The 123,288-nt window shown below is 40.3% G+C and overlaps 1 protein-coding gene across 1 annotated transcript; it reads right to left on the bottom strand.

Annotated features, from left to right (window-relative positions):
• Nucleotides 1–4,376: 4,376 nt before the first annotated feature.
• On the bottom strand, nt 4,377–107,293 carry LAMA4 (laminin subunit alpha 4). Its single transcript, XM_059835641.1, has 39 exons — nt 106,913–107,293; nt 83,851–83,952; nt 71,872–71,996; nt 67,748–67,828; nt 62,388–62,602; nt 59,739–59,834; nt 58,224–58,375; nt 57,972–58,082; nt 54,570–54,681; nt 51,093–51,260; nt 50,151–50,344; nt 48,139–48,255; nt 45,450–45,598; nt 43,238–43,379; nt 42,053–42,149; nt 41,147–41,263; nt 39,949–40,134; nt 34,894–35,033; nt 33,490–33,663; nt 32,246–32,388; nt 31,749–31,911; nt 29,509–29,642; nt 28,169–28,340; nt 25,931–26,062; nt 24,716–24,858; nt 24,548–24,556; nt 21,178–21,307; nt 19,882–20,019; nt 18,200–18,333; nt 16,715–16,879; nt 15,870–16,023; nt 14,953–15,146; nt 13,193–13,382; nt 12,198–12,353; nt 11,217–11,376; nt 10,071–10,201; nt 7,533–7,626; nt 6,398–6,517; nt 4,377–4,948 (listed from the first exon to the last, which is right to left on the bottom strand). Exons 1-39 carry the CDS (start codon nt 107,111–107,113, stop codon nt 4,803–4,805), a joined length of 5,487 nt encoding a protein of 1,828 aa, XP_059691624.1. The 5' UTR covers nt 107,114–107,293; the 3' UTR covers nt 4,377–4,802.
• Nucleotides 107,294–123,288: the final 15,995 nt, after the last annotated feature.

The raw sequence follows: 123,288 nt of genomic DNA, 5'->3' as shown, positions 1-123,288 counted from the left end.
GTAACCTATAGCTTAATTTTGTTCCCTGTGGTTATCTGAACTGGTTTGAACCTGTAGGCGGAGGTCTGTTCTACCTACTAGATGTGAAACTGTTTTTACACTTCCTGCCTGTCATCGTATCCCTAAAGTCTTCTCTCCATGTGTCTTTTTGGCCTTACTTAGGCTAAAAGCAGTACAACATTGCTTGTACGCATTCTAAAGCTTAATTTAAAGTCTACAGAAATCTCTTAATATGACTTTATCTGGCTTGCTTTCTTCTTGTGTAGTTAGCTACACTTTCTACTTGTTCTTTCAGATACCTATAGTTTTTGTTTTCTATGTCCCATCAAGATTCAGCTTAATGGGATTTGCTCCATTGAACATGAGACTGCAGCAAGAAACCCTGTACTTTGGCTTCCAATATGCTATTAAGAGGTCTGTGATGGCAAATGTAAAGTGATTATTCTCACTCAGTTTGGAAACACTGTGAATCAGAGATGCAATTGAGATTCATATTCATGTGGGAATATTTTTTAGCTTCCAAAGGAGGTCCAAGGGCAGGTAGTGGATGCGTAATAACCAGTTTGGCTTGATGCATGTGCTCAAAGGTTTAATGAAACCAACGGGCAGCTCAACTATGTGAAAGAAATAATCACACACTGACTTTCTCTTTTGTTGTAGATGAAGTTCTACTTCATCTATCATAGTATAAATGCATGAATCTCAGAGGCTTTTTGTCTATGTTAATCATTTAATCAACAGGCTTATGCTAATGTGTGTTTCTTACCCTTATCTTTCAGTAACTTTTTGTTGTTGATGCTGTACAGTAATAGCGTTCCACAGCTTTGGAACATGAATTGAATAATTGAATTGTAGGAATCACTTACTATGTTATTGAGAGGAAATGAGTTGACATGGACCACTGTGAACCTGTGAATAACTCTTAAATCCCAACCATAACAAGAGCCAAATGTACATCACAAGTTAAATATATGTACTATGCTTTCAGCATCTTTTTAATGACAGTCATTTGACTAAGCCACATGCTGCTGTAGGGTGAATACAGTGGAAATTGAACTAATGTTATTCCTTGATTTATATCAGGACTTAGTTCACATATGAAGGTTTGTTGGATTTTGGTTTTTGTTTTGTTTTGTTTTGTTTTTTACTTCGAAGGTTTGGCTTTTGGGGAATTACTGTCAGACCTGTAACCCTTCATCCTTCCTTTTCCTTTTCAGGCTGTTGTCCATACTCTTGATCCTTGAGGAGAAGAAAACATTGATAAGAACCTTTAACTATGGGAGATCTGTACAGATCTTCAGAAATGAGAGATGGGGGGGGGCAGAGATCTTAATTAAATACTCTATTTTGAAGCAGTTTGTTGAGTATTTCAACTTGAAATTGGATTATTTCTTATATAGCCATGCAAACGTCAAATTTCAGAATATTCCTTAATAGAATAAAAGTGTAGTTGTAGCCCTGATTTAGATATTGGCTATAACAACACTTACTAGAACCTTGAAGGTAGCAGAGAAAGTTATAATCTCCTTAGGGTCAGAGCTCGTTTGTTTTTTATAGGCTTTCTGCAGAATTGGGATAGTTATAGTCATACTGAAAATGCAAATGGACAGGCTGACAATGTACCTCAGAACTTGGAGGTTTTTCCCAAATCTTTGTAGATGAAGGGTTTTGTACTTTGGAGCTATAATTTTTAAGATAGATACAGAAGACAAATTGAATTCTGGGAAGATTTCTGCTTAGGCTGTTGCCTTCTCTTAAACACAAGGAGCTTTGAAATGAATGTGGAGGTGTGTGTAATGTAATGCATCACATACAGACTTTCTTTGGTGCATATGGAATGGTAATTTCAAGGTCTATGTGGATGTTGGGGGCAGGTAGATTTGCATTGTTATCTGCTCTCTCCTGAGTCTGCAAGTGTCCTCTGGTTTATAGTATTTTGCTTTGGAAACCCTGTTCTGCAGAGGGAAAACCTGCATCTCTGAGAAAATTGGGGAAGATATCCTTCACAAATACTGCTGTGTTTGATTAGCTGGTGATAGAATAACAAGAAGTAAATTGAATGGTAGCAGTTTATGAATTTTAATGTGGTTTTTTATTCACATACTATTTTACTGTATTTTTAGTTTTCCATATATAAAGTATGCAAAGGACTGATTAATCAGAAAAGTCATTCTTAAATGTAAATCCACTGAACAAAACCAAATCTCCTTGCAGCAAATATGGCTAAGAAAAATACTGTTTATTCACAGAGCTTCGATGTGGATATGAGAAAGTATGCTTTAGTTTGAAGTAGGTGTAAGACAGAAAAACGTTCTGAGTATGTCTGTACCAGTTAACATACAATGCTCCACTTAATACCAGCATTCACTAAACTGTGATGCTGTGAACTGTGATGGGGGCACAAGCATATGCTATTCCTGGCTATCTCTGCTTAGCAGCTGCAGACAGCCTTGAAAGGAATTTCAGTAATCCTTGTAACGAACCTATCTAAGCAGGGAATCTGCTGTTCTTTTCTCTCCAGCAGTAGGGTTCTGGAGACCAGGGCCTGAGGAAGCTTAGCTTGGGTTGTGGTGTCATGAGATGGACTGAGTCAATCTAACAACTCGTTGCCGCTGGAAGGAGAGAGACTTCCTTTTTTACCCCTGCTCCCAGCTGCACAGCCTTGACACCATGCATGGCCTCTGGTACCCCCTGGGAAGCCAGCACACCGATCTGAGGACATTCCCCTGCACCCCCAACACTAAAAAAATTCCCAAACCAAAAGCCTTAGATGTTTTCTGTTCAGAGTCTTGGTAGTAGCTGGGAGCAGGAAAGAGTTGAGCAGGCATACTGGTTTTGGTGCCCAGGACGAAGATGACATTTGAAGGCAACTGGATTTGGGGACCCATGATGTGCTTGATTCAAAGAAACTGCAGAGGAGTACTCTTACTGCTTGCTTCTGAAGTACGAACAGTGGGCTATGGAGTGATGAAAAGAGGGGACTATATGCCACTCCCAGAAGTAGGGGGCCTCCCTACAAGGTTGGGAAGGGAATCAGTCCTGGGATCATATTGCCTGAGAGTTGCAGGGGACAGAATGGGAGACATGTCCAGCAGAAGGCAGTTAGAACAGGCACGGGGCTGAAAGCATGCACAGAGCGGACAAGGCTGGTGGAAGGAGAGGCAGTGGGTGCTGGATCCATACTATCTTCTCTCGTCCACTTACCACCCAATGCGGAACTCTAGAGACAAGTGGAGAGGCAACGATGGGGTCCCAGCTGCTGGAGAGTTCCTGTGCCAGTCTGTCCAGAGCTTGCAGTTCTTTATCCAGGGTAAGCCAAAACCACTTCAATCTGTCAAAACCCTTTTCCTATTGAGAGAATAGTAGGGAAGCTACTATTAGTGCTGACACATGTATCTTATTCTGGTGGTTCCTCCAGCTGTCCATAGATTGAAGATCTTTGGATTCCAGTTGTCACTTGTGTGTTTTCCAGATGAGCTCCTATAAGTTTTTAGTCTGGAGCGTGTTGTCCTTTCCTGCTTTGCCTCTGGTCATATTTTGAGTTGGTTCCAACAATAATGTGCCCACAATCATAAAACTTTCTGTCAACAGTAGTTTAAAGAAAAGAAACCTAAATGCCTTTGATGCCTTGTAGGTTATCACTGAAGAGACTGTTTTGCAAGGGACTTGTGTCCATTTGATGTTCAAGTCCTTTGTGAACTAAAGCCTAGTACTAACTTGCATCTACCTTCTATGGTTTTAACATAGCTCAGATTTGCAGCCCTTTGTCTTCTGTTTACATCTTCCTATTTCACCCCCAGTTCCTCTGCAGCAGCGTATATTCCGGAGTACATTCCACAGGAACATGTTCCTAGTGTGAGGATTACTGCTGTAAACTGAAGTCCTGCAGCAATCTCACAAGGAAGTGATGATTTTATGTGATAAGAGATTTGTCTGAAACTGTGATTATGATTCTGCTTGCTATGCTTCGTGTTTACTTGTGTTATATCAGTGCAAATGAGATCATGATCAGATTGTGGATTTAGTGCTGTGTTTGTATGTAAGTGCATTTAAAAATTTAGAGAAAAAAATTGAAATTTTGAATTTTCTCTCTTCTCTCCCTTCCTGTGTAAGGCAAGTATTGCTCTAAAATTACCTAGTTTAGATAAATGATCAGTTATATAAAGTGTCTGTCTTAAAAGATATACATCCTGTCTTCATGTTGTGCTAGAACATATCCATGAAGTCCAGAAGCGGAATAAAAATTATAGTTTTTCATTTTTTGCAAGCTTACATAATTGGTATGCTCTCTGCCCCCCATTTTAATTGAGGAATATATAAATGAGTTGAATAGAAAATAAAATAAAAAAAAAATCTTTGAACACAGTTATTTGTGATGTAAGTCTATTATCTAGCTTTATTCCTTAATGTGCATTAGCAGATCTTTTCCTGCGAAACAAAGGGTGACCTAAGGTATGGAATGAAATAATGTAGAGGATCTATCTTGAAAGTAACATATTTAATGTGATTTTCATTTCTTTTATAATCTCACATTTTCATGTAACAGACTGGCCACTCATACACTATAAGAAACAGTAAAGCTCACTCTTGTGGTGTAGTAAGAGAAGTGCAGAAGCAACAGCCCTTTATTCGTCAGTGATTTTTGTTTGCCCATAAACATTAAAAGCGACCCTTAAACATACTGCTTTCCGTAGACAGATCTTTGATATTTTCATTATTCTTCTCTCGATGAACATGGTTTCTTTTGTTCTGTTTTTCTTTCTGTGGTCTAAGGAACTTTGCAGATTTGATGCAGTGCACTATCAGGCTGCTGGACATGTGTTGATGCTTACAGCACCACTAACCAAAGCTGCTTTGCTAAAACTCACTGGTTTTTCATCAATCATGAAGTTACGAATGCAGCCGATGAAGGAGTTGCGTGTAGTCAGGCTGGATGTTAGCAGAGACTCTGCAAGAAGCAGATTTAAAAAAAAAAAAAAAATTAGAGCTCATGATGACTAAAGTAATCAGTTTGGTGGCAGAATCTTTTCAATTTGCTACTAACTGCAGCTCTGCTGAATCTTCTGTGGGTCTTTTAAAATATCTGTCCTACTGCCAGTGTCCTAGAGGTCATTAGAGTAGGTATGGGGAGTTATCTACATTTATGTAAAACTCTTGATACTACATAGTCAATAAAGGCCCAATCTTGCATTTTTTGATAACTGCATTTTCTTTTAAGCAACAGAGTAGATGAATCCCAGTGTGCATCTTTGTAATTTCTTTTCACATTACATGTATTGTCATCTGTGTCTGATTTGTTAGTTTGCATTTAGTTTACTATATTTACATGGTATTAGTTAGTATTATATCTTGTTTGTTGTCGTGAAGTTCCCTGTAAGATTTTTCTGTGCCAAGGTGATAATAGCATTATAGAGCCAATGTATGGCATTGCTTTAGTATTCTATAATTAATGTAGAAATAGAAGGCTCTGTTATGAAGCAGAACGGCATTTGCAATTACCACTTTATATTACCTCTCTGGGAGGAGTTCTGTCCTAATAAAATTCCAGTTTGGATTTAAAGAGTGAACAGGCATCTGCACATAGATTTTATTATTCCCTTTAGGCTCATTTTTCCTCCTAGTAGTGTGGGCTGGATGAGAACATCACGCATTCAAGCCACTAATCCAAGATAAGCAATATAATAAATTTTGTAGTTAGAGCTGTTCATGATTGACTTGCAAGGCGCAGAGAAATAATGCTGCATGTTTTCAATGAGAAATGTGCAGGAGGTGACTTAAAAATTGAATCACGTAGTGTTGATTACAGTTTTTGTATGAACCCCAACAGAGTAGCTCTGTCTGTTGAATAAGGGAAGTAAATGTGGTAATCTTGGCCCACGCTACACAGATGGTCTGTGAGTCACAAATTCACATTAGCAGACATCTGTGCAATAGAAATCACTAGTCAGAAAAAGAATCTTCATGTTTTGTCTTGTGTTCAAAGACGCCATTGCTTGAAGAAGAGGAAAGAAGCCTACCAGCAACAAAACCTTGAGAGTCCAGTTACAGTGAGTTTCCAATCCCATGAATAAATCACTTCTTAAAAAACCAGTAGCCCCTTACTGGAAAATAAAGTGGAAAAAAAGCAATTTTTTTTCTAGGTAGCTGACTTCTCTACTGAGTCCATACCTTACTTTCCAGTGAATCCACTTGTGAATGTTTTAATTTCAATGAAGCAGCACTTTTTTCTTTGAGAACTTGAGGCAGAACATTTCTGATCAGCTCTTGAGCCTTTGAATTTTACCAGGTTGTTTTGAGATTATGTTTTGTTCTTTTGTGAAATGAAAGCTAAGCCTCTATGCTTTCTCTAGGACCGTGTTGAAATTTGAGAACAATGAGAGAGCTGCCAAAAACTTACCTGGTACACCTCCAATAAACACTGGCTCCCTGTGGTCAATTGCCTTTGGATTTAGTGGCCCTACCACATGGTTGACTTCAGAGTCTACATCCAGCTGCACCACGTTAGCATCTCTAATAACTGAAAGGAGAAGGAACGGGGATCAAGAAGATTGTAAGAAGTAGCATGTGAGTTTTCTATGACAGACAGGAGTTACCTGTTTCATCTGAGTAGTTTGATTTAGTATTGGCTAGATTGGGTGTGAGCCATCAGTGACACTACGTGGGCAGATTCTGGCATAGAGCAGGGCCGATGGAAGATACCGTGTGGGAGCAAGGGTGCTTTTGAGTGGGGATCTTGATTGCTGGCAGCTGTGTCTAGGCTGGAGGGTATGAGCATACAATGGCCTGTGGCTTAGAAAAATTGTTTGCCAAATCATTCCTGACAGGGGACATACTAGAATGCATTGAGGTTTCCTCCTTGCTTGTGTGCCTAGGTTTCCTTCAGAAGGAAACCAGAATACATGGGGAAAGGGTGCACACTCAGATCTCTTCTGGATGTGACACTGGGAGGCATCCCAAGCGAGCATCTAGACAGGAATGTAAGGGAGTTCAAAGTATCTGAGGTTTAGAAGTACTTTTTGACTTTCAAACCCAGGTAAGAAGGATGGTCGTCTGGCACAGAGGCAAAATCCTGGCTGTGGACATCTCTCTGTGTGAGGCAGGGGCTGCCAGATCTGTCCTCTTATTTGACCTTTAAGGGCAGCATGTATTTGTGCCTACTACATTCTACCAACTTATTTCACCTCTAATTGGGAAAAGCAGAATATCATCTGGTACACAACTTAGGAAAGGTTGCCAGCATTTCAGCTAGGCTGTCTTGTGTTCTTTGAACAAGGAGCTTCCATCTTCACTTGTTCTTTGTAGGAACTTGTGCTTGTCCTCCCGGGAAGCTCTACAGTTCTTATATCTGAGGGACGAATATGACTGTGTCTTTCATACAAACTTGTGTCTTGACAGGTGAAAAGGAAGAACTGAAAATACGACCCCATTCCCAGTGCACTAGCCCATGGAGATGGATATCTGGGGAGGGAGAACTGGGCTCTATCTTACTTAGGGGGATCCCCTTGCTTAGGGGATGATCATGTTTTACTGACCTGCAATTCGGTGCCACCTGCCATCGCAGAGACTCTGTTTCAGTGTCACTGAAGTTGAAAAATCCCTGATTCCGTTATTCAGTTTCACAGTAACCTGAAGGAAAATAATGTAGTCATCACTGTTAAATGCCCTCCTGTTCTCTTTTTTCCTTCTGTTGTAATAATGCTGTATTGTCTGCTCAAAATATGTCTAGTATGTAAGTGAAAGAAAAACACGATTTCATGAAATTCTTTAAAATAAAGCACCTTTCTAATTCACACATTTAGGGTTTTGTTTTTTTTACATTCAATAGTTCTGCAACATTTCTGATTTGAACTCAAGGAAAAGTTCAAAAAAAGATTAAAAAATAACAGCTAATTTAACTCAAATTTTCTAGTACTCTACAATTTTCTGTGTGGTAAATTAGTGTTTAGAGGCATCAGATGATGTTTTGGCATCTTGCTAGCCACTTTATAAGGAAGACAGTCATGAAAAACCCAAGTATAAACAAACAGACAGGATGTGAGGAAGGAATAGATAAGGAACTTAAGAATGACTTTTAAGTTGCTTGTTCAAGCTGACCAACAAATCTCTGGCAGAGCTAGAAAGCGAACCTAATTCTGAATTTTGCACCTCTGCTTTAGTTAGGTGGAAATGTTACAGCAGTGGCAGAACGGTGTCGTGTCACTGTTGCGGGGCGCAAGATTCCCACTGGTGATTGCCGGAGAACTCCAAACACTGAGTCCAGCCACTCAGGCTTTTCAAATGTCTAGGTTGTCCCTGATAATGCTAACACCTTGTTGACTGAAAATGTTGCAAGGAAACAACTTACATTTAATTTTAGAGGATCTCTGTTTCGATATAGTTGTAACTAAGAAATTTTAAAACTTTTTTTCCACCAGGGCACCAGCCAGCAAAAATGAAATGATCCTTTTTTATCCACCCTTGGGCAAAATATTTAGGAGTGATGAAAGCAAATACAGAATCATGAGAGAAAGTGGTTCCTTAATAAATCACCCAGACAAGTTGTACTGATAGAAAGAGGTGCATACATTTAAAAAATGATTTAAAGGTGCTGATTCTTCTTATTTGTCCAGCAAGAACGTTTTCACAAAACAGGTCTTCGGTAGTACATTCAAAGAGAGCAGACAGTTAATGGTAAAAACCACAGATGCTTGCTAAGAAAGTAACTGGTGTACCTGTTGCAGTGACAAGCAGGGAAGACCTGCTTTTCCAGGGTGAATTTTGTTTATGAATTGCTTATGCGTTGTACAGGAAGTGAGGTTTGAAGCAGTAAGTGAGGCAGTATCTTTTGTTAGACCAACCGATACAGTTGGAAAACCAGACAAGTTTCTGGACATGCAAAATTTCCATCAGGTCTTTACATAAGAAGTACTAGGCTGGACCAGTTGTATACAGATGTAACCTTTAAGTGTGGCATGATACACAGCAAGGCAATGTGCTTTAAGAAGTTCTTTGTTAATTCAGCAAGGACTAGCTACAGCTGTAAGAATGGACTTTATCTTGGCTAATGAGCTGTCAAAAGTTAGGTGCCTAACTGAAGTACCTGTTGTTCTCTCTATAGTCAATACAGAAAAATAGATTCTCTGAATGACAGCTCATTTAGTCACCTGTATTAGACACCTGCTTTAGGACAGGATGAATCACCATGTTAAACTGCCCACTCAGTCACTCTACTGTAAGTTCCTGCTCTTCTAAGAGAGGTGACAGCATGTTTCCTCAGGTGTTGCATTTCTAACTGAGGTATAGCCAGCCTCACTTAAATACTCTTCCACTTTGGCTGACAGTTAGATACTGGGTAGTGCATTGCAGTGGTTAAAGAATATCCACACTGCTTAGTCTCTTGACTATGCCCTGAATTCCTTTTCTGCAAAAGGAAAAAAAAAAATTCCCCTGCTCTAAACCTTTGCTTGTTTTGTCCACTTAGACTGCAACTTATGAATGCAATGCGTAGCATGAAGGGATTTAGGGATGAAGAAGCGATGAACATAATAAAAAAATAGCAACAACAACATCTGGTAAATTAATTTCAAACCTCTGTCGTTCAACTGACAGCCTTACAAAAATCCAGAGGCTCTAGAAACCAGGTCAACAGACAATCAGAACTTTCCCTTTCCCTCACTCTCCCCATCACACATATACATGTTAAAGCAAGAAGAGTCTGAGCGCAACTCAGACTTCTCTTTTGACACACAAGAAATAAAAATTAATCAACAGTTACCTTATTTGTAACTGTTACACATTTTTAATGAGTGGATGAAAGAGCAGCACCAAAGAGTCGATGCTCTTTCTTTTCAACTGCTCATTAAATACCTATAGTTGGTACCAGTAAAGTGATCTGATTTTTTCTTAGATATTATTTTTTGTATTTTAAAAGAAATGTCTGGGTTGCCTAATCTAAGCAGTTAATATATTTAGGAGAGAAATAAGAATCAATTAATGACAAATTTGTAAGGCAAAAGCTGCATATAGTAGAACCCCAGTAGGTAGGAGAGGAACCAGTCAAAGCAGTGGCAGAAATATGACCTTCATTATACCTGTCCATTTCTCATGTGCATATTCAAGTACTCTCCATTCACACTGTGACCATGCAGTAGAATTCCTGAGCTGCTTCGGGGACGTATTTCAAAAACAACTTCAAATTTCAGGCCTAAACTGAAGGATTCATCTGTGAGGGAAAAAGAATAACATTCTTTTTGTACTGAGTTAGTGATGAAATTGGACAGCTGTTCAAAGTCAAAATAGAAATTGAAAGTGCCAGGGTGGAACTTATTTGTCCTGTCTTTAAAACTATTGAAACACATGCCAGTACACATACTTGAAGAGATGGCGTGGTGTACCGTCAATGACTCATTTCAACTTTTGTTTTGATTATGTTTGCTTGGAGTACTAATAAAGGTTTCTTTATTTTTCTCATTATTTCAAAAAATGTATTTTGTTTAAAAATATTTCTTAGCAGTGAAATGGAAAGCAGAAAATAAATTATCTGTATTTTTTGGCAGTTTCTTATTGTGCCATTTGCTAGACATTCCGCAGTCTTTATACAGTGAGTGGGAGTTCACTTGATGATTCAGAAGAAACCCCCTTTTTCAATAAGGTGGCAGGCCAGGGAGCAAATTAGAAACACTGTCTAATTCTTCTTGATGTTGCCAATGAATAGGGTTGCACAGTTTCCTTTCCTGTTCAGATCACAGCCTATGTGACCAAAAAACCCTCGTAAAACACTTCCTGGAACACAGCAGGCCTGAATGACAGAAGAGATGTGTTCTGTTATGCTGTTCGTTATCAAGACATGCAGAAAGCCTTTCCTTAGGATTTTTTAATTACATGTTGTTTAATGAATTAAAAACTAAGGGATGACCATTTGCTGGTGTTAGCCACACTGACTTCTACATGTCTATGATAATTTTTACCATATTATAATCTGTTCCCTTGTGAAGTTATTCTAATTATTTGAAATGCATGTATACATACAGATATATTTATGTAACAACTTGTTAAGTTTCATGGTGACATTGTGACCTGTCAACATCAGCTGCTTACGACAATAATGATCTGTGTCTAGTAATCCTTACTGCTTACAGCCTCAGAAATTACCACACCCTTTAGTGAAATATGCCATTCTGAAGCACAGTGAATACTACAGTCTTATTATGGGATACATTTGTTTAGTAGTGTATTACCAAGGACGACATATCCTCCTTCTGATGAAAAGTATGTTCCTGTTTCTGATGGGCCTTCAAAGCAAGGCGTTACACTAAATGTCTGCGAAGCTGAAGTAATTGATCTTCCATTGAGCTGTAAATTGCTGAGACAACCACTAAAACTGTAGACAGAGTTAATCTGAGGGGGGAAAAAAAGCATGATTAGTGGATAAGCTGCTTGTGGAAGGAAATAAACTCTTCTGTCCTTATTTATACATGTTTATGAGCTGTAAAGCTGTGATTGTCTGGTGCATCAGTTTTGAGTTAAAAAACAGTTTCCAGAGAAGACAAGCAGGACAGATGCTTTTCGTAGCCTCATGTCTCTCTGATGACTTCAAGGGAACTCCATCTTGTGTTTCTCAAACAATCCTTACTGAGCCAGGAGAAACAAAGCGCAACTAGAGCAAGGCAGTGTTATACATAGCTCATACCTTCAAGTCAAGACAGGGGTCTACTTTTTCTGAGTAGTGTATATATCTTGTTAGGCCCTTAACACTAAACATTACCTTGAAGGAGACTTGGTTATGTTCATTTTTGCTTTAACACTCCTTTCTATGTACTTCAGTACCAAGATGTAAAGCAGAATCCTGACTTCTAGGTACTGTCTTAAAACAGAGATACTAAGACAACACTAAAATATCTCTGAAACTCATCTATATCTCAGACCTTAGGGTGAAACTGATCTCACCTAACTTTACCTGTCTCATGTCGGTAGGATTTCTCTGTTCCTCAGAGACCACTGGTTTTCCAGTTGCTGCTGTGAGTCTATGGAAGTCTAGCCGAGGTACTGCCAGCCAGGCACTGTGGGAGCTTTGCTGTCCACTTGAACTGAGCTGTGTGCTCCTCAGCGTGCTGAGGATTCAGATCATAATATGCTTTTGCCTGAACTCATCCCTAGAGTCAGCTTTTGTGTTAGCTGTACATAGAGGTATGGGATGATGTAATGGGTGTCTGCTTTACCTGGATATTTTTTACAGCTTTTCCTGGGGCTACACCCCCAATATAGAGTGGTTCAGTGACTTCCCAGGTATTAGCATTACCGCCGAAAGGTTCTTCCAGTACTCGGAGACCATCAATTATCAAGCGACCAGTATTTTTGCCTCTAATAAATATCACCTAGAAAGGGAGGAGAAAAATTTGGAAGATTACTTTAATATGTTGAGGGAATACTCCTGTGCAGTGGAAGAATAGAAGTTTGAGAAGAAAAGCTTGTGAGTGATACTCTACAAGCCTGTTTTATTTACTGCCAATATTCTTTGCTGGGCAATCCTCTCTTTTCACATTCATGTAAAGGCTAGATAGTAAAACTGCTGTCTTACATTTTGGTGTACAAGGCAGAGGTAATCAAGGTGTCACAAGGTCTACTGAGATCTGCCCATCTTATATTTGCATATGTCATTCATTGCTACAGTGCTGTCACTGTTAGCATTTTCATGGTCTTCGCCAGTTTGGATTCATCCACCCTACTTTAAACACTAAAGTGCCCAACTTAGAAGCTTAGTAACTGTAGACTTCCTCTGTAGTCAGTGAGGAGAAAGAGGTACCTACAGGGGGAAATTCACCTTGACCCCTAAAATTGTCTTTATTTTCATAGACTCCAGATGCAGCCTAAGACAGTTGTGCTCCTTGCTTAGGCACTTCAAAGAGATTTGCTGAACAAAATTATCCTAGTCCTTCCTTTCCTAGCTAACTTAACTCTTAATTGTCTCACTGTTCTGCTTGTTTCTGTCATTTCTGTTCAGCTGTTAGTGTTGGGATTTGCTGGATTTTTAGAACTGATTCACTTTCCTGTCCCTAGTTAATGACTTCATTTAAACGTACTGGCAGCAGTTTCTCAACATACAGGTGTGGTTATGAACACATGAATGAAAACTCCCTGAGCTGTCACATCAGCAGTGTCTTTACTGCAGCCTTGATAGCATGTGCCATCATAATAATTGCTTTCTTTTACTTACATTGTGCCAAAGGCCATCATTGTATTTCTCTTGGCTCTTAATCCTTATCTTCTGATGACCAGCATTAAACATAAAAATGAGTCGGCCATGAGCGACAAAAAGGGCCATGAAGTTGGTCTCTTTTTGATCCGAGACGTAGAAGATCATTCCATGAGATGAGAGAGTTTTCAGACTGATAGAGAATTGAGCTCTGGCACATAAAAACACAATATTAAAATTAGAGCAGATATAATTCACTTAAATCAAACTGCAGGCAGAGGACGACTGAGATTTTCCTCTCATCCAAAGGAATATACATCTTTATGGAAGTGGTGTTTCTGAGAAACATTCCATACTGGTTTTTTGGAGTAGAAGTCAAAGTTGAAGAAGTAGCTGCCTTGCAAGGAACTTGTTTTCAAAAATTAAAATCTCTGGAGTGAATAAAATCAATACAGACCACCAATAACTGACACTATATACCCTACGTTTCCATTCTTGTTAAACAGCGATGTTGGGAGACGTTTTAACTGTGATGGCATGGAGGCCTGACAGTTCATAAATCTTTAATGTTATTCCAGACTCACTGCTAAGCTTCTCCTTCCTTGTAGTTCCTTGTGAAGTCCAAGACAACACGGCAAGTTATACCGACTTGGTTTGATATCGTGAACAGTGAAGATTTCTTGAGTGTTTGGTATTACTACTTTGGGTCTAAAATATGGCAAAACTGTACTGGTGTAGAACAGTGCCAGAACTGATTAGTCCTGCTTCTCGTGTCAGATGACTAGCCTAGCTTCCATTCTTCGTATTGCCTGAAGGATTTATACATTCCCCATTGCATGTGTGTGTACATTCCACACACACATAGGCCCTTGCCAATATCAGTTGTTTTAAAACATCACAAGTCATTGTTTTTTTAAAATGCACATTACAATGATGAAGCTGAAATAATAGTTGTAGAACAAATATGTCTTGTGGGGATGAAGAGACATATTAGAGTTTGGGATTTCCTTCTTCATACGGGCACCATCAGGACTGCCCTAAGTAAAACACTCCTGAATTAAAACAAACATAATGCTTTTTTTATTTAAGAGAGGAAATAGCACTCTGCTTTTCTGAGTTAGTGGTCTGGTATGCTTCCAGGAAGTGCTGTGTTGTTGAATTTAGAGTCTTTCATGGAAGGTATTAAACCAAAATCCTTTGTTGGTCATAACATACCATATGGCATATTCTGTGGGAGCCTGAAAAATAAATGTCCACAGTATCTGGACTCATTATTAATTACTTGAATTTCCATTATGGCTTGAATTGGACATGGTTTTCATAGCTTTATGTCCTACTGCACTGTGTAGATTCCTAACCATTAAACAGCTGCCAAGGTCCACTCAACACGTAACTGCTTCATTTCTTGGTGAACTGTCGTGTTCTTTTCCAGCTCTGATCTAATGCCTTTGCTTCTTGTGTAAAGAGACCGAAGGTGCATTGCTTGTATAGAACTAACATCCTCGAAGTCTTCATACAAATAGGCAAGAAAACACATTTTGTTAATATACAATGCAGATGAAGACTCCACAAGAGGGATGTAACTGGAAACACATTCTATTTATTGCTCTTACTCAACTGAAAAACCTCTTAATATATCCTAACAACATGCTCTATACAAAAATTGGCCAAAGATATAAAGGAAAAAGCCAGGGTAACAGCAGAAATGTATTCTTTTTTTATTTGAAATACATCTTTTTCCTCCCCAGTATATTTAATTTTTATTTCTAAGGTCCTTTTACCTTTCACTGAAATCCTTTGGTATGTGATCAAATTCTTGCCGGCTGTTTGCTGTTCCTCCAAACTGATATGCGTGTTCGGTTGCCTTGGGATTCATGGGCAAGTGGCACTGAGGGTCTCTTTGCATATTTGCTTCTTGATACAGTTTTTTGAGGCCAGTTGAAGGCTGTGAAATCTTGTCTTTATCTCTTCCCACCTTCATAGAAAGAGAACCATTAACCAGAAACTTTAACTAATATTGTACATAATAAAATAACACTATCATTTATATCTAAGCTAGTAATATATTTTTTCCTTACAAAAATATCAGGAATGGTTCCAAGTAAAATTTTCCTTGGACAGATCTACTGTTGATGGTGATTTAGGGCAGAATAAGGGATAAACAGAATACTTGTGTAGCTAACGTAATTACAATTCAATTCTTTTTCAGTTTTCCTAATTGAATCTTTTCCTTTCTGCTTTTGATGGTATCAGCTACACTATAGGCATAAGAGGACATGCTTGGACTAAAAGTTTTGCATGCTGGAAGAAGGTTTTTTTCACATTTATATTAATGCGTGCTAATTGTACCCTGTAGAGCGAGACACGCAGAAGTAACTGAGAACAGAAGCAAGCTTATTGCCTTTAGGATATAGAAGTCAAGAAGGCTTGTTTCTGCAGTACGCTTTTGAAGATGTCATAAATTCTGTTTTCCAGTTCTAACGAGAGAATGATGCAAGTGTAGGCCAAATAGATCGGGTCTGGGCAGTCATTTGCAGTGATGGAATATGTAAAGGAACAGGATCCTTTCCTTCATATGTCTGAAATATTCTTCATGTGGTACATTTTGGATCCATGATTTGGAAAATTCCCAATCATGGCACAGTATGTATCAACTTTGGAAAATTCTAGGGAGGTGCTGGGGCGATTTGTAGCAAACCTTTTTATTACGGTTTCCTTTGGCTTTTGATGAGTTTTTTCCTTTCTTATGGAGAAGAGCAACTGGAGGAGATTCAACAGGGCATCCATACAAAGAAGTCTGAACTTTCTCAGAGTACTGCTGGAAATCTTCCACTTCAACCTCTCGATCCAACCTGTGTTTCAAAGAGGAGATGACAAGAACAGCTTTTTTCCACGTGTTGGAATTGTCTTCATACAAATCAATGAATTTTAGATTTATAATTCAAATGATGTTTGGATGGGCTTTTTTTCATTCTTGGATCATGGATAAAAGTACAGATTTATCAGTCAATGTTTGGGTAATGTGGGCAGCCTATACTACCTCTGCTTGTTGTATCCATGGTTGCATAAACAGAGAATATTTGCAGCATCAAATTCACTTTAAAATCTTCTGTATAAGAACATTTCATAAAGCAATTAAGATGAACGAATTCTGACCATTTTCACATGACCAAACTCCTAACTTTCCCAGCTTCTGTGGGATGCCTTAATATCAGTTTGTTTCAAAGGCAGAGCTGAAAGCTACATAATATAAATGTAAATTACAGCTATGCAAATTATACATTGCACCAGCAGCATTAGCAGGTGCAGTACTGAAAGCTGATTTACATCAAGTTATTCCCACTTTAACAGTATTTTAACCTAGCAAGTCTGTGCCAATGGATTCCATGGCAAATAAGGTAAGAAACTTATTCACGCATACCGTCTAGCCTCACAAAATGAGAGAGGGATTTTTATTGTGACAATAAATCAGTTCTCTTGAGCTACTATTTGAGCTGTCAGGCAGCAACTGCCTGGTAATATGTTTGGGAGGATGCTACGCACCTTGTGAAGTAAGCATTGCTTATGCAGCCAGTGAAGTTGGCTTGCTGTGTTCTGAGGGGAGAGCCACCAAAATAAAACTTCTTGACGCTGTCCAGGCTTTTCCCTGCTCTGTCCTTTGCTGGGTTCTTCTTGCTTTGTTTTTTGTCATCTACAGTCAGCTCATATCTGCAAAGGCAAACATCCATTTTGTAGGCTAGTTTTGGAAATGTCAATGCCAGTAGTTAGACAGCGTATTACATGCACCCAAAATGCTCCGCTCAATGTCTACATCACTGAATGGTAGTGCTCAAAGTCGTGAGAAGACCTTCTCGCTTCCAGCTGTGCAACAAGTAGCAGTGCAATACTGGCAAAGTTGAGTCCAGAGGCCCATGGATTTCATAATATCCTGGGGTTAATCATGAAATAAAAAAAAAATATAGTTCACTCAGTGAAGATAGATAAACTAAGGGATTGCTAATAAATGGATGGAGCCACCATTTGGGTAAAATAAGATCTAAGCACATGCTAATCCTTCTTCTTTATGCCCCTATCCCTTTTTCCTTCTCTTTCATCACAGTACACTGATGTTTGAGCTTATACAATGTTTTTTTTACCTAATCTCATTTTGCAACACAATAATTGTTGCAGAAGTCAGGAAGGATTCTATTGCTTTAGTAAGAAACTGAGTGTAACTAAAGCATCAGACATTGATTTTGTTTGGCAAGTTCAGAATTAAGCACGCTCGGAAACGTGACAGTCGCCAAGGCTATTCCAAAGCACTTTTTGCACCTTCAGCTTTTCAAACTATGTTTCTTGGGTGTGAGAAGTCATAGGTACAAACCTCCATTTCCAACAGAAAACTGAGAATGACCTGGTTGTATCTGCATAGGCAAGATTCTTGAAGAAAGATGCTTTGATTATTTGACCTTCTAAGAAAATTTTAAACACAGAAAACAACAGTAAAACATACCAATAAAACAATGCTTTCAAGTTTTTTAAGAAGCACATAGAGGAACTTATTCCCTACTGCTGTATTTAGTCTTACATTTGTATCTGTCAGTGCTAAAAATATTTTGAACATGTTCCACTATATATATCCCAAATGAATTCTTTTTGTGAAGATGCGTCAATTAGTTCAGGGTCAATTTGGGATTGCTTTAACAAATCAGAACAATCAATCCTGCTGAAAAATGAATCTCATGCTAATCTTAAATTATATCAACCTGCTTTCATACCTGAGGACAAAAAAGGACTAAGTTTTTCTAAAAACTATTATGTTAGTTTTATTAAAAATTCCCAGCATCTCATGCTCAGGCCAAGCTGGCCAGTTTTCAATCACATAGATTTTTGGCTTTGTATTTTTTTAACAGAATTGATGAGTTAAAAATATCACTTCAAAAAACCCACTTAAACATCACTTTGAAAGTGAATATTAAATGATAACATGCTTTACAAGAAATATTTGTATTCTAACGATAGGGAATAAAAGATGCTGGACAGCTTTACCTTTCTGGGGTGACAGAAGTAATGATGAAGTGGGTTTTTCCATCGTTGTAATTTCGGTCTGGTGATTGAATTTTGGTTCCACTTGCATTTAAAACCACAGCACCTCTGTCCATAGAGATGGATAATACATCTGACTGCAATAGAGACAAAACCACCTTCATAAGCAAGTGTAACACAGAAAAATTAACAGTTCTGTGCATTTTCCTGTTGTATTTATTTTCCTTCCTGCTGTTTTCTCCATTTGTGCTTTATTTGCAGAAGGATATACTGAGAAGCAAAACAGGAGATGATCTCATTAGAATTGATATTCTTGCTGTTTTTTAAGCCTGACTTCTGGGAATTCTGCTGCTGATTATGTCTCATGTATCTGTCACATGAGCTCCTCCCATCTAGCATGGATGTATGATGTTTATATTGAGTTTGTGTTTCTTGTACCCCTGGTACTGTATACAGCAGCTGTTACTGCAAGATTCCTGCTGTCATAAGACCAATACATTTTTTTTTTTTTCTTGTCCTAATTCCCTCTGATCAGACCCGTTGAATCACTCAAAATTATCTCAGAGATAAGATCTGCTATCTGGGTCAGGCATCCAGGATCACCGTGCCACATAGCAGGAATATTGTCTGTTCCATTAGAGCAAGCACTGCCACTGTGCACTCCTAGGAATCATCCTGTCTCATTCTGTCAAGTGCTAAATAGCTGAACCTCCATTTGTTAAGTAGGGCACTTGGCACCTCATAGGATTAGAGCTTTTGAGTTAAAACCAGAAGTGGTGTGTGTAAGGCCTCATTTATGCAAATGATGTGGATAACTGGCATGGATACTGATTCCCATTTAAGGTAATACTCCAGGCTGTAAAATGTAAAAGTTCAGGAGTCGTTATCGGTGTCATACAGCCTTCCCTACTGCACTGCTGATGATCTTCTGCAAGTATGGCAGAACAGACATTTGGGGGTGGTTGCAAATGTTCTGTCATCTGAGCTCATGCTTGCTGCAGATGCCAGTCTGAGCCTGCAGGATCTTGGAATCACTCTGGCTCACACAACATTTTGGGAGTGCAAGTCCATATTTCTGCCCATGTCACACCTCTGAGGGGGCATTTAGAGCAGCCAGGCTTCTCAGAGCTGCAAGGAGCCATTCTTAAGTGTGGCTTTTCCCAGTCACACATGGAAGTCTAAGTACCATCTGGGAATATAGGCAGCTTTCTGACTGATTTCTGTGAACTCAGCAATGCTTAAAATACCATCCCACTAATTGAAACAAACTTTGTCTTTGCTTCTAGGAGATTGTCTCTGGATGGAAAATGCCAGGCCCTTAATATTATTTGTACTTTGGTAGCACCCACAGGTCCAAATAGGGATTGCAGTGCTGCTGAGTGCAGCAAGATCCACTGTGCATTTCTGCCCTAAGAACTTTATTGAGCACAAATGGATGCATGTTAATTCTAGGCATGTGATCAAATCCTCTTCTCAACATCAAAATAATGTCTAAGTATTGCTGGTTTTAATCTGTAGATCAAATGTGAACTGTGAAATGAGGTCATTAATGAATGCTTCTGTATTGCAGACTGCTTTCTCTATTATGAAAACATGAAGTGAGAAATTGTATTATTGCCCTAGTATTCTCCTAGGAAACAATGCGAGGATAAAATAAAACAAACTGTAAAGAAATATATACTCACTCCTTCAGAATAGTAAAAGAGCAGCCCATTGGGCTGCAATGTCCGGAAATTAAAGCCTCCTTCAAATTCACTAAAGAGGGACACTTTTTGGCTTGATGCAATGAAGCTCTCTCCATTGAAATATGCTTTGCGGGACATCTGTGTATTAAATAAAACAAAATTACAAGTAAACCTCAGAAAACATTCAAGTCATAAAAAGAATGAGGCTATTTCTTTTTTTTTTGAAGATGCAGCCAGTTCAGTTTTAGAAAACTTTGAATTTTTCCTGTGTGCCTTAACCTAATTTATATAGGCTTTCCTTTGCGTGCTGTGAAAATCTTAAAGTGTAGCCATTGTAGACAGTGTAAGCCAAATTGTTCTCAGTTTCCTGGGATTCTTGGCCTCATCCTAAGTCTGCTGGTGTTAGTGAGCCTGAAGACTAGAAGCAGAGGGGGCTCAAGCCCCCGTCAGGGCTGAGTGGCACTGAGTCACCACCCTAACATGTGCTATATTAATTTGTGTGCTGCACTGAGTGCTAGGCTAGGGCGGGGGGGTGTTGGACATGGTGGTCTATAACTTTCTGAGTCTCGGGAGTAAAACTGGGTCTGAAGTAGGAAAAATTGCAGCTATCTTCCTTGTTGATAGGGGGTGAGATTGTGTGATGAGTTCTACAAGTGGTGGGCTCCTTCATCTTCCCAGATTTGCAGTGTGGCTTTGGATAGACATGGCTGTAGAATAAAGACCACAAACACCGCTTAGATTTACCGGCCTTGCATTGTAACGGACAAATGATAAATGACAGAAGGGATCAGAAGCAAAATGGCAGTTTTCTTAGTGTTAATGCTGGTGCAGTTGGTTTGTGTATCACAGAGGAAGAGCTGGCCTGACTAAGGGGAGAACTGATTTGAAGGGTGAGTATCTTGCTGTCTTTTTCATTTCATACATCTGTATTAGGATGTATGTGAGGACAATTCTCCTTGTTTCTTTAAGAAAAAGCAAATGACGTTGGAATATTTCCTTTCAGAATACAGCACACAATTTATTTCAGATCCAGCTTTCACATTGCAATCTCACATATGATAAGAATATCAAGTGAAACACCTTTTGCTGTAATTCAGGGTGAAAATTGGGTATGTCAGCAGACTTAATACACATGCGCACACACGCACACACACACACTACCCCTGCCAGCCAATGAGTGCATTGTCATTTCCTTGGTTGAAGACTTTCTTTCCATTGTTTGGAGTAAAACTCAAGCTTACAGCTGTATCCATTGCCAAAATTTTGGTATTACCTCACGAGTGATGTTATGCTTACCAGTGAATCCTCTGGGCACCCATAGCTGATTCCCAGGGTTCCTGGTTCTTCTAACAAGTTGAAATCCTTCTTTTGGAACTGGAAACCCTTCATGCAGCCTTTAAAGCCAATACTTCCTGACAGATGTGAGCTAATGCTGTTGGAAAACAATGCCAAATAAGCTGCAGTTAGATAGCTCTTACCTTTCTGCACAGACTTTTATCGCCAAGGTGTTCTAAAAAACTTGGAAGAGCCTCAATCATTTGCCTCACTAGTGCCCTATTCCTGCATCTTTATGTAAAACAATTAAACCACATTATGTGTTTTGAAAAGTCAAGAGGCATCAGATATAATAAACATTATGGGGGGAAATATATGAGAGTTCAGAGAGGAGATCCATATAGAGTAACTTTAAAAAGATAAAAATAGCTGCTGAAATGAAAGTCTTATTTTTAAATGGATTTCTACCCACTTACAGTGAAAATCAATTGATTTCTATCTCCATTTTTTATCGTTTTAGAGAAGTTCTGTTTTAGTTTTCCTGTCTTGCTTTTACTAGCAAGCTCCGTTCTTGTCTTGGGAAGCAAATGGATCTCTATTTCTTAACAAATAATAGTAACAGAGGTCAGGGAAGTAAGAGTAAATTCTGATTGCCGATGAGTGGGTGTACATAGTTGTAATTGAGAGCAGCAGGTGGACTTCCAGGATCCTTTTTATGTCAGATTTGAGGTGGATAGCACAGCGGTGTATCCCAACTGCTCTAAGTTTTTCAACTACACCTCTCACCAAGATATCACAGTGTTATGGTACAGGGCAAATCTAATTGAATATATCCTCGCAATGCTCGTGCTGCATGAAGAAGAAGAAATTTGCCTAAAATCACAGAGGGTCTGTGACAGGGCAAGGAAATGACATGGGATCTATTGGGTACCAGTCCAGGAGATAACTAGAGAACAAATACACTGAAGGAGCGAATGTGAAATCTGGAGTTTTGACCTGGCTACCTGTAAACGGTCTTTGTGCTTTCCACAGGATGGACCTTAGCAGTCAGATTCTTCTCACCTCACATGAGATGATACTGACAGTGTTGACATCTGCTTCTGCACTAGTTGTCTATGAGTTATCTCATTGTAAGGTAGACATTGGAAACACGACCAATGAATCAGGCTCTGAAAATGCTTATTTTTCTACATTGGCAAAAATGGACCATCAGGTGAAGTAGCGCAGATGTACATGTCTGAAACAAGGTGAGAAGAGGAGCACTGTAGGGGCTTAATTGGCTTCTCAGCAAAATCAGCAGGAAGGCAGAATCAACAGGAAGGCTCCTGCCATCCTCACTGGGATTTGGATCAGTGTGGGTTATCAGTCAACCAGTTTAATCTCTACTCTGGCTGATCATGTGACTGGCTGGATGCCATAAATATGCCTTTCTGTTAAATGCCATTACCTTAACAACATTTTCTAGGAGCAACAGGAACAATAGAAGATAGGTTTTAACCTAAAGAAAGGCTTTTGAGTTTGTTTCTTAACAGTTCCCGGTGCCCGGTGCTCCTGCCTCCCCTTAGCTTTCTGCTTTATCTAGTGATTGAGTTGGGAGAAAAATAACATATAATGGTACTTCCAGATTCATTTATTTGGGAAAAAAGGCAGTTGACAGAGGAAAGTGCTGTTGAAGTGAATGAAACTACACTGCTTTCAAAGAAAATTGAACTCCCTCTCTAAGACTACAGCTTGTTTTCCCCCCTGCTGCCGTCCCCCAATGTCAGTCAAATGTAAATCATTCTAGAAAAAGGAACCATAAATATCAGTAGTAGATACTACTAGTAGTAGATAGATAGTAGTAGATCATCAGTAGATGTAATGGTAATAACAACTTATGCTCCTGATAAAAATGGAAAGATGTTGCCACATTTGTACCATACTTTTTGCTGTCTACCCTTGTCATGAGAAACAAAGCTGGGTACAATATCCAAGGCAAAGGTGTTGCTCTGCTTAAATAATTTCAATATGCATTTTTCAATATGATAATTGGTCATATTTTTACAATGCCTTTGGATTTTTTTCTGATATGACTTGTTCACTGAGATGCTGTTTTTCCTGCTTGGACAGTACCTTCCAGGTGTTTTGCAGCATAGACACAATTCACTCAGAAAACTGTGGGCATAATTCATGCGATTTATCTTGTACCCTACATTTGTGAATAAGATTCAGCTGCCATTGAGTTGCTCAATTGCCTAGATTTCTAGGTCCTTCTGAGCTTTTTCAGTGTTCTCTAGGCTTGATTAACCAAAGTAATTTTCATGATCCTTTTGTGCTTTGTTTCTAGATCATTAATGTATTTAATACCAGCCCTAAGAGAGATCCTTTGGGCATGTGCTGTAGACTTTTTATACTGTGAAAATTGAAGAGTTACTCTGTGTCCTATTTTCTCTTTCCCAGTTGCTTTCTAATCCACTGCAGCCTTTCCCCATTCCACCCCACTAGTTTTCTTAATAGCCCCTTATGACAGACCTTTGTAAAGAACTATTTGAAAGGACAGATAAATTGTATACTCTGTTTCTCCCTTGCCCAGCATTTTGTTTGCATGTTCAAATAATTACATGGGATTGAAAGGAATCATTTTCCTTTACATGAAGTTTGTGCCTATCTTAAAAGCTTAATCTGTGTTTTATATCTCAGGCATTATTATTGATTCAACAGGCTCTCCTGACAACAAAATAAGGTTTCAGGAGATTTACCACTAATTCCTAGAAAATATTGCACAGCATTTGCTATCTTCCCCCTTTTTTTTTACATAGAGGGTATTTTAAAGAGAGATGGTATTTCTGTTAGCAGTTGTGACACTTAAAACAGCAGCTGGAGCCCTTCTGAAAATGCTGGCCTTGCTGTCTGACCCTGGGAATCAATATTGCCTGTCAGAAGAGCATACCCTTCTTCAAGCAGCCAGCCTGCTTTCCCAGAGCATGACCCTGGTCTGGCAGATTTGCACTGCAGGAAATGAGAGTTATACAGTCTACTGAGATTAAACTTGGCTTCTGTCAAATGGTGCGATGGGAAAATGAGACTTTTTCTTTTCTTCCCATGCCCACACAGAGCCAGCTGACTTGGGTCTAGAGAGAAACTGAGATGGATCAGAACTGAAATGCCTAGTAGGAAAAATATTATCTTTGGATTTGAAAATGCAGTTGGTAGAGGGTTTTGATCCTTCAGCTAGTGCATTGCTATTTTACAAAGATCCCTTTTTGCAGAGCAAGGAGGAATAGTGATTCTATATATTCATGTGTTCTTTGAAAATGCCTTTTTGTTTTAAGATGACAACAGTTTCTGTTACCCTTACTAAAACTAGACCAGTTTCAGCAGAATTTACCTGTGCTGTATCAAACCTTGGTACTTCAGAGCTCTGAGAGACACTTAGAAGAGTGTCTGAGGGGTTGTTTTACACAAGGTGTTGAGGCTGGGAAAAATGTTTTATTGTAAGCCTTTCAGCACAGGTCATACAACATAACTTAAATATGGTGATTGCTTGAAGATAACGATTGAATCCCAGTTGTAAACCAACCTGGAGTGCAAGATCTCAGCAGGCGCTCCTCCAATGTAGATGTCTGTGAATGGCATTGCTGTTCTTTCATTGTCCACACTTTTTATATGACGCCTGTCTACTACCAAGATCATCTTCTTAGAATTGTGATATATAATAGAAATCTGAAAAGAAAAACATGTGCTTAGAAGAGTCCAAAATGTCATCTTTTGTATGTTGTCATGGTGATTTTGCAAAATTGATCGCATCTTTATATCTTTTTATTTGAAATGTTCCTCCCATTTATCAAAAAAGTTGTTTGTAAATCAGGAGGGGCTGACAACAATTACTAGTAGGGAGCTTATTTTGATGTCACAATTTATCTGATGACTGAAAACCCAGGATATTTCGCTTATGAATAAATCCACATGAAAGTACCCCATGCCAAATTCTACACTGCGGCAAACAGATAAGCTCCATTAACTTCAGAGTGCTTTATTGATTTATCCAAGAAGTTAGGGCATACTTCTTAAAAAACTTGTTTCATTGTCAAAGCATAAAAGGCTTAATTGTGCTCTGCTTAAACAGGTTGAACAGAACTGTAGCTGTGGATCAGGAATCAGACTTCGAATTTACATCAAGTAAATGCCAGGAGAAGCAAGCTGCTAAGGGGGATTTGCCACTGTCACTGTCACAGTTACACTGGCTTAAAGCAAATTCTCTTAAATAAGTAGGTATTTTAGATCTGCCAAAGTCCCTAAAATACTATGCATATATAAAAGACTGCTACCAAATTAATTCTCTCTTCAAATGAAATGGGAAGTGCAATATTTCTTGTAATACAATGCATAACAACTAAGGTGGTCAAGTTAACATAATGACATGTTTTCAGTTGAGGAGAGTGTATATTTGAAGGACGTGGTTGTCCTGGTTATAATTTCATTTTGAATTAATAACACTTTTTCTCTCACGTGAACTGTCCTGTCCTTGGCTAGTAATGCACAGAATCTGTCCACAAGCACTGATTTACCAGGAGGCAGGGAGAGCCTTCCCTCTCCACTGCTCAGTAGTGGTGGGACTTGCATGTGCTCTTCCACATGCAAGGCAGGCGTGTGCTCTGCTCTTCCGCCTGCTCTACTGCACAACCACCTGATCCCTCATCCTTTTGCTCCTTTCATTGTGTTGGAGCAAATTATTGCTGCTTTTGAGCTGCTGGGATAGTTGGTCAAATGACTGTGATTGTAACCGCATCTCTACCTCATGAAATTTAGCGTCGTTAATCTGAGCCTTCTTCATGGAGTCCTCTAGCAGCACAGGGCCAGTGCTGAAGCCGAAGTCATAGCGGAGGTACAAGAAACCATTGTGCATCTCTAGACTGAAGAACATACTCTGTATAAAACAAAACAGCAGTCAGAAAAGTACTATAATTGTGGCAGCAATTTAAAAAAAATTACTTAACAGTGTTACAAGAGTGTCTGATTGTGAAAAGCATGTTGGAAAAAGGTCTTTTTATTTGCAAAACTATAACACAGTTTCTGGATTATTTTTATATATATAAGTACATATATATACACACGCACACGTAATTGTTTGATAAACAGCACTTATTTGAAGATGTGGTGAACTGTTTCCCTGTAGGAATAGTATTTGGTAGCGCAGTAATGTCAATATTCTTTACCAGCAAAATATTCCTAATGCAAACACATCTATTTGCTGTCAAAGCAATACCACATGCCCCAAATGAAAGATGTTACACTGGTAAAAGCAGTGTTGTGCTATAATGGTTGTATCTGCATTAGCAGCTTCTGCCACGATGCCTGTAATAGCTCAGGATTATATCTTTTCCCAGCCCTGATCAGCATGGATGCATTTGCTGAAGGCTGAGCAATAGCTAGAGTGTATTTACTGTGTGTTTGGTTTCTGGATTTCCTGACTATTCCTGCTTCATGGTTTGGCTTCTGTTCTGTGGCTGGGTGACCTAAACTTTATAAACAGGAGCTCTACTTCAGAAAATCTTTAGGGAGTACTTGAAATGAAGATCTGTACCATAGAATTAGTCTTGTTCCAAATCTGAACATAAAGAAGCAGAAAGGACAGTTTACAGCAACTGTGCATCTGGGTTGATGCTTTTAATGCGAATGTTTGTCTTCTCTCCTGGTGTTCATGCTGTTGTTCCCATGCCTAATGGAAACATGGGAACAATAATTTTCAAAAGACTACTGCAGGCCAAGAACTGCTGTCTCTGACACAAATGAGTCCACCCTCAGAAGTCATTACTTAAAGTAGTGAAAGTAGGTTTTAATCTAGCGCTTTTAAATTAAACTGCAGCTTGGGTTTGTCTTGAACAGCTTAAATTTGAAAATGAAACAGGGATTACATTCAGAATATTTATGAGCTGTCTTTGCTGAACTGAATAATGAGCTGGCTTACACAGTCTTTCTAAAAGTGCCTTTGAGCAGGCATGGTCTTCCACAGCTAACATCCAGCTTGATTGCAGTTTCCACTGTAACATACAAAGTTCATACATCTTCAACAAACCTCCCGGCGCTTTTGCTTGGAAGAAAAATGTCTGCTCTGCAATAGAGGCTGTTAAACTTTTAACAGCAGTTGCTTAGTCCGAAACCTCCTAAGAGCGAAGGTTAGTGGTGGCATGCGATACTGCAGAGTAAATTGCTCCCCACAGCTCTCCTCGGGATGTTACCTCAAAGGCAAACACTAGAGAGTAGCTCTTCAAATGAGAATGGATTTTTTTCTCTTCTAAATGCTCAATGTGGTGGTACATGTGGGTGTCTAGACAAGTGTATGTCTGTGGACTGCATCTACATAGTAAAATATTTTCTGTGGTTTTACCAAGTTGTAATGCACACAGGACTTGGTAGCTTGATGTGGAGATGCCCAAAGACAAAGAAATCCTAGTTTGTCTTCACAGGGTATTTGCATGTGGAGTCTACTTCCCTGAAACCCTTACAGAGTTTGCATCACCTTCAGACTTTTGAAAAGCTGGTGATATTTGTATCAAGCCTTTTTATTTGGGCTACTTTCTATTTTCAGTAACTGAAATAAAAATTTAACTCTGGTATACCCTGAGACACAGTTACAAAGTGGCAGCTACCACAAAGTGGCTGCTTTATGGGAGTTACTTCACAGAAATTTCCTATGGCTTTGATTGTGCATTCACATTTAAATAAAGGTGCAACTACTGGGCTTAACTGGAGTCTCTCTCAAAGTGTCATCACAGGGGTATGACCGGTCTGAAGTCCTGACTGTCTCTGGGTGAGAGCCGAGTCTAGCTCAGGTCCTTGGCTTCCTGGGGCCTTTGCAGAACACGTTCCAGTTCTCTCCTAATGTATACACGCACCAGACAAACAGAAAATATTTCTCTTTCCGGAAGTTAAATGTAAGGACATAAGCATTTTGGATTTTCCATGATATTGTAAGTACTGGAGAACTTGTGTTGCTCATGGATAAAGGGTACCAGCAGGATTTGGTACTCACCCCATTAATCATCAGCAGGATCAATCCATTGTCTGTAGGTGTTCGAACTTCTATGTCAAACCGAGTCACCTGGCTGAATCTTCCCCTTCTCTCAATGTTTCTTGCCAAGGCATAGCCAGAGCCATCAAAGAAATAGCTCACAGCCCGGCTCTGGGTGAAAGCCAACTTATTTCTATGAAAAAACAAGCAGGAAAGCAATATTGGGCATATCCCCATTTTAATTTGGGGAAATGTAAATTAAATTAAAATGTAAATTACAATTAAAATATTTTCTTGAAATAATTGTTCTGAACTGCTGCTTCTTCCTGGCAGTGGTGAGACTGCTGACTTTTTCTTTCAAGTCTTTCTGGAAATTTTTTCTGAAAAATAATGTGTAGCTTTGATGGTGTAGCTAATATCTTCATCATTAGAGCATGCTTTTATCCTGTGTTCTATGTAGAGGACAGGAAAATTCTTTGCTTGTCCTTGTAAAGTGGCAGGCCCACAGCACCTCCTCATTTTAAGGATACACATACACTTCTATTAAGAGCTTGCTCAGTTTGTGCAGAAACCATTTGAATTCTCTCAGGCCTTTAGCTGAGCGTGGGCTCTGCTGGGGAGCCCAGGAGTGGCCCGCATGCACTGTCCTGGAGAGCAGCAGCTTGCGCTCCCTGTGGATATGGCGTGGGAAGCAATCATTTGCTCTGTCCCAACACTTCCTGCATTTCTCCCCAGTGAGAGCTGCAAGTTTCTCTCCTGTTCTTTGTGTAGAGAGATTCTGCTGCTGCTGCCTGCTGTATGAACAAAATGCCTACTATGTCTGTGCTAAACGAAGGCTGCAGTTGATGTTCACTTCTACTTTAGGGGCTGCATTTCCCAGTTTGTGAACGGCTTATTTGAGGAATTTCTGTTGTGGGTTTAAGAGTGTATGGCAGGAAGATAACTTCCGTACGGGCTTTGTCAGCTGGGGGTGGGAGTGTGCTCAGGTTTACCAGGCCCACTGATGCTAACTGGCTGTGGCTGTATTGCTTGCAGCGACAGGATTCCAGTCAGGAGCAGTCCTGTCCTAGGCAAGCAGCCTGGGTAAGGAGGGAGCCCGGACCATGCCCCAGCGAGCACGGCAGGGCGGACACACTCCATGTCCCTTTTGAAGGCATGAGCAAGGCTGTGAGAGAGTTAAGGGAGACACAGCAAATATGTAAGTTTAACTTGCTGATGCAATTAGGAGTTAAAAGTGGCCAAGTCCCTTCTGGATAACTCAGTATCACCTTCACGTTTGTATTCTGAAACAGGACTGAAGCACCAGGATTGGCGCGTTCTATAAACCAGAGCAGCAGAGTGACGGTGGGACTGTCCCCTACCTGGCACAAGGTGGCGATGTGGTGGTGTCGATGTTATAGACGTGCTTGAAGTTGTATAGGCTGATGACATCATCGTTCAGGGTAGCCAGTTCCAGGCAGCCGATGAAGCCAGGTAGGTTTAAGCTAGGAGGGAGCTGTGCAGAGGGCAAGGAAAAGTAAAAGGAGAAAGGGCACACTCTTTATCTGGGTCTCATGAAAGCGTTTGTGCCTGGGGTCAGTTTTGTCTCTGTGCTCTTCATATTTTGAAACAAATGGGTTGATGCTACCTTGGAATAGTCTTTACTGTCCGTATCGTGATACGGCCATTGTGCTGTAAGTTAAAATGGAGCACATGAATGTTCTCACAGTGAGAACCACAGACCAGGTAAGGCAAATGCAAACAAAAACTTCTTTTGTAGTTTTGAAGTGAGCACACTTGGAAAAGGGGAAAAGGGTTAGGATTTGACTAATCACAGACCTTGCTCGATGCATTTGAATCTCTCAATAGATATTTCATGTCTAATGTGTAGACATCCTTCGCTGCCAGAAAACCAACTTCATACCGTGATGAAAGAGAGAAATGAGAGAACACTTTAAACCCAGGAGATCTGAATTCAAAGTTTGTACCAGGGGCTAATCTTTAGTAGGTATTATTTTAAACAGTTAGCAGGATATAGAAACTCCTTCTTTTAACAAAGGTCACTGCAAATGGAATTTGAATAACCACACTGGTGAGGGGAAAAATACAAAAGAATAAGGCTGACAGAGCTAGTGAATCATTCTTTTAGTATTAAAGTACTCTGCTTTGTGGAACAGGTGAGATATTAATAACACCTCTTGTACTTCAGAGTCTGAACACTGCTGATAATTTTTCTTTGGCTTCTGATTATTTCCATTTTACTTACGATATAATAATAATAATGATATAGCAATGCGGAATATGTGTAGCTGTAAGGGAAAATGCGATTCTTATCTGCAGCACAGATACATTTTGTAAACTCTGTTTCATTTTTTTCCTTTGTTTCTTCTACTATTCTGTTAAATTATGTAAGTATGAGACTTCTAATGGTTAAGTCGTACATTTCATATTTGCAAAGTATATAATAGGGCAGCAAAGGCTTTAAGCAAATAAGACTATGTTAGTAAATGAAAATGTGTCCATTCCTACAGGAGAAGAGACTCATATGCTTATCAAATAATTCCATGAATCCTTTTCTTCCTATTCCCTTTCCTGTTTTCGTTCACTTTTCTCTTTTCCTTTTCCTCTGTCCAGCTCTGGAACAGACCTGAAGGGTTCATTTGCTGCATTACTGTTTTTTTGTGTGCAACTATTATTCAGTCCTATTCCCAGGCAATTTGCACCCAGGGCACAGTAATCTAAAATTCAAACCATGGCATATATCTGGTAATCACAGAAATGCAAAAGCTGAGAAATACATGAGTGTATTGAGTTAATCTTTGTTTTTATATTGTTAGGAGGGCTGCTTGTGGAACAGTAGTTGGAAGTTTTTAGCTCCTACTACAGTTAGCTTGAAGAATTTAGCATTGTTTAAAGACTTCCTAAGTATGTTTTCGTTCAGCCATGTAATTTTCATAGCCAAGATAATTCGTAACAATTTCTACATCCAAAAAAAGGACCTGGTAAATTCAAAGAAGGAGGTAAGTGAGGTGCTAATTCATGCTGACTGTGAAGAGGTGATTGCTGTTCACTAGGAACTAGACTGCAGCAACTGCCTCATGCAGGTCCTCAGATATGTTTTCACAGGCAGGTCTTCATACTGTTGTAAGGCTGGATTTGAACCAATGACCATTTAAATTCCAACAAATCACTGTATTAGTAGTTTGCCACACTGTCTTCATATTAACAATACATTACTTTTCATTTTTGTGACAGTTGTAAATAAGAAATTGTAAGCATCAAAATCATTAGCATTGAAAAAAACTGGTAGCTTGCAAACTTTGTTAAGCTGGTATAACAGGCCTTAATTTAAATGTACTACTTAACAGCTGGCAAGCTTTTTTCTTATTATTACATTTCAGAAAACTTTAATGACAGCTAACAGGAATCTGATTGTCTTACTGTATGAGATGATATGCTAGAGAAAGCAGTAGTTTTCACCATGACTAGAATATGGAGTCCTAGGCTGATGAATGATTAAATAAGGACATTTTATTTCTAACCATTCATGTGTTTAAAGGGAAGCCCAGCAAGGTAGGTTGGCATTATTTAAGTCTGAATATAGAGTATTTATCTGACAAACCTTGAAGTCTGGAGGCACTCCGCCAACGTAGAAAACAGTATTTTCAGGTTCCAAATTCAGGAGAGAGCCAGGACCAAGAACCTCTCCCTTTTTGATGAACTTCTCTTCAGCTGTGGTGCTAAGACTAGGCACAGTTAAAAACATTTTACCATGTCTTCCGATCCTGTAGAAGGGAATTGTGAGAGAAGAGAGTTTTGTGTTGGCTAGATTTAAAAAAGAACAAGCAAGCCTCCAACTCCAGGAAGGGCTTTTATTGCCTCGCTAGAAGACTGGTACCCTGGGGGGAAAGAAAGGGGAAACTACAGACACTTTCTCTTCCCCCCTGTGGCCCCTTGGGTCCTGGGTCTCTAAAAGTGAAGAGCATTTCCATTGATTTCAGCAGGAGTAGAACCAGGCACTGAAGACTCCTGATGAGCAGTTCTGACCCAGCCTTTTCTCTTTAATTTTTTTTTTCTATTAATTGTTTGGTTTGGGTGAAATGTGCCTTGTCACTTTACCTCTCAATTTTGATGATGCTGAAGTAAGAAGGCCAGGTGCTGACTGGTTTGGCATCCAGAGGTATCTCCACGTCTTGGACCCCCAAATTATAAATGTACACAAGGTGGTCATTTTTAATTGCAAGACCAATGTAATTTTTTGCCTAAAACACCAATGGAGAAGGATGTCAGAGCTACAACATTGAAACAGATTTAATGCAGAACATGAGTAAAGGATGGGCTATAATAAGCTAAATGACACTTTTAAATATAACTAATAAACAAATGCTTCATTCTCTATTACTTTCCTTCACCAGACAGAACTGCACAGAAAAAATCTCTGATATTTTACCTCATATCCATTTTGACTGAGGTAAATACATGGTCATGAGATGTCTTCTGGCTGTAAATTGGTAATATTTAATGGGAAGCTGTTCATCAGTATGTAGCGTGCAGTATCATATGTAGGAAATAGGAAGAAACATTTGTCTAAAGCCTAGGTATTATGCTGCAATTAACTGTTCTGCCAAGAGGCGTTTCTCTTGATTTATATTCAGTAGATATTCTTTTTAGAAAAGCTTAAAAAGAAAAGCCTGCCTCTTTACTCTTCCCAACTAACACCTTGCCAGGATTATACCTGGCTTGTGAGGTGTGATTTTTCTTCTTTTGGGAACCACAATTTAAAGAACACTTATTTCACAACACTTACAGGTGGTGTGAGTATACGCCCTTGCTAGGTGTGTCAAAGTAGTGATGTACAGAGTGTGCAACAGCAGCACAAGCCATAGGCAAAGAAACCTGCTTATCTTGTGGGCCTCTGACCTCGGAGATTTTGAATTGACACTGTCAGCAGCATAAACCTGATTGAAACGTGGCCCACAAAAGCCAGGTGGGTGACATCAACTGCTTCAGAGCACCTCAGTACCAGCAGTGGAGATGGCAAGTATGGCTTGCAGCAGTGGCAATCACAGCAGCACGCTGCGTAGGCAGTCTAATTTGCTTCTTAGAGAGAATGCTTCATTGCCTGCGGTGAGAAGTTTCAAGGACAGGGCTCTCAGGAGCCCTTGTTCTTTGCTTGTCACAAAATCGATGACAGTCACACAGTAGACACCTCTTATTTTGAAACATGAAGAAATAGTGAGAGGAAAAACCAAGGGCAAATAAACTTCAAACCTGTTTCAATTTTCTTTTTTTTAATATATATAAAAATATATATATAATTTTTATATATATATATATATAAATTAACTGGGTTATTCTCTTACATTTTTGTTTCCGAGGTACAAAATAAATCTGTCTGGAGATGCTGCCAGTTGTGGGTTGTCTTTCTGAAGCTTTATATACAAGCTCATGGAAGTGAAAGATTTCAGTTCCTCCACGTTGATCTTTGGATTAACTTCGACAGCTGACTGGCCTCCAAACATCATAGAAACTTGGACCTGCAGTTGCAAGTGTGCTAAGTGAGACACATTATTGCTGCCTGGGGACATTACTTAAGGTAAATGTGCAAGAATTCTTAGCCAGCAGTCTGGCTTACTACAAAGTGGACTTGGCACCTATGTATCTGCCATGCAAAATTGTCTGTTTATAACAATCACTTCTGGAAGACACTGTAAAGAAGATGAAGAGAGTTAATTTTAAAATTAATTAAAGCTCCTAATTAACTGTGCTTAAGCATATTCCTAAAGTAAATTACATTTCAGTGGGACATAGATGTGTGCTTAGTTGAATCAGGGCTACATCATTATGTATGACACATAATGAAATTCTTACATAGCTATAAAACTTGTACCTATAATTTATTTCTTTGCTTTGGGAGTAGTATGACCAAGTCTCTGTTCACGAGTAGTCCTGTTGTATTACTGAAGTTACAGTAATATATATGCGACACTAATAAAATTTTAAAAAGTATTTGTTTTAGTTCAAAATACCTTCAACATAACTGAAATAATGTTTTCAAGTTTAAGCACAATATGCCTGAATGACGAAGTACATTTAAAGAACAGTCAAGCACTGCACACATACTAACTGAATTTTGCTTTTCTTTTTTGAAGTAATGTATGTGGACAGCATATTCCAGCATTGTGAACATATAATAATGCACTGAATTTTTTATTTCTCTGAAGAAATTCAAATATACTGTTTTAATTTTTGACCTCAATGTTCTTGTTACAGAAAAATCCCTCATAATTTATGTATGATAATGAAAGTATTTTTTTCTATTAAATATGTATGATCCAAAGGTTCTCCTACCCTGCAGAAAATTAATTCAAAAGAAAAAAAGAAATACTGTCATCTCAGAAAAGTCTGCATTAAATTTCCGTAATTACTACTGCTTGTAACTAATGTTTCTAGCTGTGTAATGACCTATTAGTTTTAGCTTTAAATGGTTTTGTTATTGTGGCCATCTTTAACACTGTGCCAATTACTTAATTAAAGTTGCTACTGCAGTAGCAGTAGTCTACCATGAATACCATGGTAATGTTAAATGCTTGCAAATAGTGACTGTAAAGATTTTAATGACTTCCACGGTACTTTGTTTATCCAGTTGTTGGGAGGAGATAATATCAAGGTTTGGGCTTCTGACATAGCCCAAGAAAATGGAGCTTCTTGTAAGATGCATTTGATTATTAGCACTAGTAACCAAAAGTCCCATCCAAAAGTTTTACCTTGCTTGCTACACTCCTGGTTTGAGCAATTAACTCTCTGATCCGCTGAATGCTGGAAGAAATATTGTTTGCTGGTGCCTTCTGTTCTACTCTGTGCAGTTTGTCCTGGAGTTGAGGGAAGACTTCTTTAAGTTTCTTCACTGCAGTTAGAAAAGAAGTGACAGCTTGTTTTTTTCCTCTTTGTAACAGTGGTTTTGCCCCAGGAAAATTCCTGCCTACTCTCTTAGGTTAACTCACCTATCTCCTGCTTTAAGAACAAGTTCTAAGTGTGATGTGTGAGAGGCAGTGATTTCCAAAAGGGTAGTGATTTATGAGGATCTAGTATTGCAAAAGTTTTTGGAAAGAAGTTTGCACAAAGGAGGCTACTTTTTCATGGGACTCCTAGATACTACCGTGGTGTTGTACCTCTGTAATACTTTCCTCAAGGAGCTTTGCAAATGTTAATCTTTTTAACCTTTTCATCTTCCTTCAAGGCAGATAAATGTTACACCCAATTTTACAGATATGGCAACTGGAGCAGAATGATTATTTTTCAGCATCTCACTGGATGTCTGTGACTGACCTGGGAACTGCATCTAGGAGCTATGGTTCATGAGCTCTTCAAATTCATTTTAGGGGAGATGAGTAGGTTGTTTCCCGCAGCTCTCAGCTGTGCATCCCTCCGAAAGGTTATCACCCCCATAGCAGCGACGGCTGTACAGGTGGTGTGTCTGCATGTGGTTCACAGCCCACTCTGCTAACAGAAACACCACTGCTTTCAGACTATGGTAACAGGCCCGTACTGTACAAGGGTAGAAAGCCTTAGCTGATGATGCATGTGCACCTAAACTGTGCTTGCTACCTGCCCCAGCTCTTGTGAGTGGCAACCTCTTCAGCTTTCCTGCCTACATCTGCCAGGGATCATGAATCAGAGTCCTGGACCTTCGGTCTTTCGCTGCTCTGTTTTCTGGTACATGTGCAAGCAGGATTGTTATCAGAGGGAAATGTGGGTGCTTTGTTGTGTTCAAAGGGAGAGAAGTCCTTTCCCAGAAATATAAGCAGACAGAAGAATTACTGAGAAAGAAAAATAACTACCCCTAATTATAATTCAATTCCATCACATCAGATTCCAATGACATGCTGCCCTTTGAAGGATATTTACACATCACATCATTTTTCATCTTTAATTAGATGTGGGTACAACTAGCTGAGTATAATGAAATGCGATTTTAGCCACAAGCTACATGCATATAAGAAAGATCCAGTATTCATAGTTAATTTTTAATGACATGGATTCACTATAAAGGTTAAGACCAGATTTGTAGGGTTTCCAGTAATATTTTAGGGGTTGTCAACTTGCGTCCGCCTGCTCTTGTGTTCTTCCCCTCATATTTTTACTCTTGTCTGAGAAGATAGTAGAGAGATGGGTAGAGAAGCTAGTTCTCAGATGTCCTGAGACTGTATAGAAGGGAAAGAAGGAAGGAAGAGTAGCCTCCAATCGCTTTTCTGTGCTTCCAGTTCTGTATTGACTAAAGACTGAAGCAACTCTCAGCCTCACTCACAGCAACCCAGAGTGTGAGAAGATTCCATAGAGTCCTACAAGTCCTGCTTCTCTTTGGATAGAGTGAAAAGCTATATTTGCCACAGTCCTGCTGTCTCTGTGCTTGGCTCTTTTCATTTGTGTTTTACTTTCCAAGTCCAGTGTAGGAGTGGGCCATGTAGACCTTTAGACTCTTCCAGTTATTCCCATTAAGTCCTGAAAGACCTTACGTGCTGGGGGTCAGTAATAAGATACTCTATGTAAAGCTTACTGTACATTAAAGTGCCATAATTTTAGCAAATCCTCAAAGAACTAAAGTGAATTCTGGGTAACACACTAATTCCAGAATGCCTTAAAATTTCTACTTAAAAAAATAACTAGTATAATAATCAACTTACAGAAAGTTTTCTCTGCCTTTTGAAATGAATGTTCCATGTCATTGGAAAAAAGCTCACATTATTCTTAAAGTACAAACATTGCAAGCTCAGAAAGTGATTTAGCAAATTTCAACCACCCTTTTTTTTTAAATAACCAGCAACTGAATTGGAATTGTGTCTGATTTGATATCTTGAAAAACTGGCTTTTCATCTGTTTGAAATTTGAGGTATTAAGCTTGAAACACAACTGTCACATAAAACCACAAAACTAACATCTATTGCTATTAGTACCATTATAAAATCTCACCATAAATCTCTTCCTAATGTCCTTTATAATGGCATTCTTCAACACAGAAGAACATTGATTTTTTTATTTTAGTCTTCGGGATGAAGGTGAGGGTGAAAAAGGAAAACCACTCTTACCCAGTGACAAAATACAAAAAAGAATACAAGGGAAACTGTCAAGGGGGAAATACCTTGACTATAACCTTCCAGACACTTTCTCCTTTCATATTTTCCTTCCCAAACTGTCCTTCATCCTCTCTGCTGAAGCCCACCAGTTCCCTGCACAATGGTGACACGGGGAGTATTCTCAGACAAACTCCACAGCCAAGACATGCTCTCGCCCTTCCAAAAATCAAGTGCAATCTTTATTCAAAGGCAATCCAGACATGCCATCTTGGAGGCTTCAGCTGCCATAGTAGTGTTATTGGCATGATGATCAGGTGTTTTGGTATTTCAGGCACCTGTCTGAACATTTTTTTTGATTTTCTTTCAGACTTTGATGGACATTCCTCCTGCCAGATCAACTTCTCCTGGCAACATACACAGCTGATCTGAGAGCACTCCACCATGCCCTGGCATGTCTACATCTGTCTTCCCAGCCTGTGAATCCCAGTCACATCTGACTGGACCACTACCCATACTAGCCTCCTTTGTATCACTGATCTGTCTTCTCAGCTATTTCCACCTGATCTTTCTGGGAAAAAAATCATTGTGCCTTAAAACAAAAAAAAATAAATGCTTTCGGACCAAAAATGCCATGGAAAAGCTGCGTCCACAAATGTAGTAGGCCACACATCATTGCTGTAGTTTGCATACTAGCATCTCTCAAACAGTTAGTTTGTGGTCAGCAGGCCCTCCAGGCGCTCTGAGATGATCACAATACTTTCAAGGTGACCCCCACCTGCAAACCCGCTATCACAGAGAAGACATTTTTGCCAGGCACATCACATAGAGGCTGAGCTGTTATTTACAACTTGTGGTATATGTACCATGTGTGCTTTTTGGGACCATAACTGACTAGGACAACTGAGCCATCTTAGGTCTCATCTCCACTCTTATGGAGCCTCTCAAATGCTACTGGAAATATTTCTTCTAGTATAACAGCTAGTATGAGCAGATTTTTAAATCCTGAATGTCTGCTGACATTTTGATCATGAAGAGGCAAATGCAGTTTGTGTTGCTGCTCTGTCTACTAAGCTGGCACTGCTAAATGTTAAATGTAAATCAAGTCTAAAGGTGAATAAAAACAATAACCTTCATGTGTAAGCTACAGCAGACTGTTTCTCTTAGATGTTTTTCCTCATACCATTCCCTCCCTGGATGCCAATCACATTCGCATTTACATTACCTTAAGTGGGAGTTGGAGCCCATAGCCCACAGGCTAAACTGAGCGCTGTGGTGATCAAAAACATTTTACATCAATGCAATACAACTTCTGTTATATTAACTGCACCCTTACGGAGCTCTAGCTCCATAAGCTAGACTGAGCTTAGCCATTCCCAGAGGGAGTGGCTCAGTGTTTCCTTTGGATGAAAAGCTCAGCGAAATGTGAGTTACCTCCAGTTCTGGAGCCAGAAATTGGGATATTCTATGGTACTGAATTTCTTCTTGTGGAGGGAACCACTTTTATACGAGTTCTTGGGAGCATTCACTTAACCAAAAATATTAGTGTGAGGGTCTTATCTATTACTGAATTCTGGAAATAATATGACCCTTGGGTTTCCCCCATCTAGAGGGAAGAGTGTGGCTTTGGGGCGCTAGAAGCAATATTTGGTTTGGTACTCATAACACCATTTGCAGTAAAATGACGCTCAAGTTGCAAAGCTCCTGAGAGAAGAAGAATGGATTTGGGGCAGTAGATCTGAGATTCAGACTTTCTGGAGACAGAGTCAATAGAGTTATGCACCTTCTCTGAGGCACTTTCAGGAGGCAAGACATTGCTGAACAGTGCTGCATGTGATGGTACATATCATCAAACGTATGTAGGAAATCTCTTGTTCTGGATTTCCAGCTTTCCTAGCCATGAATAACTTGGGATTAGTGAGCCTCCTGAGCAGAGCCAGGAATACATCAAGCACTAAATAGTGGTGCTTGTCAGCAATTTTTTATTCTGAATATTTTCACTTCTAGATTGATTCTTCTCTTTCCTAATTGTTCTTTTCCTTCTTTCACAAGTCACTTAATTCTAGCTTCACACTCACTGTCTCTTTTTCCACTCTTTCCTGTCATCTTAATTTCAATTTTGTAGCCTTCCTTAGTTTTTCTTTTGTCTTTTTATTTACCTTAAATTTTTCATAACAAATCTTCCAATTTTTACTTTGTTTTTCCTCCTTCCCCGATAATAAAAGTGGAATTAATGTGATGTTTACAAGCTTTTCCAGCAATCACCCTGCTTAAATATTTTATTTCCTCCCCAATCCTCTTTGCCCCCTGTGTTTAGACTACAAGCTCATCAAGTCAGGGACCATTTCTCCTCCATGTTTGTACTACTGAGGACAAAAGGCCCCTGTTTTCAAATGCCTCCTAATGTTAAAAAAATAATAACTGAACTGCCAATCATAATAGTGAGAAGTATTTGAACAAGCTGTCTATTGTTCAGTGTGACCTTGGCACCCTGATAAAACAACTTAAAAGCCCGTAAGACTTCAGCCCTTAAGTGTTTAAGTCATTTTTGGAAATGCCCAAGTATCCAAAAGTTTTAAAGTACAGTCAAGTCTCTAGACAACTGCTAATTTTTGAAATGTTTTCATGGAGGTAAAATGCTAGAAGATTACATGCAGCGAATACACAATGTAAATGATTCATATAACATGATGTTGTGATGATTCCCTGACCTTTTAATGCTAAGGAAGGGCAAAATTCAGGTCACTGTACCTGCATCGTCAGCTGAATGCATAGTAGTGTTGTACGCAGCTGATTTGTGCTGGAAGTCTGGCAGGTTCTGATACCACAACCTCAGGTTCTCATCCATGGGGGTCATAGCCTGCATTACTGTCGTGGTAGCACTTACAGCCCCTGCAGTCTTCAGTTTAGCTTGCTCCAAACGCTCTCTGGTCTCCGCTACAAAATAAATAGGGGATGAGAAGAAATGAACTCTTTCAAAGATTCAAGCGAGCTATAACCAGTACTTAGAAAGTGGTGAGGCTAAGGGGATTTTATGTTCTGCGGAATGTGGACCCAAGGTTGCTTGGTTGGTTTTCTCTTTATTTCCACAGGGAATATTCAAACCTTCCTGTGGTTGGTCTACAGTTATATTAATTCTTAAAATTTAACAAATTCTCATTTCCATTCTCCATTGTTAGAAATTTTCAATGTCCTTGGATTTTGATGGGTGTTATATAGCCAAGGAAGTTGGAACAGAGATGAAAAAATACATTGTTTTCCATCAAGGTTTTAAAAGAAAATGCATGTATTTGTTGAATATTTTTCATGAAAGTTATTTCTGAAGGAGAGAAACCCAGGACACCGAAGTGGTTTTGTTTTTTCATACCTGGCATTTTGGGGTTTTTATTTTTTTTGAGTTACCAACTACTGTATTTGTAAAACCTGTGGCATTTTGCATATGATAATGTCTTGGCAGTAAAACCCAGCCATTTTTACTTGAAGTTAATGAAGAAAGCTTGACCATGTCAACTTTGAACACCTTCAGATATACTTGCTGGATGCTCTATGATATCTCTTTTCTGAAAAACTAAGGTGAGATTTTGTCAATCAAGACTGCCAGTAGTTACCTCCCAAATATTTTGACTATCAATACAGTAAATCCGCAGACTTGTAGATTCTCCAGGTCCTAAAAAGATCAAGAGTAACATGGGAATGGACAATTGTAGTAAGGAGGATCAAGAAGAATGTTAATAATGCTAATAATTTCAGATGGCAAAACATGTAATTTCATTATGAATGTGTTAAAGCTGGATGTTTGCTGCCTAGGTCTTGTAGTTTCAGTCAAATTCTTTTAGGCCTCCCTGGGACTGAAATCTTAATACCAACTTCATAGGCCATATGCAAAGATAAAATATGCTCTTAAATGTATGAAGATAAAGTATCATAAAGATGAAGTTCTTCTTACAACCTGGCTCCGCTGATTGCATTTTGGTGATGGCTCTCATCAGTTGGCTTCGCAGAGCATTCATTCTGGCAAGAGTGCCATTAACATGCTGGCTAGTGTCTGCAGTGGTTAAATCCTTACCTGTGGGGAGAAGATAGGAGGTATAGTTGAGTGGCATCAAAGTGGCATTAAAAAAGGTAAATTTTGTCCTGTGGAGGTATGTTATTAAGCATTTAGTACACCATAGGCAGTATACTGTAGCCTTTTTTAGTATAGGGCATACTAGCACTCTGGACTTCACATAATCTAAAGGAAAAAGCAACCTTGCAGCTCCCAGCCATTATTTGCTTGCCACAGGGCTTCTTGGGAAAATCTGGAGACCTGTATCTCAGTCAGTACTATATCTCTTTGCTTTACCAGAACTGCTGAGAATAGCTGCAACAGCTATACAGGAAAAGCTTTAAGGAACTCAGAAGGTCCTGAAAAATTGAAGAGGTCATTTCTGTAATTTTAGAGCTTTCTTTAATTTTTGGTGAAAAAAGGCCAAAATCCTTTAACATTTATTATTATCCTTCACTCGTGAAATCCAGCTTTCTGAATACTTAAGCTGTTGTGAATTGATTTCAGTTGAATTACTTGATTGAGTATATTTACCTGTGAACAACTGTTTGCAAGATCACATATTTAAACAGTGGTTGTATCTGAAATGGTCCTTTTGTAAATGAAATAAACTTTCAGCATCTGGCGGGGTGACAACACATGAACTACTTGAACTGTGCCTGTGGCCATTTCAAGTACTTTGTGTGGTGACTTTGATTAATACACTATACTGTTACAGCAGTAGTTCTGCCTTAGTGATGTGCTTTTGAAATTTATTTTAACATGCAGGCTTATAAACTGACTGGAAAAGCAGAAAGGGTGTATATTTACTGTCATCTGCTGTCCGTTGTAGCTCGGTGGCTTGGTTGAGAAGTTCTTCACTTTTACCTTTATGGTAAATGATCTGAGTATCAATTCCAACTGCAGCCTACAAGTATGTTCCAAAAAAGAAAGTCAGAATAATGCTTACCAAATGTTCCTCTTTATTGTGTTTAATTGTGGACAACATATTACTTCATATAAATGTAACTACAAAGTCACTGCAGTTTCATTTGCTTTGTTAACATTTAAGACTGGCAGCTGGATTAGAAAAAAAGTTTGAAAAGCAAAGTTTTCTGTAGATTGCAATTCAAGTTGAGAGAAATGTATGCTTTTCCAGACCACACCACTGAATAACAAAGATGCAGAAAGCAGCCATGTCCTCTTAATTTATCAACTCCAGTATGGTCAACGTGATACTCATGCTACATGTTAGGCAGGCACTGTGACTGTTCACTTTTACTGTCATCTCAGATAGGTGATGAGCACTTGCACTGCAGGGGGAGCTGCCTTGCAGTTCCCAGTAGCGTGCTGGAAGCAGAGGGCTGGACTCGAAATCTCGCAGCTCCCTGGGGTTCAAGCCCCTGTAATCTAATCAAATGCTCTTGCTAGCCCACTGAAAAATTACTGTTAAGTAGTATGTATATAGGTTGGAAACTATATACATACAAAAATATATATAAAATATTTTAGAACAGCAAGGTCAGAGGCAAAATTAGCATCCTCATTCCTGCACTGAGTATGTGAGTGGACTATTTATTTGCCCCATTCTAACTTGACTTGCTATGAGAAACAATGATGCTTCTGTTAGATGTCTTGAACGCCTTTTCTGCCACATGGTGCTGTGTGGAGTAGGAAGACTCAAGCACTAAATGCCAGCTCAGGTTCTTACAGGGCCAGGGAGTTGTCTGGACTGTGAAAGTCCAGACACTCAGTTTGAGTGACAGCACAGAGCAGCATTGCCCTGTACTTAGGGACAGAAGAACCTGTTGCATCTTCTGAATACCAGTGGACTTGAGGCTGGCAGAATAATTAACCACCTAGGATTTAATTCAGGAAATAGTAGATGAAGCAAAATGTGCAGTGAGAAGTTCAATGCTGACAGTTAAGCTAAATCTTGTTTCTTCTTTATACTCTAGGTGTCCAAAGTCCCTGAAGCATTGCAAAGTAAAAGCTGATATTATGAAAATTACTTACATCATTGACCCGGTTTGTTGTGTTCAGTGCCAGCAATGCAGTGTTATTAGCTTCTTCAATATAACCGGCAATGTTTTCATACACATTTGAAGCATTTATTGCCCTTTGTACCAACCCATTTGTATCAACACCATACAAATTCCTGTTAAAAAGAGAGTAGAAGGAGGAAGAAACCAAACCAAATCAAAGTAGTTTCAAATAGATTAATTTTCTTAACAGTCTGTGAATTCTGACTACAGAATCATGCACATAAATATACTTGGCCTAGGTAGTATTCTTGTCATTGTGTATGACTATTTATGTCAGTCTGAAGCAGGTGAAAACTGTGTGGCTAGAAGGTACTTCCCAGTGGTTTAACTCTGGGAATTTTGCCCTTAACGTCTATGTGAGCAGCAACAAGTGACTACTGAGCTTTTTTAATCTAGATTAGATATTCCATAAATTAACAGAATAACATTTATCAGTTTTCCTTCTTTAGGAATAACTCCTGGCCATGAGTGGAAAGACCTGTGTGTGCCAGTGATCAGGACAGCTGTATCACTGGGCTGTTTATACTTTCCAAAAGTAGGTGGGAAAAGGGGGAGGATCAGATGAAGAACGGCCCACGATCATGAAACTTTGCAAAAAGTTAGATTTCAAAAATACAAGATAGCTTTGCTGGCATGGTAGAGCTTGATTTGCATATTAGGCAATAACTGCTCTTCAGGGGAGATTCCAAACAGCAGTTGGTTTAGGACTCAACCTTCAGCTGTTAGCAACTTTGAATAAACATTATTTTTTCATATTTTTGTGATAAACAGAATTCAGAGTATATGTTAGATATGGACTCTAAATATATATATACACATGTATGTTTTTACTTCAAAGAGTTCGCACACTGAGAGCTTATTAAGTTTCCAGATTCAGTGTTGTTGCAAGAATTTCCTGCTATATTCCCCCAAGACAAAAGAAGAAACTCTACCAAATAAAAGCCTAACAGGCTTATAAAGCAAACCCATAAAAAACAAAATTATTTGAACACAGGCTAAATTTTTTAAAGGATTAAAGTTTCACTGCAGGACAATCTTCTCAACAAATAAAAGAGTCAGCACATTTCCATCTGGGTATTTGGTAACTATTTCTGTTTGCTCTCTATTAAATTCTTAATGTGTTGGACTTGGTAGTTGTTTTTAAATTATTTTGGTAAGGGAGGAAGGCTAGCCATATGGGGTATTTTCTTTCAAGTGATTCTGCTGCCCCCGGTTAGCTGATCTCAGACTGAACATACTGTTTGGTTTTTAGGCTGTCTGTAGTTTGTGTGGCATTACAGAACAGAGTTTCAGATGTCAGCTTTATGCAATTGTATAAAAGAAAACCATCTGTTATTTTTTTTCTCTGTTTTAATCTCTTATCTAGGGCATACTAATATTAAGAAACAACTGGTATTTAGATAATATACTTGAAGAGTAGTTTTAAGTTTATCTTCCAAAAGCATATGTCCATGATGTTACTTAAGGTAGAATTTGGTGAAATATTTTATTTAAGAATTCATTTGCGGCAGTGATTTTCCCACGGGTAGTCCCAATTGCAAATAAAGTCATAATTCAAAAGTTTCTAAAAGTGGCTTTTTAGTAAATTGGGGGAAAGTTGGTGCATTTATTATCTTCCAGCAAACTAGGAAGACTTATAGTAAGTTTTTGGTGTTACAGTGGGCCAGTTTCACTGAGACACAACCTATTGAGTATCAGAACTACTCCATCTGTAAACGAGTTCTTGAACAAAAATTATCCCAAAGCCCATTTGTTGGCCCATAATGCTAAACAGTTTTTCATGTGAATGATCTTACTGACATGAGCTCTTTCTGCCAACCCTATTTAATCTGCCTGTATTATTTTACTTTTCAGTGAAGAAAGGTGCAGTTCAGTTTCAGAACCTTTCCTGGTCTCTTGCGATGGGAAGAGAAGAACACGCCAAATTAGAAAGGGGAGAATGTCACGGAAGATGTATGTTTGTTTACTCTTTGAAAAGATTAATAGATTTTGCTTAGCTCAACATCAACTGTTCCCTTTGGACTTTGACAAGTCCTTCCATACATGACTTAACAGTGATTTGTTTGGTGCCTATTTACAGACAGCATATCTAATGTCACTGTGTTTCTGCTTGTCTTTTAGTTTATTCAGCTGTTCAATCCATAGCACTTGTATGAACAGAGTCTGCTGAAGTTAGATTTTACCGGTCCAGCTCATCAGCAAGTCTTCGTAGGTTGTGTGCATGATGCATAGCCTTTTCTACCAAATCATCATCAAACAGAGACAGATTGGCTAGTTTTTCTTGCAATTCCTTTTTCGCTCCATCTATTTCTGCGTAGAACCCTGACACATTCTGAACAAAATATGGAAGGAAGGAAAGAAGATGAATATTGTAAAAAATCAAGTCTGTATTTTGATTATTATGTTTTATTTTACCTTTTATATTATTACAATGTTGTTGTTTCATATTAGATTTGTTTGATGTTATGTTTTTGACAGATAAAAAAGAGGAAAGTTCAAAAAGAGTCTGTCCTATGAATGTCAGTATGGCAAAACAAATGCAGGAAGATAAAAATCAACCAAAATTCCAGGAATCCCTTAAAAAGATATTAGAGATATATGTGTAAAATGCCAAAGACAGGCAGTTGAGAAATATCTTACTATCCTTTATGTTTGCTCCGGAATGGTGCCAATGACAGGTCTTTCAGAGTGAAGTGCTAATAGGTGAATTAATTAAACCAGATCTTTTAAAAAAACCCCTTATTGTGGTTCTTCTTAAATTGGAAGGTGGAACCCATAATTTTTTTTTTTTTTACCTCTTCTCTGTGAAATTAGTTTTTGGGACTTCTAAATGACATATAGAATCATAGAATCATAGAATTGTTTAGGTTGGAAAAGACCTTTAAGATCATCAAGTCCAACCGTAAACCTAACCCTGCCAAGTCCATCACTAAACCATGTCCCTAAGCGTCTCATCCACATCTTTTAAATACTTCCAGGGATGGTGACCCAACCACCTCCCTGGGCAGCCTGTTCCAATGTCTGACAACCCTTTCACGGAAGAACTTTTTGCTAATATCCAATCTAAACCTCTCCTGGCACAACTTGAGGCCATTTCCTCTTGTCCTATCACTTGTCGCTTGGGAGAAGAGACCAACACCCACCTATCTGCAACCCCCTTTCAGGTAATTGTAGAGAGCAATAAGGTCTCCCCTCAGCCTCCTCTTCTCCAGGCTGAACAACCCCAGTTCCCTCAGCCGCTCCTCATAAGACTTGTGCTCCAGACCCCTCACCAGCTTTGTCGCCCTTCTCTGGACACGCTCCAGCACCTCAATGTCCTTCTTGTAGTGAGGGGCCCAAAACTGAACACAGTATTTGAAGTGCAAGTAATCTAAATAGTGCTGGGGTGGGTGAGCTTATGCATCATCCCTTTACTCCATGGGCCCTGGCACTGTTTTGGCCCTGGCCAGCTGCCACTCTCCCAAACCTGCCTCCTTGGGGCATAGCACTGGGCGGTGTCTGTGCCCTGGGGACAATTTGGCAATTGCTGGAGAGAGACAGAGAGTTCAGCTGTATGGCTGTGAGCTGTGCTGCATCATGGAAAACAGGCCCTGGTCCCTTTCTGTCTCCTTGCATAGAGACATCCCTCATGCTAAGGCATCTTGGGTTAGTCTAATTAGTAAATCAGTCCACCTAAATACTACCTACATGTATGTATAGACAAGGAGAAGTAATGTCCCTTTGCCTTAGCCATACTTCTTCCTTATATGAAATACTCATGGGGAAGACCAAATGGGCCTACATTCACCTTCTCTCCAATACACAAGCTTGCTGATATGTTCGAGGATTATAAATGTGGCCTCAAAATACATGAAAACCAGATGAAATGGAGGGGGAGAAAAAGAGTGAATGAGTGAAGCGTGAAAATACTTATTGCTGATGAGGATGGAAGATGTATGATGTTGCATACTACTTCCTTCCCTGCAGTGTGAACATCCCCTGTGTGTAAATGTATCCACAGAGGAGTGGGGAACCCAAAATAATAAACTGCAGCAATTTGTTTTGCACAAAACACAGGAGAAAAAAAAAATCATACTGCTTGATCACCCAGGGATCGTTATAAAGCAAGCTGTCCTCTGTCTGTTTTCTCAAATTACTTTTGAAAAAAAAATTAGTGACTTCTGATATTTGGTTTTTTTGTTAAAGAAAGTGGGCAACTATGACCGAAATGAATGTTTGTGGAGAATTTTCATTTGTCTTAAATAATCTCAAATTTTTAAAATAAAGCATGAAAAAAAAAAAGCAGCTTTGGTAAATTTTTTAGTTAGCAAAATCCCAATTTTATTTTCATCATTTTTTATAGAAAGTCCATAAACCTAAAATTTCTAAAAATTTCCTACAACACTTTGTCTCATTCAAAACACTGGTTACTAGTCTACAGTTCCAGAAGAGGATTTTTATAAGACAATCTGTTTACATGTGTTTTACACTCTGATGGTGGCTGGTTTTAACACTGATATCTGAGATCTTTAGCCTTCTCCTATGCTCACTTGCATGCACAAGGAAAGGAATTTAGCATATAGTACAGTCTTTGACCAGAGCATCTTTTGGCAGCTGCTTGTAATGAAATGATTGAGAACTCTACAGCAAAATCCTTCATTCAGTTCTGCCTACAGTAAGGTGTCCTTATAATATAATTATTCTTCCGAGGCAGTAAAATGTAATTACACAGCTTTTCATCCAGGAATATTTATACTTTTTGGGGGAATATTCATCAGTATTTCATTGAAGCATTATAAAAAGGGAGAGTTTTTTATTTAGTGGTCTAAACACATGACTTAAAAGTTCAAAAAATCAGGACATATCATTTCAACAAGTCACTGAGGCACCTACCTTTATTACCTCAGTTAAGTCAGAGTTGACCTTTTGTGGTCCTGCCAAAATAGTTGTAGCACTTAGCAGAATGGCGTTCACTTCATCTATTTGCTCTTTTATTTTCTCATGTTGTTTCTACAAAAAATAAAATAAAACTAAATCACATCCAAAACCATCTGTGCATTGCTAAAAGAGTGTCACCATTTTTGTTAAATTTATTAAAGTTAATTCAAAAAGTGAAGTGATGAACTAAATATATTTTAGACAATATTGAAGTCTAAGTTTTCGCCAGACATCTCTAATAGCTGCATATTATAATGTGACTCTGCATTTTCCTGTCTTTGTGAAATATTTTTTTTTTTAAATTTACTGATTTCATTTTATATTACAGCGTGAGCAATTATTGGAATGAAGCATTATTCAGTGCACTGCCCGTAGAGACAAATTAAACATGGATTTTTCATAGTGGTCTGGAGACTAGTTTTTGTCTGGAGGTTTTTTAAACCTACAGTACAGAGATCTCTTTTCCTTGTCAATAGTAAAGCTAATGTGAACAATTTCTTTTGTACAGCATCTGCCTTCATTGTGAGGCAACTGGTTAAAAACAGTGAACAATTGCAGCTACACACTTCAGGCTTTGCTTCATAAATGTGAGACGAGCTGTAGCTTGGCACTCTCATTATGAAACAATGGAACAACAGAAGAGGCTTTGTACATAAGGATCCCAAGCTGCTTGTAGAAGAATTCACGAGAACAGCATGCCTGATTTCTCTATTGAATTATTAGACCTTCCACATCAGCATGAACTTATACTGCTGCAAATTTTGAGAGCTCAGAACTCAGACACAGATGCTATGAAACCCAGAGGTTGGCCTGAATTTGCAAGATCGTTCTTCAAATCACAAAATTGCTCCCTAAACCCATCTCCTCCAGAATCCAAACAATTTCAGCTATTGAAATGAAAACAGTTTGCTTCAAATGGTTGCAAATTGTTCTCTTTGTCAGTTTCTTTCTTGCTGAAAAAATAAATGAAGAGAAAAGTTTTAGGAGGGACATTCTGGTTTTGCATCCCTGAAAGGAAACTAAAGAAAACAGAGAAAGAGTCACAAAACTGCTGGGAGGAGAAAAATTAGTCTTTTTGTATGGCTGATGGATTGGGTACTTTTCTGGGATATGAGACCTGAAAATTCAATTTGCTCATCAGCCAGATGGGATTTGAACCTAATGCCACCACTTACAGGCAAACATGCCCCCCTTCTGTGTTGTAGGGGACAGGTCTCCTCCGAGCTCTTCTCTGGAGCGATTACTTTGTTCAAAATACTGAAACTATTCATTTGAACAGAACATAAGGGAAAACTGCTGTAGCCATATAGCTAGGCTGTTCACCCAGCAAGTAGGAAACCCACTTTCAAGGTATCTGTTGTGCAGCAGTTAGAGAATGGATTTGTGCTTGAAGATGCAATGACAGTTGTCTGCTCTTCCTGAAAAAATGGGGATGCATTTTGTTTAAAGAGGACCAGAGAGCAAGTTTGGATGAGGCAGCGTGAAGGCACTCACAGCCCAGGGTATGAATGCAGTCCAGGGTCTTTATAAAAATTGTTTTAATAGAATATAATTACTTTTGTGAGCATGAAGTCCTTCCACATTATAAATCAGTACATAATAGGTGAAACAAACCCACCACAATATTTATAGCAGCCATGCTACATGGAATCTTAAGCTTCTTGGGTTTTCTTGTAATACATCTTCCTAATTTGGGCATTAGCATCCATCTCTTCCTTGGCTTGCTGAGATATGCCATGCCCAAACTTGTAATTTATTGTCACTCAATGAATAAATAATTGTACCTTGCACTTCCACAACTTGTTTCTTAGAACTGGATAGTCAAAGTCATCCCGCTGAGTGGTCCAAGAAAATCTTTTTTTGTGTGGTGATTCCTGAATCTAAATTTTTTGCAATCTACTGTTTTAAGCACTGGCAGAGATGGAGTGTTCATAGACCACAGTTATGATAAATGTACTGCATAGTACCTCACGCCTTTGAAGATTGTCTGTGTTTTCCTTATGTATATCCTCCGTTTGTGTAACATAGTCAAGCGCCTGGTCTAATGCCTCCTCCAGCTCTGACAGCTTCACATCCTGTTCACTGAGCTGCTCCAGCACATCAGATACTAGAGATCTGGTGTCATTGTACCTCTCATGAAATTCTTCAACTTGCTGTAGCACTGGGAGAAAAATCAGAGGCCACTGATTAATCCAAAGCTTGGATTTCTGACAAAACTTACCTATGCAACAATTTCTTAGGGGACAGTAAGACGTATTTGTTAAAAGCTCACTTGAGAAATCATATACTCAGATTTTAATTTTCCCTCCTCTTTATATAAGGAAAGATGCCTCTCATTTTAGTATCTCATTTTAATCCCAGTAATTCCCCCTCTTAAGTAACTTCTCCTAAAAGAAACTAGGTTTGGCTTCCCGTGCTCTTCATTTGTTTTTCATTGTCACAGCCAACCAGGCTATTCTGGAGAAGACAGTCCTTATTGTCCTGGGGCTCTGACTCATGTTCACAGAGCTGTGAGAATTAGGCTGCCACTCTTTCCCATACCAGCAGTTTTTCTCTCTCTGCTGGAGTTTACTGTCCTCATGGCAGAGCTGGCAGGGGGAAGGAGGATGTTCACACGAGCAATTCCAGCCTGGCACAAACCTTCCTAAGCAGCTATCGCTGAGGTGCTGCAGTGCACAGGCACACACAGACACACACATTTTTCTGCCCATTCTGTCACCGGGGGCAGCAAGCTCCAGCAGAGACTTGGGGCGGGCATTTGGAAGCAGCAACATCTTCAGCACACCAGTCCATGCTCACTAAGCGCCTGCTGGTCCTCCCCAGGGGTTCAGCAGCCCATCCAGAGCTGCCTGGCCCATGCCAGCTGCACATCAACATGTGGGTGAATGGAAAACAGATGTAAAACTCACGCTCCTCCGCTGCGTTTTCCTCGTCATCCGCAAGTTGCCTCTGATTAGTGAAAGGCTTACGGTGTTTGATCACCTTCAGCATCTCCTCAGCCACACTCAGCTTCTGGGCAATTTCTTCAGGGCTCAGCTCTTGTTGAATTGCATAGTATTTCATCTTGCTGCTGATTTCTGGGGGAAAAAGGAACAGATGGTCAATCCAGCATGGCTGCAGAGAAGTAAATGCTGTGGAGTACTTTTACTTTTGTGAATCCAGATCAAGCTGATGGCAAAAGAAAGTTTTAATTATCTTTCAACTCTATATTAGGTAATTATTATGTTTAATCCAGTCTTAAAATTAAACCTGTAAATATATCACACTTCCTGGCATATATGGGGGTCTCATCAGAAGAGGATGAGATTTAGCAGGCATGGGTTGTGTGCACTATTTGGCTTGGCAGTTCTTATAGGCTGGGGTCATCATTTTATTCTGAGTTCTGTGGCATATAACAGGCTGGGGCTTTTGTCCAGGATCATGGTTTTTAAGTGCTGCTGCAAAAATGTTATGTTTATTAAATAACAACAATGGCAAGGAGACTGAAGTAACCTCTTTTTCCGTCCAAAGATGTTTGAGGCACCCTAAAGAGGTAACATATGGCTTCTGGCCTGATACTGCCTAGCTCGTTTGGAGATAGATACTATTTCAAGGTTTTGGTCTCAGTTCAAAGAACACTGTTGGATCCCTGCAGCTGAAATTGAGTTTACCCATCCCCAGTGTAGGGATGGGTTACCCACTTCTCACTCCCTGGCCCTGAATACCAATCACCTCCTCTTTTATGCCCTATGATGCAACGAGCTTTGGCTTGTGTTCATCACTACTTTTGTGGATAACCAAAGCTGGAAAAGCCAGCAGTATTTGTCTCTAAGATTTTTACAAAAAATAGATGTGTAATTGTGGCACAACTGATTCTTTGGCAAAGCGTCTTTGCATGCAGTTTCTGACTGGCTTCTCAGCTCATTAGTGAAGCTTTAAAGGCTCATACTGAGCAGTAACTGATCACGACCAGCAGCTCCGTGGATTTCTTTTTCTTTCTCATGCTGGCACACGCATGTGCATGTGTGCACATACACACCTTCCCTTCAGTAGAGAGTGGTTTGCCCCCTACAGGGGTGATGCCCCTGTAGAAGAATAGTTTTGAGCACAGTGGAAATAATTTTCACCTACTTGTCTCCAACTGCTTTCTGGGTGAACAAGCTCTCTCTTTTTATTCACAGCCATGGGTGTGGCTTCTTCTATGGTAGCTCAATCAGATTGTGCTATTTGTACACCAAACTAGATACATGTCTACCTTTTGTGGGTCCTGTCCTGCCCCAAACCAATTAATAATACAAAAGGACAATCCACAGAGGTCAACCAGGGGTTCTTAGTGACATGGAATGAGGCTTATGCTGATGCTTTTGCTCAATAAATGTAGAAATAAGATGTGACAGATGGCCAGACAGTCAAAGGTGATCTAGCATCACAGGTGTAAGAATGTAGTACAAAGGTAACATCCTATGAGCCTGGTCTCAGCCTGCCTCTTTTCTGTGATGGGATATGTTAACTTACGTATGTTTGTTGAAATAAAGTAATGGTTGAAGCACCCATGGAGGTAAGGATAAGCAAGGATAACAGCTGATATGTAACTGCTCTTCCCTACACAAGTTGCCACAGAGTTTGCAATAATTGCTCTAAGACAACTACTCAGGCCTGTTAATCAAGTATTTCTATAGAAAAAGGGCTGTTTAACCTCAACTGCCGGTCAGCCTTTCTATTCTGGTGCCATATACGGCTTTTGTATACTGTTGGCATAGCCAAAGATTGGAGGAAATCAGTGTGCTCTATGGCAGGATGGAGGCTGTCATGATGCAGGTGGACAGGGGACAGGGATGCTTCCGAGTACATTCACTTAGGATTTTAGTGCTTTCTGTAAGTACTGAAGAAGAGGCTGCAATTGGTTTAATCTCAGCTTTATATATCAGCATGATAATGATATGTCATAGATATTCTAGATGAAGATGGTCTTCTCTGACTAGGAACCCTTTTTTAAGTGCAGTTGCACTTGGGAATGTGTTCACTGTTGTCATTTATCCTTTGTTATACAGTACAGTAAAAATTCTTGAAGATGCAGGAGGTTTAACAGGCTCTAAATAAAAAACAAATCTTCATCTGGGAAGGTGTAAAATACATACATTTACAGTCAGAAGGGAAGTTATGTTTTGAATTTTATGCTAGTTCTGGAGACGCTTTTATTGCTCTAGCATGTTGCCTGAAGATGAACATAATAAGTTTTGTCTGCATCCCCTCACATCATATGGACAGATGAGCAGGACACTAAGACAATAGGTTACAGTTTGTTCCAACATTTTAACAAAAAAAGGTCTTGTTTTCACTCTTTTCCTAATTTTGGGAGATCATCATCACTATCATGTTTACCTCTCCTACTGTGGATCAGCATCACTCTTACCATTTCTGATGGTCTGCACTAGCCACAGTTTACAGTTCTGCCTTTCACTTTTACTAAAGGCCACACTTCCTGTGTGGAAAAAAAGGCAATGAAAATGCAGTTTTCCAATTCTTCTTCTGTATTTCAGAAAAAAAAAGAGCAAAAGAACAACAGCTAGTCTGTAATGCTCTGTAGATGTGTCTGGACCCAAACTCAATTAGAAATTCCAGTCAGATGGAGCAATAAGCAGCTTGAGGAGAAAATCACCGCCTCCTCCCATGCTGAGCTTGGGGAAGCAGTTAAGCTGACTGAACTATTTACTATGCAGTGTCCTTTTCTTTTCAGAAGCATCTACATGAAGTTGTATGAACCAGCACAATCCTACTCAGCAACAGTTTGCTAAAAGGTAAAAACTGGGTTTAAAGTAACACTCACCAGTGGGATCACCAGAGTTAGTCAGACCTAACTGACTGCCATGGGTTCAAAAGGGAAAGCACAATTTTAAAAAAATTCTGTCTAGCTATTCATATGGCCTCCATTACTTATCAGCAGGATGGGAAAAGTGCACTTGCATGAATCTGCTGACAAGTAAAACATGGAGCACTCTCATCTCCCATCCTATGCTTGTGTTTGTGGCTTCATCCAGACCCAATCTGATACTGACTCTTTTTTTTTACCACAAGTATATATAAATACCTTGAGTAGCTATTCAAAAAAACAAAGGCTACAAACTGAATTAACTTGAAGCATTTCACGTAAACCTAATTATTATTTTTTTGCTCTGTCAAAGAGAGAGAAAAGAAAGAGAAGCTCTTGTTCTGCGTGTCAGACCAAGTCAGCCCGTGGTGTCAGCCGTCTTTTAAGGGAGACAACTTTCCATCACGGCATTGCAGGCTGCAAAAGCCTCATGTGTGGGTTGATTTGCGAGAGTGCCCAGGTGCTATGGTATTTTTTTTCTGGAGGTTTCATTAATACATGCTTGACATTGGGCTGAACCAGAAAGAAATCTATTTACCTTGAATGTTATCCCTCATATTACTGAGCTGCTGCACAAGCTGAGTAGCACGGTTGTTGGTCTCCATGGTTTCCTTCTGTACCAGTAGGCCTTTGCTTGATGCTTCATTTCCCTATGAATAAACCATGTGAGCTAGACATTAGATTTCTTTTCAGATCCATATGCATGTGTGAGGATGAGCAGTGTAAATACACATTTTGCTTTCTCCTAATGAGCATGTGAAAGTCCATTTATCATATAAAGTGATATTTACAGAGGTGTTTGAAGTGAAGGGCTGCCTTGTCGGTATTTTCAGAATTGCAGAGTGAGAGATTAAAACCTGTCCCATATTTATCCATCATGTGCTATGATCAGATTGCCATAAATTATGTACAGTTGTAAAACTCCCATCTGCTAAGTCTCCTAGGCATTCAGCTGGGCTGGCTCATTTTGCTGGGTATGGCATTTCCTGAGTAAGCATATAGCCTGAAGAATAAGGTGTCAGGCTCACAATCATTTTTACATCAGTGTCTCCTTCAAGCGGGGTCCCTAGGTGTGCAACTTGTTAAAATTAAGAAAAAGCATGAGGATTCAAAATACTCTGAAGAGCATAGCCACCCTCCTATACTGTGTTACGTTGGAGGCTGTACTCTGCATTGTCTTCCCTTACATGTAAGGGACATGAAGAGTTACTGTGTCAGAGTTATCATCTTTCCTAGAAGGTCACTGACTTTGGGAGTCCTTAGATTTCATTTTCACTGGTATTTCCCAGGAAGGAGAAAAAAATATGACTACTGTGACATTGACGTTGCCCAGACCCTGTGTGTGTTTGTGTGTGTGTGCATGTGTGTGTGTGCATGTGCACATATTAAGTCCGCACCACATGCTTGCCAGTGGGAAGGTGTTTGATTCACAGTCCCTGCTGGGGCTGCATCAGCAAAAGTTCCCCACTATAAAATTAGCTTTGGGCTTGGGGTACCCTGACATCTCGTAAGCCAGAAGATACTTGACTGTTGGTGTACTCGCGTCATGCTTGCTTACTGCTGCAAGAACGGTAGAGGACTCCGCTGCCATCCTCCAGCCCTGCACGGCTGAGCCCTGCTTTGGCTGCTGGTCCGGTGGGCAGTGGCCGGGACCCCCAGGCATGGTTTGGGCCCGGGTTTTGCAGAGGCACCAGGTAGTGCTTGAAGGCAAGGCTGGGATGGCGTCCAGTGCCCCAGGAATGCACTGGCACCCGAATAGAACAAATGCAAGGGCTCATGGAAGGGTTTTAATTTTATTTCTATTATTTGCTTGGTTTTTTAGTCTTTGAAGGGCAAGCACTATGTTTTTTATTCGTATTACTTTATTGCTATCAGGGTTTCTTGTAGATGCTCTATTGCCCAAATAGGGATTCCCAAATTCCTGCTGATGTAACAGAGGCTCGTCTTGAAATTTGCTAAGTTCCCAGGAAGCAAAGGCGCTCGGCTCCCCCAAGTCTCTGTCAAACACTCAGGATTGAGTTATGTGCTGTTTTACTCTAAGCTCGTGCCAAGCAGACTCAAGGAGTTACAGGTCACATTTACACTTCTCATTTAGCAGCAGGATTTGCCTACAGTTGGTGCATTCATCCTGCATTTGGGGTTTAGATCAGAATCTGCAGCAACCCCTCAGGCATGGGGACGTGCGTGTGAAGTGCTCTGAACGGAAGATGCAGCATATCTCTGCAAAACCCACTGAAGGCCCTAGCATCTGTTTTCCATAAGAAAGAGCCTTGAAAGAGCAAAAAGTTCAATACATTCAGAGTTACTACTGTGGTCTGCCTTCCACTGTGAGAGTCTGGGGTCATTATCTCCCTGCCTTTACAAGCAATCACAAGTATTCATGTGGAACAAGCATTAGAAATAACCAGGGAGAAAAGACCAGAGGAAATGCTGAATTTATTAGTTAAGGGACAGTCTAACTGAGGAATGAGCTAAGAAATCCCCAGGTAGTACTGAAGATGACAAAAACGTTATTATCCAAATTCAATAAATACTCCTAGAAAATGTAATGCCTGCCTACCAACTACATAGAGGGACTCTGAGGTGTGTGAGCTCTGCCGGATTTTCACAGGTGCAGAGGGGTATGTGTGTGTGAGCTCATTTAATCAAACCTCTCTTGAACACAGGCAGAGTCTGTGTAATGCTGCAGTGCCCTTTCTGCTAAGTGCTGATTGAAAACACTGAAACCCAAATTTTCTCTTCCACCTCTCTATACAGTTCTTTCTCCTCTTCCTTTGTGTTTTTTCTCCTACTTGCTCCTGTATTTGAGTTTTAGTCTAAAGTATAATTTTAATTTGTCTTCTGAAGGAATTCTAAGTGAATATAAGGTCTGGCATTTTGCAATAGCATGAAATATATTCTAGTCATACTGCAGCTGTGATTATCTCTGAGAATAACAGAGAGTAATGTATCCCACTAATATATACCTATCTTAGCAACAGAAAGACATTTAATAATATCTCTTTAAAATAGAAGAGAAGCAATTTTGAATCCTATTTCTTCTTTTAACATATATCATATCAGTATTCTTCTAGGGTGCCATGAAAGTGTTATGATGTGAGCTGAGAGCAGATAACCTTAATTTTATAGCCTGGCAATTGAATGTGGATGCAACATTTATGATTACAATTGTGTTAAAACATATCTTGAGTGCTGATCAGGCTCCTATCTCAGTGGGTACGTGAAAAACCTTTTAAACTGACAGTTTCGTAACATATTTTGAAGTGTCTAATCAGGGCTAGTTTAATTTTATGAGAGCATACATGTAAAATAGATACAGTACAAATACTCCCAAAATCAATCTGAATTAGTTTAGTGTTGGTTACTTTGCTTAATTAGAAATCAAAATGTGAAATAGAAAGGCAGTGGGTCTATCTCAGATCAAACACGAGTAGAGGGGTAGGTGGGAACTCAGATCCTGAGGGGACAAACCCCCGACCACATTCAACAGACTTTGGCCCTACATCCTTCCTTTTCTGGGAAGAAGACTTGATAGGTCATTTACACTTTTAATTGAGAGCTAAAGTAGAAAGTCTAGAAATAGAAAATAGAAATAGAAAGTTCTCCCAACTATCTCTCAGGGCACTCCCACTCTTGTTTGGTGAACATAGAGGTTCAGACTAGATGTTAGGAAATGTTTCTTCATTGAGAAGGTGGTCAAACACTGGAATGGCTTCCTAGAGAGGTGGTTGATGTCTGTCAGTGTTTAAGAGGCATTTGGACAATGCCCTTAATAACATGCTTTAACTTTTGGTCTGCTCTGAAGTGGTTAGGCAGTTGGACTAGATGATCGTTGTAGGTCCCTTCCAACTGGAACTATTCTATACTAACCTCTTATGGCAGCATGTGAATATGACAAACCTCAAACCCTCAATGCTGTGGCAGGGTGCTATAAACAAACCTGTTCATCAAGTGTTGCTGCCTCTCTCAGGAGATCACTCATTTCATCTCCAGCTTCATCGACCTGGATGGTCCAAAGCACAGCATGGTCCTTTTTTTTGGACATTGCCTCCTGTGTGTGTGGGAAAAAAGTCAGTGCATCTGAAAACAAATTATTTCTCTAGTGAGGGCAGGGATTAAAATCTACAGGAATGGAATGGAAATTCATAGATTAGATTTAGATCAAAAAATAAAATATCATCAATGTTCGTACCTGGAGATGGGTGGCAGTGAGGTTCAGGTCATTCAAGCGCTTGTGAGCTGCAACACCTGTAGAAATGCTCAGTAAAGTCGATTTGCTTTCATCGATAGCCAGAACTGCTAATCGGATGTCATCTGTCAAATCCCAGATACATTTATCGCAGCCTGATAAGAAAATAAGAGTGTCATTTTTCTTTAGTGTTTGTGTCAGTTAACAGCAAATATCTTAAATTCACGTTATAGTCCTCTTGCCCCATGGTGTTCCCTCTCTTTTTCATTGATGGATCCTGATGTATACCCATTTTTCTTTCACTTTCATCCACCCACTTCCAAGGTCCAACAGTACAGTCATGACGCTTCCAGCTGAGCAGCACCAGATGGGACTACTCTGAGAGGCTGCCACAGTGGCTCCATAATCAGTAGGGAGAGAGAGAGAGAGGAGGTATTTCCTGGCTATTCCCTAGAGGCTCTGCATGTTTGTGGCCTGAAGAACAACAGATGAGGGTCAAAAAAACAACTTCATTTTGTCAGAACCCAAAACTCTGGATTTAAAAATTGGTGGTATGAAAAGTAAGGATGTCCAGCATATGGGGTCTTGGCTGCATATTTGATTAGGAGGCAACTTCTAAAAACACAGTTATAACATCTTTGGAATACGCTTGTGCAAAACTATACCCTTGTCCCTGCTGAATGCTTGCAATTCCACCTTGTTTTTAGTGACATTGGTGCCGCCACTAAATGCAAGAGACTTAGGTGAATGTGAAAAACAGATTCCTACAGAAACTTTTGCTCGGTATTATATAGTCTGTATTCTTGATGGCAGCAGTTCCCAATTGTTTTTCTTCTGGTTGCACTTCCAGGCACACGACCCCTCTTCTTGGGAGTCGGTTTAGGAACCCATGTGTGCTACACGATCTGCATTATACCACAGGCATAATTATACTAACATTTAAAAAAATATCAGTCGTTACCAATAGTTACAACATAGTGCTTCCAGAAACTCCACAGGCTTCCTATCATTAGAATAGGGGAGATGATAGAGGAAAAGCAACTGACTGATGGATATATGTCAAATTGTCAACGGCAACAACTTATATTAGATGTACAAATAGAAAACTAGAAATTACATGCAAGATGGCATAGATAAAGTTGTAATGGCAGTTTTTAGGGCCAGAATATTATTTTGCAAGCACTTTGTCTCAAAGCCTATAGGAGCAGCTTTGGTGATACTTCCCTACTGCTCCGCAGTAGGACTAACATTCAATCTGTATCCCAGACTGTTTACCATACTAAACATTCGGTCTGTATCACAGAGTTGGATGTATGCATGTAATCAGTCAAGCAAGTTACAACATGTTTAAATACTCAGTCAGTGGGGCATTGTGCATATTCACATGTTCAAGTGCCCTGTGGGACCGAGGTCAAAGTACTGAGCCCAATGGAGAACCGAGCTCTTAAGTTAGTACTTGTAAGCACCTAAATACAAGAGTGATATTAATTTTTGCTGTTCTCATGATAATCTTCTTACTGATGGTTGGGCAGTCTGTGCCAGTAGAAACTTCAGGACTGTCTGCGAGGCATTCTCCAGTCTGGCCGTCACACATTCTCCCTCCACAGTTACATTCTAGGGGAAAAAGAAAGGACTTTTGAAAGAAGAATCTTCAAAATATACAACTCACTTTTCCCCTCCCAAGACTAGTGAAATGATTGTACGTAGGATTGTGCATGGGTAGGCAAACCAAAATCAAGGACTTTTTGGACTGATTTTTCCTTCAGTATGTAGAAAAAGGTGTTTCTTGCACTGCGGTCAAATTGGACCAGATAAAATTTAAGGTGGGAAACAGAACCAGAAAGCTTCTGCTGAAACAACTTGTTCAAAGCTTTCCAGCTGGTCACAAGCAGAGGTAGCGAGGCCAGAGTTGCCCAGCTGGGCCATTGTGCATCGCCATCTAGAGAGGGTGTCATTTAGGAGATGGGCTAAGAAAAGTAGTACAACTGAAGTTAATTATTAGTTAGAAATCTCTCCACAGCCCTGTGGAATTTATCAATGCTGTGTCAGGCTGCCACTAAATAAGCTTTCCAGCTATCAGGAATTGATTGATAGTGGACTCCAATTCCATCATCAGCTTGAGCATATAGAAAAGTAAATATCTTCTACCACTTACAATGAATTATAAATGAGGTTCTACATTTTGTTAAACTTGAGTAAGCTACATTTTTATTGCCAGCACAAGTGGCTTTTTAAAAAGTACAGTTTTTAATCTAAAGTGTCTCTTTCAAGTTTTACTTGGCCTTTTAAAATATATTATTTTAAAGATTAAAATATTCTTGCGACACTTTGATAGAATAACAAAAACTCAAGCAGAACATAAGAACAGCAGTGACTTATCTGGAATTCGTTTTGCTCTTATGATTCATGGTTTCAGCAGAATCTCATATAACAAAACTGTTTACTGCCATTTTATTGCAGCCCATTCATTGTTCTCTATGAATTACCATGGTATTTACATTCCGTATTGCACATTTCAGGAATTACCAGGGAAAATGTGTAATACAGCTTCAAAGTCCACACGATGCACTAACATTGGAATAATTCTGTGTAAGTGAACAGTGTTAATAGAACTACATAGTTTTGTACTAATGAAGGAACAGAATTTGGTTATGAATTTTGTGGGCCAATCGGTATTCTGACCTCACCACAATCTGTATGAACTGGGTGCCCCCCAGCTTTTGGATCTATATTTTTTTTTAATTTGTTATTTCTTTTGTTAAGAAGTGAAAGAAAAGTCTCTGTTGAAAGCAGAGATTTCTGTTTACCTATGTCACAGGATCTAGCCTATCCCCAGGTGGCAAGATTACAGTTACAAGATTAAAATTTGGATGAGATTGGTGCTCAAGAAAATTGAATTATGTCTTCTTATTTAAATGGATAACTCTTAATTTGCTACACAAATGCTTATAGTAAATTACTTTAAAAAGCAGTCCTGACAATTTTTCATCTACTTGTTTAGGAGGTACCACATTTTTAGTAGGGAATTAAGGCTTTCAATGCTACTGTGGCTTACTGGTGGAGAAGACTTCTAAATTTACCTTTATTTCTGAGGGACATTTGTGGAAAGCTTTGAAGTGTGGCTAAAGATCATGTGGTTAAAAATTCATTGAAAAGAAGCTGAAAACTGCTGTCCACAGCTACACAGATTTTGTCCTTTTCTCGAAAGAAATAAAGATGATCTTAGCTGGATAGAGCTGTTTGCTCATTTAGTTTTCTTGCATTTTTTTGTTCTATATACCCTTTGAGGTGCTCTGTGGAAACCATGTACACAGACTCTCTCGTTTGTTTCTTACACTAGTTTCTTTTCTGTACTTTTATACTTTAAAGAAGGTATTTGTCTTATTTCAGAATCAGTATTTTTTTTAAATAAGAGTTCCTAATTGCTCAAAATGCCAAACAAAGTATAAGCTTGCCTTGTAAAATACCCAAATAGTTTGGATATCATGGATGTATTGAGTGGTGCATGCAATCTACGCAGTGTTGTCAAGTACAGCACATTGTGGTGTTCAGCAGAAATGAAGATGAAATGAGAAGTGTGTAATTCTCTGAAACATAATACTTCAAAATCACGATTTGCTAAAGTCAACAACCAGATTAAGTTCACTCCTAAATAGGGAAAAGCTGTACCTCTCACAACATGTTCAAGTGCCCAGGCACTTTTTATTTTTAGTGAAGATCAAACTCTACAAGGAAATCTGCTAACAAAGAGAATTACCAAGCTGATTTATAGTTTGTATGAAAAACCTGTGTAGAGAAGTCCTATGCACCATGAAATCCCACTTAAACTGTACCTCAGAAATGTAAATAATACCAACGCATTCTGCCGCTAATTCTTGCAACTCTTTAAAGGTGCAAACCAAAACTATACTGAGGTGACGGAAGTTTGACTTAACTTCAGTTTAGAAAGTCTATGTTCAGAGATGGCCTCCAAAATTATGTCTTGCAAAATTTGCTTAGGCACTTGGAATGCCCTGTAATCCTCAGACTTCTGGCAAAGCTACTCTTCGCTGTTTGAAGCTCTGGTTTTCCACATGGCCAGGGCATCTCTAATCTCGGGAAGGTCATCCATAGACCATGCTGTGCTGCGTTTTGCTCGACTCTGCTATACTAAACTATAGACAATACCTGTACAGTTTTTAGCGACTCTGGCATCCCCATAGTAACCCGGAGCGCATCGTTCGCACTTGAACCCGGTGGTGTTGCGCAGGCAGTTGCGGCACTGGCCGGTCACTTCATCACAGTCTTCAAAAATCAGATTTGGGTCCGAGTTGCCACTGCAGTCGCATTTTTTACAAGTGCTTCCAATTTGCAAAGGGTTTCCATAGTAACCGGGGGCACACCTGAAAGGAAGAGCAAGCCCAGCGATGACGAGCAATGACATTCCCATCTGGGGTACTGTTTTTTCTCTGACCTTATTTATGTCACCAGGAATTGATGACGGTCTGCAGCTACTAACGGACAGAAGGCAAATTGGGAGCTGTATTCCTGCAGAGGCTGTTTTGTGCTCTAATCTCAATCTGTACAGTTATATATTTCTCCCTTCTTGAACACTCCTGGTATCTCAATCACACCAGTCTGCATTACTTTTTTTGGTGTGTCTTTAGCAGTAAAATGATTTGTTCCCTATTGTTTTAAAATCTATGACAGAATGACCTTGGCAGAGAGGCAGTTCTAGTGTTTATTTTGGTCTCTTTCAGCTTTGGATCTCACCAACTATATTGTGTTATATAGGAAACTGTGTAAAAGACTGCATTTCTTGATGCTGAAACTCAGAGGAAGTTAAGACCTTATTTCCATTATAATGCATATAACAAAGTACTGACCAGAAAAGGTTTATATAAATACTTCTGTCGTGAGGCATTGGGATGGTTTCTGGTTTTTGCAAAACAGAACAGGCACTGAACCAGCCTCCATTTTTCAGATTTGTTCAATGATAGCCTGCTGGCTGAGGGCAAAAGGCTGAGAGCAGCCACCAGCCCAGGAGGGGAAGATTCCTCTGTTGGTTTGCAGAGGGTGGGAGGGAGGTGGGTAACAAGCACTCCAAGGGAGGCCTGAAATGGGTCCAAACTGCTTCTCATGTCTTGTCACGTTTGGGAAGCATTTGAGTTGAAAACTTGCCACATCTTAAAATGGAAGAGATGTTGAAACTGTAGTGGGTTTTGAGAGGCTAGACAAACCAGCGATAGCTAACACTCCTGGGTGACCAGTGACCCTAAGCTAAGACAAGAGGTAATAGATTTGGTGTCATCATTTGGAAAGAAAGGAGAGGGTTTCAGTTAAAGGAGTTTCTGCTGGTCTCAGGGAGTATGCTTAATGCGATGAGCTAGAGGAATTTGTGCAAAATAATCAGCAAGACGAACAGAGCCAGCACTGGAGTGGGCATGGAGCAGCTCACAGGAGCAAATCCTTGAGCAAGGGCATCGCTGGAGGAGCTGGCAGCTGGAGCAGTGCAGAGTAGCAGCTGATGGACTGGACAGACACCTGGCAGGACAGGGGCAACCCATGCCATTCATGGTGTCACTGTGGCGTGGCAGGAGGGTCCATGACCCAGTAGCCTGGGGCACAGAGATCATAGACTTGGACCCCTAAACTGGGAATGAAGAATTACTGTGGGGAGGGGGATAACAGCTGGTGTAGCAATTGCTCACTGAAGAAAATGCAGGATTGAATAGTTGTTGCAGTGGTTTAGGTAAGGAGTAGTTATTGTATTTCATCCTGGTTTATCACCCTGTTGTCCTTGTGTTTTCTCCCATCTGTAAAGTCCTCTTTTAAGATGCTGTTTGCTCTGCTGTTTGTGGGTGGGAAGGGTGAGCTCTCAGGCATTTTTGTTTAATTTTTGCAGGTTTCTGGCTGGGGACTTCAGCCGAGGTCTGTTGTCTCCTAAAATCTGAACATAGTCAAATCCAGGTTCTGCTATGTCTGAACGATGAAAATGTGGGAGATCTGATAAAAGCTTCCAGTTTTGATCTGTTCCTACATTTGCTGAGGTTTTTTGTTTTTGTTTTTGTTTTTTTTTTTTTTTAATAAAGTAATTTCCTCAATACTGCTTTGTTCATGTTCCAGTCCTGAACCCCCACAGTAAAAGCACATAAAATTTTAAGCATCTTAATATAAACCACTTGGCTGCTTCAAATACTGCCTTTGCCAATGGCAAAGACTCTGTTTGTCTCTTTGCAGCACTGCCAGAATCTTTGGTGCAGATCTTATCATTTGTGTGACCCAGATGTAAAGAATAAAAGTGTGACCTGGAGTTCTGTGTAACCCTTGGAGAACTGTGAATGCGACACAGAGCATAATGAGTGTGATTTAGCTGACTTTGGTGGAGTCAATCCCCATTCCCACGGGAGTTAGAGCAGGCAGTGATGGGTAATGCTACTGTTTATTCATGCCAAAAGTCTTGCTATAGTTTTCTAATATTTCAGCCAATGTGAGACTGTAGTATCTTCCCAAATTTCAGAATTTCAGTATGTTTATGATGTTTGAACAAGAAAAAACACTTTCCGTATTTTTTTTTTTTAATTCTGTAGACCTATTTGATTTATTCTGACCTTTCAAAATCTCACAGAGTTGCTTTTTAATTTTCTGTAGTTCGGTATTTTCCAAATGATTGTCTAATGTGGCTACCAAGTCACAGAAGTCATTGAGCTGAGGGGAGACCAGTGTTTTGCTTACTGCTATTCAGCTCTGACTTTCAGTCAGCATCTACCAAAGATTGAATGCTATTCCCATCAGGCCCACAATGTCTGCCCTCTCATCAGGACAAGGTGATTTTTTTTTTCTTTTCTGATATATACTATTCAGTTCACTTGCCAGAAACATAGTGGACAGTTCCTCACATCCTTACAGATATATTTTGTAAGTAAATGCTGCTTTTTATGACCATCTGTCTCACTTTTATTAGCCATATCTCCTCATCTGGAGTAGCTGTCTAAAACAAATAGAAACTTTTAGAGCTAAAAATAAATGTGTCACCTTTACTTTCCACTTCCCTTTGCCACTCAGTTCATCTCATAGGGCTGGACAGTGCTTGGCCTCTTTTGAATAGCTGGTAGCATGTGAAAAAAGCAGTGAGAGCTGGATGGAAATGTACTGCTCCATCTCTGTGCTTTACAGTTTGAAAAAGTAGAGGCCTGCAGTAAATGCTTTTTCCTCCATTGTAACAATAAATGGCTCTTTATTGCTAGCAAAGAATATTTCCTCTTCCATAATAAAGCTGTTAAGTTATCTTTGTTTCATTTTACAGCCATGTTTGCTTCCTGTAATTATTGGTGAGTAAGAAATTAACTTCCTCTTCCCTGGCAATGCCAGAAGAACCTTTTTCCTCTATTCACTTTGGACACTAAAGTATCGTTTCTTCAGTTATCTTTTTTGACATTTGGGCATTAACAGAACCTGGATTCCATCCACCACCGCCTTATTGATGGAGTCCAGGAGCAAAATGATTCATTCCTAAATTTGGAATTGGGAAGCTGGTTTTCTCAGTTCCTAGCAAAGGCCTCTGTGATTTCACAACACCATTTGCTGGCAATCATAAACTAGATAGGTTTGTGCCAAGCCCCTGGAGCAGCACGAGAAAGCCTCCTACATGAATGCCAGAGGAAACGGAGCAGATGATTGCCTCCCAGTGTGCTGCTCTGGAGATCCCGTGCACTGCCCGTGGAGGGGTGTCCTGCAGCTCGCTGCCCCATGGCACCCGTCACCCACCGCTGCCGAGAGCTGGGAGGGAGGCCGGTGAGGAGGACGTAGCCTTCCTCTCCCTGGGGACATGAGCTGCTATTTGGGCTGCAGGGAGGGACAGGGGCAATGCCCCTTCTCGCTCAGGATCCCCCAGTCCTCCTGCCAGCATGTTGATGGTGCGATAGCTGCCAGTGGGAGCAGGGAGTGGTGGCAGTGCCTAGCAGCAGCGCATGCGAGGCAGGGACTTGCTCTTTAGCAAGTGGACAGGGACAACCAATCATTTCTCATTAGTCTTTGAAATGCTTTTTACCATTTCTGACATAAATGGGAGTAGGACCAAGAGCCTACCGGAAGGAAAGTCCTGTTTGCCACTGCTTGCCACTTACCCCAGCAGTTAGTCAAGGACTTAACTCAGCGACCGGGACAGGCTGATTTCTTTCTGTAGATTTTCTAACCCATCTACACAGCTTTGCCTTTCTTGAGACAGATGCACTGTGTCAGGCTGGGTTGTGGCTATTAGAAAACAAAGCTGATGCTATTTTCTGCTGTTACTATGCATCTGATACTCATTTCATAGGATTTGAATTGCTTGTAGTCTAGGTTGACATTTTAATAACCATTAAGAAACCTCACTGACCTTTTAATTGTCTACATTATCCTTTCTGTATAAATCTGACATTTTAGAAGAACAAAAGAATACAGCCATAGGCCTGGAAACAAGGGTGGGTTTTTTTATTTTTGTGCCATCTGTCTAAAGGGCTTTCACTGTTGCTGTAACCATGTTAGTGATGTTTTTGTATTCTCTCTAAGGGCAAAAGCCTTCACTCTTTTTTTCATCTTACCTTCTTCATATTGATTTCTCTTTGCATCTTAAGCATCCCCTTTGTCCTTGCTCTGGTAGTTACGTGAAGTATCATTTGAATTCAAGACTTACCCATTAATGACAGTTGACTGAAGTCTTAAATACTTCAGGGGCTTTAAGGAAAACCAAAATGAGGTGTTCAGGAAGCCAGTGTCTGAGCTGTCCTATATCCCTCAGTCTTTGTGTTAGAGCTGTTTTCATTTATTGGCTGCTCAAGGAGAATTTCTGAATTATAATCAGGCCTCTGACATTCACTGAAACGTCATCCATGTGTGTTCATAGTGAGTAAGATGGCCCTTTACAAGATAGGAGAGTAAGTTATATTTCTGCTGCATAGCTCCATTTATTTATGTACTTTGTTATTTGGAGGATATTTACTGGAAATTGTTTATGGGTGTAAGGGAAAGTTGAAAAGCAACACTGGCCTATGGTTGTTTGCTTGACTTTATTGAATTATGTCTGTGAAACACATTTAAAATTTAACTAAAAAAGTTGCATCTGCTCATTAAGAATTTGACTAGATAATGCATTTTCTCCTTTGCTTTTGAAAAATTTATTTGGTAGAAGACTGCTATATGTTTTAGAGTGGTGAATTGCAGGAGTCATCTATGTGGTGGTTATTTTTCACTTCAGCTGCTGTTTCTGATTTGTATTTTGTATTTTGATTCATAAATTGTATTCCTTTTGGGAAGATCACCACATGAAGGTACACAAAGTGCAAGAACTCAATCAAAATAAATCAGATGTACATGTCTGTCTTACCGTGACATGTCTCCACAGCAAGTTCTTATGGTTTTTAGTAGGAACTGAATGAGATCCTTTAACAGACATGAGTCAACCTGATAAAAACACATGCACAAGATTTCTTCCCTGTGTGGAAAGATCCTCTCATAGACTTCTGGACTTCAGTATTGTTGACTAGTAAGTCATGCTATTAGTTTCTTACCTTTCACAGTTGGGTCCTGCATAGTTTTCCTTACAGACACAGCGCACGCTTCCACCTTTTCTGTAACAGGAGACTGCAAAGCTGGAATTTCATTAGAATGAATAGTTAGAATAGCAGGCGATGACAAACGCTTGGGAGTATTTCTTTACTACATTATGGACATTTGCTATCAGTGTGAGCTCTGTTTCTTGGTTACTTACTGCTGAATAGGCCTTCCTAAGCTCTGTATGTTATTCACATTATACCCCTTGTTTAGTCTTTTTAATCAGTGTAGAAAGCACTAATTAGTGTATAGCACTATGGAGCTATGTGAATACAGATACATGTAAGTTCCTGTCTTGCAGTGTAGCTCAGACACACCTGCAGGTTTTGATACACACATTTTAGATGATAAAGGACTTAGGATAAATGTGTATGTCATGTGAACCTAATTGCTTCCTGAGTCTTATTCTAAGGAGTGAAATATTGCTTATGAAAGACACTGCAGTGAGCACTTCAGGAGTGTAGTCTCTGGAATGGGTGCAGCAGTTTCCTATGCAAATCCTACATTTTTCCTCAGATCCAGTCTGGAAGTACCGAGTGGTGAAAACTGACCTCAGTGATGTCATCCTTATTTGCAGTAACTGAGGTTGCTCAACTGTCTCTCTGAGTAAGCTGGAAAAAGTCTGGGGCCTCTTCTGAGACCAACATGCCAAGTAGTGATGCTGATTGCAGTAATTTTCACTGCCATGATTTTAAATCATGGATTCCTTTGCTTTCTTATGTTTTTAGGATTTAACAAATGTATAACTAAATATGAGACCCAAGGAAAAGCAGCAGCCAGATGTGGAAAGTACAAATTGTATACACTTCAAACACAGTGATGGACATGGCTTAAACACACTTGCAGGAAAAGAGACATACAGTCCTAAAGATGTTTCCGGTTAGTTTGCAATATGTGTGAGTAAATGCCTGCCAGCACTGGAGTGCAACCGGAGTAGTGAGTGGCAGCAGTTGCCAGCTGCGGGCCCGTGGTTGCTAAAACGCAGCTCCTGAGTCACATAGTGCTGGGCAGCTGTGGCCAGGTTGCATCCCTTTTGCACAGAGGACAAAGGACTCAGAGCAATGGGAAAGTGCATGATCCATACACTGCTTGTTCCAGGAAGGAGCAGCATTGAAAGGTGACAAGAATGCCTGCATAATTTCAGTTCCCACCAGCATTTCTCAGCTGGTGGAACAACCAGGGTCAAATAAATCTGTGTCTGGATCTGTGCCATCTCAAAACATTTCATATAACCGGAGAGAACATAAAATAAGATTCTTCTCACAGAATTCACAAATTAACTTCAGTAAAGCTTTTTTGAGAACCTATTGAGAAAATCGTAACAGTTTGGCAGCCTTCCTCTTCTTTTACAGAGGCTAATTCCTTCATGTAGCTGAAAAAACCACATTGTGGATTTAAGTAAGTAAGTTATGAAAGAAGACTGAAGCCTTCCCAAGGTTTTATATTTTTTGTGATCTTTTAGGGAAAAATGTTTGCAAAATTCCTTCAGGTTTGAAAAGAAGTAACATCTGCTGGACTGTGAAGCAAACGCCCTCCTCCTTTTTTTTTATTCCAAAGAGATGACATTACACTTCATGTGTAATGTCCAAAAGTTATTCCAAAGTTTCCGGGATAGCAGATATGAAGATAGTTTGGCCAGAAAATCTAGAGACACACAGATGAATCCCAAGAAAATAATATGTGTATCTGATGAGTCTGTCGGTTTACAGATTTGGTCACTTTGTCTAACTGTTATGAATTCACTGGCTATTTCCAAAGTAAAACAGAGTACAAGACAACATCCTTTGGATATTCTTTCTTTAAGGCATTTAATGCTTCTCTGCTTTCTGGTAGTTACTGTTTTGCCTTAATATAAATGGAGTAGGATTAATGGAGGAAAAATAATAAAAAAAAAAGAAAGAACAGTTGTTCTTTGAATTTAGTTATGCAAGGCTGAATGTTGCTCAATCATTATTATTTGCCCATTCCAGCCCCAGCTGAACTCTTGCTGTGGTCGGATCTCTGTCATGCAAGAAGCTGAACAGGCAATTTCTGCATGTTATTTAAATAGGGTATGAGGCAAATAGGGTTTGGATATGCCTTTAACTATTTCCTTCAGGACTTTCCTGAGGGAAACCCCTGAAAAACTGAAGTGGATTTTTACTGAGGTAGTTTTAAAGGGGTGACATATCATAGAACACAGAATATCCTGAAATGGAAGGGACCCATGAGGATCATCAAGTCTAACTCCTATATTGCTGCTAATGTTGAAGCATCTGCATTCAGGCTCCTTGCAACATTTGTTCTCCCTTCCCAGTCCCATGCTGCTGCCCTTTTGGGTTCAGGGCTTCTTTATCTCTAGTGGGCTGGAATAGGAGAGACATATGTCTCTAGCAGAAGGGCTGAGGAGTGTGTTGAAGCAGGGAATGCTCCTTGGCCTCTGTGCCCATTTCTCATAGCGCTGGCAGAGACGACCTGTAGCTCAGGTCCCTGCTGGTCCCACTACACCAAGCCCTGCTGGGCTGGTAGGCTGGCTGGCTCCCTGCAGTCAGGGGGACTGCTGCAGAGCCCAGTGGGCTGTAGGACTTAGTAAATGCAGGCCTGGCCGTACTCTGTCAAATCACACCACAGGGAGGACAGCCTAGGTGTTTGCTTGACTGTCTGTGCTTGGTAGAGACTGGGTCTCATGATGCGGTAGTGCCTCAGGCACATGCAGACCAGGTTGTGGTTGAGAGAGCTGCTCCTTACACCAAAGTGGCTGCTCTATGCCCAAGAGGTTAAAAAAAAGTCACTTTCCTTTGCTAAGGAAAAAGCACTGCTTCCGACTGTTGTATTTCTACTATTTCTGGCATTACAGACGCTACTGAAATTGGAGGAAGCAGTCTGCTTCATCTGCGAGCTCGCTCACTCCTAAGCCTTTTTAAATGTGAGCAAAGCCAGATTCTTCCCGTCTCTGGAGGATTTTGTCTCTAATCCAGCAAAGCTGCAGTTTTTTCAATGATAGCTGTTCTCTACCCTACGGCCCTCTGCACATGTCTGCAGCTTGCTGCGAAAGCCAAGAGGTGATCTGTGGGAGTTTGGCCGGAGCAATTTTGCTCCATTGCCATTTTGAGCCTGTGCCACTGAGCAGCTGAGCAAAATGCAGCTCATCCCACCTTAAGGCTGTATGAGTAATCCTATAGCAACTGCAAACAAATAACAGTGCGGAAATTCCCCTTTGGTGAGAAGCCCTGCTGAAAGCAAAATGGGAAACAACACAAGGGGAGTAGGTATCATCTCGCTAAAAAATAGCCTTAACCCATTGGCAGGTATTTACTAGCATGTTCTCTGTGCACTATAGTGGGATTTGCATAGATGCCTCTCTCTTAGAGCATGGACCTCAAGCAAGAGGATGCTGATAATTTCTTTCATCTCCATTACTGATGTACCACTAACTTTCTAATAGCTGGTCATGGTTTGTAGTTATTTGTTTCTTCTGAAGGCACGGAGTGGCTAACAGCTGGACCTCTTTGGCTTGGTCTGTCAGGTTTCAGAGTTTCTTACCCAAAGGTAGCTGGGCATCAGCTGAAGGGCACCGTACTTGTCACAGGGTCCTCCAGACCTTTCCTTTTAACCGTTCCTTTTCTAACCAGATCCAGCCACTGTTTGCTCAGGAGTCTGCCTGGGTATGCTTTTCCATGGTTGGTTTTACCAATCTCTGGATAGAGATTATGGATTGATCTTTCTGTCTGTCTGTCTCAGCCACATACGTCCCTGATGCCACCTTCCTAGGGAATTCGTCTTTGAGGGATTCTTAGAAGTAACCAGACAGCTGAATAATCTCTTCTGCATAAAAGAGAGAGAACTTGAATTTGCTCAACTATTTTCTCCTCCCTCTTGGTAAGAATTGATATGAGCACTTAAGGATATTTTATACCTTCTAAATGAAATCCTGTTTCCTGTGGTTATAAATGTGGGCAGCTGGAAGTTCTCTTCTTTTCCCCCGGTTGGCAAGGGCAGCAGCCTTTGTCTCCTGCATCCAGGAAGGGATGCTGACCCCACCTTGGAAAGGACCAAAGCCAGCCCAAATCAAAGAGAAGCAAAGCAAAGACTCTTTACGTACTTGGCAAGTGCTGGCAGGGGGCAGGGGCAGGGCTGGCAGAACGTGGGCACTCCTCTGACAACGTCACCAATGAACCCGTCCGGACATTGCTCGCAGTGCTGTCCTGTTGTGTTTCTCTGGCAATCCTTCAGTGGAAAGAGAGAGAGCGGTAAAAATTAAACAGAGGTGATGCCTAATTCAGAAAGCAATCATTTAGCTGAAGACCCAGCCAAGCCGAATAGGGGCTGATGCCAGACCCCAACCCTTCAAGGCATTGACAGATGAAGCCAAACCAGCTAGCACTGCTGCAAATAAAAATGCTATAAATGGTTACACTGGCCAGCCAGCAAGTGTTGGCAAGGTGTGGTACAGGACAAAACTGACATATGTGCCTGCCAGGTGCTGGAGCAGAAGCAGCGCTGCCTGTCGTCAGAGATGTCACGGGCACTCAGGTGTAGCTGGAAGCCCTGTTTTGAGTTGCATGTGCCAGTAGGAAAAAAATCCCCTTTACTGAGACCAAAATAAAATGAAAAATATCTGCTGGTAAATACTATCAACAGAGTTCAGTCCAGACACAGGTTTCAGCGAGGCTGCTTCTTGGACTTGATGACTGGAAAAGAGCATCAGGGGAATCTGCCTACAAATGGTGGCTAATACACCAGTGGCTCTGACCTTTTTCTCCTGAGACGAAAAGTGTTACAGCATGAAGGGGTGTGTTATCACTACACCTTGTTCTCAGCCTTAAAGGAGGTCCACTTAATGGAGCAAAGAAGGGAGAGTCTTCTATAAGTGGCCTTTCTATAAAATAAAGAGCAACTGTGTCACTCACTTTATAAGCAAGTTTCATCTCCACGGTTTAATGTTTGTGAGGAAATATGCTTCCTCATGCAGAGGCATATTAGCCACCAGCTGATATTGTTGGGCCTCCATGGAAGTAAATTAAGCTGTGGTTATTCATACAGAATATTTGTTCCAAAATATTCCATGATGCTAGGTACAAAATTGTGCCTCTCAGATAATATTTTCAATCACAAAAAAATGTCAAGGTCTGCTGTAAATAATTCTAAATAGAATTTGTAAGTCCTGCAAGCTTAATTAGGCATTGTTAGATCTTTTGGTTTACAAATGGACACACTTAGATGCCACAGATTATGTGGGCTTTCCCCTAGGCACATGGCAAGGTGGTGGGTGACTGGTGCAGACTGCATGAACAGTGCTTCTGCATGCTGCAGGACTCCTGCAGACTCCTGTACCCCTTTCCACGTCAGCAAAATACCCAGAAGTTACCATCAAAAAACCACAACCCTCCAAATTCTAGTTGTCTCACTGAATTACTTTAAAAGAGTAGTAAGGGTGCAGAAGTGCTTTTCTTTCTTGCAACTGTGCAATGAATTTTGCAATATCCCTGAATCAGGAGTCTTCAATTACACCGCTTTGTACTGATACAGTACAGATGCAAACAGCTATGCAAGGCTTGAGGCAGCAACGAGTCAGCTCCATGGCAGAAGTATGTGAACTACTTTGTTGGTGCATATTTGCTGTGGTTTTGGGTTAGCGTGCTTGATTCTTTCCTCTTCCGACCTACAAACAATGGATCATGGAAACTGCAGACTAGTGGATATAATTTCCATCCCTGGTAAAATGACAGTGTCTATAATAAAGAAGAAGATCTCTGAGTACATGACTAAACATCACCTGAGTCAGGAACTCCTGCTTCGCTAACCTGCTGTATAATGGTGCAAATAAGCGAGTGTATGAAGGGGAACCAGAGGACATAACATATCAGGACTTTCAAAACAGCCAACTAAGTTGTTAGGGGACTTGCAGAAAGTTTCTTTCACGAACTGAAAGCTGATAAAGGCTAGGGAGCAACGGGTAGCATGTAACGGTCACTTTTCAGAGTGGAGAAGAATCGCTATTTGGATCACCTAGGCCTTGGTGCTGAGACCAGTTTTGTCCAATATGCACCAGTGCCTTACAAACAGAGGACCAAAAATGCTAGGGCTGCTCAGCTTGGGAGAGAAGGGCTGACAGGAAGGTGTGTTTGGGTTATGTAAAATCACAAAGTTGGTAAATAAGCTGAATGCAGGACAATAGTTCACCTGAATCCTGCAATACAAGAGCTGAGGAGCACTAACTTGAAAAGGTACTTCTCTATGCAAAAGGTAGGAAACTTCTGTAACCCGCTGGCGGGAGGTGACGGTATTTGCAGGGGCAAAAAGGGGTTTCCTAGAGAAATTAATGGGCCACAGACTCATAAATGGATTTGAAAAGGAGTCAGGAGATGGATGCTGGGAAGTGCGAAGCAGAGACTTCAGAAGCAGGCTAGACTAGGTGCCCTCCCCAAACATCATCTCCTATTGCCACTGCTGGAGACCCAATATGGGCTGCAGAGGGTTGGGCCCTGCAGGGAACCTCTTGTGCTATGTTCAGAGTTGGCGCAGGTGCTAGGAAATGACCACGGTGCCCCAGTTTTTCTCCAGTAGTCATTTAATCCCGTCACATAAGTGACTGTGCTGTCAGCAGCTGGCAATCCCTGGAATAACAGGGAAGTTGGGCATGGGATTTCAGGAGCGCTCGCAGTGGGACGGAGCTCCCCAGCACCGGGCAAGGGGCACCTTGGCCTCTATGGTTGGAGCTTCTTCAGCAGCGCCAGCCTGGGGGTGGGTGAGCTTAGTTTACCAATGTTTCGTCTGAGCCAGTCCCTACAGATTTGAAACTCACTTTCTACTCCAACCATGGCATGTTCTTTGAAGAAAAGAGAATGAGAAGAGAGGAATGCGATTAGGGAAGATGTTTAATGAAAATAGTCAAGTTTCACTTGCACGGGCATTGCTAAATGAGTTTTGTATCTGAATATTTAACTTCAATTTAGTGGCAGAATTTTGTCCTGGCAACATTGATATTTTGGGTTTGGTTTTTTTTTGTTCCTAAGTCTGTGTCCACATATCATCAATCTGCATTAGAAAGTGTAATTTCAGTAAAAGACACCCTTGTGGAAACACATCTGATGGTTTTTTAGCCAATATTCCTCATTTGAGTCACATTAAAGCCCCCAGTTAGGACTCACTAATTTAGTTCAGATCCTTTTTGATTCTAGAAGACTTTGCTTATGTTGCTGCATTTTTTATAGTCATACAGAACCTATTGCATAGCAATTTTTTATTTCTACAAAGCTGTGATTTGGCCAAAGAACTCTACAGCAGGTAGAATATGATAAGGAAAGGAAAAAAGTAAATTTCTTTTTCCATGGGTCTTTAAATAGATTAAGCACCGATAGTTGTAGAGCTAAAGGTGGTTTTTCATAGTAGTATTTGCTGTGAAGAAGACAGTATTTAGTATACAGAAATCCAGAAGATTATTTTAACTAAAAGGATCTAAAATACAGAAAGTTTGACTAGGATGAAGAGGAGGAGGAAAGAAACTAGGTGAGTCCAGAGAAGGTGAGAGCAAATGAGGACAGAGTGGCAGGCAGTCTCTGGGGAGACGTCCAGATCTCACACTCCTGTCTTGCGAGACTGCACTAACTGCGAGGCACGTGGTGTGAGCCAGAAGGCAGTGGAAGGCTAATGCAGTTTTAAGAATAGTTTGCATTTGTCATTATTCAATGAAAAGGTGATTTTAATGTACCACAAGAGAGAGATGAGAGCGTGGGCACTGAGCACTCGAAGAGAAAGAGCAATCCTGTATCTGAAGCACTGGTGGAGGCCTCAGGTGGGCTGCATTCAGTTGTAGCCTTCATCATGCTCTTCATTTTTGCTCTGAGCAATTCACTTCACCTCTCTTGTCCTCAGCTCTCCAAACAACACATGGGTAGTATCAGAATAAATTCATTATTGGTTTCCAAAGCTCAGATACTATTGTGATGAAAAGAGCAGGGCAGCAGAGGAGCTGATGTTGCTTCTTAGATCTGCAGTGTTTTTCATCTTCTAAACCGAAGGGAAGTGCTGAAAGGCCCTTTTACCCCAAAGACCCTGTTAGCTGAGTGCTTGAGGCTCTTTTGTGGTTTTTCTCTGGTTAGTGATTATATAAAAGTGGCTTTATCTTACTGAACAAGTCAGAAGTCCTGTGGGTATTTAGAATCATATTTTTACAGTGCTAAAAAAAGTGTCGTTATATTTTATGTTCCATTAGCTTGCATCTCCAACAAAACTACTGTCTGCAATAAACCTGTGAGACACGTCTGAAGGCAGGGAGGACAGCCTCCCTGCAGCTCATGGGTGATTCTCAGCACTGGGTGGCACTGCTTTGGTAGTTTGAGAAAATTGTTTTGCTTCTGAATAGATTGCTTTTGACAGAGAAGTAATGATAAGGAAAAAAAAGGAATTCAATTTATAGCAATTTTTGTGAAATTGGATTTTAAAGAAGTACTTTGCTGTAAGAGTTGCAAGGGCTACTCCTCGTCCCGGAATTCATACATGCTTTAGAATGAAAGGCAGAATTTACAGTTCATGTCATAAATCGTTCATGGCCTTCCCTGTCTCAGTGGTTCGTTCAAATGTAGTCATGAAATTGCAGAAATGTTTACTGATATTGGTGTTTACTTTCTCAAATAAAGAAACTCAGTATAAAGTTTTTGTTTTGGTTTCCTTTGAAAAACAAGGAAGGCTGAAATAAAAGTCTGTAGAAAATACTCAGTGATATGTATGTTACGATATCAAACACTGAAGTTTAGCAGAAAATTGCTGCCTGCCTTTGTGCAGAACAGAGTGAGACATGGTAAAGGTCATGAAAACAGGTACAACCATGCAGTTAAAAGTATCGCAACTAGGCTTTATAATACTCTGCTTTTTGTAAACTATGTTTCAAATTACAGTAAGTTAAAATTCTAAGCTCAGTTCTTCCCATATGGCCATGTTAATACAGCCTTTATTTTCATAAAGGAAAAGTCAAGGCAGAGGTGTCCCTTCCTCATGGACACTTCAGCTTCAGAGGATGTAATCCAACGTAATAGCAGCCTGGCTTCTAAAAGTTTCTGTACGAGGATACAGCATATAATAATTCATCCATCAGTATACCACCTTGTCAGATGACAGAGTGGCTGGAGTGTATTTTTCTATGTTAGAAAATGCCTTAGCTGGTCCTACTACTCTGCTCTCACTGAGTACCATCAATCAGGGTGAGCATTTCTATCTATTACTGTAACTATCTATACTTTACACACATGAAAAGCACATGAAAAGGTGCTATGGGGGGGTTACTTGGGAATGATTGTCAGCACTGAGCTCCTGAACTCATCTGCTTGGAAACTAAAACTGGAACTGATGCTCTGAGACCATAGAGCACTTCATGTGATGCAGCTCTGCTCAGTAAATACACTTGTGCACAAATAATAATGAGAAGTGTGTTGATTCTTTTCAGGCAATGGTACTAGGACAAGTTTCCCAGCACAAGACAAACATACTTTTCTGTAAATGAATATATCTGAAAATCTGAGAGGTGGGAATTTGCCCCACCTTAATTTAGGAATCTGAATTTAAGAGAGAAGGGCTCCTTCTAATGGTCTTCAAAGGCACCAACTTCATTAAACGTGCGATTTAGGCAGTTTTAGGGAAATTATTTTAATGGATGGCTAACACTTAGTGCAATTTAGGCAGGGTGGACCTCCTCCATAGGAAACAGATAGCGGACTGGTTTTCTGTGTACCCTCTAAAGCTAAAGAAAGACAGGACCTGCTACAGGGTGGTGCAGAGCACCTGTGTTAGGTGTTATCCACCTAATGCTGGATGGTATGGAGACTCTCCAGGGGCAACCAAAAGTTAATACTCAGCCCTACCTCTGGTGAAGTTAGTATAACAAAAAAAACCCAAAAATCCTAGGGTCTGAAATATTATCTGTGAAGTCTGGAAGAGTCTTCAAACCCTGGTTAGAAATTCTGAATATTACTTTGCAGCTGAAAACAGTCATTGTTACAATATAGCAGGAAATGTCGGGTTTTGTGTTTTTTTTTCTCCGTTATTTCTTGTTCTTTTGAGAGATAGTCTTATAACAACTGTTAATGCAGAAAGATTGCACAAGTATAAATAAATTATATAGGTAAAGAGATGCAAATGGTTTATATTGCTGTGCAGTCTGTCTGTATTTATTGCTGAGCCAGTGGATGTTGGCCTCAGGTATAATATCTGGATGTAGATTTAGACTTCCTCAGATTTGGAAAATGCTCTCATATCTGAGGTTACAGAACTGCATAGCATTGCCCATGCCAGCACACCAGAACTCATTGCTGTCCCAAAATAATAATAGTAAAAAGGGTACTTCGGCATAATGACTTGAAAGTCAGAAGATGTACGTGTTTTATCTTTTTCGTCTTTTGAGGTTTATGATATCAAGCCTTCTCTTTCCAGCCACTGTAGATGAAATGCAGTGTTAGTTTTCAGAATTTCTTTTGGAAGAAGAAGATGAGGCACTAAAAGGAAACACTAACTATTGTGCAACTTTTAATAAAGTAAAGACAGCTGTCGATCTAAAATAATGAGAATAGCAACAAAACTCAGTTCCTGATCCAGTTTGGGTAAACATAACACCTTTATGTCAAAGTTTTGATTTGTAGAACTTATCCTGTATTAATGAGTGAAGTGGGAGCTGATGTCTTGCCAAAACCACCTGGCCCTCTACTTTCTCATTCCATCACTTGTCTTAGCTTACTGTGGGACTTACTTAGCTTACTTAGGCTGGATATTAGGAAAAATTTCTTTACTGAGAGAGTGGTGGAACTCTGGAACAAGCTGCCCAGGGAAGTGGTGGAGTCACCATCCCTGGAGGTGTTCAAGGAACGTGTGGATGTGGCATTGTGGGACATGGCTTGATGGGCATGGTGGTGTTGGTTGATGGTTGGACTTGATGATCTTACAGGTCTTTTCCAACCATAGTGATTCTGTGATTCTGTGGGAAATGTGGCTAGGCAGGCGTGAGAGCAACGACAGCCTTTCCTTGCAGTCTTGGCCTGACTTCCACTGTGCCTCTTGTAGAAGCTGCAATGAAGTGGTTGCATGTTGGGGGTCACTGTTGCAAATTTTCAATGGTAAACCAGTTAGGACAACAAATACTAAGTTTAAACATAACTAAGAGGGAGGGGAATATCTGTGTCTGAAAAAATGATTCTATCAACACTAGTGCTTTTGACAACTACTGCATACCAAACACTCTGGAGAAGAGAAGGCCTGCATTTCAGCACCAGACTATTGTAGTTCTGGTTAGCTTTCCGAACATGTATCACCAAGGTCGCTGTAGATAGATGTAGTCCATCTTTATAGAAATAAACAGTGAGCTGTAATCTTCAAGGCTCTTCGTGAAGCCAGAAGCACCTAATAAGCTGGAGAGTTTTCCTAGCTCCCTGTTGCTTTTTACTTGTGCTTGATGGATGGTTGTAGATCCATTGGCGATTCTCCAGACCTACCTTGGCAATCATGTGGAACATATTATCCTCTTAGGCAGAACTGCCAAATCCGTTCCAACCTTTCCACTCCACTGTAAACCCAAACGCTTAAACACAAATCACTTACATGACAATACACTCTATTGTAAGAAATTCCATAAAAGGCTGGAAAGGATACCAGCAAATTTATCCTCTCTGTTATGCTACTTTGGTCCTTCTTCTTCCAAAAAGGTATTATTTATTTATTTATTTATTTATTATTTTTGAGTTATCTTTGGATGCCTTACCCGCATACTGATCAAATAAGTGGGGCTGAGATGATAACAAAGCACTGTTAGAGATTTTTAGGTAGACACCAACAAATTTACCCTTCACCTTCTGCTATAGTGCCCCCTCCAGACTTGCTCCTTCTGCTCTATGCATTTTCATGCATTTATGGAGATCTAACCTCCATTAATAGTAGAAACCTCAGAAAGGACACTGATAACTCAGTCCAACAAAAATTTTGCCTGGATATCCAGCTTTGTAATTTTTAAAACCTTTCAACCTTCCAATCCATTTTACTGTGTTCGTCTGGAGTCATTGTCATAGTACATTGCAGTCACTTCGAGCGATTTCCTTCCCTAGTGTATGTAATCAAACTTTTTAGTATGGTAAAGCCCTGCCCATTATACTACTTGCATATGGTATGAGAGCTCATTGCTTCAGACAAGCTGTTTTGTGTCCATATGCCACTCATTTCAGAGTTGACCATCATGGCTGCTGTGATGTTCTGCTCAGCTGTCAAGTCGTTTGAAGCCCACTCCTGATGTCTGATTTTTCAGATGTTGAACCCTAAAGGCACGCTAAAGAAATAGCTCAGCTGTGGGTTGCTGGTGGTGTAAGGTCTGGGGATGGTAAAGGAGGCAAAACATTCACTTCGTATCTTCATATCTTATCAGCAACAAAACCCAATTGCTTGGGCTTTATGCAAGAGAAATGCACATCACTCTGTCTGCAGACTTCCGCTTGCAGCTATTACGGTTTCACCCAGTTTATATCACATATATACATGTTTCCAAAATCAAAAGCTAGCTTCTTCTCTTAGCTAGAGCTGAGAAGGTTACATTAAAAGTCCAAAGTCTAAAATCACTACGAAGAACTGGTGTTTCATTCTCTACTAGCCTTATATGCATGACCAGATAATGTCTTTGAAATGAAGCATTATTTGACGTCTGTATTGTATTATATCATAAATGGAGCTTACACTGTGCTGGCTGCTCTTCTTCTAACACTTGGGTGATTTTCTGTACTAAAAAAAATGGACTGAGTGGCTCTTCAGTTTTAATCACAAGACAACGTGATTGCCGTCTACACCAGTTTTATGTGGACATCTGTGCAAGAAAGGCTCTGTCTGCAATAATTTCTTTTGTCTGGTTACCTAATGAGATTGTTGATTCATTGATTGTGTCATGCAATAAGCTTTTAAAGAGTCATGGATTTGATTTACACTCTATGAATAAGCTGAGAGAAGTTTTGAAACAGAATCCTAAGACAGATACTTATGTCAGCAGAAATTAAAGATGTGAGTACTTTACCCTGAGGCATCATTAATAGGGGTTTAATTTTATTTGATTTCAAATTCAGGGCAGAGGCCAATGAAAATTTCATTAATTTGTATGCTGTGGGAACTACATTAGCCAAATTGATTTGGAAGATTTGCATAATATGATGGTCTTAGAGCATTGTATGGAGTCTGACCCTTATATTTCATCCCTTTTGAGGTAGAATACTTTTTCATTTTCATACTGCCTTGTTCATTTATTCAGTTCTTATAGCTTAGCTATTACTTAAACTACAAAAAATAATTATCTACCAACTGAACACAGTGTTGTTATTACTTTCATGTTGTCTTCTGTCATTGTTAGCAGAGTTAGCTTTAAAAAAATAATTTTTTTTCATGTTTAAATCATTCCATTGTGTGAATAAACATGCAGACATCATAGAAACTTTTAACTTTGGGGAACATCAGTTCTTCTAAAGGTCTTCTGCTAAGGACATTCCACAGCATTTGTGACTCATGGTTAGGGTAATGTGTGGTGCCAGTGGGAAGTCCATAAGTGAAAAAATTTTAGAATACTGTTGCATCTCAGAAGCAGGGAGAGAGCAGATTTATACTGATAGAAACAGAGGATGACAACTAGAATAATATGGGATAGATACAGGATCTCTCTTTTTTTTTAACAGCCTATTAAAAACTAACTGAATGCAGAATGTCTTATGTTTTACTGTGAGGTGGGGTGGTTAGCACTGCAAGAACTATTCGAGTAATTTGCCTAAAAATTTGAGAATGGAAAAAATAGTGAGCTCTCAATACCATGTGGCCCTATCTCTTCACAGAAAACTCCCGGCCATAAAGGTACGTACTCCTTTCTTCCCCAGCCTCAGCCGCCAGCAGGCTTTGGCCATTTCCATTCCTATGCTTCTTCAGAATGGTCCTTAGGGAAGGCTGCTTTGTCCACTGATTCTAATACAAATCACGTTATCAACCATCAAGTCTCTTTTTCCAAAATTTCTTGCATTCATTCATCTAACATGCTTCTTCCTGCTGTAATTCAAGTTACATCTTTCTTTCTCTAAGCTTTTCTTGTCCCAGACTTTCTCAGTCACATTTTGCAGTTTACCAATTTTATCAGTCTTCTGATCTTCCCTCGAGATTTCCAAATCCTCAGGGAAGTCCTGTTATTGCAGTCCCCGTGGTCATCTCTGGTTCTGTTTTATGCTATGAAACCTTCAAAACCCCTTTTTATTCTGCTCTTTCCTTGCACCATGCTCTTTCCCTGCACCACGCTCTTTCCCTCTCCCTTCGACTCTTATTTCACTTAAGCCTTTCTGCTGTTCCTCTTTATTCAGTAGCAAATGGCCTAAGTTTTATGGCTTATTAAATCATTCAGATAAGCCATCAAATGGCTTATTTGAACTCAAGCAGTAAACTGGGGTTTAGCTCTTAGTTTTGTTCTTTATTACCTGATTGGTTCCGAGAGTTTAGTATCCCGGAGAAACGCCAGTCAGGAATACACATATACTTTCAGATTATTTCCTGCTGATACAGTAACTTTGTTTTTGTTTGTTTTTTTTTCCCCCAACCCTTGACACCGGCCTTATTTTTGTAGCAGATAGGAAACAAATCTTCTGTTGTGTTTGTAAACTGAGGATCTAATCGCTTCCCTACCTCATATATTCTACTCCAGAAACTCTCTGGTCACCAGAGTCATCAGAAGCAGACATTTTTCAAGCTCGCTCTCTCTTGTTCTCAAGTCTTCCATCAGAAATTTTCTCTTGTCATCATTGTCACCCAACACTAATGGGACAATCATCCCATATGCAAAAGCCATGTGCATGTGAGAGAGAATGGCTGGGATTGCCTGGCAGTGTAAAAACATTTTTAAAAATTTAATATTAAAAAACTAAGCCAATATGTGGTCTGCAGAAGCCAGCCAATCCTAAGCACACTACAGTGGCCAAGCCATAATAATTGTCAACTGCACTGCCTTCCTCCCATGGGAATAAAAATGGTAGGAAATATGCCACGGAGCATGGCTCTGTGTATTTGTATAACTGAAAACTTCATAGAGGCTGCAACGATGCAAAGTATGTGAATATTATCAGGCCATTTTATGAAAGACAAACTGAGGGCAAAGGTTTATGACTTGTCAAAAGTAACACATGGCAGAGTAAGGACCTCTGGGCTCTACTTCTGCTTTACAAGCCTGTAAAGAGTACACTAGTGCCTAGCTCTTGCTATGTGGTTTAGATACATTACGCTATTAACCCCCATCCTTTTTTTAGTGCATTACTACTCTGATTGCCCACTAGTAATTGGGGTTAGTTTTACTGGACTGATTTTTGCCCTGGAGCTGAAAGTGATCAACTGCTAATACTAACACACAGCTTTCTGTGAGTTCATACTGAGTGGGACCAAACATATGGGAAATTGTAATACTACCTTGGAATTCAACACACTCTTCCCTTGGTGTATTATTTCAACCTCCTCATGTTGTTCCTTCACAGCAGGAGGCTGCCATACAGCAGAATTAGTATGGATAACACATGTATATACACTCACAGGGGTCACTCACCATTGTAAATTGTTTATGTGATATACAGCACTGCATTCATAAAGGGGAGAACGAAATGTGTTTGAATTTATACATTTTTTTCTCCAGGGGTATACAAAACTCTTTCCATATTTCTGATGGACTAAAAATTTTCCCCAGCATACTGACTCTCACAAATACTGCACGCAGGAAGTGTTTTGAATCCAAAGAGATAATTTAAGTGAGAATGAAATTTGGCCAGGATAATCTTATTAATGTTTTGATCTTGGCCCTACTTATGACTGCTCATCAACAAAAGAGCTCCTGTGGTATAGATACTGCTTTTGCTGTGTATTGAAATTGAGCATTGGTGTTAATAGAAGAGTCAGACCATGGTTTCTTGGATTTGCCTGGGAAATATTTCCTTCACGTGAAGCCTCATGCAAGACTGAAAGAAGGTGAAAGGGTTCATGTTACCATTAAAGAAAAAAAAAAAAACAAGTACAGTTATTCAGTGAGAGACCAGCAGAGAAGACAGGAATTCCTTACCAGACAGATTCCGGATCCATCAAGACATCTGTTTGCATTACCATTACAGTTGCAAGGAGAGCATTTTCCTGAGCTGGTACGGTAAAATCCTTCTTGACATCTCTGCAACGAAAAAATAAAAATAAAGTATTTCCTATGCATATGTGTTTGGAAAGTTAGGTTTGGCTGAGAGGCAGGGGAAAGCAAGAATTACAACCATCAGGTCTCCCCAGAGCACAATGCACAACCCCATCATAGCAGACCACACACATCCTGCTGAACTCAAGTCTGTTCTTTCACTTTCTGCCCTGGTGCTTGCTTTTTTTTTGCCTTACAGTATTTAAGCTGTCAGCATTCCTGCCTGTGTCCTGCCCCTGGCCAGCAGTGGGTGCCTGCCTGCAGGTGAGGAGCTGGCAGATTCTTACGGCATTTTGTACTAGAGGATGAGTTAACTAGAAATTATGATCCTTATTTAGTAAAGAAGGTGTATTTATAGGAAAGGAATAGCTTTCACTTAAAAAAGAAAAGCTGTAGGAAGTTTACTTTACATCAAAGCTTTGAATAAAGAGCCTAGAGGAGACAGAAACATATCTACAAAGATCAATGCCCTTGTGAATGAAAGCTGGCTGGCTGCTGTGAGAGGCTACCAAAGCAGGGCTGTCTGTCTGTCTGTGAGGCTGGTGAGATGTGCCAGTGATAACCTGTTGTCATTCCAGGAACTAAGCAGTCCCTGGGTGACAGAACAGTTCTTCATTCACTCTTCATGTGACATAACAAATAAATGGAGGGAGATTGCATGAAAGGTAAAATTTTCCTGTTATTTCTTAAATGTGTGGCCGTGCCTGGTCTATATCTTTTAGCACTTTTGATAACTTACCAAAGCTTACCAAAATTAAACAGAAGATTATAAATATCTAAATCACCTTCTTTTAAATACTAATTAGAGCAATAATATAAGGAATCAGAAACACAAGCAAAGCTATTAAGATGACCCTCTAACACTGGAAAATAAAAATAAAATGAAAGAGGATAGCTTTAATTTGATATGTTATGTGTAAATTCTTGTTCTCCAGTGAGGAACTTCAACCTCATTGTGCAAAGCTGGTGAGACACACACAGGTTGACCTCAGGAGCAACCTCTGTTACTCAGGCAGCACCTCCTCATCCTGTGCAGTCTCCCTGTGTCACATGTATTATGTTAGATCCATGTAGACTCCTGAATTTTTGCATCCTAATTCTCTTACCCTTGCCTAACTCTTGCAATATTGTTGCAGAGCTGATGTGAAGGCCCCAGAATGTCATTTAGGTCTCCAGAAAATACTTACCACAGCCTGTGTCTGCTAGCATTTACAAAGACCATCCCTGAGGTGGCTGTCAGAGCCTGAAATATGCCAGGCTCTCCTGGAATATTTTTTGTGGCTGCCTCTACAGCACTTTGTGTATTTTGTGGCTCTTAAGGTCACTTACTCTTGCAAAAAGTGGGAAAAGTGGGAGGTTCAAGCGAATCAGAAGGGTATGATCTTACATAGCTTGCATTTGTATGAGGTATAAGGCTTCTTATTATATTGTAGTGATCTAATTAGGATTAGATTTCCTTTGTGTCTCCCTCTTCCTCATTTTCCTGGGTTGCCCTGAAATAAAGGATGGTTTCTTTTCTGCACTAACCTAACCATTGCTTCTCACGCCCACTGCAAGCTATGACATGAACAGCAGATCTACAGTATCGAATGCAGCACCAGGCAGTGATACCTCCACTAGCTGCAAAAACTAGCCTGTGAGTAGTATTGCTAACTAGCCCTGCTAGTGGCTGTGGCTAATTAACCCTGGCACAGTGCTATGGCTGTATTGCTTCTGGGACCTGAACCTGTACATCTGCACGGTGCTGTAGATACAGCTGTGGAGCACTGGGTAGCAAGAGCCAGCAATCCCAAGATTCATCTGCGTGTTCGCTTCCATTCTCAAGGGTGGGTAGATACTTCTACCCCGCCAGATAAGCTGCTTGTTTAGAAAAGAATGTCTTACAAGATGACTAACAACAAGCCTTAAAAATTAGATTTACAAATGAATCATTAATCCAGTCTTATCCCAGAGAGCTCTGAGAAGCTGAGATGAACATAAATGGAAAATTCAGTTGCCTTTACCATTCTTACACACAATATTTTATCTGGTTTGCTTTGGAAACACTTTCTTAGATAGCAGCTCCTAGGAGGAAAAGCCTTCATACCATAACCACTTTGGGACAGCAGAAGTACTATCTATTTCTACTGCTTGTTTCTTTCAGTTGTTTAGTCTTAACACAGAGCTGTAGGACTGGCTCCCACCAGACTAAGGATTTCAGCTGAATGATTACACCACACACTGTGGAAGGGAGACAGTTAGTTTCTAAATTGAAAACAGATTCTTATCCCAGTGTCTGTCTTGGCAATATTTCTTTCCACCCGTACAGATCTAAGGCATCTTATATTCTCTGATGCCCCTCAACTGGTGGGTGGTCTTAGCTGGTCCATTAGTGTCTGCCCAAAAGCTGTCTTGGTTTTGCAGGTCTAAGCAGAAGCATTTTTTACTTACGATGGTGAATACAGACAATAGAAATGTATGAGTGTGTGTAAAGGTGTCTATGCAAATCCTTCAGTCAGCCATAAAGACCATCTCCTTTATACTTCAACTTAAGGGTATGCCTGCATTGCAGCCGTGAGTGAGCTTTCGTCTAGTCCACTCACCCAGCAGTAACAAGTTAGGTGCAGTTCAGTGCAACGTCAGTGGTTCCAGCTGTATGAGCAGGGTTGTACAGTCTTTGCTGAAGTCCACTGGGAACCAGTTTATGCTCTATTCTGAGCAGACACACTTCTCAGTTCCTCAAGACATCTGCCTCAGTTTTGGGTGCCTCTGCTATTCTTGCTGTCAGAGCCCCTCTTGAAAGTGAGATGCAGGGTCCTAAGTCACCTGGGTATTTTTTGGCAACATTTTTTCCCCACATTATTCAATTCATCACAAAAACTTGGAAGGTGCTGATGCTTACTATTTTAATACAGTACTTTAAATCATGGGTTGCATCAATTTAAACCAGAAATGAGGTATTGACAATCAGTGCTATGAGGGAAGTGGGAATGAGGGGAAAATGGGATCCAGATTGGTTTTTTGGTTTCAGAAGTTTTCTCAGGCATTCTCAATTATTCTGATATATTTTTGTTGCTCCTTGCCCTACTAGTGATAATGGAGTGATTGGTTAGTTGTTCCAGGGTGTGAGCCAACATCGTATTTATAAAAAGAAGTGTCAGAGTGTTGAGCTAATTGAGGGATTCAAATGACCGAATGTTCTGGGAGCACAAAATAATTACACACAAAGCACAAACAGGTCTGGAACAAAATGGAAATACCCTCTCTGAAAAATTGTTATGTAGGCAATTGAGTGAGGAACATTTCCGTCCACTGTCTGTTTCTGAATGGTGAAGACAATTAGTAGGCCAAAATGCTAGGTCTGCATTAGCAATTATGTCTTCACAATTATTAGATTTTTTTCTGCCCAAGGGACAATATTTGTTCCAGTTCAAGCTGAAAAGTCCAACCTAATGTGGATCTTGCTGAGCTCTTGAAAATCTTTTGCACCCATGGTGCATTTATTCCCTGCCACCCGCCCCTGCATCTGGATTTAATTATTACATTTCTTAAAAACAAGAAACAGCTGCAGTGCTGAAAGCGCTGTGGAGCCTGTAATCATATTCTGTTTCTTCAGACCCTTCTGCTGGTATGGGTGCAAGATGGGACTGAAGATGGAAGACAATCCACATACACAGGGTATGAGTTTACTCCTATATTATATTCAAGCAGTTCCACGGCATGGTTTCAGGCACTGGTTTATGATCATCCATATTGACTGATGGTTCATTTTCTGCCTTGATTTTGCTCTTTGACAGATTGTGATTTTCCTGACAGTGTCCAGGCACAGCTCAGAGCATGGTATCTGTTAGGACATGTTCCCGCAAGGCAGTCTGTATGGGACTGTTCTTTTCTGGGCAAACACAGAGAGAGCTTCAGCACGTGGACATGGGCTGTGTTATACTACTTGACTACGAGGTCTCCACACTGCTTAATTTGGTAATTCAGATGTAGCCATTGACTCTCTCATCTAATGGTAAGAAAACATGGCATGTTTCTTCAGTTAGTACTGGAACTTGTGACTTTCCTGTGAATATATAAAAGCACAAAGGGTCTCTTTCTTCCACAATAAAAGGCTCCCTTGGATCCACACCAGTGTTTGTTTTTTCCAGAGTTTTCTCTTGAGTTCTGGGGTACATGAAGGGATGTGATTCAGGGTTAAATGGTCTACATTAAGACATTTCAGCCTTTGTTATATTCATTATACTCATGCCTCCCAGTCTTGGGCCAGGAATCTCATTACATTTGATCCAAAACAAACCCAGAAGAAAAAGATGGTGCTTGCTTCCAGGACCATTGTAAAAGAGGAGACAGATAGCGCACTTGGGGAACTGAAGCTGAAGAACAGTACTCAAAGTAGCAGTCATAGCACATCAGCTGCCAAGTCACTGCTAAGTTTAGTGTCAGCTGAGACTTGGTTGTAGCTGCCCAGCAACGTTATGTTCTTTGCTGGTAGAGATAGAGTCAAAAGGTGTGCATCCTTCCAGGTCTGAGAAGGATCCTCAGTGGGCTGCATGGATGTTCAGACATGAGGGCAAAAATCAAACATTACGGTATTACTTAGTGGATTCTCACTTCAAAGGTCTGTTCAGGATAGTAAAAGTGAGTGCAGCCTGGGCACAGATGAATCCTATAAACTCATGGGCTTGTGATTAAATGAAAATTAGCTTAATTAACCTAATATCCCAAATCTACTTGCAAAAATACAAAGAAGTTCTATCCTATGTCATAAAGACCTGTATTTTGTGTAGAAGGGTGATTTTTGATGCCAAGAGGCAAACGTGCATGCGCATGTTTTTTTAGCTTCTGGCAGCCCCCATATATTACTTCTTCATATGCCAAGAGGTTAGACAAATGACTGTAGCCTAATTTATGCTGTGCTACCCAAGTCATAGTAACTGTTCTGATCATAATCTTTTAGCCTTCAGTGGAAGAGAAATATATTAATTCTCATTACCTGTCATCTGGCCATGGTCAAGAACATACATAGATAGTTACCTCTGGCTAAGCTGACATACCACACCTTTATCCTGATGGTATAGTAAGTTCATTGGACATATAGTTTTATTTTGAAAAGATTTTTGTGCATTTGAGTTTCCATTTTTCTGCAGTCTGACCTGTTCTGTAAAGGTGGTAAAAATATTTTCAGATGACATATACTTAAGCGAGTCTTATTCTGAGAACTCTGTCCTCTGGTGTGATAGGCTATCTCTGAATCGAAACATCTATGGAGAATTGTGACACAAAGTGTGAATTATTTGCATAATAATATTTATAACGACGTTGATTGATCAACAGTTTCAGAACTGTGGGACCCTCAAAAGTCCTTACTGTCTCTTATGGAGTGAAAGAAAAGAAGAAAAGAAAACAAACTCTACTTGAACATTATCAAGCTTCGCCTCAGAGCTCAGGGAAAAGAAAATAGAAAAATGTTGCTCCTTCTGATACAAGGCATCGTATCAGCCATAGATACCTGTCAAAGTAGGACACGAGTAAATAAAGCCCAAGTTTTTAATGTGTTGATGAAAACAATCAGACAAATAGAGTGGAGCAATGGATTCTTCCCTTCTTGACAGTTTCCCATCAAGGTTTAATGTTTTTCTGGAAGAAAAGTTTTAGCCAAACAGAAGTTTAGGACTCAACATAATACTATACCTTCGAAACTCTCCATCTTTTGCTATACAGGGGTGAATGAATATTCTAAACATCCTACACCCATTTTAAAATCTGTGGGTCTAAAAGAGAGATCAGTCTGCTGGAAGTGCATGGCATTGCCATGGAAACAACAGCCCTCTGCTCCTTGGGGATGTTTCTAAACCTAACCCAAACGTGCTTGCTTTTGTTTATTTTTGTTATGAGCAGTATTTGGAATTGGCAGCCACAGTTCTGAGGCCTTTTTGAAGATTGTTTGCTTAGGCCAACTTGAGATAAATAGCCTACTGCCCTTCCTAAAAATAAAGATGTTTTCCTGCTTGAATGTCTCCCAGTACTTTCATTTATGTAATTATTTATTAGAAATAAGAACATTAGAGAAACAAGTCTGAGAAAGCAGTCCTCTACTGGACATTTGATACTATTCCAATTTCTCTGGTCTCCTCAGAATAGGTAGGACTCTTTTCTGAAGAGATTCCTGGTCTTTCTCACCTACAGTAGTGTCTTCACGTTCAGAAGTACTCAATCCCCAGCCAGGCGCTCACAGAAAGCATGCCAAATTTTCAGCATTCAGCAGATCCCACCTGACATGTCTATGTCAGCCATGAAGATAGTCCCAGGTTGAACCCCAGAGGATCTCCGTGCCCCAGGTGCAGTGCTGTGCTAACACAGCTGTGGCCGTGCTAGTGCGGGGGCATCCTGGCCAGCAGCCTCCACAGCTGGGCGGCGGGACTGCATGTGTAGGAAGCCCAAACCACAGCAGGCTGGGAATCATCAACGTGGAGACATACACATGGGAAGAAGCCAGCTAGACACCCTTTGTACGGTTTAATTCCTTTTATACTAAAATGTGTCTAGGTCAGCTGCGCCTGCTGGTCTCTACTGACTGCAAAGTGGGGCTTGGAGGGCTAGCTCACATGTAGGCATCTGTACTGCATACAAAGTCTGGGGAGATGAAACCTATTGCACATGTCAGGTGTGCTGTGCAGAAGTGTCTAGGTTACGGCTGCTATGCCACGGATCTGGCCAAACTGCTAGACACCCTGTACCTTTGGAGAAGTGCAAAGTCTCCTAACAGTCTATTCCACCAGCCAGTACCTTCACGCAGAGAAAATGGATGCATCTAAAGGAAACATTGGTGTCTGACAGGCCCAAGGGATTCTGTTTCCACATTTGAGTTTAGGCTGATTCTGGCCAGTTCAGAGTGTGATCATGGGATGTTTCCCCTTGTCCAGATAGTGTCTCCTCTGATATTTACAGGTAGCTCTCCAAAGGAGCTGTATTATATTATGCTGCACTAGTGCCATCTTCCTCACCGAATACTTGTGTGTTCAAAAATCTGCAAACAAAATCTTCTCAGCCCATCTCTGAATATGCTTTTCTTCTTTGGGAGGCACAAAGCATACATAGATGCTGGCACATTTGGTAAAGCTGTAATTCATAGGAAGAGTTTTAAAATGCCACTGGACATTTGCTATCTGGAAATTAATTTTATTGCTGCTAGTAGCTTAGTCCCACTTCAACTTGATGGCTTTGGACAGAAATTATTATTAAGACTTTGTATGGTCATCCGAAATACTTGGTGCTCACTGCAAACAGTGACTTTAGTTCTAACAAATGCCTGTGTCATACAAGATCATCCCATTTTACAAAGAGCAAAACTGATCCCTGCCGTCATGTTAGTGCTGTTCATTCCTGGCTCAAGTTGCAACTAAGCACTTTAGATACAGCTGGGAAGAAGAGCGCTGATGCTGTGGGTGACTTTTTGACAATCTCCAGAGCTTGTGACTTGAGTAAAACTCCCCGAATAACTACGCAGCTAACCTCTAGCACAGAAAGGAGCACGACCCCATTCTAAGGACACCTTTTGGTTCCCTCCAAAATGCACACATTTTGCTGCACTAAAAATACTGCTTTGCCAAACTGGGTTGTAAATAAACAAAGTGGTTGAATCCATGGACATCCTAGCTTAAAACCACTCTGGGTAGGCACAAATTGTGCTGCTTATCCTGCCTGGAAAGCATTAACTACAAAGCACTCTTCTTTACCTTGGATAGATATATGAGTCTACTTCTGGTCTCATTCAGCAAGAAAGTACTGAGGCCACCAACATGACTTCTACATCTGCTTTTCAGCTCAGGGCATAATTGACTTCCACTACGTTTAAACATGGACTTTTAAAATCCAGACTGCCAGTTGTAGACTGATGGATATTCGACCATTTCTTGCTCCCTGGGAGGAAAGTAACAGACGTTTCAAATTCCTTGGGTCAAAAACATGTTATTCATAAGCACAGACACAAACATTTAGTTCTTCTTCAGCCTGGGAAACTTTATGCAAACAAAAAGAGCTGCAATAACACTGCACCCCACTGTCCTGACCTTCCTGCCTTTGGTGACCTGCAGGAGAAACCCTTCTCCATTTGTTGACAGCAGATCTACAGTACGCACTGTGTGCAACTGCAGATTGGTGCCAGCACACGCTACTTGTTAAGCAGCGCACTCAGGAGCCCTGGGCTCATTGCTCTCTTACACAGCCACCATGCACTCTACTGACTATGGAAAAGGTGCTTAACTGCTGAAGGTTACATTTTGGCTTGAGCATTCAGCATGTGTAGTATTTAGGAGTATCTTGTGACTGGAGGGGGTCTCAAAAGTGTGTGTGTTCATGGGGATGGATGAGGGTTAAGTGGGGGAAAGGATATAGCTATATTTTCTCTGCAGGATCCTGGTGTTGACTCAGTTATGCTGGTTGCTGCCTTGGTCCTAGAGAACTGGATGGACTCGCACGTTCACTAGAAAACCTATGAACTGCACTTGCTGTTTAGAGTCAGCAGATAGGAAAGCCTGCATGCAGTTCCCTCTTTCCTGAATGCATAGGCAGCTGCACTGGGCCCATCAGAGATTGAGTTTACCAGACTAATAGGGCACTTATTAATTAATTAATTAATTAATGCTCTGGTTTGAATGGTCTACATGGACATGCCTTTAAGTTATGGAGATGGAGCCCTATTTCTGGCAGGGGATGAACTGCCAAAAGCTTTTATCCCCATCTCATGTGTTATCCAGCCAATATTCTGCCCATCCAGGTGGTGTGTGATGCTCTGGTGTACCTCACATCCAGACTTTTCTCCTTTTGTGGGTGAGGAACTCACCAGCACTAGCTCACCGGCTCTTGCTGGAAATACTTTTGTACCAAATATTGACTACAGCTGAGAAACACTGTTAAGTAAGTCTTAGGATGAATTTGACTGATAAAAGTCAGAACTATGCTTGTTTGTCTGTCCCCAGGAAACATATTTTACAGGTACAGTAGATCATGGAAGATATCTGAGAGGTGTGCATCAGCAGGTAATCTGCCTTTCCTATTTGGCTTAGCTAACCATGAAAGACTGTCTTTCTACACTTCATAACTAGGAGATAATAAATCACTGAACCCAGCATCAGATTCTGCCAAACACCTCTGTATGATCAGATTCTTGATTTGTGTTTTCCAAAAGGGTAGGACAGTCAGTGATAACTGCATTAAAACAGTACTTTTAGTATTACTTGCTGCTTTGAAAATTATTTGGCATTGCTCCTTTTCCTCACAGCTTTTCTCCTCATCTGTTCCACACATGATCATTGGACTGTTCACAAAATCACCATCAATGAGTAACCAAGAAATGCAGAGCAAATCTCTGCATTTTTTCCCATAATACCTACTATGAGAGAAACTTGAGAGGGTGGTCTCTGTCTCTCAACAGCTGAAATGGTTGAGATAACAGATGGCTGTATTTAAACACTTTGATTTTTGTTACTCCTCCAACCTGTCAAAAGGATCCATCTCTACAACTACACTTGATCTAACTACGGTAGGCCATGTGCACAAAGGATCTGATGTTCTGATGGATCCTATGTATGTGAAGTGTATGACTTGAGGTAAAATTTGTCTAATTAAATTCTCTCTCCTTCGTTTTGTTCTGTTCTGATTTTTTGAGACAGGAGAGAGAAAAATATTTCTGGAAGGTATCCTTGGGCTCTTTATAAACAAGTATTTGATGGCAGCTCTGGTATTGTCCTAACAGTCATTCATATCCCTGCCACTTTTACAATCATAACTATATAGTTGCAAATAATTTATTTATCAATTTCTTCTAGCTCTCATGTCCCCAGAATTTGGATGGATTTGAATTTGCCAAAGGCGAAAGAACAATCATATGGATAGAGATTTGTGTAGTTACAATTTCCTCAAAAGCATAGTGAGTACTTGTAGCAATGAGGGAGTTTGCTGCAGACAGCATATTCCAATAGGCCTGTTTATATATAGTGAGGCATTGATTAAATCCATGGCTCCTCAGTTTATATTTATAGCACACACTCACTCTAGTTTTTATTTATAGGTTACCTTTTAGTCTTGTCTATACTATATATCTCTTGTTGGCAACGAGCCTTGAATGTCATTTAAACAGTCTTACAGTAAATGCCAACCAGATGAGATGGTCATTCATTGGCCCTTCTTAGGGCAGACCTCTGTACTTCTCTTGGGCTGTTTCTATTAATGGAGCATCTGAACATTACGCTTATGGGCTGTGGATCTCCACCTGGCCCCCACTGGCTCCCACAGCTCTTCTGCTGCTGCTTTGTTCTCTACTCATGCTCATGTCCTCCCCATCCTGCTTTCTATTTGTTCTCCTTTTCCTTTTCCCCACTTTGCCTTTCCCTGCACCTGGTTCTGGTCACTCATCCAGTTCGTGACATACCCTTCACCTCTAGTCTGCTAACATCTTCACAGCAATAGTTTCGTTGTGCTGTTTGAAATTAACATAAGGCAAAAGATTCCTTCTCCTTCAACAGATGAGAAACTCATCACCTTGTTTCTGTGCATGAGCTCCTCTGTCCCTAACTATGTTCATAAGGATATTGGGACTCAGGAAAACACGTTCTTCTGCTCATCTCTTGTGTGACCATAAACATTACTTTTCACTCAGTTTCTCCATCTGTCAAATGGGGTAATGACATTAGATACACGGAATCACAGAATCACAGAATCGCAGAAACACAGAATGGTTGAGGCTGGAAAGGACCTCTGGAGGTAACCTGGTCCAACCCACAGTACTCAAACAGGGCAACTCAGAGCTGGTTGCCTGGAACCATGTCCAGACGTACCCAGCGTAATCCACAGCAGTGTACCCAATGTAATCCCGGATTACAGGGTCCCAGATGTACCCAATGTAATCCACAGCAGTGACACAAGTCATCAACTTCATGTCTTTAAAGAGAACTGGTCAGAAACACTAGGAATAATGAATATCTCCATGGGGGCAGACATTTCTGGTAGTCATGATTTGTTTCAGATGCCTGCAGTGAATATAAAGCTGTTGCTGGACCCAAGAATTCCAGTTTTTTTAATCCAGTGCTGAAAGAACTTTTTTGGCTTCCAGCTAAACAGCCATACTTTAAAGACTTTTGCATATTTACACAGCACTGCCTGGCATTGTGCTGCCTTTCCCATTTTTTTTTCTCCATCCTTTCTAAGGGAGAGACCACACTCTGGTATTTGAGGGCGATGTTTATGAGTGACCTGCAATGATTTACTGCCAAAGCATACCAGATATATGAAAAGGATTAGTCAAAGAGGGTAGGGAAAAAGAAAAAGAATTACAATTCAGTGTTAAAATTTCACATAAAAAATTGAAACTAACTTTGTAGGAGAGCTTTTAAGATGCTTAAGGAAAATCTGTTTTCTTCAATTCATAAGAGGAAGGAAATATGAATATGGAAAAATTATTTGATATAGAAGTTGTTTTTGTTAGAATATCTTACAGGGCATTTGTTTTTGTTAGATACAATGATTAAAACATTTTCCTCTTCTTGAAAAAATAAATGAAGAGCTGGAACTCTTACTGAAGGTACAAATAACATTAGTTCTGCTGATAACTTCCACTTTTAACCTGCCCTGTTCATTTGCTACATGCATCTTCCTAGACCAGTTCTTTGCTATGGTGGATGAGGTTGCTGTGAGTTCTTACAATAAGTAATTTTAAAAATAAAATGCCCTGGTGATGACCTTTCCAAGAGCTGTCATACTTCACTTTAGCTTAAGTTATCATTTGAAGAAATAAATGGATTTCAAATTCCCAGGCCTTGAGTAATAGTAAATTCAAGACTGTCTTTGTGGTTGAACCTGTATATCCCTGTGAAGTGACCTTTCAGAGGGATCTTTGTCTTTCTCTGCAGAACGAGGCTCTCAGAAGTTAGTAACTGACCTGTTGCCCAGACTTGCTCTACCATGAAAGTCATCGCAAAGAGAGATGGACAGAAGTCCTGCTCTACACTGTGAGGTACTCCACAACTCCACTCCACATGAGGCAAAAGCAGACATCATCTGCTCTGCAATTTTATTTCTTCTCCTTTGATTTTTGCTAAATTTATCTGAGGTTTGAAGCTTCACAAACCTAGAGAATTAAAAACAAACAAGCTTGCTCACCAGCTTCCCGTTAGGCCTCCAAGCTCTATTTATAATTTCTATAAGCCTTCATTACCTCTCATCTACAGTATCAAATTCTTCTGAACTAGAAAGGTCACATTCTAACTATTATTACTGGAGAAACTAATTCAGTGTGTGACATCATAGCCAGACAGTTAATTACCCCATTTAATAGGACACTACAGCTGTTAGAGAACTGTTTGCATGCAAAAAGTCACTCTACAGTGCTTACCATTTCAAGGGCAGAAACCTCATGCAAATTAGTAATTTGCAATTTCAATTTTATTTTTAAAATTGTAAACAATTCTGAGAGGAACATATTTTTTAGCTTAGTCTCCAATTCAATATTCATGAAAGTTTTCTAATAAGCACCCTAGTGTAGTACATTAAATTCCTGTATTGTTCTCTTAAATTTCTGACATTGTTAACTGTGAAATATGTATTACTTTCAGTGTTCCACTGATACTGTAAATTAGGAATTAACCAGAAGTTGAAGACTGTTGGGCACAATGCTGGTAATCCTTTTTTATCCACTTATCTTGACAGGTACCTCAGTTCTAATTGCATCTAATGAGATTACAAACTAAAGCAATTATGTGAATTACACATAACAAGCTTTCTGTTTTGTTATTTAGCTTGCAAATGTAAAAGCAAATTCTTTCTTGCTGAAATAGTCATTCCGTGTAAATCCCCAATATTGTTGCATATTCTTATTTTTTAAATTCAATTCTAAGATGAGATAGGTTCAATGAAAATTAAAGCCTCACTGGGTGCATTTGCCATAGGTCTGGGCAAATTAATATAATAATGGGGTTTCCTAGGTAAGTGATATGAAATGCTCATTAAAGCTGCAGTGGTGTGTTTTTGTGAAGCTCAGTAATTTGAATCTTCAAACATAAAAAAATAAATAAAGCATTGACACGAGTTTTGAATCTGTAATCTTTTTCAGTAAATGAACTGTTCAATGAGTGATGAACAAATGAAGCCTTATTTTCTGTTACTAGTGTCCTTTCTGTCATCCCCTGTGCTTGGATGTCAATATTGTCCCTTTTTGTCTGCATGCCCAGTGATGCCCCCACCTGAGAGCACAGGGCTATGGCTGGTCCGGAGCCATGCACACAGCGTCTGGCCAGTCTGCAGCTGCTAAAGAATAGATCTGATGACTGAATTTAGTCCATTTTTCAACTGTTGCTGTCTCAAGCAACGACTTAACACTGTAAGATCTCCATTATTTGTACATACAGAGGGACTGAGCTCTTCTCAGAATTTACTGAAAAAATTGTGGTTGCCTTAAGGGAGACAGGACAAGGCCCTAACTTAATAACAGCCTGATTTGAAAACTTCACTTGCTGACTGATCCCTGGCAGTTGGGAATACTTATGTATCACCTGAGGAGTTATCAACTCACCAGCTTCCACAACGGAAATCTATTTTTGTTGATAATAAAGAACAGATTATGATGCTGATGGAAACCCTCTTCCTGAAGTTTTAGACAAAGAGCTTAGAGATTGCTAAAACTAGCAAGACTGAAACAATTTGCTCCAATTCTAGGTAAAATCTTGCTGGCAGGGGAGATATATAGAACAAAAGTTACCTCTATTTCTCCCTGTTGAATAGTAGAACTAGCAGTCGGAAAGAGAGTGAATATGGCTAATTGCACGTAGGTAATCCCCAAACCAAACCAACAAGCAAAGCAGAGCATGGGCAACAGGGAAAAATGACAAGGAACCCCCTCCCCAGCCCACTGTCACTTTATATTCTTGTTCCTTGAGCGGGCTTGTGCATGCCTCCCTTGTAATAGTGACAGAGTAACGGTGACTCCTGCAAAAACAAGCAATAGCTGAAAGCCAGAGCAACGACGTTATCTATTACCTTGACTAAGTAATTGTATTTAATTTTAAAAAATTTTCCTGTGTTGAAAATGTTTCCAGACTGTTACCCGTGCCCCAGTCCAAGTGGAAAACAAAATGCCATTCAGCAACAGAGATGGGATTGGATCCAACATAAACATTTCTCAGCTAGGCATTCTCCATAGAAGTGCATAGTCATTTTTTCCATATACAGTGGGAAAGACAAAGCCTCTGCTTAAAAGGCATTCTTCTCCAAAAAGTGGGAGGGCTAAAATGTTTTAGTTGTCTGCAAGCTGGCTAAGGATTGGAGATTAATACCAGCCTTTGCTCAAATGTACTTATTACTACAGCCACTAAGTAAAAAACTTACTCTTACAGATGCTCACTGTTGGAAATAGAAAATCTGCCGTTGGAAATGTAGCTGTTTGATTTTCCTCTTTCAAACAAAATGCCAAGTTTATTCAAGGAGAACAATTTACAGGAAAAGGGTTAAACAATTCTGCGTTGTTTCCTCATTAACCACCCTCCACCCAGTCCCCACAAAACACTCACATGAAATGTGTGTTCTGAGTCATACTTTCTTCTCTTGAGTCCCCCAGGTAAGTGAGATATATCAGTTCACAAACTACAGCACTCCCTGAGAGGTTTCCAGATAGAGACAAAAATTTTCAAGGGATAAAAAAGAAAAGTGGCCTTTAAAGCAGGTACGACTGTGCTTGTGGGACACTGTTAAAACTGAGAGCGTAAATCTGAAGCTTCCTTTGATTTCCCTTTTGCAGCAATTTTCCCCACCCCAGATTTCTAGTATTTCCTGGTTTGATTTTGCAGCTCTTTGAAACGTTGGAATTGCAGTAGGGATATATAGTGATCTGCTTGACCTATAGCCAAGGTGTCAATTTAAGAGCCTGGTAGCACAAAACGCAAGCCACAGTGTGAAAAAGTTGGAAGATCAAGAGAAAGAGCTTTCGTCCGTCTTTCTCTCCCAAGGGTGGCCCAACTGTGGACAAAACAGGCAGTTGCTGGGGATGGCCCATGGGAAGGTGCCATGTTTCTGGGTTGCTCTCCCAGAACAGTTTCGCCCTTGATGGTGCCAGTGCTTTGCAAACATGAGGGAAGGAAGGGAGACAGCTCGGCATGGTTAAATGTGCGCTACAAGCCTCACATCCAGAATGGAGGTGGGCAGAGGCTGTGGTCTGAAAGGAGAGAGGAAAGGCCAGGGCTTGGGAGAAGGCATAACGTGCCCTGATCTCTCACTGCCTCTCGGTCCATGGCTTGTTTCATCACAGGCGTGTTCTGATGATGAAGAAATTAGCTTCTTGTTGGCTCAAAAAGGAGGAAGAATAGATGCATCAAGAGGAAAAAACCCCAGTCTCTTTCCTCATCCCTCACAAAAATCCCTCGCCCAAATCTCTGTTTCCAGCTGACTTGAAAGTAATTAGCTGGTGCCTTAGAGACTCTGTTGACGCTCTGCAGACAATCCTAGCCATTGACGGGAAGTAGGGAGCCACAGAAAACCACAAACCTGCAAGAAGCTGAGTATGACACACAAATCCCCTCTGACCTTACACCAAGTCTAGACCTTCAACACCTGCCCACCTCCCCCCTGAATGGGTCTGTGCCAGGTACTGGTGCTCCGCAGGCCTTGCCAACCCTCAAGGGGCCAGGCTGTGTTAGCTTTTCTGGGGCACCTTGGTATGTAGGATTTTAATAGCTGGGGTAGGGAGGGCTGCGCCGTGCTTTGCCCTGCCGGCTCTTTTATTTTTTTTTTTTTTTCTTTTTTGGATGCTGGAGCAGATTTTCTCTGGAAAAATGCTTTCTTCCATGGAGTGCTTTCAAGGAAGAGTCCCTGGAGGCAGGAGTGGGGAGCACAGCATAAGGGAGTCGTGAACGGCAGGCCCTCTGTGGCTCTCCACGGGCTATCATCCAGGCTCAGAGGTGGGAAACCACAGTGGGAAACCCTAGGACATATTGGCCTTGCACTAGCCTTGGCAGAAAAGAAGTCTGCTCATCTCTTGCTGCTCAGAAGGCCTTTCATACAACAGCAACAGGATGCATCGTAGGGTGGTAATGGGGTACAACGCAGGCCAGAAATGATCTGTTTTAGTTGCTGGTTCTGTGTGCTTTTTCTTCCACCTGATGCCAACAGTGAAAGGTTGAATGAGTTCATTTTTATTCATTTTTGTTGGGAAGACAGAGTAAAACAATGATTCAGAGCCTTACAGTTTTAGCTATTTTTATAGATCACATTGGACGTCGTTCATTCAGGTAGAGTCTTTTTATTCAGTAATTATTAAATTATGTTTCAAATTAACATTCAAGTATGCCAGTTCTTCCCATGCTCCCTGGCTTCCATATGTCATGACTTAAAAAATAACTTTCTAGTTCTTCTTACAGTCTTGTAAACTTGGAATAGTAATTTCTAAAATATTTTTCACAGCCCTCTATTATTCTTTGGCTTATATTAGGTATCTTAGTAACTCTTGAATGCTGGGGTTTTAGCACTGTTTCTTGCTGGTTTGTCTTAAAAGAAAAAAAGGAGTTCTAGTATTTCTGAAGTACTTATTTTAAGAAAATAACCATCTAAAGAATTGCACAATACAGCTAAACAGGAACGACAAAGCCGGATTGTATTTATTGCATTTTAGTCAATCTCTGTTTGCATTGCCAAATACACTCTGTAAGTATCCTGACTGATAATTAGGAAAAATCTCTTTGAGATCATTTAACGACAAAGAATTAGATTTCAAAAACTGTAGAGCTCTAACAGCTTTGTATACAGTACTATTCAGCAATTGTTGAATCTTGCATTAGGATGCATAACCCAAACATCCCCAGCTCATGGTGGTGTCTGAAAATGAACTGGGATTGGATCCAAACATTCAAGAGGACCAATTAAAATATAAAAACCAAGGGTGTCTATATTTTGGTGTTTGAAATCTAAGTCCAGAAGCAAATTGTAAATTATCAATGGCTGGTTATATATTACTTAGAAACTAGACCTATTTTCCACAGCTCTTGAACACTAGGAGCTGTAATTGTTATCAGTTTAAATCAGGACAACTTCTCCTTCAGAAACCAATTCTTTTACTGCTTCTCATGCCCCCTGGAAAAATTGGACTTTTAATTCCTTCCTTGCTTCCCATGTCATGAATAAGAGTGGGCATGAAATGCCTTTTATTGGTTTTCACAGCCCTGAATAAGCTTTGGGGCACTTTGCTGGTACTTGCCCAAAACTTCGTGGGAGCTCGCTGCAGTGGAGTTTAAATTGAATTGTTCTGGTGGGTGCTTTATGCACCTTCTTGAAATGGAGAACATTTCCCACTATCCATCTCCTCTGTCCTGCACTTCCATTTGCTTCAGCTTCCTATGATTTAAAAGGTTTGGCGTCTGGAGGCTCTACTCCAAGCAGCTGATTTTCATTAAAGCTTTGATGAGAAACTTAAGCTGGAATCACAAACATCTGCAGTAAAACTTCCTCCCCACTAATAGACATTTCTCAGAACATAACCTTGTTGTACCAGAAAAAAACAGCAGCTAGAAATCCAAATTGCCCATTATGGGAGTTAACCTAACATACCCTCAAGGGTCTGAAATGAATTCGTTTAAAGATCTGCTTTTTTAAAGGTAGATGCAGTTCCCATTAGTTTAAAAGAATATAAAGGCTTCTGTCAAGCTAAAACCCTTTTTGGCTCACACCTCAGGATTAGGTCTTCTGCTGCTTCTTTTAGTGCTAGTATGTTTTCCACAGATTAATGTCACAAGTAAGCATCAAATTGTGGTTCTCTAAACAGTCTGCAAGACTTTCTGTTCCAACCTTTATGCGGGAAGGGCTGAAGGCAATTTGGTGATAGTCTGAGTTAACAAGTGGCTGGGACTTTTGATTGCTCTCTTTTATGTATTTTATGTCAGCCCTTTTAGAGAGGTGAGTTTGTCACAGGTCCCATGCTAATTATTGCTTATTGCTTATTGCTTGAGAGAACCAGAAAGAAAGCACCTCAAATACTCTTTCTTGCTTTTGAAAATTTAGATCAGCAGCTGCTGGCAGAGGTCAGGTGTCAAAAAATGATTGTCAAACATGTCATTTTAACATGCAAGCGCCATCAGATAAATTCTGCCTCTTATGGTCTCATATAGTAAATGGCTATTTTTGTCTTGACTATGATAATTGTTTCCTTTAAAGGACTTCTTTTGCCTCTCTGCCTTTCCCCCGAGCCAAAAACACTGATGCTGGAAACAGTTTTCCTCTTCCATCCATCCAACAATATCATGCCTTCCTTCACTCTGGGAACTGGCTTCCTGCCCTGTCCCAACTAGTTCATTTTTTTCTTTACCCTTAAGGCTTTTGATTATCTCATTCTTGCTCTAATTTTTCCCCCTCCTTTTCTTCCTGCTTTAGCTTGCTTCCTTTCCCAGTATTTGCTTCACTTCTTCTTTCCATAGAAGACATTTGAAATCTTCTTTTCTTGCTTAGCAAGTGTCTTCACAAAATGTCTGTCATCCTTTTCTTCCACTAATCCTTCCTACACTCATCTTCTATATTGGGCTCTCTTAGCTATTTTCTTGACCTCATGTAGTCATTTACATCAGAATGAAATGAATCTTCTTCTGCATATCACCTTACATTCATTTTGCATTAACATGAGTGACCGCACAATGTGAATCACAGGGAATCAACTGCCATATTCTCTAGTGTTTGACTTCTTGTACCATTGTTTATGCTCACCTTAGACTCTATGCTCTTCCACTGTTTGCAAGGAACTTTATTCCTACTGGGGAGAAAAATCTACATCTATATAATTAAAATCAGTGGAATTTACAAACACAAATGTTGACAGTGGCAGGCTTCAGATCCAAATGATAATCTATAACCTGCCTCTTATTTTAAAGGCATGTGCTTGACAGTGGGATATAACTGTTCTCAGAAGTTACTTCTGGCTTTCAGTTTTGACTCTGTGCCTCACCAAAACCAGAAGTGTCTCACCACCCCCTTTCCTTCTGCTGGGTCTAAGCTAATGCGTGGAACCCCAAACGAAAGATTTCTGATGTTTGCCACTTGCTTGTTTGCTTTCATTTGCTATCTGGCCATCAGTTTTAAATCCTTTGCTTCCATCTCTGATGAATCTTCCTTGTAAAATATTTTAATCTATCCTTATTTGGAAAAATCAATCTTTGTCTTAATGCCGCCAACTGTGGTTGGGCTATACTGATGAGCTGGATCCAGCACTTTGTGCTCATTCTCTTTCTATTTCTCACTGTCTCCCCATACACATCGGGATTCGGCCCCGTAACGTGTCCCCCACATCCCCTTATTGTCTTTGTGAGCCAAAGAACTTAATCATCCTAAATAGCACGCAAGCAACTGAGTACTTAGGAGTGCTTTTCACATTGATCTGCCTCTTGATAGACAATCCAACACAACCAACCAAAGTCTGCAGTGCTTAATTACCTTTGAAATTGAAATCCGTAACTAACTTGTAGTCTGAACTGTGTCGCCTTCAGTTTCCAGTTGTTGCATATGATGAGACCTTCTTTTGTTAGACTAGTGAGCCTATTATTAATTTTTTTTTGCCTGTGTATGTGCATACACAATAAGTTCAAAGTTTTTTCTTAACCTCCCTCTGAGCTAAGCAGATTGGATTGTAGAGTCTCTCAGCTATCTTGCAATTCCTAACACTGTAATACTTCTCATGATACTTTTCTGAATTATTTTCATCAATTTATAAGCATTCTTCTTGAAACAGAGGCAGAGAGCATTATTCCATGATGGTCACTACCAGTGCTCATTATGCAGGTAACATGACGTTTCATTGGGTGGAATCTAGTCCAGTTAATTTAAACATCTGCATTTTGTGCCCTAGCCTTTAGCTGATTAACAAAGCTGTCCTGCGGTGAGTACCCAACATAGTCCTTACAGAGGAAGAGGGTCCTTTGAGGGCGTCCAGGGAAGACAGCTAGGAATTTAAAAAACCTGGTGTCTCCATTACTGTATGGGGAATTTGGGTTTATACTTGAAGACAGTGCCTGACTGGGACTGAAAAAGTTTAGGCACAGTTTATGTGCCTAATTTAGGCGTACTGGATCACATATTGATTAACAACCAGGGCATCAAACTACTAGATGTTGCTGAGGTCCAACTCAAACCCATGGTCTGCTCTGTGAGTGGTACAACATATTAGCATAGCATTGAAAATGTAGTTAGTTCTCTTCTCTCTACCATCAAGAGGCTTTCATTCAAATCCAAGGCACAGAAAAGCGCCACATTAACATTAATTCTAATTTTTTTAACCACTTATCCTGGTTCCTCTGAGTTTAGGATTGTCAAACATGGGAAAGGAAGAGGAGTAGAAAACTGAGAAATATTCACTAATATGTATTTACATTAATTGGGGTCTCCTGTTCTTCTATAGCTTCATAATATCAAACTCTTAGCAAGATCTAAGAGCATCCCACCAGTTATAGCTTGGAAACTCCCAGCAGCACTGTTTCAGACCTTGCAAATTTCTGAAGATGTTGTGTAGAGCAGAATCGTGTGTGGGGCAAATGCTGACCAGCACCTGCCCCACAAGCTGAAACATCGTGATTTCTGTCTGCCCTGATCTGTGCTCCGGCTTTACAGCAGCGTGTTTCACGTCACGGTTGACTGGCACCACAGTCCACCATGAAGCACCATCCACGGCTCCGTAACTCTGCCATGTAAATCTGATCCCTTTGTATCATTTGGCACTATTCAACGTGACTAACAGCCTCTGTCTGCTCGGGATAGCTATAGGCCTGAGTCAATATTTAGACGAAGGAGCTGAATCAAACCGCGCTGTGTAAGGGAGTTTACTCTGTGGTTCACTGTAAGCTGCGGTTTAAGAACTCGGGCTTCGAAAGAGGCTAATTCAAACCTGCTGGGATAAACACTGTTCCCAGGGCTGAAGGAAGGGAGGTGGGCTGTGGGAGGGGGAAGCTCTCTGAGGACCAAAGGAAATGTTCCTTCCTCAGCTGAGAGACTACCAGTCCATCTCTCTCTGGCTCCTACATCAACCTCCAGGCTTAGAGCCGTTTCCCCAGCTCCGGTTACCAACTATGTACATGGATCAATGGGTAAGCAGGTTCTCGCCGCTACAGAGCCATCAGCCCTATCGCAAAAGAGCATCCTACTGGGCCTCCTTGGAAATTGCCATGGAGGTGGGTCCTGAAATGCAATAGTAAGGTGAATCTGCAGCTAGCAAAGGTGCCTGAAATCTTGGCTCCTTCCTCATGAAACCATAACATCCTGCAGCCAAAGGCCTTGGCGTGATGCTGGCAGGCAGCGTCATTCATTCGTAAGATGGGATCCAGAGTCTAAATGGTGCCATTGCAGGGGCTGAAGTAAACTGCCAGAGCAAACACCAGTTAGTGAGTCTATTATATTGGACTGTACAAATGAAACTTTAGGGAGGATTGAAATGGGTGGAGGAGACTAAAGTGTTGTTCCCCTGCAGTGCCCAATATATCTCACAGCACTTTCCCAAGGTAAAGTCTTAATATATTAAAGTGAAGCAATGTGAACTGTGTCTTTGGGAAAACCATACTACACAATCGTATCAAGAAAGGCTAATAATCACTTATGCCCATTATCCTGTAAAAAGCAGCTACAAAACCCAACCAGCTCTTAAATCAGGCATTTCATTGCGGGACTTTCCATGTTGTAAGCAACAGGTGGCAATGCAGCTTCCCAGGGTTGATCCCAGGCCAGAGGAGAAGAGCTGTACATCCCATGTCATGGAGCCCGTCCAAGCCCGGGACGGCTCCCGAGAGCCCCTATGCTGAGCAGAGCAGGGTTTAGCCTCCAGTTTTCTCACACAGGTCGTGTTTCGCTCTGAGTCCTTGGCAGGGTGGACAGGCGTGTCCCCAAGGCTACCCAGCTGCTTGGAGCTGCTGCAGCGGGGGGACGAGCTCTGCCCAGCCCCGTGGTAACCCTGCCTGTCTGAAGGGCTTGTGCACTTATTTCCATGGCTGTTAGTTCTGGCAGTTGCAGTGTAGGGGGAAAATTAGCTGTGTGATATCAGAGATCGTGATCTTGATATTGTCAAAGTGACACAGCTGTGCTAATCTCACCTCATTTTTGGATGTTATGCTAGAAGAACTACTCTTTCCCTTCCCATGACCTTATGTAACTCAATTTGCCTCCTACTTTGCATCTCCCACGCATGAGACATTACTGCCCTCCACCCCCCCCAACGTTTGCTGGAGTAATTTATTGTTTTCTCAAGCGGTATTTTTGAGTAGACCATTCCTGACGCAGCCTTGCCTGAATGAGGAGTATCAACCAATCCCAAAACACAGGGGCTGCAGGAAAATTTTCCACCGTCAAATTGCTTCTCAGATCTCTCTAATTTCATTTGTCACTAATCCCAACCTCATACTTTTTGGAAGTTTTAAAATCTCTGCAGGTGTTTTCTCTGCAGGCAATTTCCTACATGTGTATGATTTATTATCCCCACTCTCACCACGAAAAGGAACTTCAGATTTTCGAGGCGGATGGCATTCAGAGACAAAAGCACACATTTCTACAGTACAGTGTTTGCCATCAAAAGACAGACTCTTTCTGGAAGTTTAAGTGAATTACAGTTCCAGGAACTACAACAAGGCAAGCAGAAAAGTGTTGTGACAATTAACCCTTGTAAAATATCTCTGTTTGGACAGGCCTGTTTAGTTATGTTGGCAGGAAAGTCAGAGACGTGTTAAGCCAGCCTCACTGCAAAGTACAGCAGCTGTTTGCTCACAGCAGGCAGGGCATGTGTACATTTTGAAGTCTGAACTGTATCTCTCCAGTCCCAAGATCCAATGTCTCAGACCCCCCGCAAAAAATCTCTGGTATTGCTTTAAGGATCGAATGATTAAGCTAACATTAACCAGATGGGAGCTTCAAGACAGACAGATGAAAGCAGAAAAGCACAGACACTAGAGAGAGAAGGGAGTTACTGTACCTCAGCAAAAGGCACCCAACTTCCAGTAGCTACTGCCTGCTGCTGCCCTCTGATAACAGTGGCTTCTTGCGCGCTGACCGCTGAGCTACCTTCAATGTCAAACTGAAAAACGCCTCCCTCACTCGAGGCTGTGCTGGAGGAGAAGCATCTCAAAAAGAATAATATAGGAGAAACGAGGGGCCAGGCGGAGATCAAAGCCATTTCCTCCCCTTACATCCAGCAGTGGTCTTCTAGCGTCTCAGTAATTGTTTACCCTCTTCTGCAATCAGCCCCCCTTGGCTTAGTAGTGCCTCAGTTATTTTAACTTTCTTTCAGCGTTCAGTTTCCAGATGTGGCACTTCAAGGCAGTCTAACCAGATCCTTATTTAAAAGAGAAAAAAAAAAAAAGAAAAAAAAGGAAAAGAAGGGAAGAAAAGCGCTTTTGCTGCCTCCCTCGTTCACTCTCTGTGCCTGTGGCTCCTCTTTTTCCCCAGAGGCTCCAGCTCAATAACATACAGATGGGCAGTGCTTAAGCAGAGAGTGTCAAACCGAGATTGTATTCCAGGAAAGCACCGCTGGCTCCCCAGCCACCTTATCTCCCCCTGTCAGGATACAGACTGACGCTCTGCTCGGTGCTCTGGCTTCCTTCACATGTTCACATCATTCCCTTTTTTACCTTTCGTGCCGAGACACTCCCACTCAAACTTTGCTGTTCAGAAAGTGAGGTCACCCTTTCCTCCCCCCACAACACCCGCCCCACAACTCCATCCGACCGCTCCACGTGAAGCATTGACTCTCGTGACTGTTTATTTTTTAACATCTCCAGTTTATTCAGTGGAAGGCAGAAAGGTGCCAAATTTATTAAAAAAACCGCTAGACCAACCTTTTCTTTTGGCATGGGGGAGGGGAGGCTGTGGGCGGGAGGAGGAGGAGGAGGAGGAGGAGGGAGACAGCCTGGCTGTGCCATGGGCTAATAAGGCTAAGTGGTTTCTCTAACACGCTTCATTCAGATCCTTTCCCTCAAGCCCACCTCTCAGCTTCTCGTCAGCTTGTGAAAAAGAATATCGTTCACTGTGATTTTGGAAAATGACTTCATTCCTCAGACTCATGAACTTTTATTTACAAAGAGCATCTTGTATTCCTTTTTCAAGAGATGCTTTGTGAGGCCCTGGTAACAAGGCTTGCAGTGTGTGTATGAAAGCGAGCGGAATATATTGCCCACAGCTGACTTAAATTTATGACTACAATCTCAAAAAGACAACGCAGTAACCCTCGCTAGGTTTTGGGACAAAGTCAGGGTATAATTATACTAATGTGCACCGTTCCAGCCAAGTGGTCAGCACCCTGTCCCTCAGCTGTCCTGTGTGCAGGGGTTTGTAACACCATTGGCCTATCAGGCTTCATTCTTAAATCTTAACAGAAATTGGCTATTGGGCTTCATTCTGGAAGCTGATTCCTTCTTTCTCCCTCCCTCCCCCCTTTCCTATCTGATTGAAGATATTGTGAACCAAGGAAGCAGTCAACAGAGAATTAACGGTAAAATAAAGTGCTTTGGCTGTCTGTTAACTTCCACACGCCTGTAGGCACAGCTTTGGGCCCATAAATGCTGTACAGATGTCATAGAGGGACTATAAAGAAGGTAACCACCAAGAAACTCTGCCTGATTCAGAAACGGTGTAGCTCAGCAGGCAAGGCCATTCAGGGACAAAGTATTACACTGGCAGAGAAGAAAAAGCTGTGTGATCCAAGGCTGTGAGGTTCAGCACCAAGGTTTGTAGGAGGAAATATAAGATGGCCATGGTGGTTGCAGATAATTCTGTCCTGCAAACAATGGAAACATCTTGCTGTCATCTAGACCTGATATGGTGGCAAGCACGCTGCCTCCCAGGAGCCTGACAGCGAGATGTTATTGAGGGCTGCCAGAACTTTTCCATCCCTTTTTGCTAATGGCAGTCTTGGGAATGGCCCGGAGCAGGTCCGAAAGCTCAGGGAGCAGAAGACCAGGGAGGACCCAGGCAGGGACCCCATGAGGTTCCCATTAGGCTTCCTGCTATAGGTACAAGCTTGAGGTATAAATATAACACTAAAGCAGGGGCAAGAAAGAGAATAAAACATCTTGACAGTAAGTGAGAGAATTACCCCTCCTGTGGTGGCAATGGAGATTTTTAACTACCTGGTGAATTCTGCAGCAAGTTACTGGAATATGTGTGAGACAATTTTTTGAATACTTTTTTTTGGAAAAAGCAATGACTGGAGAATCTTCTACACCTGTTCCCAGATGTTAGGGAGGAACTGTTGACAGAACAACAGAGAAAGATAATTTGGGGAACAATTACTTAAGGTTTGTATGCCTTTGGATGGGAAGAACAGGAAAATTAAATCTGTGTTATTTCTGTCAGTCAGTCTTCAACAAATTCAGAGACTTGGGACGAAAGTTCTCTTGGCTAGTAGAAAAAGGAATTGAAGAAAGTATGTAATCTGTAAAGAAATGACATGAACCAGAAAGACAGAAAAGACAAGAAGGTTTGGCCAAATGGTGAGCTCTTTCTGAATTTGAAGCTCAAGAAAGAAACATGTGGGAAGTGAAAACTGAGACTACATCTGAGCGCAGGAAGAACATATCGAGATGAAAGCTGAAAGGTAAAGGCAGAAAATGAGACGTAATTTTAAAGACAATAGGTGTGAGAGGAAGATTTGGGAGATCCTTGATTCAATATCCATCAAAGAGAGAAAGTTATCAAAGGATAAATCTGAGAAGTAAATTGTTTAAGGTGGAGGACTGTGTTAATTGGCTTCTTGAGGGTTTTCCTAGCTCTATGACCTTTAGTTTTCTTAGGAAGTCATTAGCTGTTATGGTTTTGGCTCTGGAGAACAAGACTTCTATTTATAGAGGAAGAAAAAGAAGGTGTAGCACTGTTTTTCTACAATTGATTGTGCCTTCATTTTTTTTTTCCTGGATTGCATTGCAACAGTGAAGAAAAAGATTCCTTCCAGAACATTCTGGGAGAATTTCAGTAAATAAAATTTCAGAATAGAAGACTCTTTAAAAAAGCTCCTTTCACAAAAGCAATTTGCAGCGCATATAAGGTTTCTTTGTGTCTTTTCATCTGCCTAGTGATGTGGTTTGGGTACAGTTTAGGACTGGGAGTATGTCACAAGAACTATCAGTGTGTAAGAGGTATTGGAGACCAGTGGTAGGTACTAGTCATTATGTTGAGTGATTAGTAGTTTTGACAACTTAATTAATTCAAGGAATTAAAATTAATTTAATTAAACCCTGACAATTTAATTGATTTTTTTAAAAAGTCATTTTATTGCATGGATGGTGAAAGGAAGTTGAACAGTGTCCTCATGCATACTTAATTTAAGTCAAGATCCTGCAATCATGTATAGAAGTCACATAATGGCTTTGAAGAGTTCGGTGTTTATGTGTTTACACAATTGGGCTTAACTAAGTAGTTGTATTGGGAACGAGTATCAGGGTTGGGAGGGCAGCAGCTGCAGGGTGCCCTGGGCCAGTCCAGCTGGCTCAGCAACAGATGGAAACAGCCTACAGTGCCCCAAAACATAGCTCCTCTACTCAAACAGATGTGAAAAGGGCAGTAGCTGCTGGGGCAGGAGAGACGGGAGGATGCACCAAGGACACACAGAAAGAAAGATATGAGGATGCAAAAAGGGGACTCATGAGGAGAAATGTGAAGAGATGCATTTGGAAATGAGATGGATGGGATGTGGTAGGGGACATTGCTGGAGAGATGGCTGGTGATGCAATGTTGGAAGGACACACTTGCTGCTGGAAAGGGTGCCCACCTGAGGGTTAAACACACCAGGGCATGGACACCCTGAGGAAGTGCAGCCTGTGTGTGACCCATGCTGGTCAGGGACACCCCGAGGGTGTAGATTAGGAAGGGGCTAGGAAGGTGTTGGACAGAAGTTGAGCCTGGGGAGAGGGAAGGAAGGTATTTTTCTGAGTGTTTATTTAATAATTTGTTTTCTTGCTCTTTTCTCAATACCTAAATGAGTGATTAAACATTTCTTTTTATTTATTTCCAATAAATTAAATTACGTGAAATGCCCTGAGTCAAGACTGTTTTGCCTGCAACAGTAGTGAATACGGAAGTCTTGTGAATGAGGTGCTGAATGAGATATATTCAACCAGAGCAACTGTGAGCTTCATAAGCCTTGCTCACTGCAGCAAACTGACCGTCTGTACTCTTGTGCATTCCGTTGAGGGACTTTGTTCTTCAAATACAAATCTGCTTTACTAGAGCAAGAAATACCACTGGAAATATCATTAAGGGTGCGTAGATTACAAGTTCTTCAAGTAAAGCCTGATCTTTATTGCATGTATGTAGCAGGTAACAGAATGAACCTCAGTGCATGATGAAGGCATCCCACCTAGTAGGTTATTAGGGTATTAATAATGCAAAAATCCTAAGACACATTTACAGAAAGCAGAAAATACCATTTGTTGAAAGGGGCAAAAGTTACCAAGTGAAAACAACATTGTTACCCATCAGATCTCTTTATGTAAAATCGGAATAAAGATATTCATATCCCTTGTAAAAGAGTTCACAATGCTAATTTACAACACTCTGAGAGAGGTAAGATTCTAATTATTCTCAAGATCGAAGTCTTAAATGGAGGAAGGTGTCTGCTTAACATCATTGGAAAATCAGATCCTTTAAAAAATCTCAGACTGGCCCAAGGCATTAAAAATCTGGAAAATCTCACATTATTCTTCTATATAGGGAAGGAAATATAGGTAACTTCAAATGGTAGCATTATTAAACAATAAATAATTTATTCTTATGAAATACAAGGAATCAAGAAAGACACAGTTCATCACAGCTCACAAGATCTAAATCTCTCCACAAATATATATTAGTCCCATACCAGAAAAATTTAAACCAAAACTTTTTAAGCAGAAAATATTATATATAAACATCCCTAAATATTGCTATACTTTGCATCAGTGTAATAGCTTGCTGAACAACGACATACAAACAACTGCTTACAAAAGTTGTCTCCTGCATTTAATTTTAAATATTTTAAAAGATCGTACTCCTTTTCAAAAACTGCAGATTTGTGTAGAAATTCAGAAAAATGAAAATGGTGCCTAGGGTGCTTATAAAAACATGAGCCTTTGCATGTAAATTTTTGCTGTAATGGACTTGCAGTTTCTTTATCCTTGGTGGAGACGATGTGGGTGTGTTACGTGAGCAGTCTCAGATTTGGAATGGGACTTCTTCAATATGGCAGGGTACAGAAACAGGAGTTTCTCCATTTTCGCAGTACCATCTTCTGTTCTTTTTACAAGTTCTTTCCCCCTCTTTAACATTTGGTTTTGACTCACTGTGATAGACAGTAGGATTAGTGAAAGACAAAGCAAGAATCCAGTGGAAGGCTTATTACAAATAACATATTCCAAATTAACCAATCTCAAGCTGTTGTATGCGGCCACTGGTGGTTTGTCAGGTCCCAGTGGGAGATCTGCAAGCAGTCTGTCAAGCTCTAGTGCCAGTTAAACATTTGATAATGTTGCATGGTGGTCCAATGGAAATGTTGACAGATGACTGATGTTTGCGATCCAAAATATTTTGTAACCAGTGTTCAAAGTACCTTTGTAAAGGTTTGAAGAAGTTGGCAGTATATCTATATATTTTCAAATGAATTAGCAATCTACAATCTGCACTAGAAACCTTTGTCAATTGGGGGCAACAGCAATAATTTGTCTGTCATAGTTCGTGCCAGAGAGAGATACTAATAAAATCTCAGTTATGCAAGCAAAATGGCACTTTTAAAAACTTATTTATTTCATGTGTTTTAGACTATGTCATACTAGGAAAATTCTAAGTTTGCAGGTAGAAGATAGAATTTATGCTGTAGGGTTCAAGGAGAGCATACCTTCAAAGCCTTCAAGTTTTAAATCTGGTGTGAGGAAGAACAAGCATGTTTTTTGCTTCTTTGCCATACTAGTTAAGGGCATCATCTAATGAATTTCCCACATGACAATGCTTTAAAGCCAACAATGCTCATCCTTCATGTTATTAGTTAGTGACAACACTGGGAACTGGCTGATTCCAAGCTGCTTTCAACTAACCTTGTAACGTTTCTTTTCTGCTGTGATACTTGTTACTACCTATTTTTTTCCACCATAAAACTCTTCAATTAAGCATGCCAAAATCTTGCAAGTCTGATGAAAATGCCATTATTCTTTAGTACTACAGTATTAAAGGTAAGCTTGTTTACTGAGAAAGATTTCTCAAGGTTTCACCTCCAGAGTGCAACAGGGAAACAGCTGCCTGTCCTGCTAAAAACTTTGTCCTTGGGTACTATATAGACCTTGTAAGACTAGAAATGAATCACAGCATTATGTAATACTGGATAATTTACTTGAAAAATCCAACCTATGCTGGCTGCTAAAAGTCAGTCAGTTTTAGAATAGAGGTTTTCCCAATCCAGTATCCTCTCCCTAATGGTAACCAATAGCCATAACATTTTCATGCCTTTTTAATATGAAAGTCTTTCAGCACTTCTACTCATTTTTGTCACCCATATCTGAATCCCCCGGGTACTCTTGCAATATCATTATTCCTGTTGAATGTCCTGAACTATAGAGGTGCTATACTATCATTAATGGTGTTATCTACTTCATTCCTTATGGATCTTAAGGTTCTGTCTGCTTCTGAGACAGCTTCTCTACACAAATTACTGAGAGGGGGTAAGAGGTTTTAGTTCAACTCCCATTGTAGAAGTATGCATGAGAAAAGAAAACACCACATGTAGTGTTGCATAATTAGCAAAGACTCAGTAGTCTTAAAAGTGAATTAGAGTGAACTAGAGGAGGCGGGGCTAGAGACATGAGGGTGAAGTGGTATTTGCAGGGATAGAGGCTGTTCTTCCTGTCTTCTGTGGATGAACAGTTGAATCTTTTAATTTACAATTCTCATGCCACCTTGGCTGTGGCAAGAGGACCAATGTAGTATTCCTATCATTCAGTTTCTTGTGACCCAGTGTTTGGCTCTGACACCTTGGCTTGCACATCCAGCACCTGATATTTCCAGATGGTCTCCCATATAAGTCCTGGGCATGTCTGCTTCTCTTTTAAGATAAAATAAGCCAAGACAAATCAACTCAGTCTGTTATAGCCAGGAAAGTGATACCTTCTGCTAGAACAAAATAAATTGTTAAGTGAGAAATTTTAAAAAAATAACATGTTTTTTCTACAGTGGAAATTCCCTAATTTTATCAAATATATTTGTAGGTTTGTGTGAGTCTGGAGGGACCATGATTAGGAAGGAATAGGACAACTACATTTTCCTCACAGACGATCATGATGCTTAATATCAGTAGATACATTGATGGAGAAAAACATGGCATTGTAGAATAGCAAGTATGTGTTTATTGGGGTTATTAACAGAGCTTATTGATAACAGCAACACATAATACAGAAGAGATTGGATGGCCCTAACTAACAAAGTGTCAACAGCTTCTCCTGAAATTGATAGGAATAGGCTTCAAAGTCAAATTCATAGAGATTAATTGTTAGGCAGACACATATTTTGACCTTATAGGGAAAAGGATGTCTTGTTATAATTAGTGAAGTTGCACTGGGTATTAGTGAAGACAGCAATTGTCACTGGGCACTCCAGCATAATGCAGCAAGTCTAGGATGTGGATGGCGGACTTTTTTCTACTGTGAATTTCGTACTCATTTACTTCTGAAAAAGATTATATAAGGGAAAGATAAATAATTTTGCACATTTTAACCACATTCAAACTAATGATAGGTGAGGAATGATCCAGTTCAGGTAAATCCTTATCTTAAAGTTGAGTCCTGTCCCAAACTTAAATTTCCTTATATTTTTTTCCTTTTGCTATTCTCCTTGCAAATCTTCTCCAAATCTCCAGAAAGATACTTTTTAATTTGTTAATCCTTCATGATTTTACCCGTGTCCTTACTGCCTCTGAAAATCCTTTATTGGAGAGTCCTCAAAACTACAACAATTCCTTCATGAGGCTGCCCTCCTAGTCTAATAATTCCTCTCCTTGACTTTAGCTTGGATCCTTCACTGAAACGCTGGGCACAATGGGCTAACTGGTCTTCCCAGTCAAGTCAGGAAGATTTTACTCTAACAACAATACCAAAGAAGATTAAAGCAAAAAACCCCTGATGATTGCTTTATTTCTAATCACTCATCCTCAGTCTCTTTTTGGTACTCACAGCCTGATAAACTGGCATATTTAGCTATTGCATTCCTACACAGTGCAGCATTTCCTGTTGCATTATGCTCTGACCTACCCTGACCGCTTTAGTCTCTGCCTGGAGTATTCAGACATTTCCCTTTCTCTCCCGACTTGTTTGTCTAATTCAAGTTACATATCTCTATTTTATTTAATTCTCTAGTCTCTCTCCAGGGAAGCTTCCCCACCCTTCCTCATCAGTGGTTGTTTGATCATAGTAACAGAACATTGGCTGAAGAAAACGAGTTGCAGAAAAATCCACACTGAACTTTACATCCCCTCTAGAAGTCCCCATAAAACAGCTTTCCAAAACTTGAAAAAAAAAAACCCACCCAAAACCCCAGACCCTGGAAAACTGGCTAACAACTCTCCCAAATCTAACAGTGCTTAACTTAGCCTTGGATATAAAGTCACACAGAAGTAGATAGTTCAGCACACTGCCAAAACGCTTCCCCTGGATCCTCTGCGGTCAACACAAAGAAGAAATTTTCTCAGATCCCTTCATGTTTATCCTACGCACTCCAAAGGCGTGCTGGTGGCCAGAAAGAAGCATGTCACCTACAGTTAACAGCAAAAATGTAATCTAACAGAGCTAACTGAAGTAATACTGAAAACACCAGCAGTCTAAGCAGGGCAGCAAAGCACTCAGTTCCGCTTGTTTCCTGGCAAGTTGGGTGGGTTTTGTAGCCTCCACTGAGCCCTGAAACTTACCCTGACATGTCCCCTTGTGCTAGATGTAGCAGAGAGATAGCAATTTCCACTTACAAGAACAAATTTTTCCAACCCTGCATGTCCCGTAGGAGGGCATCCCAGCACCAGCCAGCTGTCTGCTCAGTCATTCCCTTTTTAAGCATTGCACCAGTTTTAACATTGCTCTATGCCAGCAGTGCTGGAAAACAGCCTTAGTTGGCTTGCAGAGCAAGCCTAAAATGCAGTCAAAAACTTCTCTACTGTGATGAGAAAGAGAAATGTTGCCCTGTAAGAGAAACAGTTCAGCAAGACAGATTCAGAACATTTTTTTATAAATCTAGGGTTTCTGTACCACACCTATTGCTGTATGATCTGATGGGGAATTTTTCAAATCCTTGGTTTCTCTACTACTGATTTAGATTTGTTTAAGTAGAGGGAGCTGTGAATGTGCTCTGTCTCAGCTTATTGGTTTTGGATGTTAAAATTACTTCTCCTGAATGGCCCAATAAGCAAGGAAGAGGAATTAATTTTGATTGCACTGTGCCACCTGTATTCCTGACAGCTTAATTCGTTAATGTCAAGTCTGCAGGCACTAAATGAATGCTCATGAAGTCTTGACTATCTGATGAAGGGCACTGGCTAGTATGATGCAATTAGCTGAGCTCCTTGATTATGATGGACAGCTGGAGCTCTCTGGGTTTTTCCAAAAGAGCTTAATCAAAGGCATCAGAAAAATAGAAGCTCTCTAAATGAGAAAGGCAGTGAACTAAGATGGTTAATTAGATTTTTTTTTTTAAACTGTTGTGTTTATTATGCTTTTCATTTGTCCTTGACATTTAAGTCTTGACCACAGATGAACATAACTGTACTGTTGATTTCACTTCAGTCAAAAAGAGTTTTAATTTGCGTAATAAGCTGAAAGTATTTGTATGAAACTAAGACCTGTAATAAGGTGAAAACATAAATTCTGACGCAGTTTTGCAGAGTTTTCGTGTCCCGTCTTAACAGCAAGTATGTTTGAAAGTCACTTTCACAGTAAACACTGGTTTTCAGGTTTTTTTTGTTTCACTTTTTGTATTTTTTTGTGATTTTCACCCAGGCCAACTGATGGATTCAACAGAATAACAAAGCAATTCACTTTGACAGCAGGCACAATACCAGCTAACCCAGCTTGCCTGTTAGCAACAGGGCTGGCTGAGCAGCTGGCCCCTGTCCCACTGCCAGGAAATGCTGACAGCAACAGCTACACCATTTCAGCTGCTAACTGGCTCCATAGCAAGTCTTGATGGCTAATGAATTGCATAAGTGCTACCCAGATCTGTCCAGATCTGAGGAAAAAGAACAGCAGCTTTGGGACGTCAGCTGCTTTGAGAGAGACTCTGTACTGCAGAAAGTTCCATTACAAATGTGTGGGTCACGCTCTGTCCGCAGTGACTTGCCCTAACGTGGTAACACATGTGAACGATGCTGAATTTTCAAGTAAAGCAGAATCTAAAAGAGTTTAGGAGACACCAGCATCTTTGAGCTGGCACAAAGTGTTTTGCTATGACAGCAGCCAGCCACGATGGAGCCAGCAGACAGAGCAGTGTGCATGCATGTTGAAAATTGGCTGATTTAGTTGCCTACCCACACGTACAAACGAATCCTGGTAGCTCCCTAATTGCCAAGCTGTTAGCTATGCAGTCGGGCAGCTCCAGATTAAGCCAGTCCCTTCAATTTTAGACACTTGCTTTCATAGCTGTGAGGAAATCCATGTTGGTTTGTCCACTTTTATTAAGCTGTCGGAGATCTGAACATGTACGCATGTGGACAGGCATTGTGTAAAACTCCAAACAGATCAGTGCTACAAGGCAACTGCCCTTAGGTACACATGCTGTGTGGATGGCCAGAGGCAGCTGTTTCTTCTCCGGTGTCTCAGGCAGACTTTACCTGAAACAGGAAAAGCCGTCTGCCTTTAACAAGAATCAGAAGCTTAACTTGGTGGCTTTTTCTATGTAGTAGAAAGTTACTAACTTCAATGGGAAGATTACAAACATGATGCAGTGAGTTTTAAAAGCAGATCTGCTGCACGCTGCTGGAGGCTGTGTTGACGGTACAAGCTATTGCTTTGGGGCGAAACTGCCCCTGTGCTATCTCCTCAATTGTGTGTTTGAAGTGCAGGCCTCCTGGGAAGATCTCACTGCTAGATACCTGACATTTAGAGAAAGAGTGGACTGTTTAGATACCTTTGGAGATGTTTCCTTGGATTTCTGTAAGCTTTGTACTAAGCTCAGACGATTCTTCTGGCTAAGCTGAGAATGCCTTTTTGAGAAACTGCTCTTCATATTTAAGGTGAAGGACATAGCAAGACTTGGTTTCTGAGCTGAAAGTGTTTAACAACCCTAATAAACAGGTCAGCCATGTGGGTCTGTAACTGCAGGCTACCTGGCCGGCTGGGATAACAACCTTATAACCTATGATGAGCCACATGGACTCCAGCTCCAGTGGATTGATGCCACATGGATTCCAGCTCCAGTGCTCCCCCTCTGTTCCCACAGAGCTCGTTGCCGTGTCCTGTGTGAATGGAGCAAGCCAGTCAAGCTACCATCTGCAGCGTAGATGCAGTCAGGACCGGTTGACTTACCCATACAGAGGCAAGGAAATAACAAACCAGTCACTTCACCAGTCATTTAATTCTACACAGTGAGGTATACTCAAACTTTTCAAGATCTATACTTATTTTACAAGCAATGCCAGTGGATGTATCCCCGTCCTCCTGACTCAGAATCTGCTGTATCATTTTAGCACACATACTGTGTCTCCATAGCATCACCCATCACCCTGGTAATTGATGGGAAGTCCAAATGAGGCTTGTGTAGTCAGTATCATTTTAATAACTCCTGCCAAAGCTGCAGGATACAAAGCACTTTATATATTTTCACTTACCACTGATCTAATGGTAAAAAATACACTGTCAAAATTCCTGGTATGGAGACAACAGTAAACCCACTAACACTTTGACACCATTCCCATTGTGGTTTCCAAGAAAACCAACCAGTTTCTTTAGTGACTATCAGTAGTTTCCATAGCTGAGAAATTACTGCTAGCTGCCAGGAAGTTTTCTCCACTTCCTATTTAGGTTTATTCTTACTTGCAGCTGCAAAAGCTGTCTTTAAGCTCCTATTTTCTAGTCTCTCTTTTCCTTAGTTGATGAACACAGGTAGAGGTTTAGATTGCTTTTGTCGTGACAATCTTTCACAATGTTCTTTCCCTAGCTCCAGACCTTATTGGGGTTGGCAAACGCTTGAATCAGACGACACAGTGGTCTCTTAAATTTTATTTGTGTGATGGGAGAATTCGTGGCTGCTGCAGTGACTGCACGTATTGTATCCATAGCAGCCAACATCACACTTGACTGCTTTGGAAACAGTCCCTGATGAACACTGGATTTGCATGAAAGGCTCAACTGTTCATACAGACCATCAAATTAAACAAAGGGAATTTCCCTTTTTGGTTGAGTTTGCAGAAAGACAAAAATAATTGCTGTGTGCTTCATGCTGTGAGTCCTTGGTGCTTGCTGGGCCAGAGCAGGTTTTTCCCGTGGATCAAATCAAGGTACCTAAAAATCTTTTGCTTGCCAGATTCTAGGGCTGACACACTCCAGCCTAACTCCTCTCTCAGAGCAGATGATTTTAACATTGTTAATCATACAAGATATCCTTTCATTTCTGATTCTTTTGCCTTCTTGTGATGCCAGTGGAACCTGCCTTTCACCTCCTCACATATCAGCATGTGACTTCTTTGATCTGAGGGTATTCTTCTGTGCTAAGATGCTCCCTTAGCTCTCTTTCTTTGATGCAGCAAAACCAGAAAGTTTAAATATTTTAAGATTTTAAGCTCATGGAGTTGGGACTGCCATTATCTGGTATGAGCTGTCCAATTTTTTAGGCTAGATGTTTAGGCTAGATGTTTAGGCTAGATGTTTTAGGCTAAATTTCACAGGTTTTGGACTTGTAGATTAGCACTGGAAACTCAGCTCTGGAACCTCTTGATTGTTGCCCACCTGTTGTTGGCTGATGGTGAGTTTAGGCTACCCTGGGTTTGGTTGTGTGAGCCTGAAGTTATTGCTCTAGGCAGCAGAAAAAAAGTGAGCAAACTCAAACCAACAAACTTTTAAAGTTTCATTGCAAATTTCCCATGTAGTTTTAATGGTGCCATCGGGAATAGAAAATAGTACCATGAGAGAAAAAAAGAATCTTTCCATAGGCTTCTTTAGAACCTCTTAAAGAATGACGTATAGAACTGTACCCCATTTATAGAATTATATGGCATAGTAAAAGTCTCCAAAACTGTTGAAAAGAAAGGGAAATTGCTCTGGCAGATCTTTCAATGAGTAATTTCTGGACAAACCTACTACATATTTATGTAGGCTTATTGACAATTTCACGCTGTTTTACTCCAATAGTGCTGTCCAAAACAATGAATGTGATAAGTAAAGTAGGAAACGTTGAACACAGTCACCAAATGTGAATTTAGTGAGACTCTTGTTGTGCTGCTCTTACTCTTCTACCTAACTGCCTTTAAACCTTATTTTCCAACTCCCTGACACTTTATGCTGATCTAAGTCCATATGCTAGCACTGGCATTTTTCTGATCCTGTGGTGAGCCAGTTCAGGAAGCTAAAGAAGCAGAAAACTAACCTTACAAAACAAAGCCAGTTGTTTTCAGTCAGTTTGGCTCCCTGAACTTGATTGCTAAGAGATCAGCAAGCACCAGTGCTAGTGCAAGTTTAATGAATACTCTAGGAAAAAACCTATACTTCAGGAGCCAGGTATCCTAAATCTTACCTGGTCCCTGGCTTCTGAATGGAGTTTGCTAACTTAAATCGGGATTCATCAACTTCCTACTAGGATAACTTGCTTTTCTCTATTTCCCAAACACAGAGTTTGTTGTGACTCATTAGGACTCACCTTGATGAAATAAAATGCAAAACAAATAACTGAACTGACTTAATGGATCTAGAAGTTATCCGCATGCCAGTAAGATGTAAGTAGAATATTTCAAAATATAACAAGATTGCAATTTGTTAACCAGCTCATTCCCATAATTTCATAGTTCTGCCAAATGAGCAGATAAGTTGACGTCTTGACCCCGCTGGAATCCATAGTTTTTGGATTTACTTGAACCAGGATTGACTCCAAAGATTTTCCTCTTACAACAGAAAGCAGAAAATCAGAATTTACTCTCTCTGCATCTACAGTGGCCACATACTTGAATATGTAAATATATTTGTTTTTATAAAAGGGAGCTCACAGATGCAGAAAAGCAATGTGAATTTAAAACAGAAAATAGGGGATAAACCTCTAGAATCAAATCAGAAACGATTGAACTGTCCTTATATATATTCATCATTGCAGTATAAAGTCCAGGAAAACAATTGATGTTTAGGAGGAAAGGAATACTTTAGCAAACATTTAATTAATCTTAATAAAACTTAATAAATTTAATTTAAGAAATCTTCATTTTTCAGTTTAGTGCCTTGATACCATATGCTGTAGTGGGATATCTGCAGTTGTGACACCTTGAAATTCCAGCATTATTTACCTGCTAAGTTAATTGTCTGTTTCAGTGAGAAACTTTACCAGATGATTTGCTGGGATACAATACAATGCAGGTAAGAAGGCCCGTAAGTTGCATTCCTGTATTCTTACATTTATTTGTTCATAAATATCACTGAAAGATTCAAAGATATGTAAGGAGATTGCAAGACAACAGCACAGACATTGTGGCTGACCCCCTTCTCAGATGGGATGTTGTCAAGGTCAGGCTATTATTCTGACATAGCATGGATTGTTTGGGCAGAGGGAAGACCACCTTTTCAGCATAACTATGTCAATTTGAATATGAGTAATATTTCTCAACACTTAATCTGGGAAAAACTCTCAAAGGTCAAAGCTATAACCTGAAATAACAGAGGAAGATTCAGAGCTACGAGATGTTTGGCAGTCAGGACTGAAAGCCAGAGCACAACTGAGCCTTAGCATATATGTAATTCTACTCAAAAAAAAACCAGAAAGAAAAAGAGAAAGATGGTGTTTGACACTGGCTGTACTTAGAGTGTATTGTTGGTCTCCATCCTGTATTAATCCTCTAGAGACTGTGCCAGTGCACAACACTGCAGTTTTAAAAGGCTTAGTGTTTGGCATGTTTGGCAGCTGTTTTTCTTGTACAGTACGCTCCATGTACAGAATCATGGAGATCTGGGATTACATCTTTTTCCCGTCCACCTGAATGCATTCACTTCCTTTCAACAGTATTGTGACTTAATTCCCCCAGAAAAGGGAGGAGGCAAAAGGAGGAGGAGGAAGAAGAGGAAAAAGCCAACACATAAAAATGCTATGGATTTTTGGACTAGAAAGAGACTTCACATGTCTAGAAGCACAATAGCTCTTTCAAGGCCCAAATTATCCCCATATGATGACCTTTGAAACATTCTCTAAAGTTTTTTAAGAGGGATCACGTCATGGCTTGGAATTTGGACTAATTTTCAAGTGCAGTGATAGCTTCATTGTTAGAACTTTTTCTGCTTCTCCTCTCTGGTCCCTAATGAATTCAGAGAAAGTAGATCTGGCAAGAAACTGGAATTGACCACCTTTAGGTGAAGGTCTCCTCCTCAATGACTGTCATGAAATGTATGTGGGATGCTGGGATATGGGAAGATGGGCTTCACTGCAGTCAGCGGAGCTGCAGTCCTCCATAGCAATAACGAGCAGCAGTAACTGACTGGAAACATGTGTCCCACATCTCTCAGGCAAAAGTGATTCCATCACACTCCCTAGACCATGGGAAATACAGAGATTACTCCTCCCAAGCCACCATTCTTCCGCATATTTCTGAATTCATTCCCCGCTGTTGAGTGGTGATGTGGAAGGGAAACATGTTGTCCTGTTCACAGATATTACCAGCATGCTAAAATAATCTGGAAGTGATTGTATTGTAAGTGGTGTAAATATTTTTGAGCTTCAAGATGATGCAAATCCAGACTGGCTTTTAGATGCAGAGTGTAGTTTAGCTTTTTCTTGTCTCTGCTTGGTGAAGTCCCTTAATATCCTGTACAAGATCCCCATTTCAAATGGTCTATAGTAAGAAGAGCAAAATGAGGAAAGTGTTGACAAGTATTTCCTTAATTATTTACTTTGCATTGTGAGGGAGAGGAAAACCAGCATAAATTTGTAGGGTGTTCTCTAATATGTTGGTTTATATATCCTACTAAAGGATACAGAAGTTCTTTTTTGCCATGTAAGAAGCCAACTTTGGAATCTTTGGACTCAAATATACTGACTGTAGACGTATTTGACTAAAAGTTTGCTAAAATACTGTATTTCATGCATGAGGTAGGTAGGCAGGGAAGGAAAGAAGCTTACACACATACAAAGATAGCATATACTTGCTAGTTTATTTCCTTGTGTAATGCAGATCTC

The sequence above is a fragment of the Gavia stellata genome, chromosome 2, assembly GCF_030936135.1.
Source record: "Gavia stellata isolate bGavSte3 chromosome 2, bGavSte3.hap2, whole genome shotgun sequence".
Classification (NCBI taxonomy): Eukaryota; Metazoa; Chordata; class Aves; order Gaviiformes; family Gaviidae; genus Gavia; species Gavia stellata.
This window is presented reverse-complemented; position numbering and strand designations above follow the sequence as displayed.

Bases quoted from the DNA above. Each gene is read 5' to 3' on its own strand.
- LAMA4 (XM_059835641.1), bottom strand. From the start codon at position 107,113: ATGGCTTTGATCTCCGCCTGGCCCCTCGTTTCTCCTATATTATTCTTT. The intron at 31,912-32,245 runs GTAAAGTGACAA...TCCCTTCTACAG, and splicing joins AGCATCATCAAAATTGAGAG to GATCGGAAGACATGGTAAAA. The intron at 20,020-21,177 runs GTAAGCATAACA...TTTAATACACAG, and splicing joins GGTGCCCAGAGGATTCACTG to ATGTCCCGCAAAGCATATTT.